This window comes from Leopardus geoffroyi, chromosome E3 (genome assembly GCF_018350155.1).
Source record: "Leopardus geoffroyi isolate Oge1 chromosome E3, O.geoffroyi_Oge1_pat1.0, whole genome shotgun sequence".
Lineage (NCBI taxonomy): Eukaryota > Metazoa > Chordata > Mammalia > Carnivora > Felidae > Leopardus > Leopardus geoffroyi.
Genome location: NC_059340.1, coordinates 26,724,371 through 26,846,773, shown reverse-complemented (window position 1 = coordinate 26,846,773; position 122,403 = coordinate 26,724,371). Strand labels below are relative to the sequence as shown.

General features: G+C 43.6%; 2 protein-coding genes and 1 long non-coding RNA gene across 7 annotated transcripts; 2 read left to right on the top strand and 1 right to left on the bottom strand.

The window, feature by feature from the left end:
• The first annotated feature begins 10,619 nt into the window (after positions 1–10,619).
• LOC123589315 lies at positions 10,620–15,483 on the top strand. The gene is made up of 3 exons (XR_006708255.1): positions 10,620–10,763; positions 12,592–13,158; positions 15,371–15,483. It is a non-coding gene; the product is annotated as an uncharacterized LOC123589315 (long non-coding RNA).
• Positions 15,484–23,530: 8,047 nt separating this feature from the next.
• TMC5 (transmembrane channel like 5) lies at positions 23,531–94,840 on the top strand. Of its 4 annotated transcripts, XM_045461696.1 has the most exons (21): positions 23,531–23,825; positions 45,236–46,218; positions 48,619–48,788; positions 53,454–53,543; positions 58,753–58,852; positions 61,719–61,806; positions 62,278–62,526; positions 65,998–66,149; positions 67,878–68,022; positions 69,274–69,429; positions 72,715–72,866; positions 75,472–75,550; positions 76,290–76,387; positions 78,065–78,160; positions 81,696–81,771; positions 81,959–82,092; positions 84,451–84,624; positions 86,878–86,956; positions 91,872–91,976; positions 93,759–93,801; positions 94,549–94,840. In XM_045461696.1, the coding sequence occupies exons 2-21, from the start codon at positions 45,317–45,319 to the stop codon at positions 94,593–94,595; spliced, it is 3,135 nt and encodes a 1,044-aa protein (XP_045317652.1). In that variant the 5' UTR covers positions 23,531–23,825; positions 45,236–45,316; the 3' UTR covers positions 94,596–94,840. The 4 variants fall into 4 exon arrangements, with proteins under 4 accessions (XP_045317652.1, XP_045317653.1, XP_045317656.1 ...); XM_045461697.1 differs by lacking the exon at positions 53,454–53,543; XM_045461700.1 differs by lacking the exons at positions 23,531–23,825; positions 45,236–46,218; positions 48,619–48,788; positions 53,454–53,543 and adding an exon at positions 56,061–56,581.
• A 6,878-nt stretch (positions 94,841–101,718) lies between these two features.
• Positions 101,719–121,879, bottom strand: GDE1 (glycerophosphodiester phosphodiesterase 1). Of its 2 annotated transcripts, none has more exons than XM_045461701.1 (6): positions 121,446–121,879; positions 112,587–112,762; positions 108,912–109,017; positions 106,406–106,498; positions 104,076–104,287; positions 101,719–102,350 (listed from the first exon to the last, which is right to left on the bottom strand). In XM_045461701.1, the coding sequence occupies exons 1-6, from the start codon at positions 121,704–121,706 to the stop codon at positions 102,203–102,205; spliced, it is 996 nt and encodes a 331-aa protein (XP_045317657.1). In that variant the 5' UTR covers positions 121,707–121,879; the 3' UTR covers positions 101,719–102,202. The 2 variants fall into 2 exon arrangements, with proteins under 2 accessions (XP_045317657.1, XP_045317658.1); XM_045461702.1 differs by having other exon boundaries at positions 112,587–112,758; positions 121,446–121,554.
• Between the last annotated feature and the right edge of the window lie 524 nt (positions 121,880–122,403).

Sequence of the window (122,403 nt, the reverse complement as noted above, 5' to 3'; positions counted from 1 at the left end):
AGAATCTCTTACTATTCCTGTGTGGTCAGCATAGAAACAACATTCTTCTCCTAGTGCTGCACAGAGACCACCCTGCTGTAGGAACAGCAGGTCTAATCCTCTCCTGTTTTGTAAAACTACTTCCGAGAGGGAGGTTAGGGACTTTTCAAGCGAAGTGATGGCAGTTTCTATTCTTTCTATATCTTTGTCAACCGCTTCTCTAAGTATACTAAATCCCTTGTTTTGTATAGTTAAGGCCGAGATCCCTGTCCCGGTTCCGATGGCCCCGAGTCCAAATATGGTGGCCAGAGTTAGAGCCCCTGCAGTAACGAGTTCTCTTTTAGTCACTCTTTTGGGTGCTATCCACATCTGGTCTACATACTCAGCTGTGTGGTATATGATTTTTGGGAACACAATTACCATTACACAGAATTCCGACTGATTGAACATGTCCTTATAGAGGCAAGGGGTTAATCCCGCATGAGAACAAAGCCACCATGAGTTATTTGGTGGAATAATCCAGTTCTCTGAAGTATTGAATATATTCCTGTTACTTATGCATAAGTGGCTATATTTTGTTGGTACTGCTCCTATACATGTCCCGTTTCCCGTAAGCACTGGTAGTGTGAGGCCGGGTCTTTTCTGTCCCCAACTGCAAGCGTCTGAGTTGTTTGCAGTGCTATAATTTCCTATTATTGCTACCGACTCGTAAAATGGAGGTTTTGTGGAATAACACAGCCAACAAGCTTCTGTTTCATTGGGTTTAGTATGGTTTAAGGCCTTATAAGTGGTATTCATTATTACCCATAAGGGGTCATCTTTGAATGGGATTTGAATTTTCGGGGCCTTTTTTTGGGGGGCTACTTGGGTGTCCGAGGAGCCAGTACTCCTGCCTGTGATGGTATGGGGCCTAGTAGTGGGTTTTGGAGATGGCTTGTTAGGGCCCTTTCCATGGGGCTTGGTCCCACTAGTACTGGTGGGACTTTGGGCTGTGCCTTTAATTTTATCTGAATGAGGGTTCCATAGAGAGGATACTGATATAAATAGAGTCCCCAAGTCAGCCCGTGAACCCATCGAGGGTCCTTTTTTCCCTCTTCTGTGAACTGCACACGGATGAGATTACAATTTTCATTATACCTAGTGCGAGTACATGGTCGGACATAGGACATTTCAATGAATTGGGAGGTTACTTTCCACTTCCATTCCCCATCATTAGTTGTGACACAACTCCATGCGGCGCAATAGAGAGATTCTATCCCCCCACAGGTGCGTTTCATCTTTCCTGGTTCCCTAAATCCCGGACATGCATAAAATCCATTTCTACTGATTGACACCCTTCGCTGTTTCTTCCTCCACTCACCCCCTTCCATATCTTCTAACGGACTGACTTTTTCTAGATTAAAATATAAATCTGGCCACCAGGTATTCAGGGGGACATCTGTCTTAGTGGTGACATTATATATTTCATGGGTTTCTAGGTTAGTAATTTCCCAGGTTAAAGTATAGGGTGTATGGGGGTTACTTGCAATGCTTATCAGTCCGTAGGAGGTGAGCAGGAGTACGCTAATGAGGGTTCCTCCGATCATTGTAGGTCCGGAGCTGCTGCAACAGTCCTGGTATGGGACACCCAGGCCTTTGGTCTCAGCCGGTTTTCGGGGTCAGGTTTTCGACGCAGAGTCAATTTTAAAGGATGGGTCTTACTCTGGTCAACCGTCCAGGCGGTGTTGGCTTCCGGCACGAAGTCTTTTTGAACCGCAAAGGTATCAGCTGGTCGGGCGTGGGTGTAATGGATCCAGGTAGCAATCCCGTCGACTTTGAGAGCAGTGGGTGTGGTTAGGATCACAATGTAGGGTCCCTTCCACCGTGGTTGGAGGGTCTCTTGCTGGTGTCTCCGCACATATACCCAATCTCCGGGTCGGTAGTGATGCGGCTCAGGAGGGGGCCCGTTCTCATAAATGGCTCTCAATCTGGGCCAAACTTCCTGGTGGGTGTGCTGGAGTTCCCTCAGGGAAATAAGAAGTTCATGATCATCAAATTCAGTTAACACATTAGACTGTAGGTTGGGAATTATAGGGGGGGGGCACTCCATACATGATTTCAAAGGGGGTTAATCCAAGTTTGTAAGGGGAATTCCGCACCCTGAACAGAGCGTAGGGGAGTAAGACTACCCAGTTAGCGCCAGTCTCCATGGTCAATTTGGTTAGGGTCTCTTTTAGGGTTCTATTCATTCTTTCTACCTGTCCTGAACTTTGGGGTCTATATGCACAATGTAGTTTCCAATCGGCCCCAATAAACTGCGCTATCCCTTGTATTACCTTTGAAATGAATGCTGGTCCGTTGTCTGATCCTATTAGGGTAGGGAATCCGTACCTGGGCATGATGTCTTCCAACATTTTCTTTGCTACTATCTGCGCAGTCTCATGCTTGGTGGGGAAGGCCTCTGTCCATCCTGAAAAGGTATCTATAAACACTAGCAGATATTTGTATCCATATTTTCCAGGCTTTACCTCGGTGAAGTCTACTTCCCAATAGGCTCCCGGCCTGGTTCCGCGAGTTCTTGAGCCAGGGTTTTTCCCGTGGTTGGTGGCGTTAGTTAGTTGGCAAGCTTTACAGCTAGTAACTATCTGTTCGATTTTTGTCCTAGAGTCTTTGATGGTGATCCTAGCATGTCTTATTAAGTCTTGCATTTTTCTCGTGCCCATATGAGTGGCTCGGTGCATCTTGGATAAAACTTTATTTCCCATTTCCTCTGGGAGGATTATGCTACAGTCTGCTGCTCTCCACCATCCGTTAAGGCACTGAGTCATAGGCAATTTTTGGATCCAGTCTAGGTCTTTTTTAGTGTAGGTGGGACTTTCTGGTAAACTAGCTGGACCGGGGTCTGGTAGGGTGGTCATTAAAGCACAGTCCACCTGTAAGGCCACCTCTCGGGCCACCTGGTCAGCCAGATTATTTCCTCTGGCCACCGGTGTGATCGGTTTTTGGTGGCCTGGGCAATGTATGATGGCTAGTCGTTTAGGCAGCCAGAGTGCCTTTAAAAGAGCCAATATTTCTTCTTTGTTTTTGATGGTTTTCCCCTCTGCAGTTAACAGTCCCCTCTCTCTGTATATAGCTCCATGTATGTGGGCCGTAGCAAAAGCATATCTGCTATCGGTGTACACATTTAGTCTCTTATCTTTTCCCAAAGTCAGTGCCTTGGTTAAGGCCACAAGTTCAGCTCGTTGGGCAGAGGTGCCAGCTGGCAAAGGCTCTGCCCAAACAGTCTCAGTTTCAGTTGTGACTGCTGCCCCCGCGTACCTTTGACCCTGATGTATAAAGCTGCTGCCGTCAGTGAACCAGGTAACTTCGGCGTCCGGCAGCGGATGATCCTGTAAATCTTCCCGAGCTCCATGAACCTGTGCCAATATCTCAGTGCAGTCATGGAGAGGGGTATCTAAGTCCGGGTCTGGTAACAGGGAGGCAGGGTTTAGTGTTCGGGTGGGAGCATAAATGATTCTGAGGGGATTTAATAATAGTCCCTGGTAGTGAACCAGTCGGGCGTTACTAATCCATCGGTCAGGAGGTTGTTTGAGGACTCCCTCGATGGCATGAGGGGTTGTGATATGTAACTCTTGTCCCATAGTTAACTTATCAGCATCCTTTACCATTAGAGCTGTAGCAGCGATCATACGGAGGCACTGTTAGGTTTTCGTACGGGCAGCAGGGGGGTGTTCCAGGCTGAATGGCAGGGCCGCAAGATGCCTAAGTCTAGGAGGCGATGGATATGTGGTGTGATGCCATTTTTGGCCTCCATTGACATCGGGTATTGTCGGACCCGAACTGGATCTGCCCCCGGTTTCAGCTCTATAAATAGAGCTGGGCGATGTTTAGCCAACCCCATACCCCCGGTTTCAGCCCATGCTTCTGGAAACCGCTGGAGCCAGGGCTCTATGTTTTGACTTTGTGAGGGTGGCCCCTGATGGAGTCGATATTCATCTTCTAATCTCAGAGTAAGTATGGTAATGGGTTGGTTGTGAGGGCCAGTCACTTGGGGGCCCCCTGGCGTAAAATGAATCTGGGCCCCCATTTTAGTGAGTAGGTCTCTTCCTAATAAGGGGCACGGGCTGTCAGGGATGACTAGGAAGGAATGGGTGACCTTTCCATTTCCTAGGTCCACAGTTCTCTGGGTGGTCCAGGGATATTTTTTTATTCCAGTAGCCCCTTGGACCCAGGAAGATTTTTCAGAAATTTTTCCATGGGGTCTGATCAAGACCGAATGTTGTGCCCCTGTGTCAACTAAGAATTGAACTGGGTTCCCCTCCACTTGTAGCGTTACCCTAGGTTCGGGGAGGGGATCCGAACCCCGTCCCCCCTATTCTGCATCTTGAGTGAAGAGGGCAGGTGTAGTTTTTGGCTGCCACGGTTTTTGACCATGATGTGGCTTTTTCTTTTTAGGGCATTCTCGGGCCCAGTGGCCTTTTTCTTTGCAATAGGCGCATTGGTCCTTATCTAGGGGCTTGTGTTTATCCAGGGGCTTTTGGACAACAGTAGCCAGGACTTTGGTCATTTTCTCGGTGGCTTTAAGTTGCCTGTCCTCTGGAGTCTCTCTATTATTATAGACACGCTGGGCAATACGGAGTAAGTCCTGAATCTGTTTTCCCTCCAGGTCCTCTAGCTTCTGGAGTTTCTTTTTAATATCAGTGGCTGCTTGATTTACAAAGGCCATTACAACAGCAGCTTGATTTTCGGGGGCCTCGGGGTTCATGGGGGTATACTGTCTGAAGGTTTCCATTAATCTTTCTAAATAAGCGGCAGGGCTCTCTGTCTTACCTTGTATTATTGAATACACTTTTGCCAAATTAGTGGGCTTGCGTGCAGCAGCCCGGAGACCCGCCATTAGAGTCTGGCGATAAATGCGCAGCCGTCCCCTACCTTCTGCCGTGTTGTAGTCCCAGCCATCCTGTGGGGGTCGGGTCAAGGGAAAAGCTGCGTTAATGAGATCAAGGTTAGCAGTGGGTTGGCCGTCATCTCCAGGAACCAGCTTTCTTGCTTCCAATTGAATTCTTTCTCGCTCCTCGGTAGTGAACAGGATTCAGAGGAGCTGCTGACAATCATCCCAGGTGGGTTGGTGAGTAAACATAACGCTGTCTAAGAGACTTATTAAATCTTTAGGGTTGTCAGAAAATCGGGCATTCTGGGTTTTCCAGTTATATAGGTCACTAGTAGAGAAGGGCCAGTATTGAAGTCGGGGATTCCCCGTATCATCGGGAGGCCCTATTTCCCGTAAGGGTAAAGCTGCGGTGGAGTCAGGAAGGCGGAGTCCTGGCTCACGTGGGGCCCGCCTACGGGTATGTCCAGCCGGCCCTTGGACTTCGCCCCCACTAAGCATGGGCGCGGGTTGAGCCTCTCTATTCTCCAGTTCTCCTATGGGCTGGGCTATGGGAGGCTCTGCCGGCGCAGCAGGGATAAGGGCAGCTTGCGGAGTGCGAGGAGGAACCTGATAAGGGGGAGGGTCAAGGAAAGGTAAATCTTGGCTGTCGGGGAGAACAGGGGATGCAGCTGGAGTTGGCGGCTTGGGAGGGTTGATGGATTTAGCCGCCAGGATTTGGCATGACTCTGCTATTAAGGAAGAGGCCATCCAAGGAGGAGGGTTTTCTACTAAATCTTGCCACACCAGAATATAGGGAATCTGATCCGAGTGACCTTCTTTCCCTGGTAGGAAAATTTTTGATTTTACTTTAAGGACCACAGGGAGGCAGAAGGTTCCCTCTGTAGGCCAATTAACCCCAAAGGTGGGCCATTCAGAGCGACAATAGGTAATCAACTTCCTTTTGTGAATGTCTAGGCTTAAGCTGTGTCCTCTAGCTCTTACGTCCCTGAGGTTGGTGAGAAGGAGGGAGAGAGGGGTGCTCTGCGTTTGGCCCATATTATGATTCTGAGGAAGAGGAGAGGAGAAGGGGGGGCGCCGCTGGCCAGGGGGCAAGAAGGAAAGCCGCAGAGAGCTGAGGAAGGAGGAGAGAGAAGCAAAGGATGGAATAATTAATTCTGATCAGCCGAGAAAACACTTAATTCCAATAAAACATCCGACCCATGAAAGAAAAACAAGAACTAACAAAAATCTTTCACAGCGGTTCCAACTTTCTGGTGCTGTCTCGGCCAGCCCAACAGAAAGGGTTATGGCTAGGACGGCGGTAATTACAAGGGCCCAGGGGTGACAATACATTTAGACTGACATAGAAGCACTCGCGTACTCGCCCGTCCGCGTCCCTCGCGGGAACTTAGGTGCCTCTTGGCATGGGCGGGCAGGTATAAACCCCCTGCTCGGATCAAAAAGATTTTGACCGCCTTAAGCCGTATGAGGATCACCGCGGAAATCGGGTTAGAGCCCACTCGAATCCCGTAGCTTATGCTGTGGGACTACACATAGGGTAAGTCAGGCGCGTGCCCCTGACTCCCAACAATCATTCCATTCAACAGACAGACACACAGACATACATCACATCAAAATACCGGTAACAATTGGCATGCCTAGATGGTTTTTCCTTTTTTAGACGCCTAGAGATATTTCTTAGCACTCTAGAGGTTCATAGAGAAAATGAAAGTATTTAGTTCGCAGGCGCGTTGGGCGTAAGCAGCCCACGGAAAAGAATCCAGATGGGCCAAGCAGCCCCCAGATGGACCAAGCAGGTCCCCAGTTGGACCGAACAGGTCCCCAGATGGGCCAGGCAGCCCCAGATGGACCGAACAGGTCCCCAGATGGGCCAAGGAGGCCCCCAGATGTCAGTGGACGTCTCCAACTGACCCCGGCTGGGTGCCCTATAGCGCGTCCGCCAGGGTCACACCAGCTTCCAGACAGAACCGGTTCTCCAGAGAAGAAGCACAGATCAGAGAGAAAAGGAAGAACGTTAGAGCCGGCTTACTTACCGATCGGAATCAGATACGACCCATTGATCAGAAGTCTGGTGGGCTCGGGGGAGATCTCGGTGGAACCTCCAAATGTAATGCCCGACGTTCCAAAACCTCCCACAAAAGACCACCAGAGTCGTGAGTCAAAGCCAAGCGGCAAGGGTCGTTTATTGCAGGTTCGAACCTAGACCTCTGCGCACTCGTTGCCGGTGACGCTAAGAGGCCCCGATCAGAGTTAGTATAGGGTTTTTATAGACAGGGACAAACAGCATAGGTGAGGTTTCAAATTATGAGGGGCCTGATTAGTCGATTTTAAAGTACGGACATTTGTGGTTTTCTGATTGGGCGTCCTTTGTCTGTCCTTTGGCGGGAAGGCTTTGTCCGTTACTTGTGGTGGGAGAAAAAAAAGGGGAAGGGGATAGGTGAGGAATGTGCTAAGCAAGCAGGTTTACAGAAGCGAGAAACGCCGGTTAGTTTATGTACAACCACTCATTCCATTTCATATCAGACTACATTTAGGAAGGTTTACAACCCATTCTACTACACAGCGGGTTACATTCAGGAAAGGTCTCACAATGCTCATAGCAAACAGCAAGCAAAACAGACCTCTCAGCAATTGTATTTCTTATCAAAGATCCATAATAAGCAGAAAAGAGAACCTAGCTTTAAACTAAGGTAGGGCTGTCATTTGGATTGTTCCTTTCAGTATGAATTGTCCCAGGATGTTTAAATACAAAACTTCTTTATTTGGAGTCATGAAAACTAATCTTAAGGCAAATTGCAAGGTCATTCAGAAACGGTCAGACACCTCTGAGGTCAGGAGAGGCTCAGCCCCTTTTGAGTTTTCCAGGCTCTTGGCTGTCAGCAAAGAAAGGGCTCTTAGCAAAGGACCCCTCCCTGCTGGAGAGAGCTCAGCTGCTACTTTAAAGACCTAAGGGTTTACAGTCAGGCCTCCATGCACTTCCACACTGGCCTGTCCCTTCCCAGGGGGCTCAGAGATGGACCAAGGGCCCATCTGGAAATCGCTTCCTTCCTGACTCTCAGTCCCCACTTGGACTGCAGCCTTAAACCACTCCCTTGCCTTCCCACAAAGCACAGACCATCCCCCTCCCCCTGGGAGGATTCAGTTTTAATCCCCTCCCTTCAAGAGCTGAATCCCAACAAAAGCCGAGAGTATTCCCATAGTCTGCTCACAAGCCTAAAACACAGCTGTTAGAGCCGACCGTGTCCACTTGGGTGACAGGGGAGAAAAAATCGTCCCCTCAGCTTGTTTTGCACACACCTCCAAACTGTGGGGCACAGGACAATTGCCACATTAAATTTTTATTGTAAACGCCTAGGTTCACCTGTGCCTCTGAGTGGGTCAGGTTGCAAAGCCTTCTTTCTCAGAAGGACTGTTTTATTCTGTTGTTATCCTTTTTCATGTGAAAATGTTCTATTTGCAGAGAGAGGTGGCTGAGAGCATGGGCTGTGGAGCCAGACAGCCTGGGTTCCACAGGCGGCTCTGCCACTCAATAGCTGTGTGGTCTGAGGCCAGTTGCTAAGCCTCTCTGTGCTCCTGATATCTCATCAAAGGATTCTAATGGCAGTGATGAGGGAGCATAAGGCAAGCTGACACCCTGCAAACACCCCTCCCCCAGGTGGGATGTGTGTGACATTCCTTAGGCACTCATGGCTACCCAAGAACCAAGGAAAGGAAAGGAAGCAAATGGTTAACTCAGATCACAGTCATGCAGGACAGGGGTCTCCATCAGTTTACATATGTCTTGGTAAATTACAAGAAAACGGCAATCTTATCAATAGCCTAATCTCCAGGAACCTATAGACTCAGTTTCCTGGAGCCCCAACATCACCCTCCCCTCCATAGTGATGTGGGAAACAAAGACAAGAAGGAAATGGCTGGTAGAATGAAATTTCTTTATAACTTGCAGCCCATTGACAAATACTTGAGGCAAATACAAAGTATAATATTCCTCCAGAACCCCCTACTGTCCTAATGGTAATGCCTTACTAGAGGGAAAACCACCTTAGCTTGACAATAGCAAGGCCTCAAGTATCTTAGGAGTCCTCTTTGGCATATGAAAGTCCTTCGGCCTTTATCTCCTCAACTCCATAGTATATAACCAGTCATTCTCCACAACCCCCCAGGAAGCTCTTCTGCCCACGGGTCCTGTCCCCGTGTTTTAATAAAATCACCTTTTTTTTTTTTTTTTTTTTCCGCTCCAATAAAATTACCTTTTTTGCACCAAAGACATCTAAAGAATTCTTTCTTGGGCAGCTCCGGACCCCCACCACCTCAAAACCGCATCAACATCATCTACCAGCAACACAGGGCTGTAAGGCAGGCAGGGGTCCTGGGGGCAACATTTATAGAGACACCCAGCGTTTTGCAAGTGCAGGGTTAGCACCTGAGAGTATCTCCCTCCTCCACCCTCTTCTTCTTCCCCCAACCCTAGTCCCAGCCGAGCTCTTAAGATTGTTGGAATTGATGTGGCTTAAAGTAGAGTCTGAGAGCCAAAGGCCAAGAAAGAATTCTTAGATGTTTTTGGTGCAAAAAGGTGGCTTTATTAAATAAAGCACAGGGACAGGAACTGTGGGCAGAAAGAGCTGCACTGAGGTTGTGAGGAGTGACTGGTTATATACTTTGGAGTTGAGGGAAGTAAAGGCAACGGAAGCTTCAAAAAGGATTCTCTTATGTTAAAGAAGATTTACAGGATCCTGGAGGCCTAGCTAACATTGTTTTCCCCTCTAGCAAAGCACTGACTTTAAGACAGAAGTTGCTGGAGGAATGTCATATTCTGCCTATCTCCAGTATTTGTCAAGGGGCTGCAGATTATAAGGAAATTTAATTTATCTACATTTCTTTTGCCTTTGTTCTCCACATCAGAATGACATAAGGAGATCAGTTATCTAAGGCACTTAGAACAGTGCCTGGTCCAGAATAATTGCTATATAAATGTTTGTTAAATGCACTAAACATTTTTTATTAAAGGTTTATATTACTAAATGCTAATGTTTTTTCTTCTTTTTTAAATTTATTTTTTATTAAAAATTTTTTTTACATTTATTTATTTTTGAGAGACAGAGACAGAGAGAGACAGAGCAAGCGTGGGGGAGGGGCAGAGAGAGAGGGAGACACAGAATCAGAAGCAGGCTCCAGGTTCGGAGCTGTCCCTGCAGAGCCCCACGCGGGGCTTGAACTCACAAACTGTGAGATCATGACCTGAGCCGAAGTCGGACACTCAACCGACTGAGCCACCCAGGCGCCCCCTTTTTCTTCTTTTAATTGTTTTTAATGTTTATTCATTTTTGAGAGACAGAGTGTGAGTCGGGGAGGGGCAGAGAGAGAGGGAGACAGAGAATCTGAAGCAGGCTCCAGGCGCTGAGCCCTCAGCACAGAGAGCACCATGGGGAGCTCAAACCCACAAACCGTGAGATCATGACCTGAGTTGAAGTCCGACGCTTAACGGACTGACCGACCCAGCTGCCCCTCGTTTTCTCTTCTTTTTATATAATTTTGCCCGGTGTTGATCATGTGGAAAAAAAGACTGGTGACCCTGGGTTTGCTCCCAAAGTTTATTCGAGAAATGTTACTGTTTTGTACATTTCAGTCACCACACCAGGAGGCATATGATGTCAGATTGTCCCACTGACACTGATTGATGATGGATGTTGGCTTTGTTGAGATGTTAGGTTTGGAAATTTTACTTCCTTGGTTAAGTTTATTCCTCGGCATTTTATTTTTTTAGGGGCAATTGCAGATGGAACTGTTTTCTTAAGTTCTCGCATTTGGAAATTTTAAAGCGCCAAGTTTGGACCACTTTGACTTGCAAACATTCCAGGTATGTAACCAAACCAACGTGAGTGCGATCCTCGACCAGGCACAGAAACTGCACCAGGTGGGTTGTGGCACAAGGAAAACTTTATTTGCAGCAAATAAGTGAGGTCACGGGAATGGCTTCCAAAGCCCAGACTCCCCGAGAGAGGGTGAATGGGTATCTTTAGGATTAGGATGAATATTTAGATAGGGGATCTCTGTCATTGGACGAGAGGCGGGCATAAAATTGCGCATGCGCCATAAGGAAACGTGCCTAGACAACGTTGTATGTTATGTAAATGAGGTTTGTGCTCCTTCTGGGGAGGGGATTTTAGTAGTATAATGAGGTAAAGGTTATGTTGGGTTGTTCTAGGGGTCACTCCACAGTCAATCTGCGCAGGGCCAAACGGTCGGGCTTGTGGGTGTGGTCAGGGCAGTCGCCATCCCACCCCTGAGGTAGTTTTGGGTTTCATTTGCCAGAGTTAAGAGGAAAGCCGGAAAAAAGCGCTTAAGGAAAAACGTAAGACAAAGGCTAGTGAGTACATGCAGGTGGGCGGTAAAGGTCAGGTCCTGGGGTCTAGCTGGTGACACGTTTGCTCTTTGGTGAGTTACTGGCAGAGACCACTCTAGGCGGGGTTGTGTCACACGGGAAACTTTATTTGTAGCAAATAAGGAGATCAGGAGGAATAACTTGCAAAGTGGTAACTCTTCAAGTGGAGGTGAGTGGGTTGCTGTTCTTTAGGGTTATAATGAATATTCAGAAAAGGGAATCTTGTCACTGCATGTAGAGTTGGGCGTAAGGTTTGCCCAGGCATATTTAGAAAACATGCCTATGCATGTATCCCATGTTGTGTTAATAAACCTGTGTTCCTCCGTGGGTGGGGATTTAATTTTTTTCATGTTTATTTATTTATTTTGAAAGAGAGAGAGAGAGAGAGAGAGAACACGTGAGCAGGGGAGGGGCAGACAGAGCATCTCAAGCAGGCTCTGTGCTGTCATCACAGAGCCTGATATGGGGCTGGAACTCATGAACCTGAGATCATGACCTGAACTGAAATCGAGTCAGATGCTCAACCAAGGAAGCCATCCAGGTGCCCCTTGGATGGAGATTTTAACATTAGAATGAGATGAGATAGAGCTCACTGTCAGCAGGTGTGAGTCGGTGTTTGAGCTCAAACTGGTCTAGGCTGGCGGGAGCTCTTGTTTGCCTCTAAAAGACAAGGTTGGGGTGCCTGGGTGGCTGAGTCAGTTAAGCATCAGACTTCAGCTCAGGTCATTATCTCGTGGTTCGTGGGTTTGAGCCTTGCATCTGGCTTTGTGCTGATAGCTCTTCTGATTCTGTGTCTCCCTCTCTGTCTTCTCCCCTGCTCACACTCTGTTTCTTTCTCTCTCTCAAAAATAATGTTAAAAAATTAAAAAAAAAAAGATAAGGTTAATGTTTCCGTCAAGAAGGGGGATGAGTAGGGGACTTGCTGGTGACAGTTTTAACCTCATTAATCCTGTGGGGCACAGTTTCAATCCTGCAGTAGGTCAATCTTTATTTTTGAACAGTGCTGGGAGTTTTACAATTGATTTTTTGTGTCTGATATGTTTAGGCTATTTTCTGGCTTGGTAGAGACCATTGGATTTTGCATTCCCTTTTGTTCCCGTAAGATCTTTAACTACTGAGGTTTTTGTATTTCTTAGTTCTTACACCTCTTAGGAAGAGTTCTGTAAGAAGTGTTGCCAGGGCAAGTAGTGCTGGTGAACTGTAGATCACAGAAGATAGCTGGGGGTCTAAAATGACTTCTGTGCCACAAAAGTTATATCTCATCTTTCTTTTTCTGGGGACCCCCCCCCCCAACTCTTTCTGCTTATAGTTATATCTGTAAATTATATTCCTTTTGTTAACATTTATAATTTTTCTTTAGGGTCCTTTCTCAGGGTCAGGATTTGGGTCAATCACATGTTTGCAATTAAAAAAAAAAAAGTCAAATACCAGAGTGATTTGTGATCATCAGCAAGAAACAAACAATATCTGTGCATTAGAGAAACTTGTAAGCACCTGATTAAAGAAGAGATCAGGTCAACCACACCGATGGGATGAACCTCTTCCTCTGACACAACCTCACCTGTTAACTGGAGCTATTCAGGAAGAAAGAGGCAAATGCAAATTGTGGGATGCTCCTGAGAGGCAACTGGCCAGGGTGTTTCAGCAATGCCAATGTCTTACGAGAAAAAAAAAAAAAGATGAGACAAATTAAAATTCAAGGAAATGGAGATTAAAGAAGGATAAAGAGGCATGAAGCTAAATGCCATTCATGATCCTTTGGGCCTCTCCCCAGGGCAGCTAGCTTGAGCATCCTCACAACATGGCGGCTGTCTTCTCCCAGAGCCAGTGATTCAAGAGAGTGAAAGGCAGAAGCACTAGTATCTTTTATGACCTGGTCCTGGAAGTCACATACTATCATTTCCACATTATCCTATTGTTTACACAGGTCAGTACTATTTAGTGTGGGAAGAGAGTACACAGGGGTGTGAACACCATGGGATGAGGGTCCCTGACTGCCATATTATAGGCTGCCTACCACAAGTACCTACCTCATGGGGTTGTGGAAGGAATGAAATGCATTAATAAATGGAAAGGATTCCAGACCAATGCTCTGCATACAGTAGGTTCTTATCAATGTTAGCTTTTGGTATTATTGGCCCACAGGGTAGCAGTTTGCTTTTCTTTAACTATATATCACTGTCACAAATTTTAAGGCAATAATCTTTCAATCTTAACCTATCTTAACCTAGGACACTCCTCAAAATCACCTGTGGGATTTTTCAGTTTAATACTACTTTTTAGGAGTACCTGGGTAGCTCAGGTTGGGAATCTGACTCTCTTTTATTTCTTTATGTTTTTTTTTTTTTTTTTTTAATTTTGATTTTGAGAGAGAGACAGAGTGTGAATGGGGGAGAGGCAGAGAGAGGGAAACACAGAATCTAAAGCAGGCTTCAGGCTCTGAGCTATCAGCACAGAGCCTGACATGGGGCTCGAACTTACAAATCATGAGATCATGACCTGAGGGGAAGTCGTTCGCTTAACTGGCTGAGCCACCCAGGTGCCCTGGGAGTCTGACTCTTGATTTCGGCTCAGGTTATGAACTCATGGTTCCTGAGGTGGAGCCCCTGTTGGGCTCTGCACTGACAGCTCGGAGCTTGCTTGGGATTCCCCCCTTGCCCCTCCCCCTCCATCTCTCAAAATAAATAAATATGGGTGCCTGGGTGGCTGAGTCAGTTAAGCGTTGGTCTCTTGATTTCAGTTCCGGCTGTGAACTCACGGGTTCGTGGGATCAAGCTCTGAGTTGAGCATGGAGGCTGCTTGGGATTTTCTCTCTCCCTCTCTGCTTCTCTGTTCCATTTCTGCTCACATGAGCATGTGCTCACTCTCTCTCTCCCACTAAATAAATAAGTAAATAAATAAACTTTATATACTTTTAAAAACAATTTTAAGTGGTTTTTAAATTTATGAAAATAACAATGCTTGTTCAACCTTACAGAAGTATGTATAATATATGCTTGTTTCCCTCCCTGGGAGTAACTACTTTTAAGATTATATTCTTCTGACCACTTTATCCTAATTTATAGATATATTATACCAGTGTTAATTAAATGGGATTCTAGTGTATGTATGGGTGGATGACTTAGAAACTGAAGGGTTTATCTTGGGAATCATGTATGTTATGTCTGTGCATTTGTGTGACAGTCTCCAGTCCCACCCTATTCCCCAGGGACTGACCATTGAGAGATTTTTTTTTTTTTTCCCTAGGGGGTAGGGGCATATTTTCATAATTTACCATTCCACGACGTGGAATGGAATAATGGAGTCATGACAAAGTTTGATCCCCAAATAGGTCGGTAGGCTTGATTCTATTTCAAATCTGTAATGCAAATGTTGGGGAAAGTCTGTGAGCTTTGGAGTCAAGGCAAGTCTGGATTTGAATGTTGGCTCTGATGCTTACTAGCAGGGTGACTCTGGGCAAGGTTTGCTTCTCTTTGTATCAGTCTCTCACCTTCAGCCTCCATATTTGTAAAGCCACCTCATGGAGATATTAAGTGAGGTCATCCGTGATGTCAAGTGTCAGGCGGACTCCTAGCCTGAATTACTCAGTGTAGGTTAGTTGGTTTCCTGTCACCGCACCCTTTGGACGGACTGCGGAACTGCCCACAAGAGGGCGCAAGTGAGCGGGCGTGAGTGCCTTGCAGCCCTTTGAGCGCCGCCGCGGGGGCTACAGCGGTTCAGCGACCACAACATTGCAAACATCCCTGGAGTATGTGTAAACACGGTCCTGTCCTCTCCGGAGGTGGCTGAATGAGATTGTGTCGTGAATATAATGAGTGCCCCGGGGGGTGGCAACAGCTCTGCTCTGCCTCTGGGGAGCCTGCCTTCTGGTTGCTATGGAATTTTCACAGCCGTTCTCTTCCCAAAAGCACCGAGTCAAATCCCTTTTGGGACAAAAAGCCTTAGTTTCACCACCTTTAAAATAGATGGCATCATACTTTCCAGTCTCTCCCCATCAGGTTAGCTGGAGCAACTTGGGCAGAGCCGGGGCCACTGAAAAAAGTGAATGACCACGAAATAACATGCTCCTATTTTTTCAAAGTTTTTTTTTTTAAACTGGCTAATCATGACAGACCTAATCTTACCTCTTCAACCCTCAGGACAACGTATGAGGAGGATATTATTATCCCTGCTTGATGATTGAGAACATGGGAGTCACAGAGAGGGCTAGCAACTTTCCCAGTGTCACACAGCTAGGGAGTAGTAGAGGTAAGTTTCATGGTTTTGTTTGTTCAAACTCCACAGCTGGTGGGTCTAACCACTGCACACACAGCCTTTTTGCTTGAGGTGAAGACGCCTGGACCCAGGGTCAGAAGTCATGGGTGAATCACAGTTCTTTCACTGCTGAGTCAATTTGCAAGTCGATTTGCTGAGTCATAGGCAAGTCTCAACAGTTTTTTTCTGTTTCTCCATGAAAACTTTGGGTCTGGGAAGAGTTATGACTTCACTCCACTAACATCCCTCTCTCATGGGGTTGTGTAGGTGTCAAATGTGACACGGGTGTGAATGTGCTTTGCAAACTGTAAAGGAAGGTACACACACAGAAGAGGCATGCTGATGATAGGAAGAAGCAATCAGGGCGGCAGGGTCCTCATTGCATTTGTGGATTGGTTTACTTTTTTTAAAAGTTTATTCATTTTGAGAGAGAGAGAGTGCACGCGCATGTGTGTGGGGGTGGGGAGGGGCAGAGAGAGAGGGCAACAGAGGATCCCGAGCAGACTCCATGCTGTCAGCACAGAGCCTAATGCAGGGCTTAAACTCATGAACTGTGAGATCATGACCTGAGCCGAAACCAAGAGTCGGACGCTTAACCGACTGAGCCACCCAGGTACCCCTACTTTCTTCTCCTGTCTTACTTAGTCCCATGACTGTATTTCTTTAACAAATACCGAGTGCCTGCTATATGCCATGCTCTGTCGTGGGCACTGGGGATTCAACAATCAGACAACAGTGCAGGCACAAGTCTCTGCCCTCAGAAAGCTCCCATTCTGGTGGAGGGAGACAGACAAGACACACGCACCTGCAATGTGTCAGGGGGTGAGTGCTTTGGGAAAAAAAAAAAGCAGGAAAGGGTAAGGAGAAAAACCCGGCTGGGGACAAGGTGCAGAGGGAACTGGAGTGTTGAGGAAGGTCACTACAGGAGTCCATGTGAAAGGGATGAGGAAGTGGGTTACGTGCATTTCCGAGGGAATGTTGGTTCAGGCAGATGGAACAGTGCTAGTGCCCTGGGGCAGCAGGTGGTGCTGGAGTGCCAGTGCTCTGGAACTAGAAAGGCCAGAGTGGTGGAGCTGAGTGAGCCAGGTGGGGGATCTGTGGTAGAGGAGGTCAGAGCACAGGGTAATGGGACGGAACACGGAGGGCCTCACAGGCCACCATAGGGATTTGGGCTTTTACCTTGGGTCAGGCAGGAGCCACTTAGAGGGATTTGGGCAGGGGATCCGAGGTGCCTCTGCAGGATGGCTCTGACTGCCGGCTTGAGGATACACCGCGGAGGCACAAGGACGGGAGCAGGGAGGCTGTGAAGAGGCCCGTGCAGTCATCAAGAGATGATGGGCTGGACCACCAGGTGGCAGCGTGGAATCAGCGAGAGGTAGTCGGATTCTGGACATAGAGCTCGGAGCACCAGGACCTCACCGTTCTGCTGGCGGATGTGAGGAGTAAAAATAGGAAAGCCAGCCATAGTTGCTGTAAAGTTTCTGGGGTTGCTGAACAACCATTTGCAGAAACGGAGCTGTCATGTTCGGAGACGGTGGGAGAGACGGGGTGGAAGAAGGGCCCTCAGGGATCAAGCGTAGCCTTGCTGGGTTTGGGATGCAGCCTACTTTTATGTGGGAAGATGGATCCTGGTTCTGCCGGTCACATCGCGAAAGGTCATGCTTCTTCCTAGGGATGGGAGGAATTTGTGCCCAGTGTGCAACATATCACAGCATGTGAAGTGGTTAGCACAATGGCTTCCATGTAATTAAATTTTATTTACTAAGTACTAATAGCCCCTGCTATGTGGCAGGCACTGTATACGTGATACAACTCAGTGTAAGCTACCTTATTTGTCCTCACAACAACACTGTGTGTAGGCCCCCTTACTGTCTTCATTTTCCAGATAAGGGAAACCAAGGCACAGAGATTCAGTAACTTGCCCAAGATTATGAAGCTAGTAAGGATATGGTAGAGCTGGAATGTAACCCCAAGTACCCTGGTTCAGAATCCCTGCACTTGATATTTACGTTAAGTACATAATTAACTAAGCGAATTAATTTCCGGCCCATGTTGGCTGTTACTGTCATTATTGTCATTGATTCTACTCCTGAAGCAAGAAGGTTGGAGACAACTGTGGTATATAAAATAAATTCAGACTCATCACGTGACCTGTTGTCCTGGGGTCTGTGCTGGGCCGCTGCCTCAGCATCTGCGGCCCTTGCTTCTCTCCTGTTTGATTCCGAAGTTAGCTGAAGCATTACTTCCTAGTGGAAGCCTTGCCTCGCACCCAGTAAACCCCCCAATTAGTTATAAATTCTGAGAGCATTTTGTACCCCCTTGGTTGCAATAATCACGACTGTATTTACATTACTGAATGGTTTTTTGAATTGTGGTAAAAAAAAACACATAACATTAAATTTACCATCTTAATCTTTTTTTTAAGTTTATATATATATTTTTTTAACGTTTTTATTTATTTTTGAGACAGAGAGAGACAGAGCATGAACGGGGGAGGGTCAGAGAGAGAGGGAGACACAGAATCGGAAGCAGGCCCCAGGCTCTGAGCCATCAGCCCAGAGCCTGACGCGGGGCTCGAACTCACTTACCGCGAGATCGTGACCTGGCTGAAGTCGGACGCTTAACCGACTGCGCCACCCAGGCGCCCCTTAAGTTTATATATTTTTGAGAGAGAGAGAGAACACAAGAGAGGAAGGGGCAGAGAGAGAGGGAGAGACATAGAATCTGAAACAGACTCCAGGCTCTGAGCTATTAGCACAGAACCCGGTGTGGGGATCGAACCCTTGGACTGTGAGATCATGACCTGAGCCTCAGTTGGACGCTTAACCAACTGAGCCACCCAGGTGCCCCCATTTATTTATTTTGAAAGAGACAGTGAGCGCGTGTGCATGTGCATTAGTTGAGGAAGAGCAGAAAGAGGAGACAGAATCCCAAGCAGGCTCCAAGCTGGTGCAGAGCCCAACATGGGGCTTGAACTCACGTACTGTGAGATCTGAGCGGAAATCGAGAGTCAGACGCCCAAACCAACTGAGCCACCCAGATGCCCCCCATCGTAGTGATTTTTAAGTGTACAGTTCAGTAGTATTAAGTATATCCACATTGTGCAACAGATCTCTAAACTTTTTCATCTTGCAAAATTGAAACTCTATACCAATAAAACATTAATTCCTGCTCTCCCTCCGCCTACCCTTTCTGCTTTCTGTTTCTATGATTTTGCCTACTTTAGATATTTCATATGAGTGGAATGATACACTGTTTGCCCTTTTGTGACTGGCTTATTTCACTTAGCATAGGGTCCTCGAGATTCATGCTTGTTGTAGCGTGTCAAATTTCCTTCTTTCTTAAGGTTGCATAGCACTCCACTGGATGTATATATCACCCTTACTGTATCCATTCATTTGTTGATGGACATTTGGGTTGCTTCTATCTCTTGGCTCTTGTGAATAATGGTGCAATGAACATGGGTGTGCAATATCTCTTTGAGATAGAGATAGATGCTTTGAGTTCCTTTGAATGTATACCCAGAAGAGGATTTGCTGGATCCGATAGTAGTTCTGTTTTGAATTATTTAAGGAGCTTCCACACTGTTTTCCGTAATGGTTACACCAATTTACATCCCCCGTAACAGTGCACAAAGGTTTCAGTTCCTCTAAATCCTGATGAACACTTGCTATTTTCTGTGGTTTTCATTGTAGCAATCTTAATGGATATGAGGTGTTATCTCATTGTGGTTTTGATTTGCATTTCTCATATGATTAATGATGTTGAGCAGCCTTTCATGTACTTGTTGGTCATCTATCTGTATGTCTTCTTTGGAGAAGGACATTCGAGTCCTTTGCCCATTTTATTTATTTTTTATTTATTTATATTTAAATTATTTTAATGTTTATATTTGAGAGGGAGAGAGAGAGAGAGAGACAGTGAGTGAGTGGGGGGGAAGGGCAGAGAGACAGAGATGGAATGTGAAGGAGGCCTGAGGCTCTGAGCTGTCAGCACAGAGCCCGACATGGGGCTCAAACTCTCAAGCCGTGAGATTGTGACCTGAGCCGAAGTCAGATGCTTCACTGACTGAGCCACCCAGGCGCCCCAAATTTTGGTATTCTTAGTATGTGAAAAATAAATCTAGTTATTTTTGTTGTTTGTTGTTGTTGAGTTGTAGAAATTCTTTATATATTGTGGATATTAACTCTTCATCAGGTATATAGTTTGTAAATATTTCCCCCATTCCTTAAGTTGCCTTTTCTACTCATTGCACATTTAAAAATTTTTTTTGAATGTTTATTTATTTTTGAGAGAGAGAGTGAGACAGACCATGAGCGGGGGAGGGCCAGAGAGAGGAAGACACAGAATCGGACGCAGGCTCCAGGGCCTGAGCTGTCAGCACAGAGCCCGACACAGGGCTCGAACCATGAACCGTGAGAACATGACCTGAGCCAGTCGGACAGGCACCCCATCATTGCACATTTTTAAAATAGACTTCTCTCGGGGCGCCTGGGTGGCGCAGTCGGTTAAGCGTCCGACTTCAGCCAGGTCACGATCTCGCGGTCCGGGAGTTCGAGCCCCGCGTCGGGCTCTGGGCTGATGGCTCAGAGCCTGGAGCCTGTTTCCGATTCTGTATCTCCCTCTCTGTTTCCCTCTTCTGCTCCTGCTCTGTCTCTCTCAAAAATAAACGTTTAAAAAATGTGTGTGTGTGTTTTTTTGGTGTGTGTGTGTGTGTGTGTGTGTGTGTGTGTGTGTTAATCCTTTGTCTTAGAAACATCTCAGTTCATTGGAGCCACAATTTCAAATGCTGCATAACGACATGTGGCTAGTGGCCAACGTTTTGGAGATCACAACCCTAGCCTGTGTGCCCTCTGGCTCCCCTGGGTCCCGGCGCCCCACAGCCGGTGGGCACTTGGTAAGGTTTGCCAGATGGAAAGAAACAATGAATGCAGACCCTCCCGGGACAGTGAATAGAGGTCTCTAACGCCAACAGGTGTACTAATCCAGCACTTGCAGGAACTTGGCTGGATTCCAAGAAAGCGATCATCCCTCCGGGCAGGAAGTCCGGCTCTGGTGCCAAGACGCGCGCAGCCTCGCAACCTGCTGCCCGGGACCAGGGTCGCCTATGTGCCACGCGGCCGAGCAGACGCGGCAGCGGCCGGAGCGCCAGGCGCAGGAGACGCAAAAGCCTAAGGGAGGTGACGCGGATTCTCCAGTCTCGGGCCAGCTCGGGGACTGTCTTCCCAGGTAGCCACCGAGACTCAGCGGCTTTGGTGGAGCCCCCTCCCTGGTTGCGAGACGGGATCGACGGGAAGAACCGGGCGCCCTGTCGGGGGCGTGTCCCCAACGAGGGGCAGCTTCGGGATGCCCAGGGATGGCAGCTTTGGCGAGGGAGAGAGGAGCGAGCAGGGACAGGGTACGAGACACAGGGAAAGAAGCACCCCGGGTGGGCAAACATCGCGGAAGGGAAAGATCCAGGCGGTGGCTCCAGCTCCGGGCGGCAGCGCACTGAGCCTTGGAGTTAGGAAAGCCTCTGAAGAGCGAGCACAATCCGCCGGCCTGGCCACCTTGACTCGCCCACTGCACAGCTGCAGAAGGGAAAGAATAATCGCACCCAGTTGCTGGCACTCTCTCCAGGGGTACTCGACCCAGTGAGTCTGTCTCTGCGTGCCTCCGTGCTGTTGTGATTCAGAGCTCCGACTTTGCAATCGCACTGTTTAAGCGCTCTGCGCCATTGGGCAAGTTACTTACCCTCTCTGGGCTCCTGTGTCCACCTCTGTGAAAAGGGACCCAAAATAAGACATCTCTCCTAGAGTTTCTGTGAGCCTCGTGTATGCTGGGGACCCAAGAAGCACTTCCTAAATGTTAGACGTTTGACACTCTCTTGAGATAGGGCCTCCTCGTTCCATTTTGCCCCACGAAGAGATTTGGGCTCAGGTTCAGTAATGTGCCCGCAGCAATTAGATGGAAACAGCAGGATTTGAATCCAAGAAGTCGAGCTCTGGAGACTGGGCATTAATGTCTAATCCAGGTCCCACTATTTCCTAGAAGGTTGAAGGGAGATGGGGGAAAACTGCTTCTGAGGCCCTTTCTCCCCATCTGTGAAATGGGTACAATAATGTAATAGTAAATAGTCTATGGGTTATCGCAAGGATTAACCGACCTAACACATACAAGCGCGTCCCTACTAGAGTGTGCATGCCGCTAGGGTAGGATCCTTTTGCTGTTCTGTTTGCAGATACATCCCCAGTGCTTGGACCCTGTAGATGCTCAGTAAACACTTGTTGAATGGATAAGAATGTTAATTTTTATTCTTACAGCAATCCCTGCTAGTCCCATGCTACTGATGAGACTGAGGTTCAGGGAGTTTAGCTAACTTGCCGGATGTTACACAGGTGGCTGGTAGAGGAATCAACATTTGAACCAGGTCTGTTGGTCACAAAGTCTGCATGGTCTTGACATCCTCCTAGTAAGGAGAATGTGGCAGGTTATCGCCCTTCTGGGTCTCAGTTGCCTTATCTGTAAAATGGGGACAACGATGGTAACTACCCCATATGGTGTTCTTCTGGTTTACATAAACGTGAAGCACTCTGAACTGTGCCTGGCACTTAGCGGACACTTTGGCTGCAGTGAATGCTGTGCGTTTCTACTACAGAGTGGAGAGGATGATACAGAAAGAATGTTTATTTAGGGGCAGGAGGTGGGAGGGGAGGGGAGGAGGTGCCCGAGGAGCTTTCTTGCTTTCTGTCCACAGAGCCAGGCCACTGTTTGCTATCTGGAACATTCCTAAGAAGCCCCCTATATTCAGTGCAGAGGGAGGTGTGTCCCCAGTGTATCCTAGTCTCCCCATCTAGTGTACAAAGAGGCTGTCACCGGGAGCCTTTTGTTATCGCAAAGAGGGTCCGAGTTCCTCTGCTTCGGTGCATTACCCAATGCAGCTGATGAGGCTTCGGGAGGAGGATTTCAGGTGGCAAGGACAGTTACATAGTAGTTTTTCCTGCTAGACCTGGGTTCAAATTTTGTCTTTGAGTAATTTCCAGCTCTGGGACTTCAACAAGTTGCTTTCTGAGCTTCAGTTCCCTGATCTGAAGAATGATCTGCAGACAACATGTAAAAATATGGTATAGTTTCTAAAAGTGGGGAAATGGGGGGAAGAAAAACTTTCCTAGAGGAAAATGCTGAGGTGCTAATGTCCTTGCCTTATCAAAGGGAATGGGGAGATACTATCCTAAGTTTGTGGAACATTCTGTCATTCATAGCAGTGGCTCTTGACTGGGGGTGCTTTTGTCTCCCAGAAGATACTTGTCCATTCCTGGAGATATTTCCAGTTGTCCACAGCTTGTGGGGTTGGTGATGGGGAGTGTCCTACTGGCATCTAATGGATGGAAGCTGGGGATGTGGCTCAACATCCTCTAATACTTAAGACAGCCCCCACGCCCGAGAACATCTGACTCCAGATGCCAGAAGTGCTGAGGTCGAGAAACCCTGACTTACACCTACAAGAAAGTTACTAATTTGTCCTTTTGCTTTCAATTCCAGTTTGGTTCAGCTCCATACTAACTGGCAAGCAGGATCCTGCAATCCAGGTGTCCCATGAGTCACCCCAGAGATGACAGTTCTGAGGGCTAAGAAACCCATTGGAGGAGAGTTTTGCAGAGGAGTTCCCATTTTGCAGATGAGGGCAGGGAAAGTTGAGGTTCGAGAGGATAGAGTCGTGGAGCCTCAGAGGGGTAGAGTGCTGGAGCCAGGGTTTGATTCAAGTTAGCAGGCCATGAAACGAGGCCTGTCCTTTATCTCTGGAAGGGACATGCCATCGTAATTACGGAGTTAACTTGTAGTGTCTGCCTGTTGCTTCAGGGGCTATACCTGCAAAACAAAGTGGCCAGCGCCTGAGGGTATCTAGTGGAGCATGATGTGTGGGAGAATGCTTTGTTGAATAAATGAAAAGATAGTCTCTTTCCATTGCACCTCCCTCTCTGGGATTAAAAAAAAAAAAATCAACCTTGTTACTTCCTTATTGTGTCCAAGAGATAAAATAACCTCTAGAAAGGACTTTGGTCTTTTTAGTGCACTGGTGCCAAGAGTATTGTTGAGAGGGCAGGGTTGGGGTTCAGGAAGAAAGGAATACACAGTTTGGGCTCCAAGTTGGGGCTTCTTCTGCCATAGGCTGGTAAATAGCTGCTGTCTGGAAGCTGGGTGGCCAGGCCCAGCAGTGTGACTAAGAGAGCAAGCAGGGCTGTGTCTAAGGCAGAAGACGAAGGGCCTTATGGGTTAGTGTTTAAAAAAAAAGAAGAGAGAGCGAGAGAGAGGACCCGCTGTCTCCGCAGGGTGGAGAGGAAACGCCAGGACGGAGGGCAGGTAAGAAAGGGTGTTTTAAAGGTGGTGCGGGGGTCACATAAATGGTAGGGAACCCTGGAGAATGTGTCATGGGAGGAGGTAGAAATGGGCTGTCCTGTTGCTTCTTGCCAGATGCCAGGCACAGAATAACTGCACGATAAGTACTTGTTAGAGGAAAGAGAGACTATGGGGAAGTCAGGGAGCATATCAGCTCAGGAAGCTCTAAAGCCGTCTGCCTGAATCAAAATCTGGCTTCTCCCGGTCCTATCGTGCCACTGTGGGTGAGTTATTGTACCTTTCAAGGCTCAGTTTGCTTGTCTATACAATGGATAGTATGCTAAGAGCTCCCACCTCCCCCGGTCAATATCAGGGCTAATAAGAAAATATGGTGGGGAGCCTGGGTGGCTCAGTCAGTTAGGCTTTGGCTCAGGTCATGATCTCACGGTTTTGAGGTTCAAGCCCCACAACAGGCTCTGTGCTGACAGCTCAGAGCCTGGAGCCAGCTTTGGATTCTGTGTCTCCCTCTATCTCTATGTCCCTCTCCCACTCGTACTCTCTCTCTCTCTCTCTCAAAAGTAAATAAGCAAACATTTTTTAAAAATTAAAAAAAAAAGAGGGGCGCCTGGGTGGCGCAGTTGGTTAAGCGTCCGACTTCAGCCAGGTCACGATCTCGCGGTCCGTGAGTTTGAGCCCAGCGTCAGGCTCTGGGCTGATGGCTCAGAGCCTGGAGCCTGTTTCCGATTCTGTGTCTCCCTCTCTCTCTGCCCCTCCCCCGTTCATGCTGTGTCTCTCTCTGTCCCAAAAATAAATAAAGGTTGAAAAAAAAAATTAAAAAAAAAAATTAAAAAAAAAAGAAAATATGGTGCACTGGAAGCCACTCCATAAATATTATCTCCAACTCCCTCTCTTCCTCTTTGCCCTTCTCTTCTTCCTCTGATAACGATGATAAATGTGATCCAAGTTCAGTCAGAGAGGCACAGCTTAGAATCCCATCTGCCTCTGTTCAGCTGTGTGACCTTGGGCAAGTTACTTCTCTCTGGGCCTCAGTGTAATCATCGTAAAGTGGGGATAATAATACCTCTCCATAAAGTTGTTGGAGGATACAGTTGCTGATGCAGTGAGGGGCATAGCATAGTGCCTGGCGCTGAAGTAGGTGCCCAGTAAATGGTGTTATCGTCATGCTTGCCGATATTGTTGTCTGACAAGGCTCCTTCTACACTGGAGAGGCAAAAAGGAGCTCCGTGGATCTGGATGACAAGGAAATGGGGTTTATAATCATGCTTTTCCAGGAAGGGTCCTTTGCCCAGGAGGAAGGGTCAGGTTGAAGGTGCAGACTTTTTTCTAGAAGTTCTGTGAATCACTCCGTGGTTTGTATTTGCCAAGAGTTCCCAGAATGGAGTGTCAGGAGATTGGATTATATTGCTGCTTAAGGTTATTTCTAGCCACCTCAGGTTCAATGTCCCCAGAGATAAACCCAGGCTGATGCAATGCTAGTCATTAATAGGGTCATTTCTAGAAAGAACACTCCTTATTCATAGGAAAAGGAGTAAGGGCTGGGTAAGATTTCTGTATTTTTACAAATGCCAGACAAACAAGTTCCATATTCTATGGCATTTGATTCAGGGTGGGTATCATTTAAATAGAAGAGCAGAAAGCCCTATTTCTGAAAATAGGAGAAACAAAAATTGGAGGTCCAGAGTTGCGGTTCCTAATCCTTCATCTGTTAGCACCCCCCTCCCGCCCGCCAATAAATGAAAAATCCTGGCTCTCCAAATGAGAGGTGGACGTTTTTCCTATGGCAGACACTTGACTTATAAATTGTACAATCAGAGGGAAGCCCTTAACATGAGGAGGTAGATGGAAATCCCAGGAAGATGTTTTAAGTTGCCCCCAGAACTGTTATTCCTGGGGTGGTTCATGAAATGCCTGCATTGCAGGGTCCTGCCTGCCAGTCTCTGTGGAGCCAAGTCAAATTGGAACAAAAGATACAAATCAGTAATCCTGAGCCTGTCTTTATTGAAAATGGTGATATTTTGTCCACCATGTATTTCCTGTTTTTAAAAATATTACACTAAGATATTATTTATCTAGGTTACTGGGATTTTGGGTACTCTCCCTTAAATCTGTGTCCAGGCAAACTCTTCACTTCACCCTGCTCTTGGCCATGCTGCAAACAGCACTGAATCTAGAAACTTCCCAAGCTTAACATCATGCCTACCCAGCATGGGCAAAAAGATGGCTGATCTCATTTGTTAAGCAAATGAGTTGAAAAAGGGAAAATTTGCTTCCTTGAAAGGAAAGGGCATTTATGATGCTGTATTCCACTCCTTCCTGGCTGTGTTCCCTGGCCAGCTTACTGAACCTCTCTGTGCCTCAGTATCTCCCTAAGTAAAATGAGGATAATAACAGCACCCATCAATAAGACTGTGGTAAGAATCTAATGAGTTAATACCGTCAAGTTCTCATAACAGTGTCTGGCACATACATATTCATTGTTTTGTTATTGGTTTCAGCTTCTGTTTTTCTTTATGCAGATCTGGAACCACAATACTTATGATGTTCTATTATATAATGTTTGTTTAAATAGGCATTATAAGGATTATTATAAGGATCTGAATTAGTCTGGTTAAGAACTAAGCTTCTAGGGGTGCTTGGGTGGCTCGTTAGTTAAGCATCTGACTCTTGATTTCAGCTCAGGTCATGATCTCACAGTTCATGAGTTCGAGCTCCGCATAGGGCTCTGCGCTGACAGCGTGGAGCCTGTTTGTGATTGTCTCTCTCCCTCTCTCTCCCTCTCTCTCCCTGTCTGTCTGTCCCCTGGTGTCTCTCTCTCTCGCTGTCAAAATAAATATATAGGGGCACCCAGGTGCCTCAGTCAGTTAAATGTCTGACTTCAGCTCAGGTCATCATCTTGTGGTCAGTGGGTTCAAGCCCTGTGCTGACAGCTCAGAGCCTGGAGCCTGCTTTAGATTCTGTTGTCTCCCTCCCCCTCTGCCTCTCCCTGCCTCACGCGTGTGCTCTCTCTCTTTCTCTCTCAAAAATAAATGAACATTGGGGCGCCTTGGTGGCTCGGTCGGTTAAGCATCTGACTTTGGCTCAGGTCATGATCTCATAGATCGTGAGTTCAAGCCCCACATCGGGCTCTGTGTTGACAGCTCAGAGCCTGGAGCCTGCTTCAGACTCTGTGTCTCCTTTGCTCTCTGACCCTCCCCCACTTGTGCTCTGTCTCTCAAAGATAAATAAATGTAAAAAAATAAATAAAATTTTTAAATTTTTTAAAAAAATAAATGAACATTAAATGAACATATATGTAAACTTAAAAAAAGTAAAAAATAAAAAGAACTAAACTTCTAGTCCCAGAGACAGAACCCGAAGGGGGTTCATTTTCTTCTCAAAGAGAGAGGCTTGCCACAGACCTAGAATCACAGGGTATGGATAAAGCCTAACCTGGCTTTACTTTCTCCTGCCTTTCTGAGCTTCGGTGGTCTAGAAAGCATTAGAGGGTACTAGCCACAGGGGACATTAAGGTCTATCATGTTCCACTGCTCCTGCTAGGATTCTGAGCAACACATATGGTGGCAAAGGGGATCAGGAGGGGCTTCCATAGCCTATAGGTCTCTAGGAAGTGAGATCTTCGTTGGGTCACAGAGGAGGCTACTCCTTCTAGCAGGTGTCATTGGGTGCGTGAGCTGTTACATGTGTCTCGCATTGTCTCTGGCTCTCCGAGAGAGGGGCCCTTGTTCTTCTGGGACAGGCTGGAGTAGTTCAGCCATGCAAGAAATCACTGAGCTGCCAAGGCACAAACAACCCAGCACCCTTCCCCTCCCGCCTCCCTCTGTCTGCTTTTGGCAGCCTCCATTAACTGGCCACTCTGCCGTTGATTCTTGAACCTTGCTACACAGAAGAATCTCCTGGGAAATCTGATAAAAAGGCCAATTACCAGGTCCCACCCCAGACCCACTGAATGAAAACTTCTGGGAGTGGGACCCAAGGTAAAGTAGTTTTCCCAGGACTGGAGGTCTCCCAGGATATGGAACTTCCAGTGCTAAAACCAAGAAAGTTCTGGGCGGGGCGCCTGGGTGGCTCAGTCGGTTGAGCATCCGACTTCCGCTCAGGTCATGATCTCACAGTTGGTGAGTTTGAGCCCCGCGTCGGGCTCTGTGCTGACAGCTCAGAGCCTAGAGCCTGGAGCCTGTTTCAGATTCTGTGTCCCCCTGTCTCTGCCCCCCGTGCTCGTGTTCTGTCTCTGTCTCTCGAAAGTGAATAAACATTAAAAAATAAAATTTCTTAAAAAAAAGAAAGCTCTGGGCAAACTGGGACTAGTTGGCCACCTAATGATCCACAGGCATCCATCTCCAGCAAGCTCCCAAGTGAGTCTCATGGGCTCCCCCAGTTTAATCCTCTTTGATGTGCTGTGATCAGCAAAGCTTTAAATATTGGAATTTCCTTTAGGCTTTATTCTTCTCTAGACTTGCCCTGCAAATATGGCAGCCCCATAGCCACTTATAGCTATTTACATTAAAATTAATTAAAAGCAAACAAAATTAAAAATTCAGTTCCTCACTTGCACTAGCCACATTTTAAGTACTCAGTATATACATGTGGCTAGTGGCTGCTGTATTGGACAGAGTAGTAAAGAATGATTCCATCATCATCAGGGAAAGTTCTGTTGGACAGTATTGCCCTAGACGATCTCCTCTAGAATGGAGTTTCTCAGGGCACCTGGGTGGCTCAGTCGATTAACTGTCTGACTTCAGCTCAGGTCATGATCTTGCGATTCGTGAGTTTGAGCCCCGAGTCGGGCTGCTGACAGCTCAGAGCCAGGACCCTCCTTTGAATTCTGTGTGTGTGTGTCTCTCTCTCTGCCCCTCCCCCCGCTGTCTCTGTCTCTGTCTCTCAAAAATGAATAAACGTTAAAAAAAAAATTTAGAATGGGGCTTCTCAACTTCACCACTATTAACATTTTGGGTCAGATAATTCTCTGTTTTGGGAGACTGATGTTCAGCAGTTCTCTGGTCTCTACCTACTAGATGCCAATATCAGACCCCAACTTGTGACAACAAAAAAGGCTTCCAGATGCTGTGAAATGTGTTATCTGGGGGCAAAATTACACTGATGAAGAATCACTGCCCTAGACGTATGGCTTCCACCAATCACTTTCTTTTTCGTTTCTTTTTTGTAAGTTTATTTATTTTTGAGAGAGCAAGAGCACAAGTGGGGGAGGGGTAGAGAGAGGCAGAGCAGAGCCCGACACGGGCCTGAAACCCGAAATCAAGCATCAGATGATTGGGATGCCTGGATGGCTCAGTCGGTTAAACAACCAACTCTTGATTTCGGCTCAGGTCATGATCTCACACTTTGTGAGATCAAACCCTGAATTGGGCTCTGTGCTGTGAGCGTGAACCCTGTTTGGGATTCTCTTCCTCTTTCTCTGCCCCTCTCCTACTTGTGTGCGCGCTCTGTCTCTCTCTCTCTCAAAATGAATTAATAAATATTAAAAAAAAAAAGTCAGATGCTTAACTGACTGAGCCATCTATGTGTCCTTCCACCCATGTCTTTCTAAAAGAAGAAAATCCAGCCATACACCCTGTACTTCAAACAGAGCACTGGCACCTGAATGCACGCACCATCTTGCCCTTGCCCTTGCATGGGTCTGCTTTTCATCTAAAGCCTATGGGCTTCATCTACTTCAGTAACAGTCTTACATACGTGAAAGTCTTGTTACAGAATGTCACATGCATGGAGAGGGGTTCTGGTTATAGTAAGAGTGAGACTCCTGGAAAGAATTTGCAGGGTTCTGGGAAAGTCTAGAGACTGCTCATCAAGAATGGACTATAGGGGGCACCTAGGTGGCTCAGTTGGTTAAATGTCCAACTTCAGCTCAGGTCATGATCTCATGTTTCTGGGTTCTAGCCCGCATTGGGCTCTTTGCAGTCAGCACACAGTCTGCTTTGGATCCTCTGTTTCTTTCTCTCTCTGTCCCTCCCCCGCTCCTGCTCTCTGTCTCTCTCTCTCTCTTTCAAAAACAAATAAACATTAAAAAATTTTGGTGGGGGGGGGGGGCTTCTGGGTGGCTCAGTTGGTTGAATGTCCAACTTCGGCTCAGATCATGATCTTGCAGTTCGTGGGTTTGAGCCCCGTGTCGAGCTCTGTGCTGACAGCTCAGAGCCTGGAGCCTACTTTGGATTCTGTGTCTCCCTCTCTCTCTGCCCCTCAGCTGCTCATGTTCTGTCTCTCTGTCTGTCTGTCTCTCTCTGAAAAATAAATAAACATTAAAAAAATTTTTAATGGATTGTGGTAAAAAAGGAAGTATTTTAGCCAGTGTAATGAAATTTGAGGGGCTTCAAAACATCCATGTAAATAAAAGATTTATCCCATCCTTGCTTTTTCTTGAATTTTCCTCTGAAGACTAATTGGTGACATTTGCCAGCTCTATCATCCCAAGTTTCCCAAAGTATTTAAAAAAATATGTTAGCATCATCTTAATTTGGCATTTTAAAAAGCATTTACTATCTCAGTGGTAAGTGTAGCACGTTAGACCATTCTCTGGATGGATTTTTCTAGGTGATTTTCCTTCGTGAGATTAAAGTTCATGTTCATTTTCCAGCCTCTAACTCTTTCTTACATATTCAGCAAGCTAGAAACCTTATATTCTTTTTCCATTCATAAAATATAATTACCTTTCTTTAGGAACTAAATAAATGTCTTAAAAATGAAGCAAATTTTTTGGAGAGGAAACATAAAGAACAGAAAGATGTACCCACTTAGTTCTATTTAAATTTTCCCCTCCTGTTCATAGCTTCGATATTGCTCTTTTGCAAGCACAGACCTTATTTTGTGAAGGATCCAAATGTTTGGCTACGACTGCACCTGGGTCAAAGGCGGAAACAGTCTCTGAAAAGTCCTGTAGGGCATGAACTAACATGCCTAGTGACAGGAGGAGGCTTTTTGTTAAATGCGTGATTGAAGGTTTTACCCTCACACGCTTATAACACACTATTTAAGTTGCCTTTGTTTCCGTGTTCTGAACGTCACACACCACAGATAAAAGATTCTAAGGCATTTGTTTGTAGTAGTGTGGATGATGACAGCCACAGTAATCATTAAACTAACATGGCAACAAAGAAGAGCTTGCAAACAAAAGAAATCTACCTCTCGTGGCCCTTGCTCTTTGTGCTGGAATTGTCTTTCCACGATCAGGTGCCTGAGGAAGGAATCAAAGCTTCTAGAACTGCACTCAGGAAAGCCTGGTTGGAATGAGATGCCTGGGAATAGACCGTTTCTTCTTTTAAAATTCTTTTTCCTTCCCTTTCAGGAATTCGTAGAATTACAGACTGGTATTTTGGGTGTGTGAGTAGGGGGTAAGAGGGTAGGATGCAGTTATATCATTATATATCTAATGTCTGTTATGTCCCAGAATTTAGGCATTTGTGTCCCACCTTCATGATTTTTCCCCTTTTCTTACCACGCATACAAATATGTACCTATTCTTTTTACTTAACAGATTTATTTTAGAAGGAAACATGTCATTAGTGTAAATGGAAAATTTCTATCACTTGCTTGTAAATATAGATGACTATATATTTATATATGTACATACGTACATATGTATGTACATATACAAAACCAAATCGTGTTATTACTAGCTAGATTATGCTGAGTAAAAGCAGTCCGTCTCAAAGGGCTGCATTCTGTGTGATTCTATTTATATGATATTTTGGGAAGGGCAAAGCTAGAGGGACAGAGAATAGACCAGTGGTGGGCAGAGGGTGGTAGGAGGGGTTGATTACAGAGGGGTGGCACAAGGGAGTTTGGGGTGGCGGGACTGGTCTGTATCCTGATGGTGGTGGTGGTTATGCATGTGTTCAAACTTACAGACCTATACACCAAAGATATTTTATTGTATGCTAACTGCAAAAGTAAAGTCTAATCATGAAGGTTGTGAGCTTAGAGCTTTGCTCTGTCTTTGTTGAAAAAGAGACTATGGTAAATTCAGACAGGTGTTAAAGACTTATTAGCATCAATGGAGACTTTACCTAGTTGTTAGTTAGAAATATTGAATGGGAATTAAGAAGGAAGGAATGGTCGCCAGGAGATTCCTTATTATTTTCCACAGGGGAGGTGATCCTTTCAAGAATCCCTGAACTGCTCCAAAACTCTAAATTTATAAATGGGATATATTTGTGCCAAAAATGGACCCAGGCATGAGAAATGCTAGTCTGTATGGACCCTCCCCTCCCCAACCCCAGAGTAGTCTGGCTGATCCCAATATAGTTTTGTTTTACCTCCCACTGGTTGAGGGTGGTCATCACCATGATGGACTCCAGGTGACAGATGAGATGAATGAGAACTTTGTAGGACAATATTCATTTATTCAACATCTTTTTTTTTATATGAGAGAGAGAGAGAGCACACAAGCAAGGGAGAGGGGAGAAGGAGAGAGAATCTTAAGCAGGTGCCATGCTCAGTGCAGAGCCTGACACGGGGCTTGATCCCATGACCCTGGGATCATGACCTGAGCTGAAATCAAGGGTCAGATGCTCAACCTACTGAGCCCCACTGGTGCACCCAGTCAACAAATACTAATTGAGTTCCAGACATGGTGCTAGATGCTGGGGATATAGTGAGCAAAATAGTATAACCTCTGCCATCATAGAGTTTCAGTCCAGTGGAAGACAAATATTGAACAATATAAGATACAAAATTAATATATAATTGCAAACTGGTAAGTCCCATGGGCAGAAAGGTGGGATGCTGTGATAGAGGCTCATGGGGAACTATTTGCATGTGGAGGAATAAAGGAGACCTCTCTGTGAAAGCAGCATTTCAGCTGATACCTTAAGGATGAAGGGTTAGCCTGGCCAAGAGTAGAGGGACAAGCATTCTAGGCAGAAGGAACAGCATGTGCAAAGACCATAACCCAGAAAAACGGGCCAGTGTGTTTAGTCCAGTGCTTGGCAAACTATGCCCCTCAGTTCAGATATGGCCTGTCAACTAAGGATGGATTTTATATTTTCAAATTGCTGAAAAAAATCAAAAGAATTATTCGTGGCATATAAAAATTATATGACATTCAAATTTTGGTGTCCATAAATTGGAACACAGGCACACCTCTTCAATTATATATTGTCTGGGGCTGACTTTGTGACAGAGTTGAGCAGTTGCTACAGAGTTTTTATGATCCACAAAACTTAAAATATTTCCTATCTGGTTCTCTGCAGAGGAAGTGTGTCAACCCTTGATTTAGACGATGAAAAACAGGGGAGAGGTGGGCAGGGGCCAGCTCATGGATACTTTTCACGCCATAGTAAGGAGTTTAGATGTTATTCTCCATTCAGTGAAAAGCTATTGAGCAGGGTTGGCATGGAGGTGGGGGAAACATTGAGAGTCTCTCTCTCTCTCTCTCTCTCTCTTTTAGTTTATTTATTCGTTTTTGAGAAAGAGAAAGAGAGATCGTTTGCACGGGTGGGGCAGAAAGAGAAAGAGAAAGAGAGAATCCCAAGCGGGCTCTGCACCCTCAGTGCAGAGTCCACCTTGGAGCTCCACGAACCAGTAGCTCATGACCTGAGCTGAAACTGAGAGTCAGAAGCTTAACTAACTGATCCACGCAGGCTCCCCTCTCTTTCTGTGTTGTATTAACTTTGTCTTGTGGTCTAGTTTTTCTGGAGCCCCGGGAAGGCGCCTTCCTCTATATAAGTGAGGGAATCCCCCCACTGTTCTGTGCACCCCCAGGCTTTTCTTCTCCTTTGCTCCTGAGAGTGTCACGTTTGTCAGCTGTCAAGTGCAGGTGGGACTGCAAATGTGTTCAGGATTGTTGGCTTTTCAATTTCCTTGTATTGCTGTGATGAATGCTGTGTTCAACCCTTCAGTGACGATTTTATTGTGCTTATTTTGAGGCTTGAAGTAAGTGGCCCAGATCAAAACCTCAATATGCATTGATTGTAGCTGATTTTGATTTATTTTATTTTTTAATTTATTTTTTAAATTTTTTTTAACGTTTATTTATTTTTGAGACAGAGAGAGACAGAGCATGAACGGGGAAGGGGCAGAGAGAGGGGGAGACACAGAACCTGAAGCAGGCTCCAGGCTCTGAGCCATGAGCCCAGAGCCCAACGCGGGGCTTGAACTCACAGACCGCGAGATCGTGACCTGAGCTGAAGTCGGACACTTAACGGACTGAGCCACCCAGGCGCCCCGATTTTGATTTATTTTAAAGCTTCTGTGGCTTATTTGGAAACTGGGGGGAAAGAGTCTTCACGCAGTCAGCTTATTCCAGTAATTTCTCTCCTGTTTTCTCCTGGACACAGCACTTTAGTGTTTTACTTTTTTTTAGAAAATGGATTTTTGTTTTGAAATGACTGTGATTTGGAGAAATTCTTGCTTCCTTTTTTTTTTTTTTGGTCTTTATTATTCTTTTTCTTAAATTATGACAAAATACATACAATATTAAATTTATCATCTCAACCATTATTTATTTATTTATTTATTTATTTATTAACTTTTATTCACTTTTGACAGTGAGAGAGACAGAACATGAGCAGGGGAGGGGCAGAGAGAGAGGGAGACACAGAATCCAAAACAGGCTCCAGGCTCTGAGGTATCAGCACAGAGCCCGGCACAGGGCTCCAACCCACGGACTGTGAGATCATGACCTGAGCTGAAGTCAGACACTTAACCGACTGAGCCACCCAGGCGCCCCATATCATCTTAACCATTTTTAAAGTATCCAGGTCAGTAGTGCTAAATGCATTCACATTGCTGTGCACCCCATCCAGAACTTTCATCTTGCAAGACTGAAACTCTATACCCATAACACAGCAAATTATAATTCCCCCATTTCCTTCTCCTCCCAGCCCCTGGCAACCACTATCCTGCTGCCTATTTCTGTTTCTGTGAGTTTGACTATTCTAGATAGTCTCATAACTGGAGTCACATACAATATTTGTCTTTTTGTGACTGGCTTGGTTTACTTAGCATGATGTCCTCAAGGCCCATCCATTTTTTAAAATTTATTTATTTATTTTGAGAGAGAGAGAGAGAGAGAGAGCAGGGGAAGGGCAGAGAGAGAGAGAGAGAGAGAGAGAGAGAGAGAGAGAGAGAATCCCAAGCAGGCTGCACACTGTCAGAGCAGAGCCCAACACGGGGCTGGAACCCATGAACCATGAGATCATGACCTGAGCCGAAACCAAGAGTCTGATGCTTAACCAACTGAGCCACCCAGGCGGCCCCATCCATGTTTGTTTTTTTAATGTTTTGTGGTTTTTTTTTTTAACTTATTTTGAGGGAGAGAGGTGGGGGGTGGGGAGGGACAGGAGAGCAGAGAGAGAGAGAGAGAGAGAGAGAGAGAGAGACTCCCAAGAAGGGTCCATACTCAGCATGGAGCCTGATGCAGGGCTGGATTTTATGACCTGAGCCGAAATCAAGAATTGAATGCTGGGGTGCCTGGGGCACTCAGTCCGTTAAACCCCCGACTTTGGCTCAGGTCGTGGTCTCATAGTTTGTGAGTTCAAACCTCACATTGGGCTCTCTGCTGTCAGCACACAGCCTGCTTTAGATCCTTTGTCCCCCTCTCTCTCTGCCCCTCCCCTGCTCATGTGCTCTCTCTCTCTCTCTCTCTTAACAATAAATAAACATTAAAAACAAAAAGAGACACTTAACCGACTGAACCACCCAGGCGCCCCAAGGTCCATCCATGTTATAGCATGTGTCAGAATTTCCTTGCTTTTTACAGCAGAATAATATTCCAATTCCAGTGCATGGATACATCAGATTTTGTTTATCCCTTCATCCATTGCTGGATACAGATTGCTTCCACCTTTTCACTTTTGTGAATAATGCTGCTGTGAATATGGGTGTATCTATCTATCTATCTGTCTATTTTTGAGACCCTGCTTTCAATTCTTTTGGATATATGCCCGGCAGAATTACTGGATCAGATGGTAATTTTGTTTTTAATTTTGTAAGGAACTGCCATACTGTCCTCTTTAAATTCTTTTTTTTAAGTTTATTTATTTACTTAGAGAGAGATAGAGAGAGTGGGGGAGGGGCAGAGGAGAGAAGGAGGGAATCCCAAGTAGGCTCCACACTGTCAGTGCTTAACCTGATACAGGGCTCAAACTCACGAACTGTGAGATCATGACCTCAATCTGATAGTAAGAGTCGAAATCAAGCCGAAATCAAGAGTCGGACGCTTAACTGACTGAGCCCCCCAGGTGCCCCTGCCATACTGTCTTCTATAATGGCTGCATCATTTTACATTCCCACCAGCAGTGCACAAGGGTTGCAGTTTCTTCACATTCTCATCACCACTTGTTATTTTCTGGGCTTTTGTTTGTTTTTTAATGGTGGCCATCCTAATGGAAAAGAGGTGATGTCGCCCTGTGGTTTTGATTTTCATTTCTCCTGTGACTACTGATGTTGAACATCTTTTCATGTGCTCATGGGCTATTTTGTATATATTTTTTGGAGAGATGTCTGCTTAAGCCCTTTGCTTATTTTTAAAGTCTAGTTCTTTGTTTTGTTGTTGAATTGTGGTAGTTTTTAATATATTCTGGCCATTAACCCTTTGTCAGAGATGTGATTTGTAAATATTCTCTCCCATTCCGTGGGTGCCTTTTCACTCTTTGGGTTGTGCCTTTGGATGCACAGAAGTTTTTTGTTTTGATGTAGGCCAGTTGATCTATTTTAATTTTTGTTGCCTGTGCTTTTGGTATCACATCCAAGAAATCCTTGCCAAGTCCCATGACATGAAGCTTTTCTCCTATGCTTTCTTCTAAGAGTCTTATAGTCTTAGGTCCTACTTTTGGGTCATTGATACATTCTGAGCTAATTTTTGTATGGTATAAGGTAAGGGTTCAACTTTATTCTTTGGCATGTGTCTATCCAGTTTCTCAAACACTACTTGTTGATGGGGCATTTGGGTGGCACGGTTGGTTAGGCATCCAACTCTGGATCTCAGCTCAGGTCATGATCTTAGAGTCATGAGTTCAAGCCCCATATTGGGCTCTGCACTGGGCTTGAAGCCTACTTAAAATAACACCATTTTTTGAAAAGAGTGTCCTTTCCTCATTGAGTGATTTTGGTACCCTGGTCAAAAATCATTTGACCTTATATGCATATGACCTTATATTTTCTTCTGCTTTCCATTCTGTTCCATTGGTCTGTATGTCTGACTTTATGCCAATTCTTGCCTCCCTTTATTGAACTTGTTTACTATTTTCCTTTCTGCAAAGAAGGCTTCTTTTCACCTGGATCGGAATCGAGTTGTTTTTATTTTCTATCTTTGATAGGGGGAGAAACTGTGCCTCTATTTCCCTTTCTGCTTCAGCAATCTTCCTTGATTGTTGCAAATATGTAAGTAATTTTTTAAATTTTATTTATTTTGGGAGAGACAGAGAGAACACGAGTGGGAGAGAAGCAGAGAGAGGAGAGAGCGAATCCCAAGCAGGCTCTGTGCCATTAGCTCAGAGCCCGATGTGGGGCTTAATTTCACAAACTGTGAGATCATGACCTGAGCCAAAATCAAGAGTCAGGTGCTTAACTGACTGAGCCGTCCAGACGCCCCTCCGAATATGTAAACAATTAAATAAGTAAATTAAAAAGTGACAAAGCCCGTGTATGTAGGAAGTGGTCAAGTGTAGTAAAGGAACATGTATTCAAATCCCCGTCCCCACTTACTATCTGTGAAAACTCAGAGAAGTTACCAAGTCCTTCTGAGCCTCAATTTCCTCATCTTTAAATAGGAACAGGGAGAGTCCCAATGCTGAATTGAATGAAGATTAAAGGTTTTGCTAATGTTTATTTATTTTTGAGAGACAGAGTGAGGTGGGGGAGGGGCAGACAGAGAGGGAGACACAGAATCTGATGCAGGCTCTAGGCTCTGAGCTATCAGCACCTGACATGGGGCTTGAACCCATGAACTGTGAGATCATGACCTGAGCTGAAGTCAGACACTTAACTGACTGAGCCACCCAGGTGCCCCCACTTCTTTCTCTTGAATGACAAAGTCTCTCTTTGCTTTGCATCCTTTTTTCCCCCCTATAATCTTTTCTTCACATCAGTGATTTAAAGAATTGGAAAAGCCTTTTTAGATATTCCCACATTAATAACAGTTTAACCCAGCCATTCTCAAATGCAGGGTGGGGTGGTGGGAGTAGTGATTTGCCCCCAGAGGAGATTTGGCAATGCCTGAGACATTTCTGGTTGTCACAGCTGGGGGAGGTGCTACTGGCATCTAGTGGGTAGAGGTCAGGGATCCTGCTTAACAGCTTAGGATGCACAGGACAGGTGCCCAACAACGAAGAATTTTCTAGCCTCCGGTAGGAATAGTGCGAAGATTGAAAAAACCTAGTTTAACTGAGGCTAATCCTACCGTTCTTGTTTTTCTAGCTTCACATCTTGCACTTGACTTTTTGCAAGCTGCATATGGTCAGACTGGGTGTAATACAGGGAAAAGGAAGAAAGGTCAATTTGGAGAATATTCCCAGTGGTCCATCTCGGGTGACAGTGTGCAGGTGAAAAGGCTACCTACCCACAGTTGTTGGAAATTAGTGCAACTATTTGGGGACCGTCACCAGTGAAATTCAAAACACTCAAGCCAAATGGTTGGTGGCTTTTTAGAACTATTTAAGAATTTCCACAGGATTGGTGCACCTGGGTGGCTCAGTCGGTTAAGCGTCTGACTTCAGCTCAGGTCATGATCTCGCGGTCTGTGGGTTCGAGCCCTGCATCGGGCTCTGTGCCGACAGCTCAGAGCCTGGAGTCTGCTTCAGATTCTGTGTTTCCCCTCTCTCTGCCCCCACCCCCACTCATGCTCTCTGTCTTTCAAAACTGAATAAACGTTAAAGAATTTTTTTTAAATATAAAATAAAAAAAAAATAAAAGAAAGAACTTCTAAAGGATTACTTTGGTAATTTTGACTGTGGCTCTTAATATACATGTATCTTACATCATTTATTGGAATGTAGCTAACATAGGCAATATTGATTTCATTTAGGTTGAAAGGTTTACCCTGTCACTTGTTGGCATGACAAAGTTCATCTCTTTAAAAAGATAAAATGTGGGGCACCTGGATGGCTTGTTCAATTGAGCGCCCAACTCAATTTTGGCTCAGCGTATGATTCCACAGCTCATGAGTTTCAGCCCCGCATCAGGTTCTGTGCTGACAGTGCAGAGGCAGTTTGGGATTCTCTCTCTTCCTCTCTCTCTGCCCCTTCCCTGCCTGCTTGCTCTCCCTCTCTCAAAACAAATAAACTTAAAAATATTTTTTAAAAAAAGATAAAACATACAGCTGTGGAACACTTTGCTGACTCCGTTGGTTAAGCATCTGACTCTTGACCTCAGCTCAAGTCTTGATCTCATGGTCAGAGTTTACCCTCCGTGTTGGGGGCACTGGGCCTGGCACTGGGTGTGAAGCCAAGTTAATAAATAAATAAATAAAAGGTAAAATGTACAGCTGAAATTAGAATTCTTGGTCTGGCTTTGCCTCTTATGGGGTGATGTTCTGCATTTGGTGGTGGTCAGATCTGCTGTTTTACGAGGTCCTGGCTTCTCTTTCCTTTTCTTTCACGTAATAACTGACCTCAATTAGCAAAATTAACCTTTGCACAGTGATTCACTTCTGCATGGCTACGATTCTAGCCTGGGGCAGGACACAGAAAAAGGAGATTAGGGAGAGGAGCCATACATACTAAGCTATCTTCTGCTCCTTCGTGTAGATCTCAGCATTCTTTTCTATAGCTCCATGATATTCCATTGTGCAGATGTGCTGTTACTGACTTGGCCCATCCTCTCTTTATGGTTTCTGGATTGTTTCCAGTTTTTTGTCATCACACTCCAAATTTGGCCTGACAATACTAATGGCTCTATGTCCCTATGATTTGAGGGCCATGTGGTGGCTGCAGAACCAAGCTTGTGGGTGGCTTGCCTTGGCTTATAGTGTCCTAAGTGTAGAAAGGCCAAGAGCCAGCCAAGATGCAGATAAACAGCCTGAATGAGACCTCATCAAGACTGTAGGACGTAATTCATCCCCCAACATTCGTGGACTAGCTGAATGACAAATGCAGGATTGTTAGGGTCTCCCGTTCAAACCAGGAGCCTTGCAAGATCAAACAGGGAGTCCAGTGCCTAACAGATGTAGAAGGCATCTGCTTTGCTCGGGGATGTGATTGAAAACCGTTGGAACAGTAAAGTGGGAAAACCCATGGGATGATGTCAAGGATGAAATGGATGTCAATGGGATGTCAAAAGGAGGACTCAGAACAGATAGTTCAATAGCCTTTATTGGAAAGTTAGGAGAGCAATACAATTTGGGGGGGGGGGGGAAAGTATCTTAGTGCTGTCCCAAGGCACAAAGCAAAATTATTCTTTTGAAAGGACAGGATCGTTGTTTCTCTAAGAGGTAACAGGAAACCATAAGTAAGGTTCTCAGAAGATTAACTCCCACTTCATCTGACAATCAATACAAGACTATTTCCTTGTGGTTATTTCTTCCTCCCACCTCCTTTCCAGTCCTTATCTGTGGGCTTAGCCTTTTGTTTAGGAATTTGTCTGGGTACAGGTGGTAGTGGTTAGAGCACCATTTGTGCCCGGGCTGTGAAAAACATGTGGAGTAAGTAAGCTCTTGTCAGGTGATATTAGTGGAACATAGAACTGTACCAACAAACTTGGAACTAATTGGTAGCTGATCACATATAAAATCTATGTATCTACCTACCTATCATCTACCTGCCTACCTACCTACCTATCTTATATGAACATATAATATGTTGTTTAACTCATAAAATTTATTTCTTGCTCATGAAGAACCGTTGTGGGGGGAGGCGCTTGGGTGGCTCAGTTGGTTAAACATCTGACTTCAGCTCAGGTCAGGATCTCGCAGTTTGTGGGTTTGAGCCCCGCGGCAGGCTCTGTGCTGACAGCTCAGAGCCAGGAGCCTGCTTCGGATTCTGTGTCTCCCTCTCTCTCAGCCCCTCCCCTGCTCATGCTCTGTCTCTCTGTCTCTGTCTCTGTCTCTCTCTCTCATAAATAAATAAACTTAAAAAAAAAAGCTTCCATAAGAGCTATTGTGGGTTGGTGGATGTGGGCGGTGCCCTGCGTAGTCATGCAGGAACCGAGGCTGATGAATGGGGTCCCCATGTGAAATGATAGTGCCATTGCAGGAAAAATGGAGCTAGAAAGCTGTGTTTTGGTTATTAAATGCCTTGGCTTGGAAGTGGCACAGTCACTTTTGTTCACAACCCATTGCCTAAAAATAGCTGTGTGCTGCTGCCTTTCTGCAAGGGGCCACTGATCGCCTCACAGTGACCTCCCTCTACCCCCCCCCCCCCCCCCCCCCCCCGCAACTCAGCGTGTATTCGCTAGAGTTTCTGAGCTCTTTGCTGGTGACCGTGAACCCTGGCTTTATTATGTGGTTATCTGATCCCTTTGGAAACATTCTTATGACACATTCTTTTCAGAAATTCATCCTGGGAGAGAAGTGTGGCCCTCTTGAAAAACTGGTATACTTCCTCTTTTTCACAAGTAGTAAATATTAGATAGCCTGTCATGATTCCCTTTCAGTCTGGGCTAATAAGAAGCTCACAGCAAAATCTAGTTCATTAGAGTCACTACATCAGCCCAGGAATTACGCAGAGTTCTCCTCCCTGTACTTTGTTATAAAACATGGTCTATTTTTTTAGTCAGGTCCTGGTTGAGTGTGTGACTTTAATTGTCCACCAACTCCCCTCTCTGTTGGAAGTTGCCAAGGTTTATATTACACATAAATACAAATAATGGTAGATAATAGCTTCTTTTCAGTGCATGCTTCCTTGGTGCCAACGGCTTTATGTGACTTATCTCGTTCATTCTTTATAATAGCCTTATGAGATATTCTTGTCAGGATTGGGTGGCTGAGATACAGACTCAGAGAGGTTGAATGGCTTGCCCGATTCTGCACAGCCAGCAGATGGCAACTAAATACAGTTATATCTGATGTCAAGGGCTGGGTTCCTGACCACTTTCATTTTACAGCAGTATGTAGATAGACGATTCAATCCAGATAGTGTGTCCTGTCCTTACCTGGATTTCATTTTCATTAATTCAGATTTTCTGTGGTATATACATATAAGAAAATTGGAAATGTTTGTGAGCCAGATTATTCTTTTTTTATTTTTTTCCTTTCCCCCAACTGCTTTATAACCCTGTGGGAAAACAGAGGGTTTTGTGTTATGGCTTCTGGTTTAGGTCTTTTTCATTTTCCTTTTTAAAATTAAGGACAAATACGTTTACAGAGATGTGCACAGTTCCTTTTTTTAATGTTTATTTATTTATTTACTTATTTTGAGAGAGAGTGCAAGCGTGAGTGGGGGAGGGGCAGAGAGAGAAAGAGAGAGAGAATCCCAAGCAGGTTTCACACTATCGGCCTGGAGCCGGACACGGGGCTCAAACTCACAAACCGTGACATCGTGACCTGAGCTGAAATCCAGAGTTGGACACTTAACTGACTGAGCCACCCAGGGCCCCAAGATGTGCACAATTCTTAAGTGTCTTTGATGAATTTTCACACACACACACACACACACACACACACACACACATCACACCATCACACACACACACACATCACACCATCACACACATGTAACCATCACCCAGATCAACATATGGGCCCCCTCATGTCATTTCCCATCTCCTCCCTTCCCCAGGGTAATCAGTATTCTGACTTCTGTCACCATTTACTAGTTTGCCTGTTCCTGGGCTTTGGATAAGTGTCACGCAGTCTGTCCTTTTTTTGTGTTTGAGCCTTCTAGTCATCCTTATGTTTGTGAGCTACAACTATGTCTTTGTAGTAGAGAAGTTCAGTCCTGTTACTTCTGTGTCATATTTCACTGTATGAATATGCTCCAGTTTATTGACTTCTCTTGCTGTTGAATGATGTTTGGTTGTTTCGATTTCTGGCGTTTATGGACAAGAAGCAGCTGTGAACACTCTGACTTTTGGCGGACAGACTCATTTCTCTTCAGGTGGCATTGTATCAGTTTTCATTTTCTTGAATTTAGAAGGCATCAGTTAGCTTGTTAGATGTAAGAGCTGGGGTTTTGGTAGGCTGTGGAAATCCTAGATCATAAATATATTTCCTCGTGCTCTTACATATAAGCAAATGAATGGGTTCATTTTCCATGTTATGAGAAATAATTTGCATTATCATATAGCGTTTAGTTTTAATTGCCCTCACAAATGTAGATGTTTCTGTTTGCAAAACTAGACATATTAGTCAAAACTTTTCTCTTTCATTTGCAAATTACAGAAACCCAACTTAGACTAACTTAAGTCTAAAGGGAATGTAATGAGGGGCACCGGGGTGGCTCAGTCGGTTAAGCATCTCTTACCCTTGATTTCAGCTCACATCATGATCTCACAGTTTGTGAGATTGAACCCAGCCTTGGGCTCTGCTCTGATAGCACGGAGCCTGCTTGGGATTCTCTCTCTCCCTCTCTGCCCCTCCCCTGCTTGTGCACGTGCACGTGCTCTCTCTCAAAATAAATAAACTAAAAAAAAAAAAATAAAGGGAATGTAATTATTCAAGTACCCAGTATGAATCAGGCATGGCTGGATTCAGGTGCTGAAACACTGTCATCCACATTTGATCTTTCTTTTGTTTATCTCTTGGCTCTTCACTCTTCCCTGTCGACATCACTCTCAGGCCTCCTCCACGGATGACCTCTGGCAGCCTCAGTCTTATAGCATCCTAACTCCATATCCAGCCAAAAGAGAGAGCCTCTCTCTTCCCAGCATTTCTGACAAAACTCCCAGAATTGAATCTCATTGACTTTGATGGGATTATGTTCCCTGACCCAATGTCTGTGGCCAGAAAGAAGAGAATTCTGACTGGGTCATAAGTCCACACCTGGCCCACATGGACTAAGAGGGGGAAGAGGTATTACTCAAGGGAAAATGTTATCATAAAAGAGAGAAATGGGTGCTAGGCAGGGACAAAATAATGAATAATTGACTTCCACTATGCTGAGGGATAAGGAATTGAGTTGGTGAGTGCATATTCTAAGACTACAGGTAATGGCAGAAGATTAATTCTTCAGCTCTGATTACTCAACAGAGTCTAACCTTTTTCGTTTGTATAGAGATAAACTTGTAAACATTGGCTGAACTTTAAAAATGGTCTTACTTCCTTCTTTCAAAGACATCACTACTTATCTAATCACGGTGGCTTGAAACCATGGAGCTGTTTTTGTCTTTTCATTTCCTTACCCTTCACCATTCCCGTATCTGGTTAGTCCACAAATCCTACTGATCTTTCCTTTAAATTTTCTCCTGTACTTATTTTCTTCTCTGTTCCTATAGACATGACACCATTGGTTCTAGGCTTACATTCCATCACCTTGGCAACTTAGTGAAATAAGAGGTCATCTTTCCCATTCCCAGTTAGTCCAGTCAAGCTTCTGGAGGACGGATCTGGGTTATATACCCATTCCTGAACCAAATCCTGGGTTATATACCCATTCCTGATTGGCTAAGCCTAGGTCGTGTGACCGTCCTTGGAGTCAGGAATGGGGAGGGGCAGGTGCCCAGATGAAAACCAGGGCATTGGTGCCAAAAGAAGGGAAAAGGAGTAATAGGCAAGTGAAAACAACAGATATCCAGCACACTCAGAAATTAAAATCCCATTATTTCTGATTTGAAAGTATACCCTGTCTATAGATTAGAGCTCAGAGAACTCACAAAAACACAATTTCAAACTGGAAGGGATGGTAGCAATTGTCTTCCTACCCAAGTCCTCTAGTTACCATTAAGTGTTCTTCTCTTGTGCACTAATACTAATTTATGCTTTAAACCCTATAACCACAAGCGCAATCGAAATGTTCACAAGGTCCTTGTTTCTTCCAGTCTTTTGGTTTATTGTTCTGCTCCCCCCACAACCAAGGGAATATAGTGGTTAGGATGGAAGTTTGGCCACATGTGTCAGAGACCCCCCAAAAACCGTGGTTTACAGGAGACAAAGGCTTATTTCTTTTATATAAAAGCCCTCGCTGATATACTGGCACTAATCTGTGATGTCATCAGCAACCCAGGCTTCTTCCATCTTTCGTGCTGCTATGCCTGGGGTGGTTGCCATTTTCGTGTACATGGCCCAAGATGGCACACCATCATTTCCACCTTCCAGCCTATGGGAGGTAAGAAGACTGACAAAGGGAGGAGTGCCCCTTGCCTTAAACAGCGCAACCCTGGGAGTTATATATATTGCTTCTGTTCACATCCCACTGACCACTGTCATGGTCACATCTTGGGGCACAGGAGGCTGGGATACATAGTTCTGATTCTGGGCAGCTGTGTACCCAACCATGAAAGAAAGGAGAATAGATAATAATGGAAGATAACCAGCAATCTCTACAGGGAAGAAAAAAAAAATCTGACCTTTTTTTTTGCTTGTTTTTCAGGTAAAAAAAAAAAAAAAGATCCCTGAGTAACTACAAATGCAGGAACATTTTAACATTCCACGGTAAAGAAGCTTTACCAGCATGTCTGCCTACTACAGGAACTATGGCTATGAGGAAGATCCAGATTACCCTGAATATTCAGGATCTCAGAACTGGACATGGGGGGATTTGAAAACTCAGGATTCTCCAGATTCTCCAGGTGTTCTGAACAACTCAGACTACCCTGGCATCAGGAACAACCCATACTCTGAAGACTCCAGAACAACTTCAGACTATCCCAGGTCTCTAGCAGACCCAGATTATCCTAGATCTTGGAGTAATCCAGATCAGCCTGGCACCAGAAGCACTCCATTCTCTACTGGTTCCAGACGAAGTTCAGAGTATCCTGGGTCTCTGGCAGAGCCAGATTATCCTGGATCTCAGAGTAATCCAGGCTACCCTGGCACCCAGAACAATCCATACTCTGCAGGCTCCAGAAGAAGTTCAGACTATCCCAAATTTCTGGCAGAGCCAGATTACATTGGATCTTTGAGTGAACCATACCATCCAGTCTCATTCAGAGAGCCAGACTACTCTAAATCCCAACAAAATTCTGACTTTGCAGGTTCCAGAAGCAGTAGAAACTATGCAGGCTCCAGAACAAATCCTGATTATCTGGACTCTTTGGGAGAACCAGACTACCCTGGAGCTCAGGGAAACTCTGACTACCCTGGCTCCAGAGCCACGTCCAACCATCCAGGCTCTAGAAGGAATCCAGAATTTGCTGGTTCCAGAATCAATCCATACATAGACACTCTAGGAGAGCCTGATTATCCAGGTGCTGAGAATCAACCTAATTCTCCAAACTTTTTTGGGGAACCAGACTATCCCAGGACTGAGGATTATCAGAAGAACTCTCCAAACTTTTGGGGGAAGCCCGATTACCCAGCTGCTGAGGATGGTCATGATTATGGCTCTTCTGAGACTTCAGAAACAACTAGAGAGTAAGTATAAGCATCTCCCTCCATTGGGGTTGGAGCTGCATGCTAGACCATCAGGCCAATGGAACCTGGTTGCTATTGTTTGGGTTAGGGACCATTAAGATGGTTTCTGTGACCTGAAGTTGTGGTGAAATTTTCATACCTGTCTGTAGATAGGGCCATGAACTTTCACCAGGGCCATGGACTTTCACCAGGGCATGGACTTTCAGCCTGAGGTTTCAACGTTTATTTATTTTTGGGACAGAGAGAGACAGAGCATGAACGGGGGAGGGGAAGAGAGAGAGGGAGACACAGAATCAGAAACAGGCTCCAGGCTTTGAGCCATCAGCCCAGAGCCCGACGCGGGGCTCGAACTCACGGACCGCGAGATCGTGACCTGTCAGCCTGAGGTTTCAACCCCTCAGCTGAACATAATCTTTCATCACCTCTTGCTTGGATAACACCCTCTCCAGTCTTCTCCCTCTTCCCATCTAATCCCTACAGGATATTTAGATTCTCACTGTTTTGACTCTGCTACTTTGCCAATAAAGTTAGGGTTAAGACTTGATAGTTATGAACCCAAACATTTTAACCAGAATTATATGCATAGGAATGCATTTTAACCAAGAAAATCTTTTGAAGATCTAACTCCACAAAGTCAATTTACTTCCTCAATTGTGTTTTGTTTTTTTTTTTAATTCACGTTGGTTCGGTCACTCCTGATTTTTTTCTACTTTCATTTTTATTTTACTCTAAAATTACTGTTTGATCATTTTTTATGTTTATGGCAGATTTGGCATATTGATCTTCTGCATTGGTGTTGTTTTCATCAGATTTTATCATAGTTTCTCCCCATTGTTGGTATTTCTTTAAGCTCGTTCTAAAACACTAAGTCCCATTTTTCCTGGCTCAGGTTCTGTAGATTTAAATTTTGTCAAAAATCGTTTTAATCTTCTAGCAATTTTTGATCATTGACAAATTTTATTAGGTACAGCTCTGGACATTGACAGTGTTAGTTTGGATGACTTAGTTCTACCAAATCTGACTTTTTTTCTGGGTTAAGTTCCTGTTGCCAACAAGATGTGATTGTATAGTCAGGTTATTTTTACTCTATAAAAATTTTTACCCTGTGAAAATTTAACCCTTAGGAGTCTAATTTGGCATGTACTAGTTCTACTAGTAATGTTTATAAATACAACAAAAACTAATGCTTGTATTTATCTTGAGGAATAAGGGTATAAGATTTAGGTGCTCAGCAGGGTCACAATGTCTTCAAGATGTAAATAGGACGATTAATAGAACCAGATCGAAAGGGGCTTCTTGGTAGCACCTGGGAGGCTCAGTCGGTTGAGCTTCCGACTTCAGCTCGGGTCATGATCTCTCGGCTAGTGAAGTGAGTTTGCGCCCCACATCCAGCTCACTGCTGTTAGCACAGAGCCGGCTTCCGATCTCTGTCCCCCTCTCTCTTCCCCTCCCCCGCTCATGCTGTCTCACTCAGAAATAAATAAGACATTTAAAAAACAACACCCAAAATGGCCTCCTTGGTCTTATCCCCGCCACTGCCTGATTCATCATTCCAAAATATACCTCTGATACTTTGACTCCTTTGTTTCTGCTCTTCCATGTTCTCCATAAGCTTTGGGAGAAAGGCCACATTGCTTTGCTTATGCAAACTTTTAAGAAGGAGGATGCACTGGTCTAATGTGCCAGCCAAAGACCTGCCTGACTGACTTCCTCCCATCTCCCCACCTCCCCTAACCCCTCCCTACCTCTAGTACAGTGGTTCTTGACCTGGACTGAACCTTAGAATCACCCTATTACCTGGGGAACTTTAAAAATAATACAGATGCCTGGGTCCAACCTTCAGACCTTCTGATGTCATTGTTTGGGCTGGGGCCTGGGAAGTGGCATGTGCATAACATTGAGAACATTGCTCCAGATTAATGAATTTTTGTAGTGTTCCCTGTATATATTCAACACTTTTGTTTATCGTCTCCCACTTTTATCTATGCTGTTCTTCATCCTTGGAATTCCCTCCTTCTAACTCTTTATGTATGAATTTATCCTTCTAGTCCTACCTGGGATGTTTCTTTCCTTGTAGATATCCCTCCGAACTGCCAGCCAGAGTTCTTTTCTCTTTCCTCTGAACTCCCTGGGCCTGTCTTCTGGTACTCACCAGTTACTACCTGTATTATAATTGCTTAGCTGTATCTAAGAAGCTCTACCAGATTGGACTGAGAGTTCCTTGAGGGTAGACAGCCCATGTTTTTATCTTTGTGTTCTCACCCCCTAGACCATGCCTAACACATGGTTGGCATTCAGTAAGCATTTGTGGAATGAATGAATGGGTGGACGGATGATGAATGGAGGACTATCCTTACTATGCTACTAGATGAATATTGATCCATCATTTTGGGATTTCAGGGTGTTCAGCAGAACATCTTCAATCCAGCCCTCATTTCGTCGTAGGGGTGATAGCCCCTCGGGCATCCTTGGGAGAAAGAATGATGATTACCCTGAAAGCATTGCAATGAAATCCATGGAGACGGCAAATCCGTATGACTCTGTGCCCGGGGCTCCTGGCAGTGGCTGTGGTAAGCATTCGTTGAGATGAAGATCATGTCCTGAGAAGAAAGTAAAATCGGTGGACGTAAGGGAGCAGTCATTAAAGAGTTCCAGGAAGAGAAGAATTGGTTTCTCCCTCCCCTGCCTTCAAACACCCACCATACAAAGGTTGAACACTAAGGGTCTAGAGAAGACAAGCAGTATCATCACTTGTCAAAGCAGGCTGGTTAGGGGTTATGAAAAATGGGGGTATGTACACCCTGTGCCTACATGAGGTGACTGATGTTCAGATTTGGCCCATTGGGGTTATGCAGGAATGCAGGCTCAGTATGGCTAAATCCTCAGATGTTTCTTTTTTTTTTTTTTTTATAATTATTGATTTTTCTTTTTAAAAAATTTTTAATGTTTGTTTTTGAGAGACAGAGACAGAGACAGCACAAGTGGAGGAGGGGCTGAGAGAGAGGGAGGCACCATCTGAAGCAGGCTCCAGGCTGTGAGCTGTCAGCACAGAGCCCGATGCGGGCCTGAAACTAACGAACCATGAGATCATGACCTGAGCCAAAGTCACATACTCAACTGACTGAGCCGCCCAGGCGCCCCAATCCTCAGATATTTCTAAAGAGGGAAGAAATCTGTTTTTTAAAAAAATGTTTATTTACTTATTTTGAGAGAGAGAGAGATAGTGCAAGCAGGGGAGGGGCAGAGAGAGAGAGATGGAGAAAGAATCCTAAGCAGTCTCCATGCTGTCAGCACAGAGCCCAACATGGGGCTTGATCTCACAAATCATGAGATCATGACATGAACACCAAGAGTCAGACACTTAACCAGCTGAGCTACCCAAGCACACCAAGAAATCTGCATTTTTATGTGAAACCTCCCAATTTTTACATGCTCCAAAAAATTAAAAAAAAAAATTAAAGCACTGAACTGGGCAAACAAAATCACTTGTGGGCTAGATTTAGTTTATGTGGCTGTCACTGGCCAGCTTTAGTTTAGACATCCTAAACTATTCAGACAGTCATCACTTGGGTATTCAGAACCTACTGGGCGGGGGGGGGGGGGGGGGGGGGGCGGTGCAAAGGGACAAAGAGGCAGCTCTGTCCTCAAGTTACTTAAAGCATAAGTGGGTGGGTGGCACCATCCTGTCAAGACTACACACACACAAAATTAGCAAGAAGACTATGCAAACCCTCAGAATCTGCTATGTGTAAAGGTATAGCTCTGGGAAGCAAAGGAAACTCTAAATTTCTTATCTTCCAGGAGGAATAGGGACTTGCTGTCTTGTGAAGGAAGCAAGGTCATTAAATGAGAGTCAATGTTATAGAAATCTAGAGCCTATGGGGGCCTGAAAAGGGAAGGAGTGTTCAGCCAAGAACAGAATGAGGGGCCCAAGTGCTGGTTGGCACAGATGGAGAATTGCTTACACCTGAGAGTTTGCTTACAGCTGGGGAAGAGTTTGAAGCTGGCAGAGAGGAGGGGATGGGATTCATTGTCATGCATTGGTGAGAAACTTGGACTGTTACACGTTTGCATAGAAAACATTCATTTGGGCTATTCCAAACCTTTATGCCATGCAGAATGCCATGCGTTCTCAATGGGGTGGAGGAAGACGATATAAATCCCAGGGGGGTAAAATTTATTCTTGAAAGGCCAGAAAAGTCTTCCTCTTTTTATGTATAAAGCTCCGATTCACATATAAGCAGATACACAGTATATCTGTAGTATTAAAATTTCATGGGGCAGGGCAATGGGGGAAGAGATGTCCAAATAGACTCTTAGGGAGTCTTAGGGGGCCAATAATGAAAAAGATTTAGAAACACAGCCCTACCCCAAAGCAAGTGGAGTTAATAACGACAAGGAGATTTTGAATGTTTTCTATGTCCTGAAGACTCTGCGAAGCACTTTACTTTCATTGTCTTGTTTAAATCTGAACAACCAAATTTCACATAGCCACTACTGATCTCCCTGTTTATAGATGGGAAAACTGAGCAAAGAGAGAAAACTGAGGTTCAGAGGCTCAATGCAAGATCACCCAGCTGCTAAATTGAAAGAGTCAGTCTCTCTAACCCAAAACCTGACTCTTACTTATCCTATATTACTACTGGTTAGGATCAAGGCAAATGCGAAAAGATTCCTGACCACTCATGTTTAAAAAAAAATTTTAAAAGTAGTCAAGTGTGACTTCTTTTTCTGAACTCCTTTGTAGGACCAAGATTGTAGCCCTTGGCAATCACCTGCCCTGTACTGTGCCATCCTGATAGACTCAGGATCTTCATCTATGTATTCTTTAAGGCTCTAGGTGATTTTCCTAGTGTCACGTTGCCTGGTCACAGTAGGTGCTTAAGCAGTGCAAACTGAATTAATAGTAGCAGTAATGGTAAGGGATGTATCAGTTAGCTATTGCCACAGTAATGCTGCATAACAAACACCTGAAAAAAAAAAACAGTGTTGTACAATAAAGAAACATATATTTCTTGCTCACACATCTGCGGGTTTGCTTTGAGTTTGATTGAACTAGGCTGTGCTTGACTCCAGGTCATGGATTCTGTATCTACAACCTAGTGCCCTTTTTGGACCAGGGAGCCACCTGGGGGCACTGTTGTCCCATGGCACAAGCTGGAAGTGCTCAAAGTGGTGAGCAAAGACAACACAACATCTCCAAGGTTTTCAGTTGGAACTGGCACACCTTCATTTCTACCCTGTTCCATAGATAAAATTCACATGACCAAGCCCGACTTCAATGGCGTTGTCCAGAGGTGGTGGTGGTGTAATATTTGCTGAACAACAGTTGATCTACTACAACAGTTACTATATATATACATGCATACACACACACGTATAGTTTGGTATGTCTCAGGATTACTTTAAGCACATTACATGTGTTAACTCATTCAATTCCCTCAACAATCATATGTGAAGGTCCCATCATTATTCCTGTTTTAAAGACTATGATATTGAAGCTCAGAGAGGTTAGGTAACATGCCTGAGGGCATCAACTGGAAACAAAGCTGGGCATTGATCCCCAGGAGGAAGTTCAGAACTTCCTGAAATGTAATTTTGTGCATTGTTCACATCAAAATGTGTTCCATTTTCTTTGTTGAGTTTATCTTGTAATGTTTACTGTGGGTTGAACAAAAATATCCTGAAATATGACACTGTCGTGTAGATGCTGAGAGTAGACTTGGTCCCTAAGAAAATCATGCCATAGGGATGCCTGGGTGGCTCAGTCGGTTAAGCATCTAACTCTTGATTTTGTCTCAGGTCATGGTCTCATGATTTGTGGGTTCGAGCCCCGCATTGGGCTCTGTGCTGACAGCACAGAGCCTGCTTGGATTCTCTCTCTCTTCCTCTCTCTCTGCCCCTCCTCCTGCTCAGTCTCTCTCTCAAAATAAGTAAATAAAAATTAAAAAAAATAAAAAGAAAATCATGTCATATTTCAAATCTGTTCATGCCTCATCATAAAATGCTAGAAATAGAACTTCTGTGATTATCTGGACAAGTTTGTTTCATTTTTGTGTCTTAATTTTTCTTAGAGCAGTTTTAGGTTCACAGTAAGATTGAGGGTAAGGTACAGAGATTTCCCATACAACTGCTTTCCCTGACGTGCATAGACTTCACCCATTATCAACATCTGCCACCAGAGTGGTACATGTCTTAAAACTGATGAACCTACGACACATCATTATCTCCTCGAGTCCACAGTTTATATCAGAGTTCACTCTTGGCACTGTAAATTCTGAGTTTGGACAAATGTATAATGACACATGTCACCATTACAGTATCATATAGAATAATTTCAGTGCCCTAAACACCCTCTGCTCTGTCCGTTTGTCCCAACCCCCTAGACAAGTACTTTTCAAACTCTTGAGTTGTAACCCATTAACAAGTTGTGAAGTTAATCCTGAAAAATGAAATGAAAAAGAATGGACTGGAATGAGAATGTACTGGAGAGCCTTTTATGTAGTCCAGCAAAGTATTGTTTAGTGAAACTTATTTTTCGGTCATATATGTGTAGGTATGTCTTGGATCTTAGTGTAATAATTTTTAAAAGTTTTATCAAGTTTAAAATTTTAATTCCACTATAGTTAACATATAGTGTTATTATTAGTTTCAGGTGTATAATATAGTGATTCAGCAATTCTATACATGACTCAGTGCTCATTGTGATAGTTGTACTCTTAATCCCCATCACCTATTTCACCTGCCCCCTGCCCCCCCCCCACCCGCTCCTGGTAACCATCAGTTTGTTCTGTAAAGTTGAGTCTCTTTTTTCGTTTGTCTCTCTCCGTCTCTTATTTTCCTTTACTTGTTTGTTTCTTTCTTAAATTCATTCTGCATATGAGTAGAACCATACAGTATTTGTCTTTCTCTGCCTTATTTCACTTAGCTTTATACCCTCTAGATCCATCCATGTTGTTGCAAATAGCAAGATTTCATTCATTTTTATGGCTGAATAATATTCCATTGTAACAAGTATTTTTAACCATGGCTTGTACTTAAATGAGAACCACTGATCGAAGCTGTTCGTACTTAACAACATCGCTTCCATATTTATGTCCTATTTTCCACCCAAGCACTCATTCGTTAGTCTGTCAGGATCTCGAGGTCAAGGTTGAGGTCTTACTGACCATCCTACTCAGTAATATCTAGTGTGGTGGGATTAATTGGTGATGTCTCCTGCCCCTTTATTCCAGTGAACCCTGCTTCTGTGGGTGAAAGTAACCCCCGTCCAGTTTATGGAAACCCACCATTGTCTGGATGTGACTGGCACGAGTCACCCCAAGGTAAGGCTTAAGTGAATAGTAACCAAAAAAATCAACCTTAGAGAGGAGTGTGTTCAAGGCAATACAGACATCGCCATTTCCTTTTGGCCACTGGTGTGGCAACTGATGCAGTATTTGCTTAATTTACTATAACAGGGTTTCCTTTTAGATATGCAGACTTTTTTCTCTCCTGGATATCAAGGTACCTTCATCAGGACTCTTCTGGTTTCATGTGACAGAAACCCAACTCACATGGGCCCAAAGTGTATGTACCGGCTTGTGTGGTGGGAAGGACAGGGAAGAAACAAAGAATTGAAGGTAGAATTACCTTCTAGGACCTAGTATAGAGCTTGGCGTATAGTAAATGCTCAGAGCTATTTGTCGAGTTAATTGGTGAATGAGTTACAGGAACAAGGTCCTCTGAGTCTGCATTGATCAAAAATTTTCTGAATAATCATATAATTATGATGCTAGAGTGTAGGAGCAGTAGGACTGGGGAAAGACAGAATGCTATGAAATCGGTTAGGAAGCTCTGTAAGGATCACTGTGTGCAGTGATGAAGGTCTGATCAGAGGCAGAGACTGAGAAACTAAAAGGAAACAAAAGAGGAGAGAGGCCAGGGAATGCTAAGAGGCAAATCTATGAACAACAAGGAGTAAACAGACCGATGGGATCCTCTGTACAATAATGTGAATTCAGGGACCTCATGACCTAAAACCATGTCTCACCTTCTGGCACCCTATCCTATATGGCAGCATTTAGCGTCGTTCTTTAGGAGCCTTCTCAAGGAGGGGTATATCTTCGAGGATTGAGTATGGCTACTTGGGAGGAAAACCATGGAGGTATAGACAATCACACTCTCCATTTGGTTCCCACTAGAGCAGAAAATGACTTTAACTACTGGGGAAAAGGAATAGCTTCTAACTTCACTGGCCTGCTCTTTCTAGCCAGCCTGAGGTTGGGGCCTCTGGTAAAAGAAGAGTCCCAGAAGGCAGAGAGAATTAAAGAAATAGAGGACCCAAAGATGAATCTGGTTTTCTTCATCATTTTGCTTTGCATTGGTTTGGATTCTCAAACCACATACAATTAGTTGGTGGACAGCCTCCTGATAAAACATTACTTTGATGGGTTATGCTTTGCACCCAGGAAGCACCCAGCATGTGGTAGGTACTCACAAGTGTTCATTTATTTATAAACGAATAAATGATACATCAGCATCTTGTTACAGGAAGGGGCCAGGGCGAAGTGATTAAGACGCCCTGCTTTGGGTCTAGATGGACCTGGGTTTGATCTTCAGTTCTACTACTTGCTTGTTTTGTAACCTTAGGCAAATTACATCTTTGGGCTTCAGTTTTCTTAGCTATAAAAGGGGTTTATCGTTGTATATACTGCATAGGGTGATTATGAAAATTAAATTATATACTCTATTTTAAGTACTGGACCTGCAGTAATGGCAGGTATTCTTACTGTTAATTATCATTGGTGGGGAGGAGGAATAGAGAGAGTTCCGGTCCAATTCTGTCATTTAATGAAGGTGTGATGAAGACAGCAGTCAGGGTGGGGGGTCCACTCATTTCTGTGCACCTCAGTTTCCCCAACTATTAAATAAACAACTTGGCCGAGGTGATTTCCAAATCAGGTCTATTGGGTAGAAATCATGTTCAAGTGCCTTGTTCTGGCATACGATGGCTTAGCAATTTTTTTTTTTCATGTAACAAGAAGTGTGGAGGGAAGGGGTTCACAGTTTGTGTGGCAGCTCTGTCAGGATGCTCTCAAGGACTGAGCTCTTTCTATACCTTCTTTCTCCACCATCCTTCTCAGGTGAGCGTTTGTCCTCTTGTTTTCAAAATGGTGGCCTCTGGTGAGGAAGAAGGAAAAATGATGAAAGGTAAAAGGTGAAACTAGGCAGACTGTCACCTTTTGAAAAGCATTCCTGGAGCTCTATGACTCACTGGCCAGAATGGGGTTACAAGTCCATTTTTAACCACAAAGGAAGCCAGGAGAATTTTAACTGAGCACAGTGCCTACACAGGAAAGGTGGCTTCTGGGGGTATGGGAAAAATGGAGGGCGGATATGAGGAGGCAGACAAATGGCAGGGTTGGCTACCCAAGGCAGTCAGGAGATAATAATTATATTACTATAAATTTTTTTTTGAGAGAGAGTGCATGCATGAGCAGGGGAGAGGGGCAGAGAGAGAGAAAGAGAGAATCCCAAGCAGGCTCCATGCTCAGCACAGAGCCCCACACAGGGCTCAATTCCACAACCTGAGCAGAAATCAAGAGTCAGACACTCAAATGACTGAGCCACCCAGGTGCCCCATTAATTGTATTACTGTAAACCTGTCTGGATTTATATAGGCAGGTAAAATTATATACATATAAAATATAAGTTTCAGGTTGGGGCACCAAATTAAAAAAGGAAAATCTTGCCCTTTGATTATGAGTCACTTAGAAGAATCTCTGCCTTCTGTTTCTAGAACCCTATTGTCTTTAATGAAGGATTCTGTTTCCAATTTCTTACCTAGTTACCAAGACAGAAGTCCTACAGGAAAACACACCTCTTTATGAGGAGACCCCTCTGTGCAGATGTAGGGAGTTATGTTATGATTTGTGTAGGACTGGCCTTGGCAATCTCATCCTTGTCTTTTAAAAAGTGTGAATGGGGCATCCCTCTGTGATCATCATCATTTTTCCTGGTGGCTCCTGACGATGTCAGTGTGACTGCTCTATGAGGTCTTTGGAAGGCCACTCCAGGGAGAACAAGCCTTGGAGGAGGCAAGAGATGTTTTCTGATGACCAACTGAATGAAATCATCGTCGAGGCAGAGAATGTTCCATCTCGGGTTGTTCCAGAAAAGACACCAGTGAACTCAAGCTTCAGCATGGTCTCATCCATTTCTGACATCGATGTGACAGACTCTCAGAGTTTTGGCAACCCAGATGACAAAAAGAGCAAGCAGTTGTTGAGGTTTTCCACATCTTTGAATGAATCATTTCTTCAGACCCTTCATCGTAGCCCAGGAAGTGTGGGCGTAGACACTTCACATGAAAACATTCAAGGTGGTGAGACACTGGGGGAAAGGAGTTAGGAAAGGCATGAGGAAGGCCTCCAAGCTGTCCACAAGGTTTTTTACTTTTAAGACATGAAATAGGTTGAAGTTTGGTGGATGATCTAAGCACGCTACGGATGGACCCAGGAAGGGGTCACTTTGGGAGCACCTAACACCTAAAAAGGAGTTTACCATGACCAAGCTCATTTTCTTTCTTCTTATTTTTTTTAAAGTTTACTTATTTTTGAGAGAGCACAAGTGGGGGAGAAGCAGAGAGAGGGGAACAGAGGATCCGAAACTGGCTCCGTGCAGACAGCAACAAGCCCAATGTGGGACTCGAACTCAAGAACTGCAAGACCATGGCATAAGCTGAAGTCAGACGCTCAACTGACTGAGCCACTCAGGCAGCCCCCCCCCCCTCCGCCCCCAAGCTCACTTTCTGTGCGTGGCAGTCTGCCAAGCACTTTCTTTTTTTTTCCATCGAATTTAGTTTTACTTATTCCCCACACTTTGAGGATGGCACATTTGTTGCTTCCATTTGCTTGATGAGGAATTAAATGACCTGGCAGAACCAGGGCCCAAATACAGGTCTGTCTGGCCTGATGCCTTAACCGCTGTCCTGCTTTAGTCCATTTCCTCCCCACCCTGGATTTGGCAACATAGGATGGCCCTTATTGCCAAGTCCGCCATGACACCAGGTCTTAGCTGATATTGTCTCCCTGCCTTTCTGCTCCTGAGGCCAAACAGTGGTTTGTCAGCTGCTTGTGTCTGTTTCATCTCATAATGCTCCAGTCATGAAGTCCAGGCATTGTCAGTGATTTCTAAGAGGGGAAAAAATCCATTCTCACTAAAGCATTTTGTGGGTTTAGCCCCTTTATTGAAGATTGGGGTGTCTCCTCTGATGCTGCTGTCTCCCCACATCACTGTGTTCTTTCCTCCTCCTCCTAGTCCTTTCTTCCTCTCTGTCTAGCCCCCCATCCCTCTCAGGAGAGACACAAATTCCTTGTCTTCAGCAGAGTGAGTTGGTGGCCCTCTTTTGGGGATTTCCTTTTCACCCCAACTAGGTCAATTGTGGAGTTCCAGCTCCATAACTCAACCAGGAAGCCAGACCATTCTGTTGTTACCCCAGTGGTAGTCCCCCAACTGGCTTCCTCATCGTTACAAGATGGTGACAGCAGTTCCAGGCTTCACATGTGGCCACACAACATCCAGAGGAAGAAGAATCTGTTATTTTCTTGTTTTTGTTTTTCTTTTTTGAGAAGGAAGAAGCCTTCTCCAAGAAACTCCTCAGCAGACCATGCATCGCAGAACATTGGCCAACATTTTGTTACATGCTCATGCCTAAATCAGTCACCTGCAACAATCAGTGTGGACTCATGGGACTCACGCCCTGTGCCTGAAGATGGGTCCCACCCTGCAGAAGCTCAGGGCCTTGGGACAGAGGGGGTAGATTCCCAAACAAAATCAGTATTCTTTTAAAAAGGAGAGATAACTTGGGTAGATGGCCAGCAGTATCTGATGATACTGAGAAGATGGGGGACTCGTTCCAGGAGGCAGAAGAGCATATATGACAACAGTCAAGAAATGTAAAGAAGATAATGCTCAGTCCATTAAGCGTCTGACTCCGGCTCAGGTCATGATCTTGAGGTCCATGAGCCTGGGCCCCACATCGGGCTCTGTGCTGACAGCTCGGAGCCTGGAGCCTGCTTCACATTCTGTGTCTCCCTCCCTCTCTCTCTCTCTCTCTGCCCCTCTCCCTGCTCTTGTGCTCTCTCTCTCTCTCAAAAATGAATAAACATTAAAAAAAATTTTTTTTTTAATGTAAATAAGATGCCTGGGCCTAGAGTACCGGGGTCAAGAGAAAATGGTGCAGGCAATCAAGTGAGGGAGGACAGTGAGCCTGACCAGATGTACAGGGGCTTGTTAGCTTCATTGGATATTTCTTGTCATTGAAAAAAAGGAAAATATCAAATGTTGCATGCAAACATTATCATTTGCTTTGGCTTTGAGACATATGCCATGTTGCCATTTTGTTTTCATTTGTGGCTTTTGAGATCATTGAGTCCGTATATTCTTTCCTTATGCCCTTATAAAAACATGCTCTAAGTTCAGTGCTATCTTTTGAAATGCTGATATTCTGTGAAAGAAACAGACTGAAACTCCATTTATTTTCCTCCACAGGACAAAAGTTAATCGCATCTTTGATACCAATGACCTCTAGAGACAGAATTAAAGCCATCAGGAATCAGCCAAGAACCATGGAAGAGAAAAGGAACCTTAAGTATGGACCCAGAGCTTTTCTTCTTTCCCAGATTTCATGTGAACCTCAGTCTTCTACTTTTGCCCCATCTCAGAAAGATAAGATAAGAAATAAATTCAAGAGAAAGGACAGTCTTGCTACAGTAGAATTCCAAATAATCTGTATAGATACTCCTCTGTCCTCTCAGCAGGAGAGCAGGCTATGCTTAGTGATGTGCTTTGAAAGGGTGGAGTATGAAAAGCAAGGGAGAGAAACGTTCCAGTGATGAGGTCTAGTTTACACTCCCCTTCAGCCAGGCGATCAAGGTTAGCATTGCCAGAGATATGTGGACAGAAGAGCACATTCCCTCTGTGGTATTCTCTCCTAAAGACTGTAACCCCAGTGTCACCAGAGGAAAAAATCAGGCAACCCCTAATAGAGGGACATTCTGCAAAATACCTGACCAGTACGCCTCAAAATTGTCAAGGTCATTAAAAATAAGGGAAGTCTGGGGCACCCCGGTGGCTCAGTCAATTAAGCATCTGACTCTAGATTTTGACTCAGGCCGTGATCTCATGGTTCATGAGTCTGAGCCCCTGCATCGGGCTCCACACTGTGTGGAGTCTGCTTGGAATTCTCTCTCTCTGCCCTTCCCCATCTCTCTTTGTCTCTCAAAGTAAATAAGTAAACTTAAAAAAAAAGTCTGAAAAATTGTCAGAGACTAGAGGATTCTTTTTTTAATTTAAAAATTTTTTTAATTTTTTTATTTTAAAGAGAGTGAGCATGAGTGGGGGAGGGGCAGAAGGAGAGAGAGAGAATCTTCAGCAGGCTGCATGATCAGCATGGAGCCTGACTTGGGGTTTGATCCCACGATCCTGGGATCATGACCTGATCCAAATCAAGCAGACTAGAGGATCCTAAAGAGACATGACAACTAAACGCAATGTGGCATGGGATCCTGGAATAGAACACAGCATTCATGGAAGAATGAGTGAAATCAGAATCGTGTGAAGTTTAGGTAATTGTAGTATGCTAACATTGGTTTCTAATTTTGACAAACTATGACGGAAATGTAAGATGTTAATAGGAGAAAATGGTGAGTAGCATATAGGAATTTTCTGTAGTTTTTTCAACTTTTCTACAAATCTTGAATTACTCTAAAATTCAAAGTTTACAAAAAGAAGGAGGAGGAGGAGGAGGAGGAGGAGACCTCAAAAGCTTCCTAAGGCTAAGAACTAAAAAAAAAAAAAACAAGAGTGAAAGAGTGAGGGCTGTTTTAGGCTTCAGACTACTTCACATTTACTGTTCTTCAGCCTTTTTCTTTTTTTTTATGTTTATTTTTAAGAGAGAGAAAGAGTATGGGAGCCGGAGAGAGGCAGAGAGAGAGAGAGAGAGGGAGACAGAGGATCGGAAGCAGGCTCTGCGCTGTCAGCACAGAGCCCAATGTGGGGCTCAAACTCACGTTTGTGACCTGAGCTGATGTCGCCTGCTTAACCGACTGAGCCACCCAGGTGCCCCACGGCCTTTTTCTTTTGCAATTTGTCATCTTGGCAGAAACTAGGAGAGTGGATGCAACAATTGCTAATAAATAAGTCAATAATGCATTTGTTCTGGGGTTGCAAAGATAACTTGCAAAGTCTGACAGTGGAGATGAATTTGTCAACAAGAAACGTACACATGAGAAAGAGGAAATCAGGCCAAGTCAGGGTAGAGGAGAATGCAGTGACAGGACTAGCTGGAGTGATACAGGCTGCCTGGGCAAAGCAGGAGGCCATGTGGACCAGGCTGTGGAGATGATGGTGTGGGGATGGGCATTTGGGTGGATAAAGAAAACTAGGAAAGGACCAGAGCAAAGTAGCTGCAATGAATTCATGGAAAGGTAAAGATGCCAACTGTGGCTGGATCTTTTAAAAACACTCTTCCATTTCTAATGTTTTTATTTTATTTTTGAGAGAGAGAGTGTGCATGTGTGCACACACAAGCAGGGGAGGGGCAGAGAGAGAGGGAGACCGAGGATCCAAAGGGTGCTCTGCACTGACAGCAGAGAGCCTAGCACGGGGCTTGAACTCACCAACCTTGAGGTCATGACCTGAGCCGAAGTCAGATATTTAACTGACTGAGCCACCCAGGCGCCCCTACAGTCTTCCATTTCAAACTCTGCATGTCTGCCTCTGTCATGGAATAAGGGCCTGGTGAGGGCCCCAAAGACTTTACAGCAGGATTTTTCAACCCCAGTATGCCTGATATTGGAGGATGGATCATTCTCTGTTGTGAGGGACTGTCCAGTTTATTGTAGGGGGTTTAGCACATCTCTGGTCTCTACCCACTAGAGGTCATAGCAAATCTCTCTCCCCTAGATTTTTGACAATCAAAAATGTCTCCAGACTTTGCCAAATTGTTCCTTGGGGGCAAAATCTCCCTAGGTTGAGAACCACTCAAGGGTGATGACTTATAGGACCCTTCCGCCTCCCCCTGCAACAGTTATCACTCGTACCCTCTGCCCTTCCCCCTGCTCTTTCCATTCCAGCCATCCTGGCCTCCTTGGGGGTCTCATGTTGGCTGTTCCCTCTGCCACGGAGCAGTCCCTTATCCATACAACTAACCCCTCCCCTCCTTCAAGATTTTGCTCAAATATCATGCTATTTCAAATTATAACACAGTCCCCATCCCAGTATTTCCCATTGCTTTATCCTGTTCTATTTCCCTTTTTCTTTCCATAGTATAAATCACCGTTTCTTTATTGTCTTTCCCTTCCAACTAGGATATCTTCTCCATGAGGCAGGGAAATCATTCTCTTTGTCTCACTACCTGGGTTGTGCCTAGTACACCATAGACACTCAGTAAATATTTGGGGAATGCAGCGATTACGGCATTGGTATCTCTCCCTTTCTTCTGGCATTCCCCACAGGAAAATGGTTGACAAAGAGAAAAGTAAGCAATCCCACCGTATCCTTGAGCTCAACTGCTGTGCTCAGTGTCTGAACTCCGTTTCACGGGTAAGAGGCCTTTATTGCAGTCAACAAAATGGGCATGATAAGGGGTAAAAAGGTACCCCTTGCAGAGTGGGATGAAAGGTACCCAAGGGGAAGAGGAACCAAAATTCAGGGCCGTTTCATTGAAAGCCATAGAAATTGGGTTGGTCTAGGTGCAGAGAAACCAGGTGGGCATGCAAAGGTGTATAAGAGGTTGCTGAGTTATTTGGACAGCATAGCTATTGTGAACGTCACCTTCAACAGCAAACCTGGGATATAGGAGAATAATATAGGAGAATAATAATAGGAGAATAATAGCACTCACCTGGAAGAGTGGCCTGTCAGATTAAATGAGATAACATTTGCAAACATGCTGAGCACATGCCTGGCACATTATAATGCTCTGGAAATAGTGGCCGTTTTTGCTAGGATGGGACCTGCTCATAGGTGTTTGTTGAGTGACTGTCTACCACATGCTTTGTGCCCCTACCCCAGGCTTACCGTAGATCTAAGAACAGCCTGTCAGAACTGCTCAGTTACATGAGCCTATGGCAGAAGACGTTCAAGGTCATTGGAGGCAAGTTTGGAACGAGCGTCCTCTCCTATTTTAACTTTCTGAGGTGGCTTTTGAAGTTCAACATTTTCTCGTTCATCGTGACCTTCAGCTTCATCATCATCCCTCAGTTTACTGTGCCTGAAAAGAACACCCTCCAATTCACCGGATTGGAATTTTTCACCGGGGCGGTAAGTTCTCCATTTCCCCCCACCTGGAAATCCACCACCTCAGAAACCCCCGGACGTACCTTCCAGACCCCTCGTTTTGCCTGGGAGTCAACTGATAGGGAAAGTGGGACTTTGAAATGTGTTTCTTTTTTTCCCTAAAAGTAACATATACACAACACAGGAGACTTTCTGTCTCTAGAGGTAATCATATTAATAGTTTGTGTTGTTCACCATCTCCTTTTCTGTGCACACACAGACACATGTATACGTGTACATGTATATGTATACATCCCTTTCTTCTGTTCCCACTTTCTTTTGTTTTTTAACAAAAGATGAATCATTCACATATACCGCCTATGACTCACTTTCTTTCATCTGCTCTGTGGTGGATATGTCATATTGGTGTTTGTAGAGCTACCTTTTTTTTCTTTTTTCTTTTTCTTTGTACAAAATACAATGCTCCTTTTGAAAAGTTCCTGCTGTAAATTTTTTGAAAAATGTTTATTTATTTTTGAGAGACAGAGAGAGCAGGGGAGGGGCAGAGACAGAGGGGGGGGAAAGTTGCTACTGTAAAAGAGAGAAAATTAGGTGAAGGTCCACATTAGTCTTCTTCCCTTGTCTAATGGTCTAGCTTAGAGCTAGAGCCTATCTTTGTCCACTGTTTTTCTTCCTTCTTCTTTCCTAAAGAAAACAGGATACTACAGGTTTTTGCAACATTTTTTTGTTTTACTATGTATCTTGAGCATCTATATAGATCCACAGTACTCTTTCTTTTTTTTAATTTTTAAATATTTATTTGTTTTTGAAAGAGAGAGCGTGAGTGGGGGAGGGGTAGAAAAGAGCGAAACACAGAATCCGGAGCAGGCTCCAGGCTCTGAGCTGTCAGCGCAGAGCTGGACTCAGGGCTCGAACTCACTAGTTGTGAGATCATGACCTGAGCAAAAGTCGGACACTTAACCGACTGAGCCACCCAGGCGTCCCAGTCCATAGTATTCTTTTTAACAGCAGCTATAATTTGTTTAGCCATCTCCCTATTGACACTTATAGCCCCTGCCTTGTGAGTTTACCTTCTAGAAGAGATTTCTGCCACTAGCATTCTGTAGACCAGAGACTGACAAACTATAGCTCGGGCCAAATCTGGCCTGCCACCTAGTTTTGTACAGCCAATGAACTAAGATTGGTTTCTACATTTTTAAATGGTTGAAAAAAAATCAAAACAGGGATGACATTTTGTGAAACATGAAAATTATACGTGAAATTCAAATTTGTGTCCATAAATAAAGTCCTTCTGGAACTTGGTCACATCCATTTGTTTAGGTGTCTGTGATGCCTTCCTGCTACGGTGGCTGAGTGGAGTTGTTGCTATAGCTACCAAGCCAGATATTTATTATCTAGCTCTTCACAGAAAAAATTTGCCGACTCTTGAAGTAGAATGTTCAAAATCAAGTTCTCCCATTTATCTTTTTAAATTTCTTTTTCTGTTAAAAATTCTCCCTTGTGTTAAGTGCATTAAGTGAGAATTATTATTATGTAAATTTCTTCCTCATTTACTTTCATTCTCCTTGTTGTGATGTATATTTTTAATTTAATTAACTTATTTTTTAGGGCTTTGTTTTTATTTTTATTTTTACTTAAAAAAATTTTTTTTAACATTTACTTATAATTGAGAGACAGAGAGACACAGAGCATGAGCAGGGGAGGGGCAGAGAGAGAGAGAGCGAGACACAGAATCTGAAGCAGGCTCCAGGCTCTGAGCTGTCAGCACAAAACCTGATGCGGGGTTCGAACTCAAAAACTGCGAGATCATGACCTGAGCTGAAATCGGACGCTTAACCGACTGAGCCATCCAGGTGCCCCTAGGGCTTTATTTTTTAAAGTTTATTTACTTATTTTGAGATAAAGCACAAGCAGGTGAGGGGCAGAGAGAGAGAGAATACCAAGCAAGACTCCATGCTGTCAACACAGAGCTGGATGCAGGGCTTGAACCCATGAACCGTGAGATCATGACCTGAGCTGAGATCAAGAGTTGGACGTTTAACTGAGCCCCGCAGGCACCCTGATCTATATTTTTTATATTTGTATATATGTAACATTTTATTATGAAAAGTTTCAAACATACAGGAAATAAAGAGTAGTAAATGAATACTCATATGCCTACTATGCAGGTTTCTAAATTGTTAACGTTTAGCCACATTGTTTTATCTTACTATTTTTTGGAAGCATTTCACAGTAAATTAAAGACATTAGGACATTTTACTCCAAATTTCTTCAACATGCATCTTTGCAAAATAAGGACACTTTCTGCAGTTATCACACCTAGCAAAATTAAAAATATCATTCAAAATCCAGACTATATTCAAATCTTCCCAGTGGTCCCCAAAATGTCTTTCATAGCTTGTTCGTTCAGACCAGGATCCAATTAAAGCCCCAGTTTGCATTCAGTTGCTTTTTCTCTGAATTTGCAATTAATCTAGAATGATCTCTCCAGGGGCGCCTGGGTGGCTCAGTCAGTTAAGCAGCCAACTTCAGCTCAGGTCATGATCTTACAGTCCATGAGTTTGAGCCCCGCATCGGGCTCTGTGCTGACAGCTCGGAGCCTGGAGCCTGCTTCAGATTCTGTGTCTCCCTCTGTCTCTGCCCCTCCCCTGCTCATGCTCTGTCTCTGTCTCAAAAATAAATAAAAACATTAAAAAAAATTTTTTTTAAATACAAAGAAAAAAAGAATGATCTCTCCAGACACAGCCCTCTCTTTTCTTGACATTGGCTTGTTGCAGAAACCAGGCCAGTTGTCATACAAACTCCAACATCCTACCTTGTGGAATCAATTGTTTCCTTATAGTCTCTCTGACTTGTTCCTCTGGCCCGTATTTCCTGTAAATTGCAATTTAGACCTAACAGCTTGATTTGTTTCATATCAAACATGTTTGACTATAATACTTAACATGGTCATGTTAAGATGACAGAGGCCCATCATGGTTGGCTGTCCTGGTTTTAGTCATGCTTTGCTTGGTCACTGGGTTCAGGTGGTGACAGCTGGGTCCCTCCACTGTAAGGAGGGTTTGAGAGTCCTTTCCCAACTCAAAGAGCCTAGTGATAAAACAACTATGTTTTTTTTTTTTTTGATGTTTATTTATTTTTGAGACAGAGGGAGACAGAGGGAGACAGAGCACGAGTGGGGGAGGGGCAGAGAGAGAGGGAGACCCAGAATCCGAAACAGGCTCCAGGCTCTGAACTGTCAGCACAGAGCCCGATGCCGGGCTCGAACCCATGAGCTGTGAGATCATGACCGGAGCTGAAGTCAGACTCTTAACTGACTGAGCTACCCAGGTGCCCCCAAACGTCTATATTCTCAGTGACCTTGGCTGCCGTGCCAACAAAATGTCGAAACTGACTGATGCAAGTTTCTTGCAGATGGAAAAGGTGAAGGGTGCTGACCATTGTCATTGTTTTCTCAAGAGACCCACCTGACCTCTGGCTTCTTGCCTCTTTCAGGGTTATTTTCAGGACACGGTGATGTACTATGGCTTTTACACCAACTCTACGGTCCAACACGGGAGCAGTGGGGCACCCTACAACATGCAGCTGGCCTACATCTTCACAATCGGAGCATGTTTGATTGTCTGTTTTTTCAGTTTGCTGTTTAGGTATGGAGTATCTGCATTTCTCGATCCTAAGCTCATTTTGGATTTAGGTAAAATTCAAGAGACTGAAAAGTTCCCCAGGAAACAGTTTCTCTGCAATTTTGACTTTCTATTGCTGTCTGAGCATTCCCGTTTTATAACACAAACTATAAGTTTGGATAAAGAAGAGAGGTTTTTGTGTCCTTTCAAGGAAATTGGTCAGTCTGAAAATAGGGATGCAGTGACCCCACTAGTTATATGGAAGGAAGGGCATGGATAGGCAATTGTCCCTTGACAACTGTCAAAGAGGAGGTACAGATGTTCAACCTTTGTATTCGTTTTCCTAGGTCTTCCTAGGACCTTTCCTCGGTCTTCCATAACAACGTACCACAGACGGGGTTGCTTAAACAACAGAAATATATCTTCTCAAGTTCTGGAGGCTAGAAGTGTAAGATCAAGGTCCTGGCAGGGTTGGTTTCTTCCGAGGCCTCCCTGTGGCTTATAGATGCCTGCCTTCTCACTGTGACCTAACAGGGTCTTTCTCAGTGCATGTCTGAGTCCTAATCTTCTCTTCTTATAAAGACACCAGTCATATTGGATGAGGGCCCGCCTTGATGATCTCATTTTAACGTAATTGCCTCTATAAAGATCCTATCTGCAAATACTGTTGCTTTCTGAAGGTTAGGGGGTTAGGAGTTAGGCTCTCAGCATAGGAGTTTTTAGGGTGTATAGTTCAGCCTATAACAACCTCACTGCCAGCACACAATTCAGAGTAAAATGAGATTTTGTTTTGTCCTATCAAACCAGGAAAAGTTCCTAAAGCTACTGTTAGTGGTGGCAAATTTTGGAAAGGTATTGACTCAGCACTTTTTACATGCCAGGCTCAGTGCTGAATGCTTCCTCGGCTGATTTCACTGAGTCCTGCTGATGTCTCCATGATATTAGCATCTGCCTTTATCAAGTGCTTACTGTTCTAACCACTACATTGATTCTTGTGGTTGGCTGAACAATTCCCCCCGCCTCCCAAAGATGTCCAAGTCCTAATCCCCAGAACCCGTGAATATCTTACTTTACCTGGCAAAAGGGACTTTGTAGATGAGACTGAGTTAAGGATCTTAAAATGGGCCAGTTAATCATAAGCGTCCTTGTAAGTGGGAGGCAGGAAGGTCAAGGTCAGACAGAATGGAAGCTGCAGCTCTCCTGGCTTTGAAGACAGGAGGGACCATCAGCCAAGGAATGCAGGCAGCCTCTAGAAGCTGGAAGAGGCAGGGAAACACGTTTCCTGCTGAAGGATAGGAAGGGACACAGCTCTGTGACACCTTGATTTTAGAAGCATTTTCCGATTTCTGATTTCCAGTAAGAGAATAAGTAGACATGTGTTGTTTTAAGCCACTTAAGTTTGGGACAGTTTGGTACAGCAGCTAGAGGAAACTAATACAACTCTCATATAAGCTCTGTGGGTGGGTACTATTATTATCCCTGTTATATAGATGTGGAAACTGAGGCTCATTGCAGTTAAAATAACAAAGATCTCCCAGCTGGCAATCCAGGATTATAAGACAGACCTATGAGATCTTGAAGCCAGTGCTCTTAACCATTATGTTTGTGACCGCACCGTTCCAGTAGAACCTGAGGTTGACTGTTCCATGTTGCCTGTCCCTGTTAATGGTAGGACTCCCCTTTGTTTAATTCCTGCACTCCCCAATGCCTGTTTCAATAACACTTGAGTATTTTGGTTTCTGCCTTCCCTAGCATGGCCAGGTATTTCCGGAACAACTTCATTAACCCTCACATCTACTCCAGAGGGATCACTAAGCTTATTTTCTGCTGGGACTTCACCGTCACTCATGAAAGAGCTGTCAAGTTGAAACAGAAGAATCTTAGCACGGAGATAAGGGTAAGGCAGGCTTGCTGTATACAACACCTTCCCACAGCTAAGTTTGTTTACTATGTCTGTAACTTCTTTTTTTTTTTTAATTAAAAAATGTAATTTATGAAAGAGAGAGCACACATGCGAGCTGGGGAAGGACAGAGAAAGAGGGAGACAGAGGATCTGAAATGGGCTGTGTACAGACAGCAGAGAGCCTGATGCGGGACTTGAACCCATGAACCATGTGATCATGACCTGAGCCGAAGTTGGATGCTTAACCAGCTGAGCCACCCAGGCGCCCCTACAGTGCTTTTCAACTCAGAACAGTTTTTGCCCCTCAGGGGACATATAGTAATATCTGGAGACTTTTTATTTTTTTTTAATGTTTATTTATTTTTGAGAGAGAGACGCACAGACCATGAGTGGGGGAGAGGCAGAGAGAGAGGGAGACACGGAATCTGCAGCAGGCTCCAGGCTCTGAGCTGTCAGCACAGAGCTTGATGTGAGGCTTGAACCCACACACTACAAGATCATGACCTGAGCTGAAGTCAGATGCCTAACTGATGGAGCCACCCAGGCACCCCATATCTAGAGACTTTTTCGATTTTCACGGTTAGGGGGAGGGTGCTACTGGATGTTGCTAAACATCCTGCTGTGCACAGGAGAGTTGTCACAATACAGAATTACTGGCTGAAAGTGTTAATAATGCCAAGGGTGAGAAACCCTGGTCTATAGAAAAAAAACTTACTAAAAAGAAAGAAAAGAGAGAGAGAGAGAGAGAGAGAAAATCAGAAACAAATATACCCAACCCCAGACTCTTAAATACAGAGGACAAACTGGATGTTGATAGAGGGGACGTGGGTGGAGGGATACATAATAGGAAAAAAAAAAAAAGAGAGAGGGAGAATAATTTGTAAGCAAAGAGGCTTTGACAAGAGGTTTGAAGATGTTAAATTTGTTGGTATAGATACCCAGCCTTATTCTTCAAAAAAGAGTTTCTTGACACCTCAAAGTGCTTTCCTCAAGAGCACAGTCCCACTCTGTTGGGCCTGTTTCTCTAAGATGGAAAAGGTGTTTGGCACAGTGATAGAGGTTCTTGGTCCATTTGAGATTTCCCCATGAGTCTTTCATAGTCCATGTCCATCATGAACTTCCCCCTTTCTCTCTCCTGTGGATCTGGGGTGGGTTGTGTCTCAGAGTGGCCGAGATTCACCTGCTGAGTCTTTGCTAACAGGTGATAGGGTACTGTGGGCCGACCTGACTTCCTTGTGTGTATAGGAAAACCTGTCCGAAATCCGTCAGGAGAACGTCAAGTTAACGCTCAATCAGCAGCTGATCCACATGTCGGCCCACCTGGCAGCCTGGGTTGTCTCTACTGGAGTGGCCATTGCCTGCTGTGTAGCTGTTTATTACCTGGCTGAGAACAACTCAGAGGTAACCAGAGGGGCAGGGACACTGGGGGCCCGAGCACAAAACCAGGTGAAGGGATGAGATACTGGAGGGAGGCGGTATGGAGCTGCTACTGAACTCAGACTCTGTGGCGGGCAGCACTGGCATCAGCCTGAAGCTTGTGAAAAAATGCAGAATCTTGTGTCCCTTCCTGGGCTCACAGCCTCAGAATCTGTATCCTGACAATGCCCCCTGGTGATGTGTATGCACGCTTCAGAGTAAGAAGCTCTGGGTCCGTGGAGAGATAGGAACTTTGGGCAGCAGCCGTGGGATTAAGTTTTGGTTTCTTCCTTTATTATTATATTCCTAACACCTCCCACTGCCCCTGGCACTGAGCAGACACTCTTAAGTGTTGTGATCTGATGGACTCTGGTGAGCCATTTAACCTTTCTGAGCTCTGGATTCCTCACTTGCAAACCAGGAATGATCGTACCTGGCTTTGTAGGTGTGTGGTCAGGACTAGAAAAAAGTTATGTGAAGAGTCTACTCCGTGCCCAGTATTGTGACTAATAAAGGAATATTACCTTTTTTTTTTTTTTTTTTTTTTTTTTTGCAAATGATATAAACTCTGAGACTAATTAGCTGGATGGTCTGGGCAAAGTACTGTTTTTCTGTAGGTTTCAGCTTTTCCCCTGGGAATGGAACTAATTGTAGCCAGTTTGCCGACCTCTAGAATTGTGGTACAGGTTGGTCGGATTATTTCACTTTCTTTAATGACTTCCTATTTTTACCCTCGATATAAATTTATCCTCCATGGCATGATCGACAGATCTTGTATGATCTGATCCCTGCCCACATCTCTAGCTTCAACACCCCACAACTACCCATATCCTACACTAGCAACACTAAATGGTGTGTCCACAGTTCCCTGAGCACACCATGTTTTTCCTTTTCTCTCGGTAGGAAAACATGCAGTTCATTCTCTACCCAACCTGCCCTAATTCTCTCATTGGGCAAATTCCTCCTCCTCCTCCTCCTCCTCCTCCTCCTCCTCCTCCTCCTCCAGACCTCAGCATGGTGCCGTTTCCTCAGCAAATTTTCTCTCACCCCCACCACCCTCACGAGACTGTGTTGGGCGCTCCTGACTCTGCAAGCTTTCCCTATGCTCTTGTCATGTGTAGAATTGAAAACGCCTGTTTATGCACGTATCTTTACGTATCTTCAAAAGATAGTAGCTGGGCTCCAGGCCCAATATTTGACACATAGTAGGTGCACAACCAAATGGATGAACAAGTGCAGGAGAAGCCAGCAAGAAAATGGGTGTGGGATTATATAACACTAAGAGTTTGCCATTAACCGTGTTGAGATGTGCCCTCAAATAGGGGAAATTAAGTCTCAGTGCTTAAGGGCCTGGCAATGCCTACCCAGGGTAGAAACAGTGACCAGGCAGCTGTAGGCATAAAGAAGCCTTCTGAGTTTCTTCTTCACCTGGAAGGTTTTCTCCACGCCCACCTAAAGTGCAGGAGGGCAGCTAAGGAGGTGAGGAGGCAGAAGTGGAGCCTATTGTTTGAACATCTGCTCTATGCCAGGCAGGAGCAACCCTTTGTACAACTCTAGGGGTCACATTCATGGGCAGCTACAATCTTCTGTGAATGATGTCTCACCTATGTTGTTGAGGGGCCAGACCTGGCCTTATTTGGTTTCATTCAATTCTTTTATTTTTATTTATTTACTTTTTTTTTTTTTTTTTAATTTTTTTTTTCAACGTTTATTTATTTTTGGGACAGAGAGAGACAGAGCATGAACGGGGGAGGGGCAGAGAGAGAGGGAGACACAGAATCGGAAACAGGCTCCAGGCTCTGAGCCATCAGCCCAGAGCCTGACGCGGGGCTCGAACTCACGGACCGCGAGATCGTGACCTGGCTGAAGTCGGACGCCTAACCGACTGCGCCACCCAGGCGCCCCTTTATTTATTTACTTTAATGTTCATTTATTTTTGAGACAGCGCAAGCGGGGGAGGGGCAGAGAGAGGGGGACAGGGGATCTGAAGTGGGCTCTGCGCTGACAGGCTGACAGCAGCAAGCCCGACGTGGGGCTCGAACTCGCAAACAGGAGATCATGACCTGAGCTGAAGTCTGCTGCTCAACTGACTGAGCCACCCAGGCGCCCCAATTCTTTTATTGTTTTTAATTAGGGCATCAACTGAGAGAGAAACAGAGAAAGAGAGAGAGAGAACATGCACTTATGTGTGCATGAATAGGGGAGGGGAAGAAAGAGAGGGAGAGAGAGAATCCCAGGCAGGCTTCACGCTGTCAGGGCAGAGCCCAACTCTGAGCTTGATCTCATTCTCATGAACCATGAGATGATGACCTGAGCCAAAATCGAGTCAGAAGCTTAATCGACTGAGCTACCCAGGTGCCCCTCATTTAATTCTTGCAAGGACTCTGTGGGTCACATGATAATCTCCCCATTACACAGACAGGAAAAGAGGCCCAGGGAAGCTATGCATCTGGCTTCAGACCTTATAGCTCATAAGCATGGGAGAGGGGACAACATTTGAACCCAGGTTATCCTGGCTACAAAAATACTTCCAAAAGTGCAAGTGGGGCTTTCGAAACCACCCAGAGATAAAGGGAGGCAGGGTCAGGCCTAGGGGTGGGAAGGAGGTAGTGTGAGACAGAAGATAAATCCACTGGAATCCCTGACTCCAAGGATCCCTGGCTGAGGGCAGCCTTCACCCCACCATTCACATGAAGGAAGGGGGTGCCTCTTTGGACCTCATATGAAGGTGTGCCATGGGCTAACAGAGGCTCCCTTTCCCCTGATTCAGCACCCAAGAAAAGCCTGGTGCAAATGAACAGGGCCACGCAGGAGTCAGGCGGAGAAAGTCTGCAGTGCTCAATACCCTTGTGCTATAGCTTCCGTGGATTCAAGCTTTTGCTCCAACAGCCAGGAAACACGTTCTTATTGCTGCAGACCTCTTGCTAAGGACAGTAAATTCACTGAATGGCTGTTTTGAGTTCAGGCCCCTGAGTCAGATGGACCCAGTTAAAATCTGCCTCGGTGACCCCAGGCAAGCATTTTTACCTCTCTGAGCCTCCATTTGCCAGTCAGTCTATTAATACCCACCTGCTGGGCTGTAGTGAGAATTAAACGTGATCACGTGGGTCCTGCTGGGCGCAGGGTAAGTGCTCAATAACCGGTAGCGTAAGAGCTAACCCCGGAGGAGCTACCACTGGGGTTTCCCCATCGTGTGGGGTCTTCTGCATGAGGCACAGAGGAGTTCTGTGCACGATTGGCATCTCGATTCTCTCCCTGCATCCCCTGCAGTTCCTGAAGAACCACCAGAATCCTGGAGCAGTGCTGTTACTGCCTTTCCTCGTGTCCTGCATCAACCTGGCAACGCCACGCCTCTACTCCCTGTTCAGGCTGGTGGAGAGGTATGAGACGCCGAGGCGCGAAGTCTACATCCTCCTCATCCGGTAGGTGTGTCTGCCACGCCCACCACCAGCCGGTATTTCCAGGGAGGGAAGTGAGGTGGGAGCTACGGAGGGTTATGCTCGTACCAGAGTTCTGTTTTCCAGAAAGGGTTTCAAGAATAAAGTGTGTTTGTATGGGGTGGGTTAATAGCCATAAAATCCAAAACGCTCTCAGGTATAATTAAGTACATCAGTCTTTTGCTCAGAGTAATAGCTTACCTTTCCAAATTGCTATCGGCCTGAGGATTTTCATAGTTTTTCTCAGTTATGAGATGTACAGATGTTCATGTTGTATACTGCAGAAGGGTGCCTGGCTGATGAGTTGTGTAGGGACTGAAATTCATCTAGCGTTTTGCATTAGTCAAGCTGTGAGCCTTGGTAGCCACTGCCTCAGCTGGGAGAAAGAGGTGCATTAAAAAAAATTTTTTTAATGTTTACTTATTTTTGAGGTAGAGAGAGAGAGAGCACAAGTAGGGAGGGGCAGAGGGAGAGGGAGACACTGAATCTGAAGTAGCCTCCAGGCTCTGAGCTGTCAGCACAGAGCCCAACACGGGGCTTGAACTCGTGAACCACGAGATCATGACCTGAGTCGAAGTTGGACGCTTAACCAACTGAGCCACCCAGGAGCCCCAAGAGGTGCATTTTTGTAATTCAGACACCCAAATGGAGGTAGAGGGGGTGCTTCTGGCAATTAGTTGGCTGGGAGGGGGTGCCTTTTTGTGCTAGAGGTGACCCCTTTGTTTCGATAAACAAAGCATAAAACAACCCAAATGTTGTCCTTGCTCCTTCCTGGCTAGTTCCCTGACCAGTTCCTGTTTATGGTGTTTATGACAACAGGTCAGTACAATGTAGACTGAGTTTCTTTACTGATCAGTTCCAGAGCCCTTGCCTTCTATGGCCTGGGAGATCTGGCTCCTGGCCAGCTCTCCAACCTCATCTGGAGAATTTGGATGAAGAGGTGGTTAGACATGTATGCTCAGTGGGCCATTTTGAACCAATAAGTTTGCTCTTTGTGTTTTTCTGATCATTTAAGAGTGTAGTTGTCTTTTAATATACATCAGCCCTTTGTACAGCTTCAACAAAATATTCAAAATCTTTGCATGAAGAGAAAATGGGAACTCTCAGAAATACACGGTTCTTTTTGATCTGAGATGAGATTTTTCTCAGCATAGAAGAGTGTGTTCTCAAGTTTAACTTGAAGCTACGCTGCAATAAAGGTCTCCTGATGCGTTAATCCAGTAGACAGTGAGGGTGTATCACAGGCTAGGCACTAGGCAAGAGATTGGGGATCTGGCACTGAGAAAGATCTAGTGCCCTTCCTTCATGGAACTTCAGAGTCTAACACAAAGGTTCTCAACCTTCAGCATACATCAGAATTACCTGAAGGGATTTCTTGGTCCTGTCTCCAGGGTTTCTGATTCAGTAGGTCTAGGGTGGGGCCTGAAAATTTGCCTTTCTAGCAGGTTTGCAGATGAGGCTGATGCTGTTGGTTCAGAGGACACACTTTGAGAACCCCTGGTCTAGTGGCACACAGTTCTTGGCACACCAGGGCTGAAGCCCTATTAAAACCAGCAGCTATTGGGGCGCCTGGGTGGCGCAGTCGGTTAGGCATCCGACTTCAGCCAGGTCACGATCTCGCGGTCCGTGAGTTCGAGCCCCGCGTCGGGCTCTGGGCTGATGGCTCAGAGCCTGGAGCCTGTTTCCGATTCTGTGTCTCCCTCTCTCTCTGCACCTCCCCCATTCATGCTCTGTCTCTCTCTGTCCCAAAAATAAATAAACGTTGAAAAAAAAAATTAAAAAAAAAAAAAAAAAACCCAGCAGCTATTGACTTTGGCAAAGTGACTAGGTTTAAGAGATGGTCCTCAGTTTCAGTCTTTGTCATGGCCCTCACAAGCTGTGTGCCCTCGGACATGTTGTGTCATCTCTGAACTTCAGTGTCCTCATCAGTAAGATAGACATAAAAATTCTATCTACCTGATGACAGAGTTGTAGAAAGTAAGAATGGCAGCAAAATTGTAAATATTAAGCTGTGAAGATTAAGGTGATTCAGTGAAGTTCTTAGCACAGTGTACTGCCCATGCTCAGTACCCAATTAAAAGTATGTACATTTATTATTATTACAATGAGAAGCGAAATTAGATAGTTTGGAATGCACTGAAAGAGGGTATATCAGTTGAAATAGGTTATGCTGCAGTAACAAACATCCCCTATCTCCCTAATCTCAGTGGCTTCAAACACAAAGATTTAGTTCTTGCTCATATTATGTGTCCATTGTGGATGGCAGGTGGTTTTGGTCATGTCATTTGTGCAGGGGTCCAGGCTGACAGCAGCAACCGTCTCAAATATTGCTGATGGCCATTCCAGACGGAAGACAGTGAGTTCCAGAGAGCCTCGCTGGCATTTCAGTGCTCCAGCCTAGAATGATGCAAAGTGACACACATCACTTCTGCTCACAAATTACTTGCCAGAACTAGCCATACTGGCCCCAGTCAAACCACACGGGAGCGGGAATTTCAGTCCTACCATGTGACCAAAAGGAATTATTAGCAAACAGTACTAATGACTGTCATGGAAGGTAACAATAGTTGTTTTCTCTTCTGTTATTTAGAAACATCTTTCTGAAAATATCAATCATTGGAATTCTTTGTTACTATTGGCTCAACATTGTGGCCCAGGCTGGTGAAGAGGTGAGATTTCTGTGCTGTTCTGCCTTGAGTTTTTTTCTTAACCTTTGAATACAGGGAGGAAGTGAATTTCTCTGGTTTCTCAGAATTTCTACTCATGATCTTAGAGTTGATATAATATTCTTCCTTCCATCCATCCACCCATCCAACCATCCATCCATCCATCCTTGGGCTGTGCACTCAAAACATCCCTCTCCTTGTTCAACCAAATCTAAAAGCTCCCGGTCCATCAGTTTATAGCACTGACTTCCTGCAGAGGTAATTGATCACCAGTTTCATGAACTAAGTCAGCCTTCCAATTTGTGCCAGCCTGCTAAACCTCTAAGCCACTTTCTTAGTCAAATAAGTATTAACGGATTTTCATAAGGTTAATAAACAAAGAGTAAAGGCATTGTTGCAATTGATGCCTTCTGCTAGCCCTGGCTGAGAAATGGGATCCAGAGGGCATAGGACAGGGATGAAAAGTTTTAAGAGGAGAGATAGTGAGAAGGGAAAGTTTGGGGTGCACGTGGAGGGCAAGCTTTAATGGGGGAAAAGCAACACAGAAAGGGAATAAACATCCTTGAAAACAAACTCAACAAATTAATGGTGCGTCCCTGCCCAGAGTGGTCTGCTTTTCTGGATGTACAAGGACCCAGTCACATTGGCCAGCAACCATGTCCTAATGAGCGTAGGGTGCCAGAAGGGCACTGGGCAGAACCAACAGCCCCTTCCCACATCCTGACTCTTGTTTACCTTACAGTGTTGGGAAACTCTCATTGGCCAGGAAATCTACCGGCTCCTTCTGATGGATTTTGTGTTCTCTTTAGCTGATTCCTTACTGGGGGAATTCCTGAGGAGGTAAATATTTATCAGCCTTGAGTCATTAGTACCTGATGTTGGAACCAGAGCCAGAGTCTTGGCTGAGCCGGAAGTATGGGTATCCCTTACGCTTACTATAGTTAGCACATAGGTGTCCCTTATTTATTTCAAGTATGCACTGTGACAAGTCTGCCTGTTGTTCTTTGGGACGTTGCTTGCTTCTGAAATTAACCAAAATTTTACTTTGACCTGACAGTCCTGTTGTCCAAGTTCATTCAGCTAACCCTTTACAAACTTCTCTTGAGATAAAGACATTACTGGATGCAAAACATAGAAAGTGAAAGTCTTTGAGAACTTTCCACCACAGATCATTTTAATTGTAGTGTATATTCTTCCAGATTTTTCTGTGCACATATTGCTTTGTGTGTGTGACTGTATTATATAGTTTCAAAGATAAAAATTGGGTCATGCTGAAAATCATTGTGGACTTTGCCCTTATTTTTTTTAACATTATGCTGTGGCATCTTTCTATGACGACACCTATAGATTTATCTCATGATCCATTTAATTGACTTTGATTCATGTGCTAATTGTGATTTTAGATACCAGGTGTACAGAACTGAGAAGTGTTGTCATTGGCCCATGTATAGTCCTCTTCTATTGATCTGTTCATTTATGTGTTAATAATATGATGAGCATCTCATTCCTTATAGACATGTACATATTTCTGTAAGCTGCCCCAGTGATAAGATGGCATAACACAATAATGATTCTTTCCTTAGGGGGGTAGGTTGCATGCCCTATTTCTACACTCAGTCTGCCCAAACTCACTTTTATTACAGCCTCTGTCCAAGGTCTAGATGTAAAGGTTAGGAGGTTTTTTGTTTTGTTTTTGTATCTTTGACGGCATTTTTTTTCTTTTTATTATTAGCATCCTCTCTGACTCAAGTTTCCTCAGGATAAATGGAGATCTTGGTTTCCTCTTGTGGATTTAGAAAATGGGGAAACCCTATTAATCTGATAGCAGTAACCAAACATGGGAAACTTTTCCATTTAGGGGGGTTAGGAAATGCTGAGTTACCTGGTCCTGAAAAAACAGGTTTAACAAGCAAAGAGTGATAATAGGTAGGATAACTTTAATAATGATCTCATTTATATAATATCTATTGTTAAGTTATAGTTAACTATTTAAATAATATATGGGATAACTTAAATAATGGTCTCTAGAATTTTTTTAAAAATCTTTATTTATTTTGGGAAAGAGAGAGAGAGAGAGAGCCCGCACGCAAGCAGGGAAGGGGCAGGGAGAGAGAGAGAGAGAGAGAGAGAGAGAGAGAGAGAGAGAGAATCCCAAGCAGGTTCTGCACTGTCAGCACAGACCCCGACACCAGGCTCTTACTCACAAACTGTGAGATCATGATGTGAGCCGAAACCAAGAGTCAAACGTTCAACCAACTGAGCCACCCAGGCGGCCCTAGAATTTTGTAAACCACTTCAGCAGTACCTCTGCTCGAATGCATTGTGATAGTTCCATTTTCCCTCAATTCCTTCAATTATTTCTTCAAAAATACACTTACACTTGGAACTTTTCAAAAATTTGCAAAAGAACTTATGAGTTTATTCCAAACTGGTGATGCTCTACTTTGTTGATTGTGGGGAATCTTCTGAAGGAGAGAGTTGATGGTTGGGGCACTAAACTCAGCGATGTTTTCACAGACTCATTGGAATGCAGTTTCCAACGAGCCTTGGTTTACAGGAGTTTGACATCGCCAGGAACGTCTTAGAACTGATCTATGCACAAACTCTGGTGTGGTAAGTTTTGAGAATCTTCAGACTGACTCAGAAATATTTTCTAAGTGGGGATATTGTGGCTGTTTGTCACCCTTATGAGCACCTTTTAAAAATTGTGGTAGGAATATACATAATATAATATTTATCATCTTAACCATTTTTAAATGTATGGTTCAGTAGTGTTGAATACATTCACATAGCTGTGCCACAGATCTCCAGAACTCTTTTCATCTTGCAAAACTGAAACTCCATACCCATTAAACAAGAACTCCCCATTTCCTTCTTCCCCTACACCGCTAGCAACCAGCATTCCATTTTCTGTCTTTCGGAGTTTGACTACTCTAGATACTTTATGTAAGTGGAATCACACACAATTTATCTTTTTGTGATTGGCTTATTTCATTTAGCATAATGTTCTTCAGGTTCATACATATTGTAGCATGTATCAGCACTTCCTTCCTTTGCAAGGCTGAATAATATTCTGCTGTATGGATATACCACATGTTTATCCATTCACCCATGGGTGGACATTTGGGTTGCTTCTACCTCTTGGTTATTGTGAATAATGCAGCTATGATTATGGGTGTGCAAATATCTCTCTGAGACCCTGCTTTCAATTCTTTTTTTTTACGCTTATTTTTTAGAGACAGAGACAGTGTGCCCGTGGGGAAGGGGCAGAGAGAGAGGGAGACACAGAGTCCAAAGCAGGCTCCAGGCTGTCAGCTGTCAGCACAGATCCCACCGTGGGGCTCGAACTCGTAAACCACAAGATCATGACCTAAGCCAAAGTCAGATGCTTAACTGACTGAGCCACCCAGGCGCCCCTCAGTTCTTTTGGATATATACCCAGAAGTAGAATTGCTGGATTGTACTGTACTTATGAGCACTCTTAAGTTTTTTGTTTTTTGATAAATGATGTGCATAAATCAGCTGATGTGATAATAACAATATGGCCCCATTTATTGAGTGCTTACTTTGACCAGGTTTTTGAGCCCTAGAAAAACCAAGCCCTCATACTATTGACCATTAATGAAGGTTCCAAAGGGAAATGTTAGCAGCAAGGGGGAAAAAGTTGCAATCAGAGATGGCCATTATTACTTCTGGGTCTTTATGGTTTGTGTTAATAAATTGCAAATAAGCACAATTGAAAACACATGTGTCTTTTCTTTTCTCCATGGAAATTATAGATTTAACCTCTGTGGGTTTTAGGAGAATGTTGCATTTGATAATGAGCTTTAAAAGAAGATAACAGGGTGACAGAAAGGCAATGTATGTTAGGGACAATGGTAGAGATGAGGTGAGGTAAGTGTGTCCCAAACTTCAGCCTTTTGCACACCAGCCTGCCTATTTTTTGGCTTATCTACATATCACCGGTACTGGTTTTTACTTAGTATTATCTTTTACATAGTTTGCCCTTTTAAAAATGTTTTATTTTTTATTTTTATTTTTATTTTTATTTTTTTTTATTTTTTTTTTTAATTTTTTTTTTTTTCAACGTTTATTTTGGGGACAGAGAGAGACAGAGCATGAACGGGGGAGGGGCAGAGAGAGAAAGAGACACAGAATCAAAAACAGGCTCCAGGCTCTGAGCCATCAGCCCAGAGCCCGACGCGGGGCTCGAACTCACAGACCGCGAGATCGTGACCTGGCTGAAGTCGGACGCTTAACCGACTGCGCCACCCAGGCGCCCCTATTTTTATTTTTTTTAATGGTTATTTATTTATTTTTGAGGGAGAGAGGTAGAGAGCACACAGGGGAGGAGCGGAGAGAGAGGAAGAATCCCAAGTAGGCCCCGTGCTATCGGCACAGAGCCTGGTGTGGGGCTCGAACCCATAAACCGTGTGATCATAACCTGAGCTGAAATTAAGAGTTAGATGCTTAACTGACCGAGCCACCCAGGTGCCCCTAAATACATTTTTAAAGGAGTCTTTATTTTACCACCAGAATGGAAAATCAGAGTCATTTGAGAGAAACTGCAAGTAACTTAAAAAATAAAACAAAACCCAGGGCACCTGGGTGGCTCAGTTGGTAGAGCATCTGACTCTTGATCTTTCTTGATCTTGGCGTCGTGAGTTTGAGGCCCACCTTGGGTGTAGAGATTACTTAAAGAAAAATGTTGGGGCGCCTGGGTGGCTCAGTTGGTTACACGTCCGACTTAGGCTCAGGTCATGGTCTGCGATTCGTGAGTTCGAGCTCTGCTCGTGAGTTCGAGCCCTGCATCAGTCTCTGTGCTGACAGCTCAGAGCCTGGAGCCACTTCAGATTCTGTGTCTCCCTCTCTCTCTGCCCTTCCCCTGTTCATGCTCTCTTTCTGTCTCAAAAATAAATAAAAAACATAAAAAAAATTGTTAAAAAAAAAAAAAGAAAAATGTCAGTCACTTTAGAAAAATAAAATAAGGGGCGCCTGGGTGGCTCAGTTGGTTGAGCCTCTGACTCTTGGTTTCAGCTCAGGTCGTGATCTCATGGTTCCAAGGGTTCAGTCCCGCATGGGGCTTTGCTCTGGCAGCATCATGGAGCCTGCTGGGGATTCTCTCTCTCTCTCTGTCCCTTCCCCACTCAAGCTGTCTCTGTCTCTCTCAAAATAAATAAATAAACTTTAAAAAAATAAGAAAAATAAAATAAAACCAAGCCAATCACCAACAGTCATTAAATTCTAGCTGGATGCTCCCGTCTGCCAAGGCTCTCGGTTTAAAGCTTTACCTGCCCCCTCCCACCTTTCTTTTGGGAACAAAGGGAGGTTGGCAAGTGTTAGGACCACCAAAGTGAGATTTTCTTCTCTCGGCACTCAGGAACATTGGGGAAAATTGAGAGAGAATGCCCTTCCCATCTGTAACTCAGTGCAGTTTAATGCCTGTCCCTGCGGGACCTCAGACCTTCTTGAATGCCATGGAGGAAGCAGGGGGACATGTCCCGCATTCGGGACACCTAGGTTAGGGCTTGCTGAAGGCCGTTTGGTGGTGTGTGGGTGGTGCTTTCTGCAAACTCTCTTTTCCAAAGCTGGGAAGGGAGCAGCCGGGTATACTGGGTGTGGAGGGAACGCTCCTGGTCTACAGCCATAGAGCACGCTCCCTCTGTATTAGTCTGCTGGAGCGTCCGTAACAAATACCACAGACTGGGTGGCTGAAATGACAGAAATTTATTTTCTCACAGTTCTGGTGGCTAGAGGTCCAAGATCAAGGTGTTCGTAGTTGGTTTCTTCTGAGACCTCTGTCCTCGGCCTGTGGGGTGGCACCTGCTTCCACAGTCTTCACATGGTCCCTCTGTGTGTATCTGGGTCCTAATCTCTTCTTTTAAGGACACCAGTTATATTGCATTAGGGCCCACCCTAGGGACCTCCTTTTACTTTAATTACCTCTTTAAAGGCCCCTTCTCCAAATAGTCACATTCTGCGGTACTAGGGGTACTAGGACTCCAACATACGCGTTTTGGAGAAGCACAGTTCAGCCCGTAACACCCTCTTTCCCTTCCCTCCACACCCCGTACCTGCCCTCCCCCCACCACATTCTCCGTCTTCATGTTTCCCCTGACTTTTGACACTCACCCTTTTTCCCTCATAGGATTGGAACCTTCTTCTGCCCTCTGCTGCCCTTTATCCAAATGATTACTCTTTTCATCATGTTTTATGTCAAAAACGTGAGTCAGCCTGAAGGTGGAACAAATTAGCTTCTCCCAGTCCCATGTGGCCCCGTGGTTGGAACTGAGTCGGGGGGCAGTGGGGAGGGGTGCTGGGAAGGGTTATCGGGAAGCCATTGCCTGGCTGGGGTCCCTCTGGCCTGTCCCTCTGGCCACAGATGGGAGGTGTCTGCTTCTCTCTCTTCAGATCAGCCTGATGATGAATTTCCAGCCTCCGAGCAAAGCCTGGCGAGCCTCACAGATGATGACTTTCTTCATCTTCTTGCTCTTTTTCCCATCCTTCACCGGGGTCCTGTGCACCCTGGCCATCACCATCTGGAGGTAGGAAACCGTGGCTTGTGGAGAGGTCTTAGAGATGGGGTGAGTGAGTGTTTTAAAATGTAGGTTTTGGGACACCTGGGTGGCTCAGTCGGTAGAACATCAGGCTCTTGATCTCAGGGTCATGAGTTCAAGCCCCACATTGGGTGTGTAGCCTACTTTAAAATAAATAAGTAAAATGTAGGTTTTATTATTATTAAGGTTTGGTGAGGCCAGCAGATCAGGAGATGAATGTCATTGGAAAGATGATTTATTTTACTCAGATCCCAGTAGAAGTGGTGGTGGGGGTGGGGATGCCACACCACAGGAGGCCACATGAGGGAATCCCAGGGTTGGTCAGGACACAGCGGGAGTGAGGAGAAAGTGTGGGCAAGAACCTTTATTGTGGTTGGGGCACCTGGATGGCTCCTTTGGTTAAGCGTCTGACTTCAGCTCAGGTCATGATCTCTCAGTTTGTGAGTTTGAGCCCCACGTGGGGCTCTGTGCTGACAGCTCAGAGCCTGGAGCCTTCTTTGGATTCTGTGACTCGTCCTCTCTCTGCCCCTCCCATGCTCATGCTCTGTCTCTCAATAATAAATAAACACTAAAAAATAAAAAAAAAAAAATAAAAAAAAAGAACCTTTATTGTGGTTTCCCTGGGAAGGAAAGGGCGAGGGAGGATAGCCAGGTTTAGGATTGGCTCGTTTGAACAATTTCAGTGGCTTCGGGGGCTGTCTGGATTTATCTGGTTACCTGGCCCTGTGGGGATCAGGGCAGGGGGAGAGTGACCCTGAGTGTGAGAGCCTGAAGGAGGAGGTGGAGGGTGGGGTGTGGGCTCTGGGTTGGTTGTTTTGCATGGAAAAGACATACCATGTAGGGGAGCTCCCGGGAGGGGCTATCTCTCCAGGGTCTGTAAGGCCCCAGATGTCAAAACATCAGAGTAAGAAGACGTGTTTAATACAGTATTGAATCCAAGTCCCCTTGGTAACCAGCAGACACAACAGCCAAAGGAGCGACTGTGTCTTAGTTTGGTCATCACCCACCAGGTGATGGCAGGGCTTCCTCACTTCCTAGAGGCCTGCAGTTTCCCAGAATGGGGACTAAACTTCCACTAAATGAACCGAAATGCCCTGTCTGAGCTGGTTCCCTCCTCACTCTCCAACCTCACCCCACGTTGGCGCCACCCTTCCTTCATCCTCATGACTCTTGCTCCATTCCTGGGACCCTGTGAGCCTCTCCCAACACAAGGTGGAGTCCTGTGTGTGTTCTCCCCACTCCCTCTGCCTGGCGGCCTTCTGTCCCCCTCTCTGGGTCTCAGCTCACAAGTCATCCTCAAGATCTAACCTTCATGACCATGCTAGCCTACTGTCTTTCCCACCTCTTCTCCCTCTAGGGGCACTTTCTTTTCTTCACTCCACCGTTCACAGTCAGAAATGCCTTCGCTTGAATCTTTGTTTAATCATTAGCTCATTAGTTGTCCATTTTTCTTACTAAAATGTAAACCTGGGAGGACAGAGACCATGTCTGTCTTGTTGCTATGGAATCCTCAAGGGCTTAGTATCTAGCACAGCACTTGGAACAGGTGAAATGAGCTTTTATAGAATGAATGAATGAAGCAAACAAACAAGAGTTGATTTTTTTTAAGTTTATTTATTTTGAGAGAGAGCAAGTGGGGGGGAGGTCAGAGAGAGAGAGAGAGAGAGAGAGAGAATCCCAGGCAGACTGTCAGTGCAGAGCCTGATGTGGGGTTTGAACTCACGAACCGCGAGATCATGACATGAGCCAAAGTTGGACACTTAACCGACTGAACCACGCAGGTGCCCCAGGAGTTGATTTTTAGGATACAGATGGAACTGGAACCATCAGGAACTCAAGTGGCTTCAGGGCAGGCTACTGTGTTTTATGATGTCTTTGCTTCTCTCTTTTCTCTCTCTTCCTAACCAGTTCTTAGTTTCCTGCTAGTTTCTGCTAATTCATAACAACTGACTGCATTTGGCCCTCATTGCCACAACCTCACCTTCCATAGATTGCAGGGTCCCTTCTTCATATGTCTTAGTTCAAGTTCCCAAGAAAAAGAATCTGATCACCCAGTTCATTTCTTCAAGCCAGGATACCACAAAGTTCACTGCCACTCTTGGGATCGGCTACCATTAGATCAGATGATATAACCCTGTCTGGGAGCTGAGCCTCAGTAGGGTCACACGGGCAAAACATACCTGTTGAGGCCGTGAGGGAGAGAGCTTCCTTGGGAGGGAGGGTATGGGTACATCAGGCAGGCATTGCTGGTTCCAGGTCCAGAACCCAGAAAAGACAGTTTGGTTTTAGAACAAGCTATACCAGAGTCTCACACTATAGATGTTTTCCTGTCTCCCGTTTTACCAGATTGAAACCTTCAGCTGATTGTGGCCCATTTCGAGGTCTGCCCTTCTTCATTCACTCCATCTACAGCTGGATCGATACCCTGAGTAAAAGGCCCGGCTACCTGTGGGTTGTTTGGATCTACCAGAACCTCATCGGAAGCGTGCACTTCTTTTTCATCCTCACCCTCATTGTGTTGTAAGTGGAGTGCTTTGGGAAACTGGTGGAGAAAATGTGTCATTAACAAGACATGTGGATAGTCTGGGGAATGTTTCCCAAGGAGAGCAAACAGCTACAGTGTAGCTCAGTGTTCTGGATGCTCCTGACTTTGCCCTTGAATTTTTTTCTTTTTTTTAACGTTTATTTATTTTTGAGACAGAGAGAGAGACAGAGCATGAACGGGGGAGGGTCAGAGAGAGGGAGACACAGAATCTGAAACAGGCTCCAGGCTCTGAGCTGTCAGTACAGAGCCTGACGCGGGGCTCGAACTCACGGACCGCGAGATCATGACCTGAGCCGAAGTCGGCCGCTTAACCGACTGAGCCACCCAGGCACCCCTACCCTTGAATTTTTAAGAGTTGCTTACTATCATCTTGTCCCAGGTGTTTTCATTTTTTGTTTTTTGTGAGCTTTTTTTTTTTTTTTTTTTTTTGCCTGTTTTATGAAGAAAGCAATACCTGCTCTGTCTCCTTTTAAGAAATAGCATGAAAACAAAATGAAAATTTGGATTTGAGAATGCTTAGGAAAATTATATGTGTGATGCTTTCTAAGGTTGGCATTATGTTCAAATGGGTTGGGCATTGTTCATATGTGTGATAGCGTTCTTTTGTTTTCAAATAAAAACAGTTATTTCTGGCCCCACCGCCAGGGGTGGGTGCCAGATGCCTGAGGTGGAGGGGACTCCACGGTACTCTTTGGCTTTCTGTCTTTTACTCCTCTGCACCTGAAAAGATGCCGGAGTCATACATGTGACTCTAATTTTGATGAGCTATGTGAATTGCTACATCAAGAATTTAAAGCCATCAGATCTACAGATTTCAGTATGGGGTGGAGATGTGGTTCTCAGCAAGCTCGAGTTAAAGGTAGATGTGCTGGATATACTGGAACAGGAATTGAAATTACCATTCACTTTTCTTTTTTTCTTTTTTTTTTTTAATGTTTATTTTTGGGAGAGAAACAGAGTATGAGTCAGGGAGGGGCAGAGAGGGAGACAGAATCTGAAGCAGGCTCCAGGCTCTGAGCTGTCAGCACAGGGCCCAACGCGGGGCTCAAACTCAGGAGCCGTGAGATCATGACCTGAGTTGAAGTCAGATGCTTAACTGACTGGGCCACCCAGGCACCCCTAAATGATCCTATTTTAAGAAGATACTTTGAGTTTCATATTACCCACTGGGCACATCTTTTTTTCCTTTTATGAAATTTTTGATTCCAAGCCTTTATTATCCAATTTAACTGATATAGTTTCTGGAGGTAAGTATATTCCATATGAGAATTTATGCTATATTCATTCTGTATTCTTGTGGGAATTTATTTTGTAAACTTAAAATACATGGGAGATTGATTTAGAAGTCTGTGAGATAGTTGTATTACAGCCAAGTTTTATTTTACATTTATATTTGGCAATACTTGAATGATTCTTAATCATCATCTCTTCCTGGAATTTAATTTTTGTGTTTTTTTTATTAAAAAATTTTTTTGTTAACGTTTATTTATTATTGAGAAACAGAGAGACACAGAGTATGAGCAGGGGAAGGGCCAAGAGATGGAGAGACACAGAATCCAAAGCAGCCCCAGGCTCTGAGCTGTCAGCACAGAGCCCGACACAGGGCTCGAACTCACAAACTGCAAGATCATGACCTGAACCGAAGTCGGACGTTTAACCAACTGGGCCACCCAGGCGCCCCTGGAATTTAATTTTTGAAGACAGGTCTGGATGTGGTTATACTACCAATGGAGTGCTCCATATTAAATAGAAAGAAAATAGGGGTGCGTGGATGGCTCAGTCGGTTGAACGTCTGGCTCTTGATTTCAGCTCAGGTCATGATCCCAGGGTCGTGGGATGGGGCCGGCATTGGGCTCGGCACGGACATGTGGAGCCTGCTTGGGATTCTCTCTCTCTGCCCCTCCTCCAAGTGTTCTCTCTCTCTCAAAATAAAAACATAAACATAAAAAAAAAAATACTATTGTCTGGCCCTATGCCCAGAGATGCTAGTTAATTAATCTGAGGACAGGCCATGGAATGAGTCTTTTTTCCATCTTTCATGTGATTCCACGTGCAGCCAGGTTGCTCGGATGTATTGAACCTGTAATTCATCCAGACACAACTTTTCAGGAAAACTGTTGGGACAAAATCCACTTGCAAGAGAATATCTCAGTTCCTTTGAGACCAGTTGGAATTTGGGGCCTGCAAAATATTGGCACAAGTGTCTCATTCTTTCTTTTCTTCTCCAGAATCATCACCTATCTTTACTGGCAGATCACAGAGGGAAGGAAGATTATGATCAGATTGCTCCATGAACAGATTATTAATGTAAGTTCAGTTAGCTCCTCTGGTATCCTCCTCCCACTTTTCTTTTTTTTTTTATATATATTTTTAAGGTTTATTCAGTTTTCAGAGACAGAGAGAGACAAAGCTGTGAGCGGGGAAGGGGCAGAGAGAGAGAGAGGGAGACACAGAATCCGAAGTAGGCTCCAGGCTCTGAGCCATCAGTACAGAGCCCGACGCAGGGCTCGAACTCACAAACCGTGAGATCGTGACCTGAGCCGAAGTTGGACACTCAACCGACTGAGCCACCCGGGCGCCCCATCCTCCCACTTTTCTGTAAACATTTTATAATGCAAACTTGCAGTTATACTCCAAAAGAGAATAGTACAACGAATTTACATCTGCCCCCCCACCCAGCACCAACTACCGTCAACATTTGTATACTCTTGGGGGCGCCTGGGTGGCTCAGTCGGTTGAGAGTCTGACTTTTGATTTCAGTTCAGTTCATGATCTCACAGTTTGAGAGATTGAGCCCCACGTTGGGCTTTGCACTGACAGCACAGAGCCTGCTTAGGATTCTCTCTGTCTCTCTCTCCCTCTCTCTGTCCCCCTCCTGCTCATGCACACACACTCTCTTTCTCAAAAATAAATAAATAAGCTTAAAAATTTTTTTGCATATTCTTATTTTATCTACACTAACCCTTCACTGCAAATATCTGGATTGTTTTAAAGCAAATCCTAGACTTTATATCATTTTATCTGTAAAAATTTCTATGTGTCTGAGAGAGATTAAAAAAAAACATAACCATAATACCCTCATCATACCTAAAAGAAAACTTGATAATTCCTTACATGCCATCAAAGGTGAAATTGCCCCATTGGTCCCATGAAGTGTCTTTTTACAGTCGAGTTGTTCGAATCAGGGTCTGGGAAAGTGCCACATGTTGCATTTGGTCCATATGTCTGTTGTTTCCTTTAATCTATAATTGTTCACCCCTCCCTTCTTTGCCATTTATCGTTGAAGAAAACAGGTCCTTTGTCTTGTAGTAGTTCTCACATTCTGGATATATCTGATTTGCAGCCTTGTGGTGGTATTTAGTATGCTTCTTTTTATTTCCTGTACCCTGGCAATGAGATTTAAAAACCCGACTAAATCCATTTCAGTGTTTTAGCCAGAACACTTCATAGATGATGCTATGCACTTCTTATGGTATCCCCTTGAGACATAAAATGTCTACATGTCTCTTTTTGTGTGGTGTGAAAGGTGATCAGTGGGTCCATGCTTTGTTAGCCTGACCCATCCATCAGAAAGCTCCCCACTCTCCTTTTACCTGATGGATTTTGCAGCCTTTGAGGAGTATTGCCTAGAAGACCCACTGATTTCGTTAGAAATGACAGAACAGTAGTACTCTAATTCTACCATTTCTTTTGCATTTATTAGCTAGAGTTTTTCTATGAAAAAAATAATTTTTGCTTATCAACTATTTGATTACCTTGAAATATAGTTTATAGAGGAAAGAGAAATGCATGATTTTTCCCCCTTCATTGACCAGTTTTTGAAATGCTGAGTTGATACCCTAGGGTATTCATTTCCTAAGGCCTGCCATGGCAAATAACCCCGAACTTGGTGGCTTAAAATAACAGAAAGTTGTTACCTCATAGTTCTGGAGGCCAAAAGTCCAAAATCAAGGTGTCAGGAAGGTTGGTACCTTCTGGAGCTCTGAGAATCTGTTCCATGCCCCTCCTAGCTTATTCTGGTGGCCACTGGCTAACCTGGCTGTTCCTTGGCTTAGGGCTTCATAACTCCCATTCCTACCTCCATCTTCACAAATTCTTTTTCTCTGTGTGCCTGTTTCTCCTTCTCTTCTAAGGACTTGTCATTGAATTTAGGGTTCATCCTCATTCAGAATGATCTCATCCGACAATCTTTAAGTATGTCTGCAAAGACCTTATTTCCAACAAGGCCATATTCGCAGGTACTGGGGTTGGTTTAACTTGGACAAATATTTTTACAAAGGAGACACTATTCAACAAACTACTCCTAGCAACCCCCAAATGTGGCCAGTGAGGATTTTTAAATTATCATTATGAATTCATAGATTTAAGTATACTTTGCTTCTTTCAATTGTAATAATTTGTTTATGCTTAAATAGCCTCATTGATTTGTTGCTAATCAAATTCCTTTTGAATTAGTTCCCGGGTTCTTTTGACATGACCCCAGAAAGTCTTCGATAGTTTTCTTGCTCTCTGAAAGGACAAGATGTTCCAGGCTCTTCTTGTTTATTACCTGTCCCAGAACACCAGTCAGACATTTATTCAAGGAGTCCTGGTGAGATGGTATTTAGAGACCACAGTCTGGGAATACGGATGCTCATTGATACTGGGCTCGTTCTCTCTTCTTCTGTTTTTCTTTTTAATTTTTTTTAATGTTTATTTATTTTTGAGATAGAGAGAGACACAGCATGAGCAGGGAAGGGGCAGAGAGAGAGGGAGACACAGAATGTGAAGCAGGCTCCAGGCTCTGAGCTGTCAGCACAGAGCCCGACGTGGGGCTTGAACTCACGAACTGTGAGATCATGACCTGAGCCGAAGTCGGATGCTTAACCAACTGAGCCACCAGGCGCCCCTCTTCTAGTATATGTGCTGCCGAAGCGAGCACAGGCGCCCCTCTTCTAAATAGCAGCGTAATTGTGACATGAACACTTACATCTAAGAACTTGGGGAAGAAGCAGGATTCCTCAGGGTTCTTTTGTTTTTTAAATGTTTATTTATTTATTTTGAAGGAGTGAAAGAGACTGCGCCAAGTACATACGTGAGTGAGCAGGAGAGGGACAGAGAGAGAGAGGGAGAGAGAGAGAATCCCACGCAGTCTCCATGCCCAATGCAGACGGAGCCTGATTTGGGGCTCAATCTCATGACCATGAGGTCATGACCTGAGCCAAAATAAAGAGTCCAACGCTTAACCAACTGAGCCACCCAGGTGCCCAAGATTCCTCACGGTTCTAGCTGCTTGAACCTTTGGGTTTCAGATCATTTGAGTTGGTCTTTTAGATGGTGTAAAGAAAGGGCATGGTTTACTTATGATCTCCCCTGCTCGTCTCCAGAAGCATCACCTGTATTTTTCTGATGTAGCACTTTGAATTGTTTTGGGCAAGTCTTACGGAGATCTTACCAGGAGAGAGATTTGTTTCTAAAGCCTTCTATTGTAAGGGCAGTACCAGGTAAACTGGGGAGGAATTTAGATGGCATCATTTCAGGGAGGCACCAGAAGCATCACTGCAGGCCTGCATGCTTGGGAATCTTGTCCAGAGGATGCGCCACAAAGACAGGGACATTGTCTCCAGAGGAACCCAGCCTAAGGGGCTGGGAATAGGCTAATAACAGTCCTTCTCAAAGTGTGATCACCTACATCAGTAACTCTTGGATGCTTATTAAAAATGCAAATTCCAATTACCCTGATCTCCTCTAACCAGTAGTGGCAACAGATAACATTTGTTGAGCACTTACATGATGCCTGACATGTGCTAAATAATGAACAAAAATTCTGATTTAATTTTTATTACTTGCACTGGGACATATACATCTTTAATCCCTATTTTAAAATTAAGGATTCTAAGGTTTACAGAGCGAAGTGAGCTACCCAAAGTCATAGGGCTAGTAAATGGTGGGATTTGAACCAGCTAACCTCAAAGTTTGTGCTTTTAACTAAAATGCAGGTTTATCTCCCCGAGTCAAGATGAGTTGGATAAATCCTGAGTTTGCATTTTTGTAGGCTCTCCAGGTAATTCTAATTGGCACGAAAGTATGGAAACAGCTGTTACAGACCAGCAATTTACAAACAGGTTGGCTATATCCAAGACTGCTAGCAGACTTGCTTTAAAAAAAAAAAAAGTTTATTTTATTTTTGAGAGAGAGAGAGAGAGAGAGAGAGCACATGCAGGGAAGGGGCAGAGAGAGAGAGAGAGAGAGGGAGACACAGAATCTGAAGCGGGCTCCAGGCTCTGAGCTGTCAGTACAGAGCCTGACACAGAGCTCAAACCCACAAACTGTGAGATCGTGACCTGAGGTGAAGTTAGACGCTTAACCAACGTGAGCCACCCAGGCGCCCCTTGCGGAGTTGTTTAAAAGGACAGCTCTTCTTTGCAGAATTCCAGTGAATAAAAGTAGAAAGAATGAGGGAAATAGAAAATTATTATGAAGCAAATACCACAGCAATAATTGTTGGATGCTAAATAATAATAATAGCTAATTGCTAAAATCAGTGATTGAAAGTTGAAGGAGAAACAAGTGTGTGAGAAATGGGATTGGTCTAGACCGGACAGCCCATCAATGGTGCTTGCTAGCCCACTTCAACACTGGTGGATTATACTGCCCTCTCATCTGCAACAGATTCACAGGGAAGTGAGTCATGCTCCTGGGGAGGACATAGCCCTTTCCTTTGTTCCTCTTCCCAGTTTGGGAGGTGTTTATCTGGTCTACTCCATTAACACTGATAACTTTGCCAGGTGAAATATGTTTGATGTCCCTCGATGCAGAGCTATATAAGCTTTGACATTCTCAGTGGGAAGACAGGGCCAGCCCAGGCAGTGCTGGGTGCCCAGACAGGGTTCTGAGACGGAGGGCATGCCGAGAAGGGGCTGCTATACACCATTTGTCCTGGGCCTTCAGACAGTCCTGGGCGTGTAAGTTGCTTCTAGCTGCGGGATAGAGAAGGCTGCTACTTGAGCCTGCTGGAATTACTTTAGTGGAGAATGTGCCAATTCAGGAAGGTATGGGTTAATTTGTCTTTGCTGTGAAATGTTCCTACTCTTTCATCAAGAGAAAACATGGTGGCAGTCTCTATCCTGTGTCTGGAACCCTACCTGCCTAAAAAAAAAAAAAAAAAGTCAACCTTCTTTCCATCATTTGCTCACACCAACCTCCATGTTTTTGTTCTTGTTTTTGCTTTCCTTCTTGGCAGGAGGGCAAAGATAAAATGTTCCTGATAGAAAAGTTGGCCAAGCTGCAGGATATGGAGAAGAGAGCAAACACCAGCTTGTTCACCGTGGAAAGGAGGGATGTAGAGGTGAGAGTGAAGGTCGCCTTTGGATCCCTGTGACACAGGCTTGCCTCCTTGGGAAAAGTGCATCAGGAAACTAGAATGACATGGGGCACTTCACTTTTTATGTTTAAACATTTCTCTATTTTTTATTTAACAAATAATACTCATTCGTTCAACCTGTCATGGTGAAGGCCCTCATGGAGTTTGCACGCATCTTTTCTATAATCCAATCATACAGAAATATATCCCACCGAGAAGGAAAATGCCCTCACCCCACTGTGTGAATGATTCAGTGTATATTCTTCCAGACCTTTTCCCCTGGGCATCCACAAACATACATGCATCTACTAACATTTTTTGTTTATTAGAAAACTGGGGCTTTACTCTACACATAGTATCATAATCCCGTCCCTCATCACTTAGTACTGTATTTAGGACATTGTTTTGGTCTGTACATATATGGACATTTGGGTTGTTTTCAGTTTTTTTTAAATACTACTGGGGCGCCTGGGTGGCGCAGTCGGTTAAGCGTCCGACTTCAGCCAGGTCACGATCTCACGGTCCGGGAGTTCGAGCCCCGCGTCAGGCTCTGGGCTGATGGCTCAGAGCCTGGAGCCTGTTTCCGATTCTGTGTCTCCCTCTCTCTCTGCCCCTCCCCCGTTCATGCTCTGTCTCTCTCTGTCCCAAAAATAAATAAACGTTGAAAAAAAAAAAATTTAAATACTATAAACTGTGTAGTGAAATATTTTCGTTTCAATTATTTTTATGTGAGTATTTTTGCCAAAGGGCGTGCACATAATGATGTTAATAGATAATTGCCATATCATGCTCTTAAAAAGATTTTACCAGTTTCATCCCTGTTCTAATTCCAAAGCCCTTGCTGGCATCCTTGGTGTCCTGGAAAATATGAATAAACAGTAAACCCATCTTTTTAAAAATATTTATTTGAGGGGTGCCTGGGTGGCTCAGTCGGTTAAGCGTCCGACTTTGGCTCAGGTCATGATCTCGCGGTTCGTGAGTTCAAGCCCTGCATCGGGCTCTGCGCTGACAGCTCAGAGCCTGGAGCCTGCTTCAGATTCTGTGTCTCCCTCTGTCTCTGCTTTCCCCCCCGCTCACACTCTGTCTCTCTCTCCTTCAAAAATAAATAAGCATTAAAAAAAATTTTAAAAAATATTTATTTGAGAGGGGGAGAGAGAGAGAGCACATGAGCATGGGAGGGGGCAGAGGGAAAGAGAGAGAAAAATCGTAAACAGGCTCCACACTTAGCATGGAACCTGATATGGGGCTCGATCCCATGACCCCAGGATTATGACCTGAGCTGAAATCAAGAGCCAGATGCTCAACCGACTGAGCCACCCAGGCACCCCAACCATAAACCCATCTTAATTCAAATGCCACTGATTTAAGAAGTTAGGACCTTGTTGGAAGAGACTGCCAGGCCATTCACTATCTGTGCACATTGATATTGTCAGCACGAGGTAGTTATGGGATCTACAGGCCCTACTGCAAATCTTATGCAGGCAGAGTCTTGATCTGTACCCTGACAGCCCCAGGTCCTAATATATTACCTGGCATATTGTCGATGCTCAGTAAATGTCTGTAAATGAATGGACAAACTAATGGAATTACTGTCCCTAAAAGACCAAACCAAACCTTTTTGCTGTTTCTGTGGCTGAGCCTTGGTCCTTCATCTGCCATATCTTAATTTTAAAATGGTGGGGGCTCACAAATCCCACCAACGAGGCAACAGGAGGTGGGCCTGTATTCTTTTCCAGTGATGAGGCCACTGCTTTTCTTCTCTTTCAGCAAACAAGCCCTTTGCATGTCAGGGAACACAATGCTGCTCATGGTGAGTAAGGGCGTTGGCACTGAAGACCTCGTTTAACCAAATGATGTATCTCAAGGTAGAGGGTCAGAACTGCTCATGTATCAGTTACTCGTTCAATGAAAAGAACCCACCCAAGCTGGCTTCAGCAAAAATCCAAGAAGAATTCTTGCTTTAGGTGCGGCCAGAAGCTGGGATGCAATATGTTACCAGAACCTGGTTTCTTTCTGTTCCATTCTTTTCCACGTTAACTCCTTTCTCAAATAGGTTCTTCCTAACAATTGCAAGACCCTTTTGTCAGCCTCTTGTACCTTCTCAGGTTCAAGTCTAGTGGGAAGGAATGAGACACCCAGAACTCTCACTGTGTTTCATTGGATCCAACTGGGTGACGTGTGTACCATGAACCAGTTGCTGTGGCCATGAAAATGTGATGATTTCATTTGCCAGATCAGAGATCTGTAAATAGAGGTGGTACAACCTAACAGACCACGAGGACTGAGAATGGGGAAGAGGGGCTTCCCAAAGAAAACCTGGAGCTGAGGCCAGAGGGGAATGAATACTGGGGAGGAACCAAACAAACCCATTCATCGTTTTGGGATCGCATTTACTGATGGCATCCAAATGATGGACGTTCCAGGGGAGAATTGAAGAAACTTAGCATGAGAAGGCAGGAGGCATGAGAAGCTGTGTGATTTTGAATTTTGTCTAACTTTGGAGATGTGAGGCAGGGCGTATATCTGTGCTAACGACTCTTTTCTGTGTCCAACCCAGACCTGCGATTTAGGCGATCAGTTCAAGAAGAGAATCCAAAGGTGTAATGTTTATTGCGGCAGCCACACACCCGTCAAATGAAAATACCAAGATGGAACAACTACCATGACCCCTGGGCCTTTTGGAGCTTCCCAGGAGGGAATTTAAATCATTAGCCAGGAGCAGAAACTGACCACAGTGTAAATGCTGAAGTAAATTTGGCCATTTCCTGCTGGTTTTTTATACCTGGATTGCTGATTTCCCAAGATAAAATATTTGGGATTTTAAAATAAAGACTATTGTAACATTTAAACTGGTTCACAAAAACCTGGGAGAGATAGCCTGGGAATTACGCATTTAGTCTTCAAGAGATGTGCATATGAATTATTGGTTCTTAGAAATCTCTGCTCCCAGACCTGACAAAAGTTTGGAAACTGGTGCTCAAATAGTCCAGCCTGAATAAAAATGGGATCCTCAAACAGAAATGTGAAGTTTCTGAATTGGGGAACCTGCATTTGTTCATGGTTTTGAACAAAAACATCCCATGTTACCCAAAGGTAAAATACAACGAGAGGCCTTGTCTACAAACTTTATTGCGTATCAAGTACAAGTCTTTGCGGTTGGACTGGGGTGGGGGTGGGTGTGGACTGGGACTTAGCCCCTGTGAGGTTGACACGTAAGTCAACATCTAAGTCTTGTTGAATCAAACATGAATCCAGCAGTGATGTGTGGAACATATGTGTGTGTGTGTGTGTAATGTACATGTGTGCACATATGTGTGTGTATATATATATATACACACACACACACGCAGTATACATAGCATTCTTTTTTAAAAAATGTTTATGTTGAGAGAGAAAGGGAGTGCATGAGCAGAGGAAGGGCAGAGAGAGAGAGAGAGAGAGAGAAAGAGAGAATCCCAAGTGGGTTCTGTATTGTCAGTGCAGAGCCCAGTTCGGGGCTCGATGTTAAAAACTGCAAAATCATGACCTGAGCTGAAATCAAGAGTCAGATGCTTGACTGAGCAACCCAGGCATCCCTAGCAGTCTTTATTTTTTTTTTTTTTAATTATTTTATTTAAGTAATCTCTACACTCCATGTGGGGCTTGAACTCACCACAACTCCAAGATCAAGAATGGCATGCTCTTCTGACTGAGCCAGCAAGATGCCCCAATATATGGCATTTTTTTGCAGATTTGCCAAATGATTCACAAGGCATGTGACGGTACTTAGAACTGAAGCATCCAGCAGAAAGGTGCAATTTACCAAATTACTCAGGGGAGACATCCCCTCTTGAGTAATCACTACTGTGAAATCTAATTGGAACTGAATTTTGCAAACATTTAACATACATTTGAAACACGAGCATCCAATCAGTGCTCAGTCACTGATTCACTTTTTCATTCACTTATTTTTTCGTTAATTCATTTCATCAACTGAGTTAAAATTTTTTGGTATCATCCCTGCTAGCAGTTGGTGGCAGTATTCATTCATTCATTCATTCATTCAACAAATATGTGCCAAGTGGTTATAAATGTTGAGCAAGTCAAGACACACTCTGCCCTCATGTGCTTCGTTTCTAGCAGATTAATTTAGACAGTAATTTAATTACTATTGAAAAGTAATTAAATGTAATTGTGACAGGTGCTGTGAAGGAGAAGCCCAGGACACTATGGGAGACTTATCTGTGGGGTTAGTGAAGGCAGCCCATTGAACTGATGTTTGAAGTAACTTTTTTTCCCCTCTCAGTGTCATCTTAAAGCTGTTTTGTGCTTCTTTGGCTTTTGCACTGAAATATGGACTCGCTCTGAGAGCAACATTTTTGCTCACTTACTATATGCTAAGAGCCTCTATCTGGAATGCCTCTCCATGAACCTCCATTGCTTAACTCCTGTTTCTACTGGAGGTATAAACAAAGGAGAAAGATCTACTCTGTAGGTTTCACATGCATTCGGATATGAGGATGCTTTTAAAACTTGGGGTTGGGCCTGGGTGGTTCAGTCAGTTAAGCATCTGACTTTAGCTCTGGTCATGATCTCATGTTTTCATGAGTTCAAGCCCCATATGTGCTGACAGCACAGAGCCTGCTTGGGATTCTCTCTCTTCCTCTCTCTCCCTCAGCCACTCCCCCACTCAACTGTCTCTCAAAATAAATAAATAAGCTAAAAAAACGCCCCCAAAACAAAAAACTTGGGCTTGAGATAGGGGATGTATTGGCCTGCCAAGTGTTGCCATAACCAAATACCATGGACTGGCTAGCTTAAACAACACAAATGCATTTTTCCGCAGTTCTGGAGGCTGGAAGTCCAAGGTCATGGTCCTTGTCAGGGTCCACAGTTTTGGTTTCATTCTGACGCCTCCTTGGCTTGCAGATGGCCACCTTCTCACTGTGTCCTCACCTGGTCTTTGCTCTGTATGTACCTTTACGTGTCCAAATTTCCTCTACTTGATAAGGACACCGGGCAGATTTAATTAGGCCCCCCCCCATGGCTGTAATATAACTCACCTAATTAAAGACCATATATCCAAATATGGTTACATTATGAGGTTTTGGGGGTTCAGATTTCCAGCATATGAATTTTGGGTCAATACAGTTCAGCCCTATAATAGAGGCCAACTCTCCTCCAGTCCTCTCAGGGCCTCCCGTTAGGCTTCCAGGTCAATGCTGGCTATGCTCAGAATAACCGGGGGGAGCTGATCGACAACAGCCAGGCCCAGGCCCCAGTCTAGACCAACTAAATCAGGCTCCTGCACTTTTTCTTTAGAGCTCCCCAAATGGTCTCAGTGGAAAGCCAGGCTGAGATCCGAGCCAGGATCTAGAGAACCTTATCCATGGTTTCGCTTTTCGAAGTTTCGGCGACCCACAGTCAATTGCAGTCAGGAAGCAGATTACCCTCCTTGTGACCTTGTCAGGAGGTCAGAAGCAGCCTAGCGCTAGGTCACAGCGCCTACATCACTCGTCCCACTTCATCTTGTCACGTAGGCATTTTATCGTCTCACGTCGTCACAAGAAGGTGAGTATGGGACAATATTTTACGAGAGAGATTACATTCCCATAACGTGTATTACAGTAGATTATGGTTGTGAATCTCTTACTGTGCTTGACTTCTAAAGTAAGCTTTGTCACAGGTGTGTGTGATAGGAAAAACATGGTCTATATAAGGTTCAGTACTATTCATGGTTTCAAGTGTCTGCCTGGGGATAAGGGACCACTGCTGTAGTTCTTCCCAAACTTGCCTGACCATAAAAGGCATCAGAGCGTGCCAATGGGGAGCATCAGAATATTCAGGGAATATTTCCATCCTCCTCTTCAACTCTAATTTTAATTAGTCCAAAATGATAAAAGGAACATATGCTTTCCAACAGTTACTTGAAAGCCGGATAACCTCTATAGTTTTAAGTATAAAAAATAGGTAGCCGCTCTGAAATTTCTGCAGGATCAGATGCTTTATGTGGCTGCGGTGAATGGCTCAGTTCATTTTTGAGGCAATGAGATGATTTTGTGTGAAGTTCAATTACAAAAGGAGTGACTAAAATAGCACATGACTGATTATACGTTTTTATAATCTTTGAATTGAGGTCAGGTGGCAAGAAGTCAGCTCATTAATAATATGGATTGTCTCAGTACGGTAGCACTTCATGAATACCTTCCTAAATTCTCAAAGTTGGAACTTTTCAGAACATTTACATATCTGATCCACCATGAGATAGCATGAGATGGAGGAGCTCAGGTGTGGAGCAAGGGGGCCCCTCTGCTTGGCTCATTACTGCACCTGTCCCATACAAGTAATGCCTTACACCTGTGTAGATCTTTCTTCACCTTAACCACCTGGGCTCTTGATACGAAGCAGTTTCTAATTTGTGAGGTTCAAGGATAGGGGCTGAGACTCTGCATTTCTGCCTAGAGCTCCTGGGTCTGAGCACCACACCCTGAGTAGTTTGGTGTTCGAGTGCCTCCACATTTTTTTATATGCTACACTGTTCACACATTTTTCAAATCACTTCCATATTTTCCCCTTCATTGGAACCTCTTAACACTATTGCTATGAGACAATTGGTGCAAATACGGTCTCCATTTGACAGATGAAAAGTTGGGCACACCTAGGTTAAGTGATTTGTCCGTCTCATAGCTAGTTAGTGGTAGGATTGAGTACTTTTGGATTTTTCTCTGGCTCAGGTGTCCTCAGACTTGAGCAAGTAACAGAACCAGGACTTGCAGGACTTGCTGAAACAGAGCCAGCCCAGAGTTTCAGCTTCAGTAGTTCTGGGATGGGCTTTGAGATTTGCATTTCTTTTCTTTTTTTTTTTTTTAATTAAAAAAAAATTTTTTTTTTAACGTTTATTTATTTTTGAGACAGAGACAGAGCATGAACAGGGGAGGAGCAGAGAGAGAGGGAGACACAGAATCTGAAACAGGCTCCAGGCTCTGAGCTGTCAGCACAGAGCCCGACGCGGGGCTCGAACTCACGGACCGTGAGATCATGACCTGAGCCGAAGTCAGACGCTTAACCGACCAAGCCACCCAGGTGCCCCAAAATTTGCATTTCTAACAAGGTCCTCCTTAGGCTGATACTAAATACAGGTCTCAAAGGACAGCGTCCTTTGAGGACCATTGTGCCAGCTGATATCCGACCTCTTTGTAATACTTGGTAATACGGTAATACTCTGCTGATCAGATTGTGAGATTTTAGGCATAATTTAGCTTGATAAGAGAACATACAAAGTTATCAACCCTTAGTAGTTTTGATTAAAGAAACCAAATAACCTTGTACTGTGGTAACCATCACTCCATGCTAAAGGTTTGCCTGCATGTTTGCAACTTCATTAATTCATACCCTCATTTGTCCTGAGAGCTGTGGTTTATTGTCCCACTGAAGGACTATTCCCACTGTAGGAAATGGTAGGTATAATTTTATTTAGAAATTTGAATCTAATAAAAATAGAGTATTTGTTTTGGTGAAATTCTTATCAAAACAGGATTGCAGACACTGATCTCCAAATAAGAAAACGAGCATTGTTAAATCAGCAGTGGATTTCTTAAGTCTTTGGAGGTAGTCTTTCCATATTACCTGTCTGGGGCAGCCTGAGGACAGAGGGGCAGTTGAATGAAGAGCGGAGGATGTAATTTTCATTTGTATTGACTTTCTTGGAAAGAATGCCATCTATCGTGACTTTAGATGACCCCTCGATCTGCTGAATTCTAAATCATTTACCTACAACTCCCACTGCACACTAGGTCTGCACCTCCAGTTTCCTCAAGAAGTTTCCACTTGGCTATCCCATAATTCATTCCTCCAACAAACACTTATTGAGCATCCATTATGTGACAGGCACCATCATAGGGTTGGGAATGATTGTTCCTCATTAGGGAGTCCTTGCTATGGGCTGGACATGAGGATAGGGAGAGGTATGAAGTGTGAGCTCTGGAACTATATCACCGGGACCAAATCCTTACACTATTACTGTTGTGTGACTTTGGGCAAGTTACTTAACTTCCCTGTGCCTTGGTCTCCTTGGTCTCCTTGACTATAATGTGGGATTGTGATGGTAGCAACCTTATGGTGGTGTTGCAGAGCAAACACATGGAAAGCATTTCAAACAGTGTCTAGTGTGTTAGGGAGTCTGTAAATGTTAGTTATTTAATAAGCCTTTTACATGCACCCTGTCATTTAATCAGCCACTCCCTAGGGTGGTACCAATACTGCCCCTATCGTACAAATGAATCAAGTAACTTGCCCAAGGTCACATATTAGGTTGCTAAACATAAAATTGGATTTAGTTTTCTCTGATCCCAAATACTATGTTTTTAAGCCCTATACTAAGCCATCCAGGTGCTTAATGGTAGTACTAACACTTTATTTCTTCATCCAAATTCTCCAATCTTCAAGGATCTTAGCACTAGATCGAAATCCTTAATTGGGCCCGAGTCAAGGGCAAAATGGATTTGGGACAAAGGTCAAGAGGCTCTCAAGAGGTCTTCCCACAACAGAAGGGAGGTTAATGCTGTGCTGCCTCCAAGAGAATTCCTCCCTTGTTGGTTGCTGTGCAGTCTGTTTGCCAAAGTGGGGATTCAGTCTGCAGACGTTTTCTTTGGTCACCTCCTCCTCTTGACATTCTAGTCATGATGTGACATGAAAGGACATGCAGTTATTTGTTCCATTCATTGGATAAATCTTTGTCCTGTTGTTGATCTTTAGATTTGAGAAAATGTCTTTGTAAATATTGATGAAAACGTCCCCAGCCCCATCTATCATGCTCTTGCCAACACCAACCGTAGCAAAACTCGGTGTGCTTCTCTCTGACATCTAGCTGTGCGGACTGGTGGTCTGGCTGCTGTGAGTGTGAGGCTGGTGACCCACTGGAGCTCAGGAGGAAGTCATGACTAAGCTCAGGGCCTGTGGTCAAGACCGCAGATGGGGCTGGAAGGTGGGAACACGCAGCTATGGGAGACAGATGGCTTTGCAATTTTTTAAAGACTCCATATCGTCTTAAATATTGCCACTTAAGTTCACAGTTAAGACCACTAGAAGCTTACGTGGAGGAGCAGAGAGCTGGGAATGAAGGGCTCTACATTGTAAATGCAGACAGGGCAAATGGTTAAGAGCAGGGGCTCTGGAGTTAGATTCACTTGGATTTGAATCTCAACTGCACTGAAGACTTGGACAGCTTGGGTAGGTGACTTTAAGTTTGCATTGCCTTGGTTTCCTCATCCATAAAAGGAAAATACCCCTGTAGGATTCTTCTGGGTTTTGAGATAGGCATATTAAACCATTAAAAAGTTTGTGGCAAATAGTTAAGAAATTTTAGTTTTAGGAGATCAGGCTCTGCTGTCACCAGCTGGGTCATTTCTGAGGAAGACCTTTTCCTTCTACAGGTTTGAGTTTTCTCATTTGCCAAATGAGGGTAAGTCTAGATGTTTTTAGATGGTTCTTGCAGTTCTAGTGTCATGTTGTACAACAGCCCGAACGAGTGTAACTCAGCCCCCTAGTGGCTCATAGCTCTTATTTCAAGAGACCATAAACAATCCCTCGGACTGGTATCAAGACTTACCTACGGTTTTCTTTGCTTCGCAATGAAGGCTCACCAGGGGCTGTTGCCTCTGGTCACTGGTCACTGGATTGCAGAGAGCGGCTTCCCTGAATTCCTAATGTCTTAGGACATTATGCTTGGTACACAGTTTTCCCTTAGTGCTCCTTTTAATGATTTTATTAGTATGGTCACAAGTTTGCTGTCTATAGTACATTGACAATGTAGCTGAATACAAATATTTTAAATAAGTAAATTACGTAAGTGTGTCAAGTTTTAAAATGTCAACTTTTGAGTGATCATGCATTTCCCATGCATTTGCATCTGCAACCCCAAACTGCACAACTCAATCTGTGCTTATCCTCACTGGGTTTTGGTGTACCCATCAGCTAGGTTGGGGCAGGAACTGTTGTGCCTTTTTTGCAGACCCAGATTTTCAAGAGCAACACTGTTGAACTCAGGCATTCCATGGAACAAGGTGGCAAAACCAGGTTTTGCTTTGGTTCAGGTAAAAATGCAAATACCGACTATTGCTTATATGAGCCACCTGATCCCCCAGGGCTTGGGCTAGCACAAAGGGTATTTTGATATCCCTGCTTGAGGCCAGCAGGCAGTTTCTATACCCGGATTTCCTCCCTGGGGGAAAATTCTAGAACTGAGATGCACAGTCTTCCAACATGCTGTCAGTGATATAACTGGAACCAAGATGCGATTCGTAGTAACTTTTTTCATCAAAGGTATTAACAGTCCAACCAACAACATGAATGCCTTTAGCCGACCACTTCTTCAGGTAGTCCCTGGAGAAAGAGGACAAACCAATCCTGTCAGAACAAGGACCAACTGTTCATGGTACTCATTGAGTACTAACAGTGCCCAAAAAGAGCCTCGTAACTGGTCTCTGTTTGCAATCAGAGGGAGTGTTTCAAAACCCAGCACCAGAACCTCCTCCACGTTGTTCCAGCTTACACTTCAGTGACTTACTAAAGACACCCTACACCAAAATAGAAGTCATACTGGAGGCCATACTGGCTTGCCCCCACCCATCTCCTTGGCCTCATCTTACACCATGCTCCCCCTTTCCTTTTGGTGTCGCAAAATATGGATTTTCTTTCAAGTCCTTGAAAGAACTAGGCTCCTTCCTGCTGTAGCACGTTTTTGCACGTGTTTTCCCGTGACTTGGATCTCCACACTCCCATTCCTACTCACCCTTTTTGTTTTTAAAATGTGTATTTATTTATTTGAAGAGAGAGAGGGGGGCAGAGAGAGAGGGAGAGAGAATCCCAAGCAGGCTCGGTGCTGTCGGTGCAGAGCCCAATGTGGGGCTCGATTTCGTAGACTGTGAGGGCGTGACCTGAGCCAAAACCAAGGGTCGGACACTTAATGGACTGAGCCACCCAGGCGCCCCCTACTCACCCTTCTGATCTTAGCTTAGTTGTCACCTCCCTGGGGGATGTTTTCCCATGATTAGGTCAAATTACACAGTAAATGGACACTGTTCTCTCCTACATAGCGTTTATCTTAATTGTAATTTTATATTTATTGCATTTGATTTGGTTAGCAACTTCTCTTTTACTTGACTGTAAACTCCATGAAGGCACACCATGGCTTTCTTTACCACAGCATCTTCAGCTTCTTAGTAATACCTTGCAAATCTGTAGGCCTACATCAAATGTTGACTGACTTGAATGCACACATACCTGAAATAACCCAAAACTAACAACTCTAATCAGCTGAAATACACAGCTATAAGATTACCACAATAAAGGTCAGAGACTGCTAGTAGGTTAGGGAATGGAAAGTTTTCTGGGAAGCAATGGAGCAGAGCCTATAATTTAGAGCAGAGCAGGAAGGAAAGTGGGAGGGGTAAGGTAGGTGCTCACAGGATGTCTTCACTGGGGCTCTGCCCTGCATCTGTGTTGCTTTTCAAAGGGAGCCAATCACAAGGACTTATAATCTATCTCTCATCATAGTTTGGCAGGTTTATTTTTTATTAGGTTTTTCTTTAAAACTAAAAACTGAGAATATTTGATCAACTTATTTTGGAAACAGTGAAGTATGTCTGAACTCTTCCCACCTAAGAAGCCAGTGGCATTCCAACTTAATAAAGCTATGGTGGGCGGGAGCCTGGGTGGCTCAGTGGGTTAAGTGTCCAAGTGTTGATTTAGGCTCAGGTCATGATCCCAGGGTCATGGGATTGAGCCCTGAATAAGGCTCTGTACTGTGTGGAACCTGCTTAAGATTTCTCTTCTCTTCTCTTCTCTTCTCTTCTCTTCTCTTCTCTTCTCTTCTCTTCTCTCTCTCTCTCTCTCTCCCCCTCCCTCCCTCCCTCCCTCCCTTCCTCTGCCCCTCCGCCCTGCTCACCCCCTCTCTAAAAAAATAAAATAAAAAAATAAATATAAAGGCATGGCGGGCTTTGCGGGTGAAACCCAATTCAGGCTGTCCACCGTTAGTCCTTCCTTTCCAAGAAGAGCATTCCAGGAAATTTGTCAGAAGAAGATAAAAAAAAAAACCTTTCAACTTACGGGGATACAAAATCCTTTTGTATGAGGAAAGCTGAAATTCCACACAGGTACCACAAGATATTATGCATGCTCCAATCGAGCAAAATGTCCATTACCACAAACATGGACTGTTTCCAGTAAGTATCATAGCGTGGTTTCCCATCTCCTGTATGGCTAAGGCTCCAAGGTCTATGAGTTAAAGCTGTCACTACATTCTGATCTGTTTGTCTCATCTGAAAAGGAATTTTGGAAATTAAAATAAGTATCATATCTAAAATCTAATACGTCTCATTTTTCTTTGTATTTAGCCAATCTGCTCTTTCTGATGAGGTGGCCATAACAGCCTCCATGTCTACTAAATAGATATAAACCTTTTGAGTAAATAATGTAAGGGATGTAAAGCATTTACTATACAGTATAAATAAGAACACTTCCTTCGCAATCTCTACCTTTAAAATGAGTAAATTATGGGGCGCCTGGGTGGCGCAGTCGGTTAAGCGTCTGACTTCAGCGAGGTCACGATCTCGCGGTCCGTGAGTTCGAGCCCCGCGTCGGGCTCTGGGCTGTTGGCTCAGAGCCTGGAGCCTGTTTCCGATTCTGTGTCTCCCTCTCTCTCTGCCCCTCCCCCGTTCATGCTCTGTCTCTCTCTGTCCCAAAAATAAATAAACGTTTAAAAAAATAAATAAATAAATAAATAAAATGAGTAAATTACAATCTCAGGGTCAAATTTTCATGTCACAAGAATAAACTTTCTGTTGGTTATCAATTTAAATTCTGGCCAGAGATAAGTAATTAGAACTTAGTGAGGATAGAACCATGATCATTTCCAGATGAGTTGGTTAGCTTTAGATTCTTTCTAGAGAAAATGGCTGAGAAAGAGTTGTGGGGGTGGGGAAGTGGGGTGAGAAGGAAGTGAGAAGGGAGAACAGAGAGAGAAGTAGGGGTGGGGGTTGGGGACGGACAAGGAGAAATGGGGAGATGCGGATGTAATTCTTTCTGTCTGTGTTCTGTGCTCCTCTGGACAATATAGCTTACATTGTGAAGTCCTCTGTGGTCAAGTAAGATTGGGAAACACTGACCCAAATGTCTGAAAGCCCCATGACGCTATTCATCTCAATGACAGTTTGTATCTGGATAGGTTCCACTCTTCCTGTAAAACTTTAAATGCATGCTCTGTTGGTCACTGTGAACAAGGCTATAGAACCAACTCAATATCTTGGGAACTGGTAAGTGAAGTTAAGGATTAAGCATTTAATTGCCAATTGCATAACTAAATAGTAGACGAGAATTTTTATAGAAGTATTCTAGCTAATATGTGAAGAAGTGATAGACTAAAATAATAAGATTTTGCCAGTAAATTGAGAGCTGGCTGCTGGCATCAATAGCAGCTGTAAACAACAACAAAAGAGTCAATCAGATATTTTGTGCCTCCTGATGAAAAAACTACCCTCACCTTTGAGATTCTCTTGCCAAGGATAATTGAACCTCCACTGATCAAGTCTTTTGCTCTCACTACCAATTTATAGGAAATATATACAGGGGAGGAATGTGTTAAACTGTATCATGGCGTAAGGAGCAAAATCTGGACTTGGGTAAACTCTACAAAACAACCTGGATTCTTCAATAAATACATGCAGGGAAAAGGAGAACTTACAGGTTCTAAGATTTTATATTACAGAATGTAGTCTTCATTTGGGTCCTGATTCAAATTAACAATTATAAACAACAAAAGCCATTTATAATATTTTTTAAGACAAATGAATAATTATATATTCACTAGATATTTCCTGATCTTAAGGGCTAAATGGTTTTAGATAGGATAATGGTTGTATTGTGGCTGTATTTTTTAAAAAGGGGAATAACTTTTTAAAGATATATAATGCAATTTTTATGGGTGAAATGATGTGCGGAATTTACTTCGAAATAATGCTGGGGTACATAAACGGGGGTATGGATGAAACAAGCTGGGTCAAGGTTAAAGGGGGGCTCGTTATACTACCATCTACTTTTGTGCATATTTTAAATTCTCCATCATTAAGAGTTTTTTTAAAAGTTTATTCTGTTACTTAGCAAGATGAAGAGGTACATAACTCCTTGTTCTGAGAGCACTTACTAAAGTAATCTGAATGAGCCTATGAACAACATAAAAGAAGAAACTTAAAGAGGAATCATGGTGTCTTAAAATAGGGTAGGAGTTCGTTCCCCTTTCTGAATTTCTCTTGTTAAAAGAGGAGTTTCTTAACTGAAATTCAGTTCAATTTCACAGGCATCTAGCTTATGCTTACTTGGGCCACTTCTATGATCACCATCAACTAACCTAGTATTATGTACAATAAAAATCCTGAATTTACCTTATAGATGACTTCTGGCAAGAAAGAGCAGACGATACTATTATTGTATAGTTGAGGAAACTCCATATATATTTTCTTTAGAGCATCAGTAGCCTGTAAAGCAGAGAAATTCACGTATTTTAAATTTACTTAAATGCAACAGTCTCAGCTAATAACTATTACCTATGAAATACAACCCTACTGAATAAATTAGAACTTTACTAATATATGAGATGTTGAAAGGAGTATGGGTAGATTCCATTATCCATTGGGAAACATCTTAAATTCACACCTACAGCAGACAGAGGGGAAACTGAGGTACTGCTGCTTTACTATTTGCTGAGAAGCTCATCCCTTTGGTCATGCTTTTGGTATGGCAGTGGAGGCTGAAAGCAAAATTTTAAACCTTTCCCTTATAACCTTGTTTAGGCACTAGGAAGAGTCCTTTTATACCCATAACTCTATCATCCTCTGCCTTTCCTAGCCTAAGCATGAGTCAACCAGCCTGGGTACTACTAAGAGTACATTTGCTCAGTCCAGGGGACTGAGAGGAAATGGCATTCATCACCAACATGGAGGCAGAAACAATGGGACAAGGAAGGAACTGGGAAGAGCTGAAAGTCTTCCAATTCTTCCCAAGATGAGCAGAAGTTTCTTTTTGTAGTTGCCAGATGAGTAAATGAAGAAGAAATGATGGAGCTAAAACACTCATACTTTGTAACCTCTAGTGAATTAATAGATTTGGCCACTGGCATCAATAGCAACTAACAACAGAGGTGACTAGGTGGAGTGTAATGTTGCTATATCATAATTCTTGAAATACCACTAAGTTCTGGAAAGTCACACATACCTATAACTAAATATAAGTAATAAAATGCATTCCAGAAAAGAAAAAAGAACATAGAAACTATTCATGTCATGTTTTCCCTTCACTAATGTGACAGAGTGTGAGTTATCCAGCCAAAGTTTTCTTGTTGTCTGAACTAATGTATGCTTTATGTGTAACGCTTCACCAACATTTATTTAATTCTCATAACAACCCTATGTAGTTGTTTCTTTTATTATTCCCATTTTATCCATGAGGAAGCTGAAGCATATCAAGGTTAAGGTTACATTTTAGTAAGTGACAGAGTTTAATCACGGTCTATTGGACTCCAAAGCCCATAATCTTGGCTCCTGGGCTCTACTATCTCTAATTTACTACACCTGTTCCTTTATACTCCCATTTTGTGAATTAGATCACTTTGTTCTATCCATTGTTGCCAAACCACCTGTGAGCACCAAATCTCAAATAGCTGAATTTAAAAAATATATGTTTTCTTCTCCCCACCCCCTTATTTAAAGAGAATAAGCATGAAGGCCAGTACACCGTGGGTGAAATGTAGGACCTATCAGGGATCCCAATGTGGGCAATATCATCAACAAAACCTGAGGTGCTCATTAAAAATACATGTTCCTTGACCCACAACCCCAGACATTTTCAGAATTTCTTCTCTAGGTGATATGGCCCAGCAATTAGTATTTTTAATAGGTATTCTTGGTGATTCAGATGTGGGCTGACTGGGACACTTACATGCATACAACTATCAGTAACATAATAATAAATGAGCCAGAGCACCATTTTCCTTTCTTCAAAAATGAGAGTCTACTGTGCTACAGTAAGGATATATACTTGGGCTCTTATTTCTGGTTTCAATGTTTCAACTATAGGCTGAAATTAAAAAAAAAAAAAAAAAATGACATCATCAGAATGGTGGCCATTACTGATTATAGCTTTCAAGGGAGGAAAATACCTGTAAGTTGTCCAAATGCAGAAAAAAAGCATTTGTATTTGAAAAGCTGGTTGTAAGTGAACAAATGTAATCTAAATCATATTTTCCCATTGATTTTCCATTGCAATAATATATTTTTATGAATAAAAGTATATGTTATATAATATAAGCAAAATTTTACTTAGGAATGTCATACATATTTGAAGAAATTATAATAATTTTATCATAAAAGTTTATCTACTCAAATCATAGAATAACAAAACTATACATAAGAACAGAAATCATACAAGAAGGATAACTCTAAGTAAAAGATAAATATCCTATTAGCTCTCAGAAACTTTATGTATAGTAGTTCTCTTGAAATTCAGTTGATAGTTATCCATCTAAAACCATTAACTTATCAGCCAGATGCAACTGGTCTTGTGTCTGACTCCTGAATTCTTTCTTACGAGGTTAGCTGAATGGTTTGTTCACGAAGTGCCTCTTTATGGTTTATCTTTTGTAAATGCTTTATGCAAGGAAGAGAAACCTATTTTGTGTTAGTTGTAGAATATCGGAGTTGTTAAAAGGTTCCATCAAAGGTTAAAAGTTCCATAATTTACTATTTCCCTAAAGATGTGGAGCTGTGCATTGCAAACTTCCAATAAGCAAATATAACTTATAAAAATAACATAAGAAGGATAAGTAACAAAATATATAGTTAATTTTGGAAGTGACTAGCGATTAAATTGTGAAGTCCATGGTATAAACTGTACCATATTTGCATGGCCCTTGACATCAAAGAAGATTGTGAGGTTATAGTTTAGGCACTCTGCAACGGCTTCTCTCAGGGTAGGGATCTTTTCATCAGGGAAATCATTCCTATAAGAAAGGGAAAAGGAATAGTGTATTGCAGAAAAAAGACAAAGATAAAAGTTTAGTGAAACAGACATTTGACAAATGTCTCCCAACCAACAGGAAAGTGGGTTTTCCCTGACTTCCTTTCTTTAACCATACCGAAGTCTAAGGATACTTTGCTTTAAGTCCTTAAACCAGATTAGATATTCTTGACCAAAGAACAGCAACAAGAACAAAAATAATTTAATTTTTATGAAATTACTAGTTTATGATATAATTAGTAACTCTACTCACCGAAGGGCAGAATATAATGCCACCTCTGGAGAACTTGAAACTTAAATTTAAGACTGTAATTGCCCTAATAGAACGTTATGCAGGAGAAATTCCCACGAATATATAAATCTGTTCACTGTATTGTACATTTATGTGCAACTGTTTAAAATAATCTTCTATACATAATTTTCTGATAAAAGAAAGTTAAGTGCCTGATATATAAGAAATCTGCTTTTCTCAGATAATGAAATTTCATTCTGCACGATTTAACTTATGTTTATTCGACCGTATCATTTCAACTGTAGTATCTTGGCTAAAAAAAAAAAAAAAAAAGATAATTTCAAGAGTATAGGCAATTCTGCCAGCCATTCTACTCAATGCCTATTCCATGGGAGTGAGAGAAGAGACACGAATTTGCTATTCCTTTGGCCAGTCTTAGTTTCCATGCCCCTTCTCACGATGAGCCTCTCACAGCATTGAGGACAGTTCTAGAGAAAATACCTATTTTTCCTATAACATGGTCCCTAAGCACAAGCCTATTACTTCATTTGGTGTTCAAACAAAGAAAATGCAACAAGTTCCAACTGTAGGATAAAGACTGGCTGAGTTAAAGACATTGAGATGGTATACTGACTCCAAGAGCGTACCTTTTTTCCCCTGAAGTTAGAAAGGTGTTTCATTAGTTCTTAGTGTCTGTTTTTCATTACAGATTAGAAAAAAACCCCCAAAAAACAAAAAAAAAACCCAACTATGTACAGTGATGTAGTGTAATACAGTAATGGGGGATGGTTACCCAGAGGATATTTCTCATTTGATTTTCCTTCTGTGTCTAGAGGTTTTTTATGAGTTAAAAATTTTTCACATATTCCTTTCTTTAGAACGCACTGGAGTATCAGGAAAAGTGAACGTTTTTTAGGCATGTTAATGAATGAATAGTTTTCTACACATGTTCTGTTGTAATTCCACTAAATGAAAGCACTAAAACTAATATATTATTTAATGTGTATATTAATACAGTCAAGCCTATTAACATACAGAAAGTCAATTAGCAAATCAAGACTTAGAGCAATGCTTTAAAGGGGATTGTAAAACTTTTCTAAGGTTCCTCCCTGCATCCCCTCTCCCTCTGCCAAATCATTCAACTTCTCTAACTTGGAAAGTTTACAGAATTATGGAATATGATCATGAAGAATTTAGCCATTGGTCTTTTTTTTTTTTTTTTTTTACTAAACTTGTCGCCCTGCATTTAGCCCCTTGTAATTATAGACATTCTCTAGAATCCAGAATTTGGATTTTATTTAAGGGTAGCAGCTTACATGATAGACTCCAACATTTTCAAACAGTGGTTTCTCTCCTCTATGGATTTCCAGAATCATTACAGGTAATTTTTGATGACTCTGGCTGAAAGTTTATCAATTTTGTTTATCTTTTCAAAGAATCCTCTTTTGGTTTCATTGATCTATTTGTTTTTTTGCTCTCTAGTTCATTTGTTTCTGCTCTGATGTTTATTATTTCCTTCCTTCTACTCACCTTGGGCTTTGTTTGTTCTTCTTTTGCTAGTTCCAAACTAGGCTTGATTGTTTGATATTTTTCTTTTTCTTGAGATAGACCTGTATTGCTATAAATTTCCCTCTTAGAACTGCTTTTGTTGTGTCCCAAAGATTTTGGACTGTTGTGTTTTCATCTGTCTCCATATATTTTTAAATTTCTTCCTTGATTTCTTTGTTGACTCATTAGTTGTTCAGTAGCATGTCATTTAGCCTCTACATGTCTGTGTATTTCCCAATTTTTTCTTGTGACTGATTTCTAGTTTTATACCATTATGGTCAGAAAAGATGCATGATATGAATTCTTAAATGCATGATATGATCTTCTTAAATTTACCGAGACTTGTTTTGTGGTCTAACGTGTGATCTATCCTAGAGAAGCCTCCATGGGCACTTGAAAGAATGTATATTCTGTTGTTTTGGATGTTATGTTCTGCATGTATCTGTTATATCCATCTGACCTAACGTGTTGTTCAAAGACTGTTTCCTTGTTGATTTTCTGCCTTGATGATCTATCCACAATATCATACCTCCTTAAAGGATTTTAAAGGTGATGATGACCCTAAGCATTTTTTCCTTTAATTGTTGACTTTGAAGCCAACATCTTATTAGCTACAATGTCACTGCAGTATTAAAACCTGCCTTTCTCTTGCATATAGCAGAACAATGAAATAAAGAGCAATTCCAGAGCCTGCACTTAGAACTTTCAACCATTAACAATATTCTTTCTTGATTAAGGTATAATTTCCTTTGTTTGACTTTTCTTTTTTTTTTTTTTAATGTTTATTTATTTTTGAGAGAGAGAGAGAGAGAGAGAAGACAGGGGAGGGGCAGAAAGAGAGGGAGACACAGAATCAGAAGCAGGTTCCGGGCTCCTAGCTGTTAGCACAGAGCCTGATGTGAGGTTCGAACTCACAAACTGTGAGATCATAACCTGAGCCGAAGTTGGATGCTCAACCGACTGAGCCACTCTGGCGCCCCTATTTGTAATTTCTTTCAGATCCTAGGAAAATAAAGTCTTAATCTTTTATAGAGGACTATAACATAATCACTGGGTTGAATACTCAAGGAGTATTGATCATTGTCCAGAGAACTGATACAAGATGAGTAACAATGAGCACACGTTTTGGGAGGGATTTAAATAACCACATTCCAAAGTTTATTTCCCAGTATACTAATTCCAATGTGTTTATAGCTGTTAATGGTGGGAATGGTGTGGGTTCTGTGATCGTTCACTTTTGGGAAACATTAAATTGAAGGTAAGAATTGTTGATGTGGACTGTTTGTCCCCAAGGGGAACATCTAGAGTATACTGCTTGATCTGAGTTAATCACAGAACCTTTTTCTTGTGGAATATCTTACAAGACTAGTTCTGATATATATATGTGTGTATATATATATATATGTATATATATATTTATACATATATAAATATATATATAATTTTTTGTATATATATTTTATATATATAAAATTTATATGACAGTACAGAGTAATTGTCTAATGTTAGTAATGTTAGTGACTAGATAGAGTATTGTCTTGAGAATAATTCCAAAGCCAAATTTGGCCTCAGTGGGAAAAGATGAAAAACATCCATGCCTTATTTCTGTTGTTTCTGGCACCGTGCTCATTACTTGGGAAACCTGTATACAATTCAAAACAAAACACAACAAAACAATTTTCCTGGAGAAGATGTGATTAGAAGGTGCCAGTGTCTTTCTGTGATCTCCAACAAAGCTGAAAGGTACATTTAAGTGACAACGAACCACTTACCTTAACCTGTGATTTGCTGCAGGATTAAGCTTCCTAATTTGTTCAAACGTCAAGTCACACAATCGACCAGTACCGTCGGTCGTCCTATCAACTGTGTTATCATGCATTAAGACAGGAATCCCATCGGAAGTAAACTCAATGTCCAACTCCACACCTGTTGCTCCATTCTTAGCTGCCTTAACAAAAACATCAACAATATTAATGGCAAGTGGCCAAGGTCACTTTACAATCTAAATGCTCCAGACAACCAACAGGGCTAGCTAAGGAGACAGCTTCTCTTACCGATTCCTTCCCCTTCCTGTAACAAATAGCAACCCATCCAGTTCCAGTTTCTACTTTTCCAGATGATATAACCTTCCTTCAACCTGCACACTTAGGGATTCCTCAAATGCTTCAAATTCCCCACCCATGGTAGTAGACGGAGAGGTTTCTGGAACTAAGTTTTCTTTGGTTGCTTTAACTCTTTGGGCCATTAATGGCTCACAGTTACAAATATTTAGACAAATTCCATGTTTACCTACACTATTTGGTACAGCATCTCTGATTACCCTGTGTTTGTTGATTAGCTGTATATTACACTACTTCGGCATAAACAGGATGAGCCAGGGTTTTGTTGGTTTAACTCTACCTTCTGTATCAGAAACACCAGGCCTGCTTCTAGGGGACATTACATTTGTTTATGTGAGCAGCACTAGCTGTTGGCCAACAAGCTGGTAAGCACGATAAGGTACACTAGAATTTATCTACAAAGAGAACGTGAACATTAGAATATATAAAAAGAGAACCTGAGCACGCTCCTCTGAGACACGCTAGCCCACATTTGCTTCCTTGGCTTGTCACAATGAAGACATGAAATGCTCACCACGATCAAGATTTTAAATTAAAAAAAAAATTAATTATGCAAACACCCAGAGCAGTATACAGCAAAAAAGACTTCACAGATGTTAATATTTTGCCGTATTTCCTTCTATCTCTTGCTGCCCTAAAACACAGTAATAGTTACTATTTAATAAGCCCTTTTTATATAGTCAGGCACTATTTTAAGTGCTTTAAATGTATTAACTCATTTGATTCTTGCCATATTTGGGTAGGTACTATTGATATTCTCATTTTCAGATGAGGAAACAGAGATTAAGAAACTTGCTCTGGGTTGTACAAACTAGGACACAGTAGAGGCTGTACTCTTAACCACTAGATGTTTACTACTGACCCTACAGATAGAGTGAAATTTCTCCCCCTTCTTCTCCATCTTCAAGTTGATGTGCATCATTCCTGTGCCATTCCCTTACAGGTCTTTATGTATTTGCTACATACGTAATTACAATTAAGTACCTGGAAATGGTGTACAACTCTGTACCAGTGCACAGTAGACATTGAATAAATGTTAGCCGTTGCTATTTATTGTGTTCTTTTTAACACATTTTTAATTGTAACATGGTTGAATTTATCAGTCATGTCCTTTATGGGCATAGATTATTCTACCTTATTTAAATCCTTTCCTACCTCTATTTATAAAGATATAACACAACTATATTTTCTTCTAAGCTTCAAAGTTTGACATCCACATTATGACCAAGATTTCCCCATCTAAAAATCCCAATTCTATCACTCACTGGATGTGTCATCTAGTTACTTATCATACTCTAAGCTCAGTTTCATCCTTTTAAAGATGATACTTTTCTAATGCTCCTAAGAGTTGTGAAGATTTAGAAAGAATGCCTGTAAATTACCAAGCTTGGTGCCTGGCTCGAGGTTGGCTCTCAACGTAAGTTTTGATTCAGAAAACACATTTCAGAGAAAAAGCCATTACAATAACGATTACATCTTACACTGGTTAAAAAGTTTATCGTTTTATAAGATTAAAAGACATCTTTTCTAAATTAAAGACAGAATATACATTGGGAAATCAATATGGATTATATCATTTATGACATAAAACAAGATGACATTTTCAGTATTCACACTGCAACTGTCTCACTGTGACACAAATGTTCTCCTTAGTCCTTGAGGCGGGCACTATAATTAGGTTCAATTATATCTGTATTCATTAGGGCCATCTTTATTTGGTTGCAATACAAGAAATAACAATGGGGAGACATTGTATCTTAGCAAGATTACTAGAACTAATGAGTTCATTTATTTGTCTTTTCTAAGTAGTTTATGAAGGCCCAAACAAAAGCTTTATAAAAGAATCACCATATTAGAGAGTTTCTCAGACCAGATCTTCTAATGGCTGCATTCAACTTTCTTTACCAGGACTTTTATGTTATTCCAGATACAGAGGCAAAAAGGTAAGCTCCTGATTCTAATTCATGTATCAGTATATAATTCGTACTCATCTTTTCATTTATAACAATTCTTCATAATAGTATCTTTTCTTCTATACATACAAAATTTCACATAAAACATTCACATAAGATTTCACACAAACAAGTTTATAAAAACATTGCAATTTTATTAAAACTTTATTTTATGTTAAATGTATTTATTTTAAAAAATTAAAAATAAAATTTATTTTATTTAAAATGAAATAATTTAGGGGCGCCTGGGTGGCTCAGTCGGTTGAGCGTCCGACTTCGGCTCAGATCATGATCTCACGGTCCATGAATTCGAGCCCCGCGTCGGGCTCTGTGCTGACAGCTCAGAGCCTGGAGTCCGCTTTGGATTCTGTGTCCCCCTCTCTCTCTGCCCTCCCCTGCTCATGCTCTCTCTCGCCCTGTCTCTCTCTCAAAAATGAATAGACATTAAAAAAAAAAAATCTTAAAAAAAAATAAAATGAAATAATTTATTTTAAAATTATACTAATAATTTAAGTAATAGAATAGCACAGTGTAGTATAGTAATAGCAATCAGATCAATAGTTGCCTTGGGGCAGAGGGGTGAGTGGGGGATTAACTCCAAAGAGAGCACAAAGGAACTTTCTGGGGTGATGGATATAGATTAAGATAGTGGTTACCCAGGTGTATGTATTTATCAAAACTAATCAAACTGTACAATGAAAATGTCTCTTATTAATGTAAATTATACTTTGATAAAGTTGGTTTTAAAACTATTTGCTTTAACAAATTCATTATACTTACATGACTTTTTAACTGTTTCATTGAAAAGTACGTTTTAAATATCCATCACTATACTGTAACTTCACTTAAAGAACTTCATTTGTGTTGACTGATAATGAAAACCACTACTAAAACACGGAACGGCAGAGTTTTTTGGTGTATAATTCATCCATGTACAATTCAGTGGTTTTTATTATATTCACAGAGCTGTGCAACCATCACCACAATTTTAGAACATTTTCATCACCTCAAAAAGAAACCGTGTGTCCATTAGCAATCCACATTCCCGACCCCTCTAAGTCCCTCTATCTCTATGGATTTGCCCATTCTAGACACTTTATTTATTTATTTTTATTATTTTTTAAAGGTTTACTTATTTATTTTGGGATAGAGAGACAGAGGGTGAGAGAGAGAGAGAGACAGTGAGCACATGAGCAGGAGAGGGGTAGAGAAAGAGGGAGAGAGAATCCCAAGCAGGTTCCATGTTCTGTCAGCACAAAGCCTGATGCAGGACTCGATCTCACAAACCATGGGCCCAAATCAAGGGTCAAATGCTAAACAGGATGAGCCACCCAGGTACCCCTAAACATTTTATTTAATAGAATTATATAATATGCAGTCTTCTGTGACTGGCTTTTTTCACTTAGCATGTTTCTTTTCTTTTTATTATTTTTGAGAGAGAGACAGAGTGCCACCAGCAGGGGAAGGGGAGAGAGAGAGGGAGACAGAACCTAAAGCAGGTTCCAGGCTCCGAGCTGTCAGCACAAGGCTGGATGTGGGGCTTGAACTGACAAATCGGGAGATCATGACCTGAGCCGAAGTCGGACGAAGTCAGATGCTTAACTGACTGAGCCACCCAAGCACCCCTCACTTAGTATGTTTCTAAGGTTCATTCACGTTGTGATATGTATCAGGACATCATTCTTTTTTCTTGCCAAATACTATTCCATTGTATGGACATATCACATTTTATTTATTCATTCACCAGCTGATGGATATTTCTGTTGTTTGAATAATCTACGAACAAGTTTTTGCATGATGTATGGTTTAAGACGATAACTCTATGTTTAACCTTTTAAGGAAGTGCCAGACTGTTTGCCCCACTGGTAGTGTATGAAGGTTCCAATTTCTCCACAACCTTGTCGAAACTTGTTATTGTCTGTCTGTTATAGCCACCCTAATAGGTATTTCATTGTGGCTTTGATTTCTATTTTCCTGATAGCTGATAATGTTGAGTATCTATTCTTATGGATTTATTGGGTATTAATACATCACAATCCTACCAACAAATACTTACTGAGTGCCTATGAGATAGGAGGTACTGTTTTAAGAAGTGAGGAGACAGTGGTGAACAAGAAAGAAAAGGATTATGGATCTTATATTTCAGTAGGGAGAAACAGATTACAAACATGTTACATGTAAATAATGATGCTGACAAATGTTTTGAAAAAGAAAACAGAGAGTAATGTGAAGGTTAAGGCAGGTGAGGGTCACTAGACAAGGCCGCCAAGGAAGGCCTAAGAATATGACATCTGAGGGGCGCCTGGGTGGCTCAGTCGGTTGAGCGTCCGACTTCCGCTTAGGGTCATGATCTCACGGTCTGTGAGTTCAAGCCCCGTCTCGGGCTCTGTGCTGACAGCTCAGAGCCTGGAGCCTGCTTCGGATTCTGTGTCTCCCTCTCTTTCAGCCCCTCCCCTACTCGTGCTGTCTCTCTGTCAAAAATAAACATTAAAAAAAAAAGAATATGACATCTGAGCTGAGGCCTTAATGATCAAAGGGAGAAAAACCATACAAAGAGTTTCCAAGTAAAAGAAATAGCAAGTATAATAGAAAGACCACAATGTAGGATGGAGTCACAAAGTGTTGACTATGTACCCAAATCTATTCCCCTTCTTCCCTGCTCGTAGAGACCTAGTCTTGCCCCGTTTTTCAGCTTTCTCTTGTGTTCGGAGTAAGTGAACTAATTCCAAACCCTCTGTGTGTGTGTGTGTGTGTGTGTGTGTGTGTGTAGGATCGAGGCTTCTGAGAAAGAGGGATTGAGAGTGGATGGTGTAATGTGTAAGAATGGGGCTGCAATGAGGAAGACTAGTAAATATGCTGCAGATGGCAGAGCAGACAGATCAACACAACCTGAGTCCCATGATTACAAACTGAACAGCTGAGGGGCATCTGGGTGGCTCAGTTGGTTGAGTGTCTGACTTCGGTTCAGGTCATGATCTAGCAGTTTGTGAGTTTGAGCCCCGCTGCTGTGCTGACAGCTGCTTCAGATTCTGTGTCTCCTCTTTCTGCCCCTCCACCACTCTCACTCTGTCTCTCTCAAAATAAATAAACATTAAAAAGTTTTTTTTCAAAAACATAAATTGAACAGCTGAACAAACCATCCTAGAAGTCACCTCTCCCACATATTCTTGTCATGTGAGATACTAAGTCCTCTTATTGTTTGAGATGTTTGAAGTTAGAGTCTCCATTACATGAAGCCAAAAGCATCTTAACAAGCACCAAGGGTGGCTGGAACAGAGAACAGGGGCTTTGAAAAAGATATAAGATAGAAGGTGTTCAAATTTTATTTAATTCCAGTAGAGAACCACTGGAGGATTGTAAATAAGAGCTGGACATAATCTGATTTATACTTTTAAAGCTGCACTCTGGCTCCTGTGCAGAGAATGGACTGTGGGTATAATTAAATTCCTCAGTCACTGTTTATAATCACGTATCTGTTTTTGGAATACACTTATTTAACTTCTCTCAAGTTTTTCCTTCTATATCAATTTTATAATCTACCAGAAATTCTACCATTCTCCGAATGTCTTTCCTGATTTTTTACATAGTAAGATGCTTGAGAATATAAATTATGAGCTGCAAACATACAAAGGGAGGAAGAACAGGACAAAAAACAAACTTTGATGGAAATAAACTACATGTTCCTTTCGAAGCTGAGAGAGGATTCGACTTTATCTTCTGCAGTCTGTATTCAGCAGCTAAATTTTGTTATAGATAAAAAGTTCATCGATATTCAAACAAGTTGAACTAACACAATTCATTTCCTCTTAAGACCAGGAATCAACTTGGCACAATGTTTATTACACATATTAAAGATATGCACAACCCAAACATGAATGGAAATTACTATAATTCCCTTAGAACACAACAGGATATGAAACACTATATGTGTATGTGTATTTCACATACATACTTCCTCGTTTAATATGATTAATATTCAGTCAAATGTGTTCCTGGCCAAACCACTACATCATTGATCAATACTTAGGAATGCCTTCTGTGTTCAATTAACACTGAGTTATACTTTAAGGCAACTTACATAAAGGTTAGTTGAAATGGAAGCCAATGGCAATTATGTACTTTTTTCCTTATAATTATCTTTCTTTTCATGACAATTCTCCTGTATAACTATGTTACTTCACCTGACCTATTTGAGTGTAAGACAGAATGTAAAATACATTCTTCAATATCTTTATATTTATTTTTATTTATTTTTAAGGATTTTATTTATTTATTTATTTATTTTAATGTTTATTTATTTTTGAGGGAAAGAGAAAGAGCATGAGAAGGGGAGGGGGCAAAGAGAGAGGGAGACACAGAATTTGAAGTAGGCTCCAGGCTCTAGACTGAGGTGTCAGCACAGAGCCCAATGTGGGGCTCAAACTCACCAACTGTGAGATCATGACCTGAGCCAAAGTCGGATGCTTAACTAACTGAGCCACCCAGGCATCCCAGTATTTTATTTTTAAGTAATCTCTACACCCAGCACAGGGCTGGAACTCTCAACCTTGAGATCAAGAGTCGCATGCTCTTCCAAATGAGCCAGCCAAGCGCCTCTTCCCTTGGTTCTTTGTGATGGAAGGGAGACAGAGCACCTTTTCTAGCTTTCTATTTAAAAATAAATAGAAAGATATTAAATCGCCTGGATGACTCTGTCGGTAGAGCATGCTACTTGATCTCGGGGTTGTGAGCTTGAGCCCCACGTTGGGTGTAGAGATTACTAAAAAAAAAACAAAAACAAACAAAAGCCCCACAAAGAACCAAGGGGAAAGAAGCATAAGAGAAGTCTAACTTGGTTTACTAACAGAGTCAGGTGTCCTCCACTAAATTAAAAGCTGCCTTCCTGACCCCCTTCCTTCTTCAAACTTAAAATTTTTTACATTTACACTGAGCTGATTTAAAAAAAAATTTTTTTTAATGTTTATTTATTTTTGAGACAGAGAGAGACAGAGCATGAATGGGGGAGGGTCAGAGAGAGAGGGAGACACAGAATCCGAAGCAGGCTCCAGGCTCTGAGCTGTCAGCACAGAGCCTGATGCGGGGCTCGAACTCACGGACTGGGAGATCATGACCTGAGCTGAAGTCGGACACTTAACTGACTGAGCCACCCAGGCGCCCCACTGAGCTGATTTTGAAAATGAAGGCCATCTTTAGATTATTGGCCTAAAGAGCTTACATTTGTGGAGGTTATCATGGGCCAAGCACTTTCTGTGGACTACCTCACTGAATTATATAGCCTATTAGGTGGATACCAATATCACTCCCATTTTACAGATAGGGAAACTGAAGTCAGGCGGGGAGGGTAGAGTGAAGAAAGGTGCCCTGATGGTGTCTTGTTTCCACACCCTACTGGGGACTCCAATTGGGACACAAAAGCTTAAGTAACTTGCTCGTTATGTAATACTGTCTGTCCCTAGCTAGATAGCGAGTCCAAGTTTTTACATCCCGGAACACGGTCTAATCTCTGACAAAGAAAAGCACTGGGGCTTGGAACCAGAAGGCTGAATTCTAGAAGGAACTGCATGTGTTTGAGTCAGTTTTCCTACCCATTCAGTGTTAAAATAATCTCTCAAAGAAATGTGAGGAAGAGATGTACTTCCACAGATGCAAAAGCACCTGTATAAGTGTAAATCTCTCTTACTATGCAAACTATCATTATGAAGTCAGGAGGGAGACTGCCAGGCGCTTGGAGGGAGCAAGAGTCTCAGGAGAGCTTGTGAACAAGAGGCAGAAATTGGATCAGGAGTCCAGCTGCCGGGGCTGTCTGGCATAAACTGTGTGTTTGGAGAAAAAGGTGATAAGGAGAGAGATAATTTGGAGGACAAGCAAACACAGCTCCTGTGAATGTGATCCATTTAGAATAAACTCAACTACTGCCAGAGGCTGTACTTAATCTGGCCACATGTCCTGCTTCGTTTGCCAGTCTTTGTTCTTGTTCCTTGAAGTCAGATCACATAGTGTATAATCTCTTACCTGAACGTTCCAACATCGTCCCCACCTCCCGGCTTTTGCACTCGCTGTTCTCCTTTCCTGGAACACATTTCTCCCCGATCTAAGGCTGGCTCCTTCTCACAATCCCAGTTTCAGCTCAAGACATGTCTTCTGAGAGGATTTTTCTAATTACTCTATCCAAAATAGCCTAAGTCCTCTTCCCAGTCATTCCTTATCCCGCTACCCTATTTCTTCATTACACTTTTCACTCTCTTAAAGTATCTCACTTGTGTGTTGTTTAAGGCGGATTTTCCCCATCCCAGCGCAAGCTCTGTGAAAGCCGAGGCCCTTTCTGTCTTGTTTAGGAGTGTGTCCTCAGTGCCTGGCATATAGCAAATATGTAGGTATTTGCTGTGTTATATAAATAAGTTGGGAGATTTCTGACTTCAGAGGGATAGACGGCCACTGGGATATATTCCCTGTGTACGAAAGGTATCATGAGAATACTGGAGAACCTTCGGAAGGTCAAGCAGAAGTACAACCTCCCAGGAGGGGCGGGGGTGGGGGGCGCGAGGCGTGGGGGACTCACCAGCCGAATGGCCGCCAGCGTGTTCTCGGGCGCGTCGTGGCTGCCGCCGCGGTGAGCGATGGCGGAAACGCGGTCCCGCGGCTTGAGCACCTGCAGGGCTCTGCGGGAGGGCACAGGCTCAAAGCTGAACAGGCGCAGCAAGAGGTAGAGACTGCCGGTGAAGAGGCAGGCATTGAAGGGACTACGCGTTACCAGCAGGAGCAGCAGTAGCAGGAAGGAGAAGGGGCCCAGGAGGCCCCCCTGTTCCTCCCACAGCCACATGCCGGCGCCCGCACCGGCACGGACGGGAGTCCCGGACCCGCCGGGCTCCCGGATAAAAGCGAGAAGAGAGGGCGAAAGCCCAAGACACTCGCCGCAGAGGGAACCCACTTAGGGGACCAGCGCCGCACAATGGCGGCGGCGGCCCCATCCGGAGAGGGAGGCAGCTGTTCAGCCAATCAGGGTGGGGGATCTGCAGAGCTCGGGGGCGGAACCGCTGCCATGGCAACGAAGGTGGACCCAGGCGCTAGGCTCACGTTCCAAAATAGCTTTGGGTTATTCTGGGGTTGAGACCTCAACCAAGGTTTTCAGACTCCAGAAGCGGGTGGGATACAAAAGCGGTCTCATGGTTGTACAGCTGGAAGGGATCTTAGTGACTCTTCATTCTGCCCTTGAGGAAACTGCCCAGGAAGCCTTGCAGGGGCAGGACACTTAGACTACTTATTTATTCAATTCAGGATGTGCAAACAACAGTCCAGGCGCTCAAGATACAGGAATGAATAGGACCAACAGGGTCTCTGCTCTCCTGGGGTTTACATTCTCGTGGGGGGACGGGCGGGGGTGGATAATAGTGCTTAGGGAGTACAGCTCACATTTGTAGAGCGCTTACCATGTTCCAGGTTCTGTGCCAGCAAACGTTTGTCTTATGCATTATCTCATTTATTCTCACAACAGTCTTCGTCGATAAGTATTATCTCAA

Excerpts from the sequence above, each read along its gene's own strand:
- GDE1 (XM_045461701.1), bottom strand. The coding sequence starts at position 121,706 with ATGTGGCTGTGGGAGGAACAGGGGGGCCTCCTGGGCCCCTTCTCCTTC. Across the intron at positions 109,018-112,586 it reads GCAGCAAATCACAGGTTAAG|GAATGATTTCCCTGATGAAA; the intron begins GTAAGTGGTTCG and ends CCTTTCTTATAG. Across the intron at positions 104,288-106,405 it reads TGCCAGAAGTCATCTATAAG|ATGAGACAAACAGATCAGAA; the intron begins GTAAATTCAGGA and ends ATTCCTTTTCAG.
- TMC5 (XM_045461696.1), top strand. The coding sequence starts at position 45,317 with ATGTCTGCCTACTACAGGAACTATGGCTATGAGGAAGATCCAGATTAC. Across the intron at positions 53,544-58,752 it reads CTGGCACGAGTCACCCCAAG|GACAAAAGTTAATCGCATCT; the intron begins GTAAGGCTTAAG and ends TTTCCTCCACAG. Across the intron at positions 78,161-81,695 it reads TATGCACAAACTCTGGTGTG|GATTGGAACCTTCTTCTGCC; the intron begins GTAAGTTTTGAG and ends TTTCCCTCATAG.